This window comes from Apteryx mantelli, chromosome 2 (genome assembly GCF_036417845.1).
Source record: "Apteryx mantelli isolate bAptMan1 chromosome 2, bAptMan1.hap1, whole genome shotgun sequence".
NCBI classification, from domain to species: Eukaryota; Metazoa; Chordata; class Aves; order Apterygiformes; family Apterygidae; genus Apteryx; species Apteryx mantelli.
The window spans coordinates 147,073,950-147,186,781 of NC_089979.1; the positions used below are offsets into that span (position 1 = coordinate 147,073,950).

Sequence of the window (112,832 nt, forward strand, 5' to 3'; positions counted from 1 at the left end):
ATCCTTCCCCACAATCCTTTCTCAGCCTCCAGCAATCAGTGGCTCAGGGACTCTTTGAACGAGAGATATCTGTGTGTTTGCTAGATTTTTCTTCCATGATTTTGTCTAATTGCTTTTTGAACCCATGTAAACTTTTGGCATCCGCAGCAGCTTGTGTCAATGATTTCCATTCAATTTGAAATCCTTCCCATTACAATTATCCCAGGAACAATTTTCTAAGAAAAATTCCTGTTGTTGTTTGGAAAGTCTGGGCTCCTGTGCTAAGGGACATGAAGCGGGAAGTATTCTTTCGTAATGAATTTTGCTACCCATTGTGCAAATCAGCGCTGTTGCTAATACAAATTCACAGCATCCATTGCTAGAATTCAGAAAGAGTTATTACAGAGCATACTGTGAATGCAAATTAAAAATAATGCACAACACTCAACCAAATCCTAATGGACCAATGGCACAATGTCAAATACATCAGGAGCAAAGACTTTTAATACTATTATTAAAACCCAAAACAAACAAACAAAGCAAGTAAATCAGCACTGGCAAAATCTGTTCAAGCAACACTTCCTAGGCATAGATCAGCATGCAGACTGACAGCACAGCTCCCAGAGGTTCTTGAAATGCCTGCACAGTGAAGGAGGAATATGCCCTCTGGGATGGCACAAAACACAAGGGTTCTCATCAGGCAGTATGGTCAATAGTTGAAGTAATTACATCAAGCTAAACATTGCTTTCCACCAGTGGGTAGGGAACAATGTGACCAGCTGCTTATCTGTAGAAAAATCCAATTTGGGATCATGTGTTTGTCTAAGTATGTGCACAAAATATTCAGCAATGAAAATGAGAGGCCATGGCGGAGTTCGTGGTGATCCATAGCGACATGACTGATGGGCTGCCATGGTCAGTCAGTATCACTTCTGCTTACTGGAAATCAGAGCGCAGTTTAGGAGAATAAATAAATGTATGATACAAGTAAACAGCAGGAATTACTTGAAAGAATAGAAAAGTAGGATGGCTGTATCAAAGACTTATCTCGCGATGGGAAAATTATCCATTGAGTTTGATTCAAGATAGTGGCCTCACCACCCATCTCCAAACTGGCTCTTCGGGATCTAGTGTACTAGATCCCTTTTTTTTGACATTCTTACAATTTTTTTGTTGAAATTCATATAGAGTAAACAAAAAAATAAGGAAGCATGCTGATGTATGGTCATACCCAGATTATTTTATTGGTACTGAAGAAAACAGCAGAAGCAATATAGAGCGCCATAAACTCATGGATTTGTAGGATCTGGAACAAAGATGACAGAACCTCTGTCTTTAAACTGAGCAAAAGCCATTAACCTCATTAAATAGAGTTAAAAATATAACTGCCCAGATTGCAGGCTAAACCTATTTGCCACATAAGATTGATTCTCCCGTTCTATTCTGCAGTATAAAATGTTGAATACTCCATAGAAACATTATCTGCTGCAAAAGTCAGATTTTCCATTTTCCATTATCATGTACTTTTTAAGCCATTTACAAAGTTGCGAAGTGGTTGCTGATAAAGCTGCGGCACCGGCAAGGCAAGAAAGGCACGAAACGGGTGCAGATGTCCCCGCGCTTGTGGTGGCTCATGCTCAGGGAAGGAGCATGGGAGCCCACAGCGGGGGCAGCTGGCCACAGGGCTCGTACCTGTGAGATGCCCACCAAGGTCGCTCGTGGGAGAACCTGCGTCCAGAGGTCCCAGGGCTGTGGGGGAAGGGAGCAGGTTATCGTGAGGGTGCTCTTGGGCAGAGAGACAGCGCAGCAAGGTCCTTCAGCTCCGACACAGCTTTAAACACCTGAGTGCTTCTGCTAACCTCTAAGTCTCATACTTCTGGCTAAACACATGCCAAAATCCTCTGGCACCTCAATATGCCTCCACAATGAGTTGTTTACATATGGCAGGGGGGAATGCCTATGCACAGAAAGGGAGAGGGAAGACAGTGACTCAACTGCAGAACGTCCTTCAGAAAGAGAGCGAGCACAGGAAAAAAGTCCAGCAAAAAAGCCCCTTAGCATTGGGGCAGCCTTCCTGTTTCAGCAAACTCAGCAAAACTGAGGAAAAAAGAAAAACCCATAGACAATTTTTTTATTTCTGTTTGTCTAGTGACACATTGAGCCATTTATAAACTCAGACTGAAAACCTTTGCCTCCAAACAGAAATAAGTCAAAGCTGCTTCAGTAGCCAGCAAGATACACAGCCATTTGGGAAGGTTTATTGTAGACTGCAGTCATCCCAAATATTTTCATTATTCACTATATGTTATGAAGTAATTTTCTGTCTGAATGCTAGTGAGTACAGCCTGGAGTCTGAACTGGGCCAAGGCAAGACGGTATTCATGCCGACACTGGAGACAGCTGGCCTCCCCGGAGCACGAGCATCACCATCCTGCCTGGGGCCCGGCTGGCAGTGGTGGGAGAGGGACAAGGATGCAGCCAGCGCTGCACAGCCCTGGCATGGCCCCTCTCCGGTGTCGCGGAGCAAGCAAGAAACCACAGCCTGTGCCGTAGCCCCCGGGGAGTGCAAATGGGGGCAGATGGAGGCGAAGGTGGGGAGCCAAGACTTTTTCTCTCTCCTGGCAAATCATCAATTGAGTTCGGCTCTCTGTCTCCCTGTCCTCTAAATATGCAGTGCTATGTGCAGGACTATGTCCCCACAGTAAGATCCTTTGGTATGTAAATATAATCTCCTCTGTGATTCATGCATTAATTAAAAACAACAATTATTTTAAATGTTACCTTCTCCACTTCAGGAAATATCCTGGTATTTTGTGCCTCAGTGACAGACCTTGCCGATCATATTACACTCCTGACTCATTTTCATTAGGCTCTGCAAATATACTGTAATTCTCACAAAACCTGTGTGCTGGGTAAGCCAGAGTATCTCTTACGGTTCTCAGATAACCACTTATGTATTCGTCTCCTTCTCAATTACTGTACTTCCAGAGAAAGCACATTTTGGTTTATTATTATCCAGTGCTTCCAATGTCCTGGCAGGAGAGAATTAAGGTCTAGCAGAGGGGAAAACCAAATGTAGCCTCAAAACAGTGAGTGCTGTGTGAACAGAAGGGAACAATAAATACTCTTATATTTAGCATTATTTTACAGAACAAGCATTCAGAACCTAGCTCCCAGATGAGACTTCTGCAGTACACACTTATTTTCTTTTTGGATACTTACTTACAGGTTGATCAACCTTCTTTTAACCTTGAGGACTGTAACACCCATAGTGCTTATTCAGTGAATTAGTACTTATTTGCTGTGTTGGGTGCCATTAGAAATGCCCCAAAGTTAACTAGTTGAGCTAAAAAGACTGAGCTCTGAAAGTGCAGTGCTAACATTACAACATTTCTGAGTCTTTTTTATTCAACAATCTTGGCATCACCGCTAAACCTGAAAAAAATCTCAAAAAATATCAGTGTGTGTGAGGAGAAAACAAACACACGAACAGGAGCAGGGGAGGATGGGAAGGGGCGAGACAGCGAGGGAGTGTTTGGGGGACGCCGGGGCTCAGCACAAGTCGAGCGCTCCCTCTGCGTGGGGACAGGGAAACGAGCTGCAAAGGCAGCAGAGTAGAGGAGGGAGCCTGAAGGCATTTCCATCAGTGGAAAGGCTGATGCTCAAAGTACCCATAACCACATGCTGGGGAGACGCACATTTTGAATACCCACATTGTAAATACTTTGCCTTTAATTCTGTGTTCACATATTGCACAAATGTGCATTTGACCAAATAGCTGAACATGTGTGAAAGGCAATTTGAAAGCAAGGAAACATCACTTGAAACATGCAGCTGGAGAAAATTTATTCAAGCTTCCCAGATGTACTCATTCAGCTTGGCTGTGTGGTTAAGAGCAAACTAACAAGTAATCAAAATGTGCTTTTATTGATAACTACTGGGTGTGGTCATGAAAAACTGAATTACTGCTGCTGACAGCTGACCAGAGGTAACACAGAGAGCAGCAACACTCCCCTGTACCGCCCTGAACCATTCTCCTGCATCTTCCTTGGGGAGGGAAGGGAATTCAGCCTTTGCACCACTTCTTTCCTCCTGGTGTGACTTATTCTTCAGTAATGTTCATGGGGCAATATTTTTATAAAAAATGTATCTTTTCACCAGGAATGAGACTGAGGCCACAAATTCAGTTCACATAAGGAGGAATTGGAACAGACTCCCTTTCTCAGCCTCAGTGAACCAAATCATCTGCACTGAATTGTACATTTTCAGTCCTGTGCCACCCCAGCTTCTAGCTATGGCTGAATAACACAGTGGCAGGTTTCTGAAAGAGCTATTGTAGGACATATTTGTATGTTGTGTACTGAGTCCTGTAAGACAGGAAACAGTGGTCGTCATGGGGCTCTCAGTGATGCACACCAAGATTTGAAGCAAGATAATCTTTGGAAATTAAAAAGCATTAAGTAATTTAAAATTGTGACATACTGATTTCTTTCTTCAGACACCATATTATTTGTAAAGCTGCAACGCAGTGCTATAACTCAATGTTTTGCTCTGTAATTATTGGTTTGTAGCCCAATTATAAATACTGTTTTACCATTCACTAACATCTTACATTTATGGAGCATGCAATTTATCTAGACTTATAAATTAAAGATAAAGCAGTAAGTTTTTAATAAACATAAAAATATGTCAGGCTAAACAAATAAAAGAAAATGGGAGTACGGGACTAGCACTCTCAATACGTAGTGAGAAGGTGCTGCCAAGTGTTCTGCAGGAAATCCGGGGAAGCAGCATGATCCCGGGAGCTATGAGTGGAGCACGGAGAATTTGACTAGCAAGGCACTGGCGCAAATCCACGTCCTGGTCACTAATCAGCTGAGATGCTGGGGCTGATGTGAAACGGCTGATGTGAAACAGCTGATGTGAAATGAATGGTGGTTCTTTAAGCTGCCCACTCATTTCTCATTAGTTTTTTCTGACTGTAGCACCTGCACTCCCAGGACAGGTTAATGTAACAGAAGAAGGGACCGAAGCCCCGCTTTGGCTGTGCCACGGTGCAGTTTTAAGGCTGAGGCCGTGCAGTGTGATGCCCCCAGCCGCGGGTGGCTTTCTGTCCCTGTCGCCCAGGAGCGGCGGGCGCAGCCTCAACGGAAGTGGGAGTCCCCCTGCGCTTGCTGGCGACGCAGGAGTGGCTCAGCGGGCGAACGTGGCAGTGCCCAGCCCCTGTTCTCTGGAGCTGACAAGTCTGTTCAACTGCTTCAAAATAATTGATTAAATAAAAGAGAAATTTTACCCATGGGTAGGACACATGCATTTCTATGCTGTCAGGGAAGATGAGGTTTGCTTTTCTTTTAGTGCCTCCGGAGCGTTCCCTATCTCCTCCGCTCCCTCTGCCTTCAAGGGCTGTTGCAGGAAAGGTGGTCTTTGCCTGGTGTCTCCCGCCAGCTGCCAGAGCGGGCAGGGACTGTAGCACTGCGGACAACAGTCCTTTAGAGGCTGCAACATCTTCCTCTTAAAGTATCTTCTATCTTTTCCAAGTTTTCGTATCTGGAGGTCAGAAATTATTTTTCTTGTAGATTATACTACCTACTTAATGTCACTGTCTTACTACAACATAAGAACTGCCACCCATTTCCATAGTTCTGCATTTATTGAATGAATAACAATACTCGGTGAAGAGGCTTGAATTTCTGATCTATTCTCTAATCATAATGTTAATGCTCTTTAATATTTGGAAACTTGTGTTAGATTCCAGATTCCATATTTAGACACCTCTCTGATATTTAAGTGTGGAGAACCTTTTTTTTTAATTAAATAAGATATTAAATATAAGCATACAAAACCTGCTTCCCATTCATATTTTGTTTTTAAACGGCCTACAGATACTGTGTTTTCCTAGGATGGATAAAATGTAAGGTGAACAAATGATGTACTAAGGAGCTGTTTTTGCCAATTAATTACAGGTAAAAAAACCTTGTAAGGACCTCTGCTTTTAAAAGGATGCTTAAATGTTATATATTTCATGTAAAACATCAACCTCATTAGATCATCTAGTTATTTATAAGATATTTAAAAAATAAAGACATAAAAGTCTATACTAGTTAAGCGGCTGGGACACCACAGATGGTGGTGTCAAATACAGCCATTTAAAATATGTACATCCACATCTGAATTATTCACCCTTGCTCTATTTATGTTTAAAGGAGTAACATTCAATTCTGGAGAGAAACTTATCCAAAAGCAAACACATTTACACATCTCACACTTTGGAAACTTCTAAGTAAACAGGATTATTGTTTGAAGTAGTGTTGTTTGTAACTAAGTGGCTAACACTCTTTCTTCAGAGCCATTAAAGGAATTAAAGCTCCAGAAAAAAGTTAAGGATCACTGTGATCCTTCTGGGACCACATATTAGATATGGTAGGGTATCAAAGTTTGAGCTTGAGATTTACAGGGACTCCTATGATATTGCATGTAAGATTAAGGGGTGAGATGCTGGATCACAAAGCAGTGAATTACTTAGTTTTAGTAGACACAGGATTTCAGGTTGTTCCCTGACCAAACAGCAACATGGACCCCCTTTTTTATCTTTTACTCACATGAATATCCTCATTGACATGAGTTATCCTCACAGTGGACACTCTGGAACATTCACTCTGCCTTCTTCAATTTTCCTGGAAATTAGAACAGCATTCTTTTTCTTGACTTTTCCTGCAGAAAATGGCTGTCACATTCTTTCCCACATCATCCTCTGCGTTACAGCAAGGGAGGAATTTTACGAGCATCTACCATTGGAATCAAAGGGAATTTCACTGTTAAATTCCATAGAGAGCAGAATTAAGTTGGTGGTTGGTACTCAGAAAAATCCTGCCGCCACTGGAGTGACTCATCCCTGATCTCCAAAGTGCTTTGGGATCCTTACATTAGAAGGTATCAGAGTGCAGAGCATTCCTAGGCTTATTGTTTACAGTAGTGATATTAAGAAGGTCACACAGAACGTGCTCGCTTTGGCAGCTTGATTGCAGAAATCCCCTTCTCCTCAAAGTTATTCTTCCACCATTATCAGGGAGCTGGAATGAATATTGGGTTTAAATGTTTATTTACATTCATCAGAAAAGATATGTAATGAAAGACTATGTGCTGTTATATTCCAGAAGGCTGAGAGAGGAGCAAATCAGTGAAATCTCATATTCTCTCAGGCTGAACATGCTCCTTCAAGAGAATAAGCTGCCAGAGGTTTTATTGTACTCAGCCATAAAGGTGCAAGGTGATTATAGCCGATAAAGCACCTGAACAGAGCTCAGACTCAGGCACAAAGAACACTACAATCTCAAAGGCCAATGAGTACACACACAGCCCGGCCGTGCACAGCAAGGCCCTCCAGCAAGGCATTACAGCCAGAATGTTTTACCGAACAAAGAGAAGCTAAACTCCTTTAAAAAACAGTTGGCAACACTGTTAAAAAAAAAAAAAAAAAAAACTTAAGTGGCAAAATAAATGAAAGAATCACCCTATAATTGCTGGAAACTGTCAATCAAATCAAACCACTGCCAGAAAGCTGTTTCTAAATCCCTTCTGTGAACCTGTTTCAAGAACTTTTCTGTGGTGCATTTGAGCATGCAGCTAAAGAAGCAGAAGCATTAGAAGAATTTCCGTCACGCAAAACATTCAAAGCTATTTTGATTTAGTAAGTTCCTCATTAATAAGTAACTTTTATAGGGAAGGAGAACTATTAATTAATTTAGGTTGTGCTATATCACATACCATAATGAGTGTGGCTGCAAGAAGAGTTTGTTCCGTGCCTCTCCACCTAATGCCTTTTCTCAAAAGGTATTTACTGAGGAACCTTATTAATTTGAAATAATAGTTTTCATAAGATTTCTCCATTGCACATGCTATTCTTAATTTGAACAAAATAGACATTCTTTGGGAAGCTGTCTGATACTTATTTGTCTATGCTTTATGTAAGTAACTTTTATTTCTATATGTGAGCTGGAATCAGTTATCTTCCTGTGATATATACCAGGAGATTATATTGCCATGGAATTAAAAAGCAACCAGTTTGGTCACGAGTTAGCTTCATTGCAAGCTATAAATTAAATTAGATTAGGGGTGATTGCCTTTTCCCTGGCCAGGATTAAAATGATAGCCTTTTTTGAGATCAGGAAAAATATTCCAAGGACAAAATCTCAAGAAACTGCAGGATGCCTGTGATTTAATTATGCATCTTGTGATACTTAGTGTTTTTCCCACTGCTCAGTCACTGGAGTCATGAGATCCTGGGAGGCTAAGTCTTTCCTTTAAATCTTAACTTCCCAGCCTTTAAAATTGCTAAGAAAAAAGAAAAGTAGTCCCTGAAGGTTAAAAAATCAGACAGCATAACTTTAAAATGTTTTGGATTAATTGCTTTGTTCCTGTACAGGACAGAGGTTTTGAAAGTCTGTGATTTGTAATGTTAGCTATTTCCTCTTTCTTTTGCAGCAGTAAGCAACTAATACTCACAAAAGACTGTATATTTCAAGGGGATAATTTTTAATCCATTTCACACCATTTGGTCCTTAGAAGAACACCCTAACCGCAAAAGCAAACAAGATGAAGCAGAACAGCCATATCCTGTGACGGAGCAGAGCCCCTGAACCACCTCGGTGTCACCTCCTCCCCAAGCAGCAGCAGCTGGGGAGCTGCAAGCCCCCATGGCTGGAGCTGCTGCCACGTGACAATAACTGATATTTACAGTATTAACAACTCAATGGCAACTGACCTCTCCTTAATCAACAAGCAGGATTAATTCCTTCTGCAGATTTCCTAGCTATATCCATATTCAAGGACCAGGTTTGTAGGTCAGGCACAGCCCTGACTGTGTCTACGCTGAAAGCAAGAGGAGACCTGGGGAAGGGGCTGCCCAGGGCTCGCTCCAATACACACCTCCTGACACGTCCTGCGGTAGTGCCAGGGCTTTCCCTCCACAGCAATGCCTGGACAGTAACCATAAGACAATTAAGAACATAACAACTGCCATGTTGGCTTAGAGTAGCCTAAACACCTTTCTTCAACCATATCCAGAAGGAAAAAATATAAGGAATAGGGGATGTAGACAGTAAGCTTTCCCTTAGCATAATCCCTCGGGTTTCAGCAGATAAAGTACTTTTCAAAAATTCTGAGCTGTTGGTGGCCTCTGGACTGCGCTGGTTAAAAAAAAAAAAACTCTAAACGACTTACTTACCTTCCATGAGTTTGCCTAAAACCCTCTTGAACTCCTTCACCATGTGGAACTGAATTCTACATTTTGGTTGGACACTGTGTGAAAAAAGCACTCTGCAGTTTTGTTTGAATTAAATCTCTAATAATTTCCCCACATGACCCTTATGGTGTGAAAATAGTGACTCGGATTTTCTTATTTATGATCCCCATACCAATCAGCAACTTAAATATCTTTGACATAATGCTTCTAACTGATAAGTTATTTTCTGTTTAATTACATTTGGAAGCAATTCTCAAAAAGTTTGAAAACATTTAGAAACACAACTTATGAAAAAAAAATTTCTTCAATAACTGTACTTTAGGACAGAACTTTTTTTTAGAACTTTTCATTGTCTTGGGTAATTAATTTGCCAGTACTATATGCCACACTTCTAACAAGCCCTTTTTGCACAAATTCAAAATACAGTAACAAGGTGCTAACTATCTTTCACCTATGGCTGTATGAAAGCATTGAAAAATAGCCAAAGAAATGTCAGGATATGTAGACCAGAACAACAAAAATAATGTATTATAAAGGCAAAAATGTTATACTAGATTGTATCTTTTCTTTGCAGTAGAAAAAAAGCAAAGAAATATCACTTCAAGATTTTGTAGAAGAGTCTAATTTGAAGGAACTATTTATAGGTGCTCCATATTATGTTAATTTAGCTTTTTCTGACATACAAAAGGTTCCTTTGAGAGCTTTTATAGTATGAGAAGGAAAAAAGGAAAGAAAGGGAGAGGCTCTCACAAACAGAGTTATGATAAAAGCTGCTGTCATTATAAGAGATCATCAGAAAGAGAGAAGGAAATGGTGAGATGCCATTCATCACTTTGAGAAATGCTGATGAACAGTTCTTGGATGCGTAGGACTAGCTACAATATTTATGAAGAGAGATATGTTATCAGAAGAATGCCATTTTTCCTGTTTGTGGGCTGTTTACAAACTCATCCTGATTTCTGCCAGTGTGTTTGTTATTTGCAAGAATTTCATTTCACTGAAATGGATTTTTTGGATAAATGGGATGAGAAACTCTCAGCTTTTAGATTGTATGCAAACAGGTCATTTTAAGTGGGCTGCATTCCTTGTACGGAGGTAATTGATCACATTATTTCTTCCTACTCCATGGCTGTATGCATGAAAAACAAGCTTTTTGAAGTGGGAAAACAGACAAGAACTGATGAACTATTGACAATGAATATGAATAATGGATAGCAAACAGAAAGGATCTGTGCATCAAAGAATTTCAGGTTATGTTCTATTTTTGATGGTTTGGAGGGGATTTAGTGGCACTCCGGCTGTCTTCAAAGGGTTCACTCATAAAACTCCAACTTTTTCAGGAAGACCAAAAGAAAACCTTTACAAATGTATGTTTACAAACAACAAATACCATGTGGATAGACACAAAACATCATCTCAGAAATTATGTGTTCATGGACACTGCTTAGTGGTCAAGCTCATTTCACTCCCATTGCAGGTGGCAATCACAGTTAGCCCCTTGCACAGTGGAACAGTCCCCTCAGAATGTAAAGATCTTCCAAAAACGTAGTGTTGGAATAGCTTGGGTTTGGGGTGCTTTGTTTTTTTGGAAGTTCAGAGATGATCTGCTATTCACTAAATTTAGCCAAATCTTTTCTGAGTTTCCAAGGTTCTAATTGAATCTACAGCATCTCCTCTTTCCGCTCAAGTCTTAGGTACTCCTGGAGTCTGCTGGCTCCTGCTCCTATGCAAGTCTCACTTTTAGTGATGCTGAATTCAAAGATCTTTGTGTAATTTCATGGCAATGTTTCCCGCTTGTGAAATCTGTATTTCCCAGGTATGGCTAGGCTGAAAGCATTACAAAAAGATCCCCTCAGGGCCTCTTATTGCTTCTGAAACTGTTGTGCCCCAATTCTAGAAAGAATAGAAGTTTGTGAGACTATAGCGTTAACTAAACTTGCATGAATTTCAAATAAAGATTTTACTGAGCTCATTCACTTGGAACCGATAATAAGTTCTTATTTGTATCAAGATGTTTTCCCATTAGTCCATACTAGCAATATTAACCAGTCCCTCAAAATACCAGTCACTGTGAAAGCGTTTAAAGAAGCAGTCATATCCTGGATATATGAGACAGCAGTGTTTTAGCAGCAGTACAGCTGCCTCAGCTAGTGTTCAGCGGGGAAGGGGAGGTAGGCATGAAGTGGCATGCCAGCTGCTCACCTGCGGGGGAAGTACAGCCACCAGCTGCTGGCGGTGGCCTGGCAGCACCACTGAGGATTTGGCTGCCCTATGAGTGGGCATGTGGCTCCGCCCCAGGGAGTTTACAAACCACAGAGGTACTGAAAAACTTTTAAAAACGTCATCCTGGGTTTACTGGCTAAATGAGCTCCCATGATCAGATCACATCTTGGCCTGGAAATCATTTAGATCAGATGTAAGGATGTATGTGAAGTAGTCTCACCACTCCTTTTTATATTTTTTCCTAGCACTAGTCTTCAGTTGGCTATACACGCAGAACTAGGGCCCTCATCCTTTTTCATGTCAGGGACAGAAAGTATTCAATAATCAGTAGGTGCAAGTTCAACAATATGCATAGAAAATTCACCATCACACTCTTCTCCTTTGAGCTGATATCAAGAGTACAGAGGCAAAATGAGTTGTTCTGAACATACGCTTTATTCGGCATATTTTCTTGTCTTATCCCCCCATTTCCCAAGGCTATAGGCACAAAGCATCCCAGGCTGATGTATCTTGTTCTTTCCATACTCCCAGGGATATAAATATTCTTCTACTTTATAAATCACCATAAGGTACCCAACCTGTCACCTGCAGTTGGACAACAAGAGGAAGAGAGCAAAAAACCCCCAGTTTCTACAATGAAACATTGGTGTTCATTCAGACACTGCTCCTCAGACTCGTCCCATGCATTCAGACTCATAAGTAGCTCTGCCAGATTCTTCCTGTGACAGTGTCTCCCCAGACAACACAAAAATATTGTCCCTCTTACACTCTTACACAGAGGAAAGATGGATTTTCTGTTTCATTAAGCTTAGGAGGGTTTGCTTCCATCAGTCTCCATCACCAGGCTTGGAAATCTGCTCTTAATATCCAATAAAACTGATGTCTAGGTATGATTGCAGCTTTCATGTTATATACTTTTTCCTCATCACGACTTTAATTTAACTCACATTCCAGATGTGGTTTATCTACTTAATAATAGAATATCATCCAAATAACATCTCAGTATAATTTGAGATTAATATAAGGATGCAGGCCTGGATTACTTGCTGAAAAGTAATCCAAATTTAAAATACAAGGAGAAACACTTCATTCCTGCAATAGGACCTACCTTTAATTTTTATTCTAGCATTGTCCTGGTGAGTGTGTGTGGAAATAAACTAGGTTAAATCTGCTAGGATAATGAATCCATTTATATTCTTCTATTCAAGTATCTTTACCATACTTTGTCACTGAGTTGCTCTGAATTTTCAGTGATGCAACTGGATAGAATTGAACTGGAAAAAGCTGACATTTCTAAATGTATCCAAGTAGGAAATGATTCAGTGGTTCCAAGGAAAGGAGCCAACTGTGAAAGACCATTTGCAATATGATATACTTCTATATCTGGAACCCTAAACCACCCTTTTGTTTTATAAGCTTCTAATCTTTCTATTTTAGAATAGTCCTTTCCTCTTCCATAGGAAGATTTTGATCACATGCTGGTTTCTTCTGCATCTACAGGGAAGGATTTGCACTGTAACTTTCTAAGGAACTGATCACAGCAAAAGCCAATGGTCCATGTCCTCTGCTTGTGCAAAACCCCTCTGGATCCCACACTCAGCACAGACCGAGCTAGCAATGCACTGTGGGGCATGAGCCTAAAGAAACTACTGACCAGCTGAGCTGCTGTCATTTCAATAATTAGACTTTGACCTTGGAATTAAAATATTAATTTGCATTTTTTACAGAAGTGGTCATTGAAGTATGCAAGTGATGCGGTCTCATTTTATAGCAGTCTATTTTACAGCACATTGAGGTATTGTATGCCCTGGGAGAACTATCAAATGCTTGTTTTCCCTAATAAGAAAACTGCTGAGGCAAATGAATAACCTTACTGTTTTCCAGTACATTTCACACCAATTAATTTTTCAGTTTTATCAAACAAGCTGCCGCTTTCTTTGAGTCAGGTTCAGCATGCCAGTGCTTGACTTTAAAGAGAGGAGTACTGAAGCCACTGAGCAGATGTGTTCAAGCACTTGAAGGATCAGGGCTCCCATCAACACTGAAAGACACCACCCACTTAAATCTCCCTTGTCCCCTTTCACTTTTCCAGCTACGGAAATGCCTATTTTGTGACTAAAATACATTTTTGATATTTATGATGTTCTCATTTAAGAAACTATGTATCTGCCCTGCAGAAGTTCAAGTTTCATAAAAGAAAAAATGAAATCCATTTCTTTTTTCTGTTTCTTTTCCATACAGTTTCCAGGTTTCCCTGAATCAGGTAGTTTGTAGGACAGAAACTGAAGATGTGTTTGACATGCTGGCTGAGGGAACAGCTGAGGTGTTTTCTCTTCAGGTGGTTTTGCATCCTGACTCGGTCTATGAACAGTGTTCCACAAACTACCATCATTAATATTAAATACTTCTTGCTCTTCTCTCTGACATTTTCAGATCGCTGCTAGCTTCTCTATTATCATTAAATAGTCTGTCTTCACTCTGTCATCTAAAAATTGCTAGTGACTTTTTTTCTTCTTTAAATTGCACTGACTTGCCAAAGGAATAGATCATTCTACTTTTGCAGCATGATAGTAATTTGGAGTGGCACTGAGATTTTAATTAATGGCCCATGACTGAAGTATAGAACTCTGAAATCCTTTATTTCAATTGTATGTAAGCACTTCTGCTGTAGTACTGTACTCTACACTACTCTCCCTCTTTGAATCACAGCTTTCCTTGCCAGCAGTCATGGCATCAGTCCTGGGCATTTACATAGGAAGAGTGACATTTACATTTACTAAGAATCACATCTCTTTTTGTCATAGTGAAGCAATCCATAGTCTCGTAGAACCTGTTCTTTTGCCCCCCTGAACTCTCATAATTATAATATTAGGGATACTCAATCGGTGCATGATCAGACTGACAAATTCAGGAAGGACATTCACATTCACATTCTACTTTATTGCTGATTTGATCTAAAAAGGTAACCTTATTTTTCAGGAATTTTCAGTGCTACAGTAACTATAATGCTATTATACCACATTTTATTGAGCTGGAACTAGTTAGTGGCTGGGTGAGAAAAATCACTAATAAACTCAGCAATAGCTACCGAAATGATGCTGAGAATTGAGCTGAGAATATTTTTCCACCCAGCTTCTGAGTACAAATAGGATATACATTACTGAGGAATTTAAATGAGAAATAAAGTGAAAGTCCTCTTGGACAACACAGATAACTAAATATCCCAAAGGTGTTACTTGCAAAATAATGAAGTTAGACCCAATTTCATCATAGATTCCAGTCAGGCAACATCTCTTTCCTGTACCTAATTATTTCTAGTGTTGCTATTCTTTGCTAGATGCATTTTAGTTTTAAGCATCACATTCCTGGGAAGCTATTTCATTCCTATAATCTGTATAGTCAAGTGTTTCTTCTTTGAAGACAGTAGGAATGGAATAAATGGAAAGCTAGTGTGTCACTTACCTTTTCCCACACAGTTGACTGGATCTCCCCAGTACCCAAGAGAGCATGGACTGGAGGATGGAGCTGCTGGCAGCTTGCCATTAGGAAGGAGCATGGAGCAGGAGCAGGAGCCTGTGGCATGGCTGCAGGAGCCTCACCCAAGAACTTGCAATGTCCCTTCCATTTCTATTTCCCATGGCAATGGGCTAGCCTGCTTATGAGCATGTTAACTCTCTACCTAATACATATGTATGTCAGTCAAATCAGATAGCCAAGGACATAGATCCTTTTTGAAGCAGCAGTGAAGGGCACTGAACCCTCACACTGCAACACCCTAATCTGTGCTGGTGGAAAGGCTCTTGCATCACATTCACAGCACAGCTGGCAGCAAGGGCAGGATTCCACATATAGATTTAAATGTTTTTTGGATGAAAGGTGCCGTATAAGTGTCAGTCATCGTGTTCCCTGTTGGCAAAGGGTTAGGTGACTCATTTTATCACCAAGGCTATTCCTAGAAAAAGAAAATGTAAGTGGCTTAGAAAGGGAGAAGGGCTCCAAGTACAAGAAATCTTATAGTCTTTATAAGGGTGCCTTAGGTATCTCAGTTAAGTACTGCTGAAATCCTGAGTGATTAATGATCAGAGGAGCAATCAGTTTATGTTATTTAATGTGCAGTATCACCTAAGGACCCAGCAGGGGGATCAAAGATCTGCTGTGCAAGAGACCACAGATACATGCATATGTAATCAAAGAATGTTTTACAGCCTGAATTGTGGTTCTGTAGTATTTTACAAATTGTTAAAAGCTGCATGAGAAAGTCTTCAACATTCTAAACAGATATCTCCAGAATACTGCTCTGTTTCCCATATATACTAATACACCCATTACCAATCTTTTTCCTGCCTGTAGGAATGATTCACACTCAGCTGGCATGTACCATTAGAGAAGCTGAAAGAGGGTGTGTCTACACTAGCATTATAATTCACTCGGAAAATATGATTTTAAAGTGAATTGCCCTATAGTCCCTACTTTGGTTTGCTTTGTGGAGTGGTCTCAGGGTGCTCAAGCTGGATTCCTTCTAGATTAAATTAAACCAGAGGATGTGCTCCTGGACTGTACCTAATGTGCTCCAACCACTAATGGCATTAGTAACCTCCTCCCTGACCCAAGCAGTGTGGACATTGGATCCTCAGTGCCAACTGTTTTGCTCTTGCAGATCTACTCGTATTGCACTGCACTACTTGCCAATGTGGGTGTTCATTCAGACTCTACAGCCAGAGTCTTGCTAATTTATGACACTGAGGATCTGGTCAACAATATGGTGCCTCTGCTGCTTCCAATTCAGTCGGAGCATGTCAGCTGACACATCTTCAGGCTTGCAGGTTTTACACTTCAAAATCTGGAGACTGAACTCACAGTTCATGCATCAGCGTGTCCACACATTCCTCCTTATATACTCCCACACAACCTCCAGCTCCTTCCTTTATAATTCCCCATAACCTTTCCCTATCTCTTTTTTACACGAGGGGATACTCAGCCCTACTCCTTCCCTAGATATAATTTGAAATCATTCAATGTAGCAAAGTACAGAAAAGTTAAAATCTGCTGAGTTAGCAGTCTTGAGATGGACCATTATCATGCTAGAAGGCATTCCGGATATTGCTGAACAATTATTTCACCTATTTCAGTTACCCCACATACTGCATGTGTTCCTGTCTTCTCTGCTGTTTCATTTTTCCCCAAATGAATAGATTCTGAAGCAGAACGTTTCCTGAAATGTGGGGATTCACTAAACACCAGTATTCAAAAATTGCTCTATTTCAGACAGAAAAAAAGACATCAGGGTGAATATATAGACTTGAAAGCTCAGCTATAAGCACCTGTTCATCTCTTCATAGATGATGTTCAGATGAGTACATCTTGCTTCTAAAATTGTCCTGACACTACTGGGAATGTTGGCTCACAGTAAAGGAAATGAGCAAACCAAGTAGCTCTGCCAAACTCAGTGCTCCTAACACTAAAAGTATTGGGAGCAGAGGGAAGACTAACTATCCACCTTGTCACTGACAAACTTGACTGTCACATTTCATTTTCAGTGACACAATCAGGCAGAGGAGGGAGTATCAGAAAGACTATTCATGTCTTGACCCAGGTCTGCATGGAGAAAGGCTATCAGTGATGTTAGGGGGTCTCAACTAAAGATTTTATGTATTTCAAGGTGCAGGGCAAGATTTTCAGAATTGAACAAGTCATGATAACTACAACAAGAAGTGGGATTTCCTATCAGAGGTCATATCTGCATGCTGCTGCCAATTATCCTGTTGTTACTGCCCCTCAAAATAATCTCCAGTAAAGCAAAATGAAGAAAGGAAGCCCTACCAACACAATGATACGAACACAAAAATAAGTAACACACTAAACAGGAAAGGTTTAAAAACTTATGCCCGTAGAGTCAGAACAAAAATCCTTGACCTACAGTACACTGACCCAAGCTTTTTCTCAGATTGCCAGTGGCAGAAAACAAGGAAGAACCCATCCTTGATTCAGAGCGCTGTTTATTAGGTGCTTTTCAGGACACCTAACACATTCTTCTTTCCCTTGACAAAATCCAGCTTTACAAAGCAAACAAGTAGGAAAATACAATTGCAATGGTGTTTATCCAGGGGAAGAGAGGGCTATTTACCCAAAGTGTGAGATCCAAATCTAGGTCTGTTTACAAAGTCTGTAAATTCAAACTTCACCAAAAGTTGTTGCCAGCTTTGCAGAATTGTGGTGCCTGGGTTTCACTGGCTTGATGAAACCAATTTTTGCCCCTTATACTCAAAAAATAAATGCTTTTCAACAACAAAAGTCACTTCTGAGCCACAGACTCCCCACTGTGAACTGGCACAGCCCCTCAGTGTGCAGGGAAGGCCCAGTCCTGCATCTCAGTGAGGCAGCAGGCTGAGGAAAGAGACATGAGAAGATTGTTGTTTGAAAAATGGGGCTTGACTAGAAGGCTGATAAACAAAAACTATTTGTTCTGGTTTTTATAGAACAGCATGGCCACATAAAAGATGCAACATATCTTTGCTTTGTGCATTGATCTATCAGTTGAAAAGGGGTTCAGATGTGGCCAGGTGTACTTTTTTTCTAAAGCGCACTCTTGCTTTTGTTGTCCCACTTTGCTATTCTTAGAGCCACCCGGGGCCCAGAGACATTTCAAGTTACTGTTCTTATTTACTGTCATTTGCTGATAAACCCATCTCTCCCAGTCTCATTCAGCCTCCGGTACCTCCTGCAGCTGTTATCGTTGTCAGCTATTTGAAAAAGAAAAATGCAAAACATCCCTCCTTCCAGACATGTTATCCTCCATATTTCATCTGTAGAGGCTGTCTTTCACATCATTAAATTGCTTCATCTCCTGCTGTCAGTTGTGCCTGCAGAGCTTTGAGTAGGTCCTCTTCCCTCCTGTTCAACATGGTACAACATTCAAAATAGCTGTGATTCTGAACAGGGAAAATAATAGTTAGTCTCTTTCATCTCTATTGTCTCAGGGCTTTCAGTAACAGCCTTTCCAGTAGTTATTTATTGCTGCTAACACCACAGTAGTGACTAGTCAGGTTCATTCTGCAAATATAGAAGAGCACATTTGGGGGGCTATTGTTGTATCAGTGCAATTTTTCTTGAGTTAATGTGAGTCTTGTGGCTCTTTCACACATGTATCCATCCCCCCTCCCCCCCGAATTTAAGAAGCATCAGTCCCCAGACACACAGATCCTCTTCATCTTACTGCTCAGCTTTACTGCTTTTTTTTTTCCTTCCCACTGATATTTTTACAAACAACTGGCTATGACTTTCTGAGAAAGGTCTATGTTTTACAGCTAATGTGTGTATTACTTCTAATTGTTAATAGCTAAAATAATTGCCTACGCTTTTGCTAGTATAGAGATCTATATTACTGTTCTTGGTTTTCCGAACAGTTCCGTAAAGTATTTCTGACTTACCTGATCAAGTGAATAAATTTCCTCTCCTTTTTTTCATCTACTATTTCTTCACATTATCTTTATTCTTACCTTTTCTTATAATAATGGCCTAAAAGCTGTAAATCAAAATTCTTCAGAAGCTCCCAAACCAAAGAATATCCATGATGTACAGAGCGAAAGAATAGACAAAAGTAGGCTGAAAAACAGAGAGACTGCTCTAGAAAAAGCAAGTAGTAGTAAACAAGGCATTTCATGAAGAGGCAGATACAAACTACAGGAAAGCTGAAATTTTCCAGAAATGTATCAAGACAACTGGAAAAAACTTTAACCATTATGTTTTCTGGAAAGGCAACAGGAAAGAAAGATGGCAGGAAAGAAAGAGGCAGGTATTTTTTTTAAATATTGCTGGGAAAGAGGCACTAGATTTTTCTCTAGTTAGGTTTGCACAGGTAAGTGTTGTAAGTGCTGAAGTCTGAGCCAATGATCAGACAGCACTAAAGACACTGAAACTGTATTTCATATCTAGGGAAAAAAAGTACTCTTGAAAGACATCAGTTTTACATGAGAAACCAGTTAGAAGGAGAAACTTCTGAGCCATGTACAGCAGATTTGAAACTTGTCTTAACTCAGAATACATCATATACTCTTATTGTAATCACTGTGTCAGAGCAAATTGTAATGGAGATTAAATATCAAAATCACAGAAAAAAAGATCTAATCAACAGTACTGATTTAAGCTGAAAAAAAGCAGAGATTATTTATCAGCAGCAAAACAGAACCAGACCTGATTGCAAGAGTTAGAGGGAGCAGAAGACAATATTGCAGTAGAGTAAAAACCAAACCATAAGTGATAGAAACACGCAAAGACAAAGCAAGATTAAGGACTTCCAAGATTTCTGCAGCCCGAAGACTGAAAAACACAATCAGAGTCAGTGTGCTGGAAGTAACCTTAAAAATCACTTAAGGTGTGTGGTTTTTTTAACATCATCGGCATCCAGACTTTGGCCAGAACTGTATTATTTGGAAGCAAAAACATTTTGTAAAAACTTGCAGATCAGGACTTAGCATATCTATAAAAGAACAAGAAGTCAATCATACTCCATACAGTGAAAAAGAATTTTTCAAAAGGGAATCATATGAGGAGAATATCACACATAATACAACTGGAACCCTTATTAAGTATAAGTTTGGGTAAGTTCGATATTGACACTTGAGCTGATCTGAGATCTCAAAGGAAAAACTTGGTACTGTTGACTGACATGCTGGGCTCAAACAGAATGATTGCTATGGTGGATGTTTGAGAGCTTCATGTAAAAGGGCAATATCATCTTGAAAATTCATTTTTATGGAATGGACTGCTGCATCTGTTCTAAGGTGGAAAACAGGTCATATACCCAGTCTCATTAAAAAGTAAAAGAAAAGGACCCATGAAGATAGAAAGCAAAAGCACAGGTAAAAAGAATGAAGGACAAAAAGCCTAGAATTAGCAAACAAAAAGCCTAATTCAGAGCAAGCAGACAAAGGACAGAAATAAAATAACAGAAAATATTGTTGCTGTTAAAAGCATAAAGAAGAGTCTCATGTTTTATGCATAGTGTTCAATATAGCATGAAATGAACTTATTTATGCTAAAAATATATATACTGCATCTGGATGATTATTCCCACTACTTAGAAATAGCACTGTGACAATGCAAGACACAATCTCATGTTTATATATTGGCCTCCACATACCAACTACGGTAATGATAAATATACACTACCACATGATTATGATAATTCTGGGAGCTTTTCAAAAGAGTATAAGCCACAGTCTAAAGCCTACCTGGAAAACAGCATTGAAATTGTCAAAAAGACGCTTGAAAAGCCTAGTGAGTAAAGCGCTAACAAATTACAGAGCAGTACTTGTGGAACTGGGATTACTATCTGTTATTTAACAAAAAGATGCTACCTGATTATGTAGCAATTGGTGTTAAAAAGAGATACTGAAAATTCTTAAAACACAATGAAAAGCAACAGATCATACAGAAAAAATATAATGATAAAGCTCGAATGACCCAAAGCTTTTTTGTACTCCTAGAAAGACTAATCTACATAAAGGTATAACAGAAAGTAGTCTCTCGTGAGGTTTCTTCTTACTCCAGTGTGGTGATTTCTCAGTAACAAAAGAAATATCTAGAAACAAAAGGAACATCTGGAAAAAAAAGCAGTTTTAGTTCCTTCCAGAAACAAATAGGGAAAAAGAGATATATCTGAATCATGAAGATTCAAGCAGAACAGATGAGAAGTCAGTGGATAGGAAGGAACAGAGGGTAAGGACTGAGCAGAGCAGTCTAGGGAATGAATAGAGCATTTCAGGGACTAATGCCCATGAGATGCTCTGAACACTCATCAAAGAAGACTAACTCAAGAACTGAAGAAGTTTAAGTTACTAGCCAGGGTATTGACAGGCACATCCTGATTTTAAGCAGTCATTCAGGTTGGCTATAAGCAGCCTGACAAGTGGGACACACAATTCTTCTCCTTTCCTCGAAGTTCTTCTCACCCATATATTAGTTTGCTTAACAGACACACATCTTAGTTATGTGCTCTGGCTCAGAGCTCTTCTTGATCAACCCCCAAAACACTACAACACACAAAACAGAAACATAGATCTTAAATTTAAGATACAATCTCAAAAGCAGCATGAGGGGTTGCTTCCCAAAATGAATCTTCTTGTGTCATATACCACTTGATGACTGCTGTTGGATGCTTCAAGCCTTGAGACAGCAAGTTTCGGGCAGACTGTGGTGGTGCAGTTACTGCAGAACACCATTCCCTCAACAGAAACACTTTTTCTGTTTCCTATAGAAGTTTCAGCCTGGGTTCTGTTTAATGCCGTTCAAAACAAAATTTGTGTTGTACATTCACAAAGTTTCCACTGTTGATCTTTCTATAGTTCATGTGATAAATTGCTTGGAGGAACAGCCTTTCTATACCTTTTGCTCTCACAAGATGTTTAAGTAGATTCATCAAGTGTAGAATTTGGAGAATACTCAGGCAGCATAGATGACCTCTTTTCAGTCACCTAAACAGACTAGCAGATGGAGTTCATTTTCTTCAGACTTGTAAGTGTTTCAGGGGGGTGCCAAGAGGGTTTCACAGTAGGAAACTGGGGACTACAGAAAAAGACGCTGCAGGTGAAGGCAAGTCAGTTGCTTGCTCTAGTTTATGAGCAGCATGTCAATCTTACTTCTTGGTATATTTCTGGTCCTCCTTTGGCTTTGGAATGGGATTTACAACATTATGGGTGATTAGGAGTAACATTTGATTAACAGTCAGTCTTAGCCTTGATTCCTGTGAATTTTTATCCTGCACCTGAAAACCCACCATTTTGCCGCAGACCAAGGTATTCTCTCTTGTCTTTCTGCCTCAGTGGCCTTAGGTTCTGCTCTCATGTTCCTGAAATTCTTGCTTTCTTTCAGCTAGACAGAGGCAGTGGCTCAGTGGCTTGTTCAAGCCTGTTAGTGCTGGTAGGGCAGCCAACATGTGCCTCCCAATTCAACCAACAGCAAGTCAAAACAGAACAGACAACCACTGAGCTGATGCTACAGCCTTTCTCTTCTGGTAACACTCATCTTGCTCTTCTCTATTCAAACGCCAATTTTGAAAAAAAAAAAAAGAAAACTTCTAGAAATATAAAGTCTTTGAAACATTACCACCTCTTTTAAATGTTGCTAAATTCACAACTGGTTTCAAAAGCTATTGTAGAAGGGGCAGGAACAGGCACCAACAGAAAGTACAGTCACATATGTATCATTCCTTAGGAAGCCAGGCTAAGAGACACAGGACTTTGAACCTTCTGGTAGACAGAACGTTCAAAAATATGGGACTGATTTCCCACTTTGAGAGATCATTTGCAGTGTTTTCCTCCATTTCTCCCAAGTGGAATTCAGAACTCTTGGAGAGTGATCTATTTTGGAGAGTATCTGCAAGTAAAGGTGCTATGCAATAGAGATATAACCAGTCTTCTCTACATGAGGTTGCCTACGAACAGCATGGATTCAGGAGGCCTTTATCAGTGTACCTGTGGCAATAATACTTGCAGAGCCAGCTACAGTATGCTATCTTAATAGTCAAAGAGGCTAGAGTGTGATTCACCTCAACCCAAATTAGACGTCTACAATAGGTTAACCAAACTGAGCCCTGAAAGTACCTATTTTTCTCTCTTGACTTTAAAAGGAGCCTTGGGTGACCAGCTCAGTTGTAAACATCTGCAGCGTAGAAATTTAAAGTTAGATGAGATGAATCTCACCTTAGAGTTCACTCAGTAACTTCCCTTTCATTTTACTTTCAGGTAACAATATTGTCAAACAGAATAATGCAAGTAAACATAAGGCAATATGGCAAGACATTTTTAGAGCACAATCTTGCTATAAAATGCATGGGTCCCAAATAAATCTTTTCTCTTGGTGACACAGTTGACAGCATTATCTTGACAGGACACTATCATTCAGCTTGTGATTGCCTAAGTTCCAGTGGAGTAAGAGAACTGCACTTCATTAAAATCCATTTCTCAGTACAACCACTGCCAACACCACAAGCTGTCTCTGCAATTAAGAAAATGTAAAATGATCCCCTGCAGAGAAGAGTACAGTAGCAATAAGGGAACAGAGTCAAGTCCAATCCTCAGCCAGCAAATAATTTTCTTTTTACAGCTTCCCAGAAAGGACTTGGCAGGGGACATAAGCAAACAATGAAGCACAATAAATTGGTGAAGACTTTATCATAGATCTACTTCTCTGACATGCTGAAATGCATTTCACTAAACTGTACTCCACAAAATAGATTTCATACTTATATATGAGTGTGAGTGTGTATGTATAAATATATGAATAAATACGAATGCATATATTTCCTTCCAAAAAGTACTTTGTAATTAGCTCAGAAGCTTGGAGCAGTCAGTGCTATCAAGAATGACCACTTCTGCCTCTTCGTCTTACAGAAGGAACATTACTACCTATTCACTGATACCAGTTACACTGGCAAACTCTGAAGGTCAGTTCTACGATATGTTTTCCTCCTAGATTCTCATTATCACACACTCTGATCTGCCTAAGGCAGCTATTAAACCTCTTGTCAAGTCACAGCTTATATCTTGACTGTGAATCATATCTTCTGTTAGCCCAAATTAACTCTGCATTACCATATTCTGAAGTATTGTGCAATTAAAGCATTTAAAAAGCATCAATTGATACTTATGTCAATAACTCATTGTATTGTTTTCTGTCAGAAAAGCTATTTGTCTGAAGATGAATTATCATTATCATCATTGTTTTTAATGCACCCTTTCATTTTATGTCCAATAAACAGCATCAATTCTTTGTGAAAACAATATAATGTTCTGTGTCAGAAGAGGCTCACACATAATGGAGAGAAAAAAAATCAAGTTTTCAGCATAGTCTTAAACCCATGTAAGGCCTAATACAATGAAATGAGAAAGCTGCTGAAATCTTTTCAGTCTTCCAAAGAATAATCTAGAGAAATTTAATTTAGAAAACTTAAACAATATAGAAAAGAAAAATACATGTGGCATATTTTATATACACATAAAGGGCTATGTTGTATAAACCAGCAACTTAGCTTTCATGGCACTAAACTAATTCCTACCAAATGACCATCTGGCCCACTTTAAGCATCAGAAAAATTTGAGAAACACAGACATCTTCTCAGTTTCCCTCAGATGTATGATAAGCATTCATATTTTGAAAGTAGTTTGTTTTTACTGTATACTGTTGTTAAATCCCACATCCAATCATGTCAATGTCATGTCAATTCCCACGTCAATCATGTCATGTCAATGTCAATTCATCCTTTGTTTTTTCATCCCATTTCTTGTCTGTTTCAAAATGAAGACTTTGTAAGCTTTTGAGAACAAAACATGGTTCCTTCAACTTGCTGCACTTTCCAGAGGGCGTAATGGTGAAGAATGAGAAGGGTGAGCTGTTAGAAGTGGAATTATCTTATCTCCATCTCCATTTCCAGATTGAAAGTTTCAGCTTATAGTGATGAACCAAGGCAAGAGCCTGGATTCATGACATTGCCTGGGTTTCCTTCAAAGGTCTTCTCCCTATGACAGAGGGGATTTGGAGTCTAGCTGAGTTTGAAGGCAAACATTGATCCTCCAGACTCCTTTCTCCTGTGAAATAGATCACCTGAGCAGAGATGGATTTCAAACTGCTCTATTGCTAGCAAAACTGGCTACTTTGGGGATTTCCAGAGGTTTCACAGAAATGGCTATGTAGATGTTTCAGATGGACCTTATGAATTTTCACACTACAGAGCTGAGGAAAATCAGGGTTAACCTCTTGGCAAATTGCACAGAATAAACCAAATACTCCTTTGGTGGTATCCAGTACAAATGCAGGCACACCTGCCAACAAAAGGAGTTACCTGGTTCCCAGTTCAAGCTCCTGCCACTGTTCTCCACATTCCAAGTCAAAGCATCAGCAGAAAAATAGAAGACAATTTCATCCCGCAGCAATGTGATATGTCAGATGTTTCCATTCCATTGCTTATATTGGGCAATTGGAATAGATTAATTTGGGATAAAAGATGTCATTGCGTAAGTGATAAAGTAGAGCAAAATTAACACAGTTGAATCACACTGAATGACACTGCATTTCTGAGACATTCTCAAGTCTGGGATTAATTACACCTTTGCTTCCTCCTCCATGAACATTGTCTCCTTTTTTGCAAGGCAGAAGACCCAGAAAATCTTTCCTATAGATTTAATGACCATGCATTAAGCAATGGAGAACTGTTCCTTTCTGTCCTTTGCTCCCTGTGGCCACTTCCTACTTTCCCAGCTTGGCAGGCTTCACTCTATGTTGTTCCTTCCACAGCTTCTTTCAGCTGGTATCTCTAAAGCCTCCCCCTGGCAGCCTGCAGTCTCTCCACCTACTGACCCCATTCTGCCAGGGCTGCAATCTGCACAGCAGCTGTCTCCGAACAGAAGCCTCTATCAGCCTGCTCACAGCTGGCAGAGGTAATACGGCTCTTCATTTATCTTCTTCCAATCTGCTGCTGCCTACATTCAGATTCACAGTCTCGGGGCTTGGAGGCTGAGCTAATCAGGAATCTCCTATGTAAATCATTTAATTTTGACAGAAAATTCCATTTTCGTAGAATGAGACTATTTAGAAAAAGTTTTAATCTAGAATTGATTCAGAATGATTTTGTTCTGAAACTCTATTTACAGTTTTACTCAGTATTTCCAGACATGTTTCTCTAAACTTGTTCTGAAAAGAAATGCTGGTATTTCTAGTATTTGTCCAAACTCAAAAAGAAAAATATCAGCACTTCCCATGGACGAAATATTCCAATTTTTGAACTCTTACTTCTTAAAAGAGCTCTTCCAAGAGCCAAGGCCTCGAGTTTGTGTAAATCGGTGTAACTGAGTCACAGTAGAAGAGGATCTGGTACCATCATCTGAATCTCTAGACCAACTGTGAACTCCAAACCCCTCTGGCTGTGAAATCTAAAATCCTGATCTCTTGATCACCTAAAGAATAATTGCTATTCAGAGCTCAGTGTACTTACATGATAATTATTCCTCAATTCCCCATGGAAGAGGAGCTGCAATGGGAAACAATACTGGTTAGCCTGGGTAGTGTTCTGAGGGCATTTAACATCATTATGAGACCAGTAATTCTCTTCTTGTGGTTTCTGAGAGAGAAATACTGTAACAACAGCTTGATTGCAGCTGATTTTGAAGCATACCTGATTTTCTCATTCAATGTGCACCTATTACAGGTCTTAGACTTACTAATAAAATGAGGAAAATGCAATTTAACCCCTTCCTCCAATATAAGGTTTCCAGTATTCGTTGCAGATCCCACGGCTTTGAAAGCATTCCTTGATTAAAAAAAAGAACCATACTTAATATTATCAAAATGAGGGTAATACTCTTCCTCAATCGATGAAATAGTAGAAAATGTCATCTGGGTTCTTAATAGTTCTGTGTACAACAGTCACAGCCTCCCAGGGAAATACGAAATATACACTGAAGAAATATCATCACTGGAGGCAGCCTATGGGACTGCAATGGGACTATAACCAAACAGAAAGGTTAAAGCTGCTTGAAAAGTAGAAATCTCAACATTAATACAAGATACCTTGAAGGTTTAAGCATCACCTCCAAAGCGAAGTACCTGTAGTCATTTTCGGGCAGAAAGATCAGCCCAGCATCCCTTGGAAAAGAGGGCATGTGACTGGCTTCTCAGCAAGCACTTACAACCCCCCCCCCCCCCGTCCCTGAGTAGATTCTACTCTGGTAGAATCAACAGAACCTAGTAGCTTCAGACTCTGATAGCTTAACAGTTAGGAAACTTTAAGTGAACTGTTAGTGACCAACCCTTTTGCTAGTCCTCAGAATTGTCAGACTGACACTCCTCCCGTGATTGCCAAAAAAGATTGCAGCTGAGGAAGGATTTGTTCAGTACTTCAAGCATGTTGGCCCATCTCCCTATCTGCTGTTTCTATTTCATACACACTTTATTTCATGCAATAAGAATTCATAGCACAGAATGAATTAGAAGATATAGGTTATGCTAGAACAGCTGAGATCAGAAAGATGGGAGAGAGAAGCAAATTAGCTATCAGAACTATTTACAAAGGGGCACCCAAAATCCTGAACAGATTTACCTGTGCTGCTTGAAATGTTCAGGCTCTCAAGATGGAATCAGATCTGTCTAAGGAGTTCTCTCTTCTAGGAAGCTCTCGACACCTCAGAACTAAGCTGCATTAAAATATTGGAGGAAGGTGTTAATTCTTTTAACATGTAAAAAAGGAGCACCTACAAATAGTGCAATTACTGACACATAGTGTGCCCTGAGATGAAAAAGAGAACACATATATAAATTACACCACCTGTCAGTGAAACACGTTTCATGTATCTTCTCAATACCATGGGCTAACTAGCAAGCTTGTAACAGTCACAAGCACAGCAGCCATCCAGGAGCGGACTGTAACGCACACAGAGTCTTCTTTTCTGTGTCCTAAATGTATATCCTACATCCTATCCTCAGCACATGGATAAAGTCACCTGCTCTTCAACTAACACAGAATGTTAGCTCAATTGTTCTCTGCTGACTCTCTTCTGCACGCTGGAAACAGGATACTGCCTTCTAATGCATTCAGGCAGTCAGCGCTAAGGAGCGAGAGACAGCGATGACTCTGAGAATGGGAATATTGAATGGGGGACAGTCTTGCTCTAGGATGGGAAAGAAATTTTGCAAACAATAGGAAAGTGACTGAATGTAGTGCTAGTGAACAGCACAAGGATTATATCGTTGAAAAGCATCAAGTGTTGAAAGCAGTCGGGGATTGAAACAATAGAACTAACAAAAACTTGACATTTACGATAGACCTTGTGATTGTTCAGTCTCCATTAGTAGCCTGCACAGATCAGAAGGAAGCAAGATAAAAAGGAAAACATGCTTAAATATAGAATGCATTGAGAAAGATACCTGAAGTGTAATTTTCACTTCAGACAGAAGGTGAAATCACTGTATCTTTACCACAAACATTTGCAGCTAAGAGTCAAAGGTAATGATCAAGAAAGTGGGCTATAAACCTAACGTAAACTCAAGGAACTCATACATGCCAACTGCAAAAGCTGAGTAACTTCAGATTCAGTAGGTAGTGTCATAATTAGCTTGTAAGTAACTATACAGGGATAAAAAACAATAAAAAGACCCCTCCCTAAACCTCTTAACACATAACAGACATTATTCAGGAGGCAAATTATTGGGATAATTAAGTTTCTTCTAAAGAATATAGCAGCTGCACCAATTCAGGGATACCATGATGTAGTGTTTTTCCAGGTGCGGACTGTGGACTACTGCTGATCTGTAGACTAGCAGGGCTCTGAGACAACTGAGAATATCTTCTAAACCATATGCTCATTCTCGCATAACAAAAACAATTGTGGGAAAATAACAGTAATCAATAATCATTCAAAAAGTAGCTTAATTTTGGTTTCATGACAAATGAAAAATATCATGGCAGCACTGTCTAATGTGGCTCATAAGATGAGACTATCCTTCCATTAAAAATAGTTGATAAATTCAGAAACCATGCCCTCATTTTTTTCTGAGCTGAGTTGCACATGACAGTAACAAATTTCTGTCGGTAACTAATGACTTTTGCCTATTGATTTTTTACAAAAAAATGAGGTATCAACTAGGAACACAGTGTAATTTATAATACAATAGACAACAGCAGACACTGCTTATGGAACAAAAAGAGATGAACAGGCAGTACTGAAATTTGAGCTACTCGTTCCATCTGAGAAAGAGTCAGTGCCTCTGCTTCCTTCCTGCTAACCCTAAGATATTACCAACTTTCTAAAGATTCAGTAACAGCACATTTACTACCTGGGCATTGCTCTCCAGATTTCCAAATGCTTTTGAAGCACTGTATTATTTTAGTAAGCACAGAGAACATACACATCTGATTTAAATTATTTCTGCTTAGAATTTATAGAGTATGAAAATGTTCAAAAGAGGGCTTATATCTTATGAAATACTAGATAGATTTTCTATTTAGGAACCTCTAGAGGAAATTTTTCCAAGATAATCTTTTTTAAAGAGACAGACCCTGTCTGTAGAGTTTATTGGATATGGTGTGGAGATTCAAGAGCTAAATCAACTGAGCCCATCAGAGACGATCACTGCAAAAGACCCCTTCTGACAAGAATTTCAGACAAGTTTTATTCTCAACAATATCACCTTCCTTTGAATGCAAATTGGAGTAATGTTATATTTGCTTTCAGCTGGCTGAAAGTGTGTCACAAGACCCACAGTTCTGTTTTGTCACTGAGTGTATCTCAATCTTAATGGTCTTCCTAGACTTAATTTACAAGATAAATTGTAATTTGCAGCCTTAGGTACCCACATTTGTTTCTTTCCTTCATTAGTTGAAGGTCTGTTCTACTATACTATGCAATATGTAATAAATTAAGAGGCACATAAATTTGACTACACACCCAGGATTCTCTGCAGAGCACAGGAGAGTGCTTGGAGTGTAAAGTAGTATGCCCATCTGAATCTTTTCTTGCTTGTCATTTGCAATTTGTTCTACTGAATCTGGAACGGTCACTTAAGAGCAGGCAAAGTGCCATTTTATGAGAGTACTATGAGTATAGACCACCAAGAGACTACATACAAAAATCAGAGCTGCTCAGTGACAGCAGCATTCCTAGCCAGGAATGTCAAAGCAGCTGCGAGGCCTGATCTACCCTGCCTATATTTAATGAGATGTGTCATTGGGCCTAGATTAATTTCAGAAATAAAAGATACTTCTGCAGACATGTAAAGCAAATTTCTATGACTCTGCTGAATTCAGATTAGCATAATTCAATAGAGGTGTTATGCTGGTGATTTTCTGGCCATTTGGCCCGTTCCTCAAGGAACAGTGACAGGTGCAGCCTCACTCTGCACCAGACAGTGCTAACAAGGAGGTTACAGTTTACCTTTTTCCTGGTAAATCCAGATTTACACAGAACAGAATACTGGAATGGTTATGTCCCATCCTGCTCCTGTTGGAATCAGTGGTCATTCTTCCATTAACTTCTATAGAAATCAGAATGATTTAACTGTGGTAGAGGGCCAGAGCAAATGAATCCTGTTCTGTATATTCAGATCAGAAGACTACTTCTGCAACTTTCAGATTAGCAGATCTTACTCTCCATTATAATACAGCTGACTAACAGGATTTAGCATTTATATGCAGTTAAGCTCCTCAGTGTTACAACCACTTGATTCCTAATTCAAAAGCAGTAGGTGTGAATGCTCACATATCACTTTATTTTACTGTCATGGCAACAAAATCCGCAAGCTGCAATGTCATTGTTAGTAACCCAGCAATGGACAGTCAGAGGATGTTCACTGCTTTCCCCCTTTTGTTGTTAATACCACAAAAAGTTTTGTTCCAGAACACTGAAATATCCACTATTGCAATACCTATTTCAGGACCATTATCATGGATTGTCCTCATATATGTCAACAGATGCTATACATTCTCGGTAATTTTTCCTATATTACTACTAACACGTACCTCTTTTTTAATGGAATATATTTTAAGGAAATGTAAAAAGGAAGACTGACTAATAGTAAATACATCATAGTTTGAATCTAAAGATTAATTGTGAAATAACCCTAAATGAAAAAATATAATATTTGTAGACAGGTACCAATCTGGTGTAATACTCCTAACAGTTATGGACTGATTTCTACATGCTACAAAAAAATCAAATAGAACACAGTTTAGAACATGTCTTTTAATTGATGATGAATTTCTACAGTGCTATAGTATTAACAATATCTAAAACATGTATCTGAATCTATAGCTCAACAAATCTTTTAAGCTTTGCAAACAAATAAGTTATTAAAAATAGCATTTTGTGTGATTTCTGTCTGTATAAACTGCTTATGATAATGCATTTGAGAAAAAACAACAAATACATTAATGAGCAGCTGCAGTGCACTTACATTATTAAGAATCCTTACGTACATTTCTGTACATGATACACTTGGATAAATTTTTCTGTACTTACACTTTTACAAAGCCACCAACTGAAATGACATAAAATACATTCAAAACTGAACAGAGAAGCAAGAGAACTGTGAATAAAAGAATAACATGTTTCAGTTGATACAACATGACACAGAAAGTATTAAACATTTTAGACGCTCCAAAACCACTACCAGTTGCAGGCCTGATCACAATAGCAAGTTCCCATAACAGAGCTAGAGTTATCCAGCAAGCAGGTTCTCCACAGTTTATCTTGCTACAGCCACTGCTACAGTTCACTTTTTAGTCAGTATTACTGACTATTGTGACCTAAGAATTCACAAGATTAGGTCGTCTGAATCTGAGAATTCAAAAGGATCAGTCACTTATTAACGTCTATAAACCCAGGACCACCATAAAGCTATCAACTACCTACAATACCAGATACTTCAATGCCTGTACCAATAGCACCATATACTATTAAGGAGTGCGGTCATGAAAGCAAGTCTGAAGAGCTCTATGTGCCAAATGTTAATGTGCCACTTGCATGGCCTTGTAAAGCTTAGTATGCACTAGCAATGTTGAAATCTGTCTGAGCAAGGTAACAGAGTAAGAGCTTTGCAGAAATCTAAGACATTTGTTTCTTAAGCTGCCATGATAACAGAGTAACATTTTAATGGGCTACACTAAATCATCTACAAAAAGTTCAGCATGAATTTAAATTGTAAATGTTTGATAATAAATAATACAGTATCTCTGAGCACATTTTAAAACAAAAAATTATGATCAAAACTTAACTTTCAGAAAAGCTTTCAATGTTTTTGTTCAAAAACATATTTAACCAATCCTTTATATACAACTGCAGCCAGTTTGCCTGCTTGGAAATTATGATTTATGAAGCCCTCCTGTATGGTGCAGAAAATTTATTTGTATAATTTTCCTTCTTTTTATTTAGAACTCAAATTAATTTAGAACTCAATTCATAAATATTGCTAATATAGAATCTACTTTAACTTGTAATTTATTGAAATGGTTGTAATTTATTTTCATTGTAATGTATTTAATAATCACAGAAATATCCAAATATCCACTAAGGCAACCTACTGTGAAGAGTGCAAGTACCAGTCAGAGCTGTAGCTACACCTAGATTTAAAATGAACATATTTATTCCTGGATAAGAAAAGGTAGGTTCACTTTGGTCATAAAAAAAAGTTTCCATGCAATCCCTTGTTAACTATGCATTGCAATCTGTTCATTAACATGAACCTGGCTAAGTGTTATTAATGTTGCTTACTGGGAATTAGGAGACGCAGCATACTGCACAATTTCTCCAAGGCTGTTAATTTTGAGAGCAGTGTGACATAGCTATCTTGGCATACCATTATTTCAGGAAATATATGCTTATAGGTACTAATAAGACAGCCCCGTAGAGCAAAAAACCCATTTATGCAACATACCCTTTGTGCACAGAGATCCTACTAGCTGATCAGCTCAGTTCCTCACGCAGAGGGTATGAGGGTATGTTCAGCTGCCTCTCTTCTCAAATCCTGTGTAGTGAGCAGTGAGAGATATGATGCATATCAACTGTTGTTCACAATGGCCTCATTGACCCTCTTTGGCAGCTGATGTGGAGGATGGGGTTTCTCAGTCTCACACCCCTTTGTATCAGCCATGCCCTGATGCCAGGATTTGGCCTTTAGACATTCCAGGCACAGCTGTGAAATGAGGTGATTCACCTTATCTGATTTGTAACAGCCTTTTCCAGTGGGAACAGTGGGGCAAAGGGAAAAAAAAAAGACGACCAACCCTAAGAAATCCAACTGCTTTCAGTGTTACCATCAACAGTAAAAAATGTCACCTGATGACTAGGAATTTCCTTCCAAATGCCTATTCCTATGTATTGTCATCAACTTTGTAAGGTCATAATCTATATTAATTCATTCAAGAAGGCATATATAGCACAATTAAGAATCACTTTGATATAAACGATTTGTTAAAGACTACATCAAAACATTAGAGGCTGATGCTTGAATATGCTCCTGATCTTTCCTAAACAGGAAGTTTTCAATGCTTAAAATAATTAGGAATATTGCAGAGATGAATACAAAGATGAAGAAAGGCATCAAATATAAGTTGGAAGGAGAGCACCATATGAAAAATATCATACTTTTTTTTAGGTACATTGCTTAGAACAAGTCAATATTTCACTACTGTATGCTGAAGTTTAAGTAAACTACATAGCATAAATCCTGGCCCATCTTAAGTCATTGGCAAAATCTGATTAGCCAGGATTTTACCTGCAATTCTCACTATCCTACAGAAGATATTTAATGAGGTTTAAAATCAAAAGGTAGATATTGAGGCTTCAGTGAAAGACTTCGGTTGAAAAGGAAGAAAAGAACACAATTTTTTTTTTTTGTGAAGTACATATCACATAAACTAATCTACAGGATAATCTCTCTGGTCTATGTACCATTGAATGTAATACTGTACATCATTGTTAGCTGTAGTTTTATTCAAATGTCATTTAGCAAGACTCTACTGCAACTGTAAATCACTTTAAAAGTTGTATCATTACCTTGTACACTGTTGCTTTATAAAAATCCAAGAACAATAATATATATTATTATATATATTAATATTATATATATATATTAATATTATATATATATTATAATAATAATGAACAGTGCTGTATTTTTTTCATGTCACAAGTACAAAAGGATATAAAAATGGCTCTTTGAATTCCATATGATAATGTCCTTAAACCACACTGAGAACAAATGCAACATCAGTAATACAATATTATAGCTCAGGTATTCATTTTATGATTACAGGAATAGTATCTGTGGGAAACACTCATCCAATAAAGGATTTCAAAATCAGATCCTTAAAGTATCCAATGCATTTTCAATAAATTGATAGCCATGGTCTTCAGTGAGCTGCCCTGACAGTAAAAAAGAGACAAGTAACATAATCTAATCTTATTTACTCATATTTCATTAAATTCTTCTGCTTGCTAACTGAGAAATATTTCTAAGAGCTGCCTTGATGCTCTAACAGACTAAAATGCAAGCAAAGTTTATAACACAGTATACTAAGCACTTTGGACAAACACAACTGCTAGTCTGAACATGTGTAATACAAGCAAGTATTTTGTGAATCAGTACTGTTAATGTGGTTTATATTTGAAACTTTTAATAATTCCAGCTTTATATAAAAAAGTAATTTAATAACTTAAAGCACTTTGCATGAATTTTTTTCTAAAATGTACAAAGATTACACATTCTCAAATTGTCAGAAATACAATTATTCTATCTCAAGTCTCCTGTGCACCTGTCATTTAAAAGGGAACTAATTTACATGTAACAGAGATGCATAAATATCACAAATTTAAGGCACAAAATGGAATTGGGAGGGTAGGGATATAGTAAATCCTTGCTTTTTATTAAATCATCAGGTGCACCAGAAAAGGTATATCTACATTAAAAAAAAAAAAAGTTATATTATTATAGAGTCATAGAAGCTAGAAATGTAAACCACCTATTCAAGCATGTAGTTCAAACTCCTGCCAAAGCAAGATTATCTTTCAATATTACATTACATCTAACTTAAAACCTTCCAAGAAATTACACACATTGATAAGCTTTGTGGCATCATTCCAGGACCTAACTGAGCTCTCTGATAGGATCTTCTCCTTAAATTATTTTCCTGAATTTTTATTTATTTTTATTTCCTGATATTCTTCCTTTACGTGTATTTGTCACATAACATAAAGCTACACATATTTAATGACTCAAACTTTCCTACTTCTTTTTCACTTCAATCAATTCTGTCCTTGTTCTCAGACCCTTCTGAAGATTGACTCAACTCTTGACTTCTGAGGTACCCAGAATGTACAATATTCCAGAGAGAACCTCAGCAGTCACATTAACAGTATTCTTATTTCCAGCTGCTTGACACAGCACATCTACATATACATTCTTCTTTCGACATTAGTGATGCCAGAAGCAACATCATTGCCTATACTACCAAGGCTTCACATTACTACATTTCAAACTTCTCTCTCTCACTAAGCATCCAAGTTTCCTCAAAACTTTACCTTGTCTTTGGAACTCTTAGGTTGCATCTCGTTCTTGTCTATATTTAATCTATCTACTACTGGACTTCTCCCACTCAAGTATTGTATAGTGTAATATCATCTGTAACTTTTATTAATATATGATAGACACCTCTTGCAGATTACTGAAGATGTTAAAGAGGATTAGGTCATCACATTATAAAAAATTAACAGAGGGAGAAATAAAAATTGCAAAATGGGATGATTCAAAGCACAATTTCTATTTTAAGAAAGTATTTCAAATACATTTTATCCCATTTAGATAATTATAAAAAATGAAATATCTCACTATAGCTACAGTTTCTAAATATAATGCCATAATTTTTCTGCATGCATATTTGAACTTAAAATAGGAACCATGCTGACAATCAGTTTTACCCAACAAACAAGTCCTATTTCAGTCACTGGCTAGAGAAAGGTAGGCACATCAAGACTACCCCTCAGTACAAACTTTTAATCAGAAAATACTACATCTACTATTCTACATTTCTGTTAAACTACAAATGAAAGTACAGAGAGATCTAAATTTGCACTGACAGTCAAGAATTCAGCTCTTTTCAGAAATACTTTTGGAATTCTATGATATGATTCTGTAACTCAAAGAATGTTGAATGGGCTGCCAGTACTTATAATGTAAAGGTATTATTTAACATAAAGCTGACCGATTCAAGTCCAACATAATTATGAACTCAGCTTTAGTTTAAACTAACTACTCCTAATGACACTTTCTCAGAGGCTCAGGATATACTAAATGTTGATAAAAATGAAGGATTTAACATATTAAAATAAGAAAGATAACATTAAGCCACCTAGTCTATGAAAAACATCATTACCTAATTTACGCTTTTTTTTTCCAGAAGAATCACTTTCAGTACGACTTGTTAACTCTCCTTTTTCTTGATGATGACTACAGGTTTCATAATAGAAAGCACATTAGCCAACTATTCAATCTGTTAAAGCTATTTTTCAACCTATTGAAAATAAGAAAATAATTTGTCTGCAGAAATGAAGAGTTAAAATCAAAGGTGAAACCAAGAATGAAAAGGTAAGTCTGAAGATATGTTAAATTGTAAAAATAATACAATCCATGTTATTTTATGCACAGTTGTTTATTCTTGTTCCATGTTTTAAAACTTGGACTCAAAAAAATCACAGGAAGTTTTGGGTTTTTACCCTCATTTTTCCATTAAAAGCACCATAGTTACAGGGGTTGATTCAATCGTCCTTTTCTACAATCACTTCTCCATGAAGCACCTTTCTTCTCTGCCGCAGCATGTGGAAGTAGAGTTGCGGAAATACTTGATCAAAAAATAAAAGAAAGCAAATTAGATGAAAAAATCCAATAGACCATGTAAAAGGAAAATACACTTCTGTATACTGCTCAATGACACAGCTGGATGAGGCAAATGATAGTAAGTCATCAACACAGTAAAACAGGGACTGACATTTGTTCAGAGAAGATTGGGGGTGAGTAGGGGGATTTCTGTGCAGATGGAATCTTGGAGAATTTTGCTACAAGTTTTTCCCAAGCATGTTCAAATAGTGATTTTCAGAGGTCACATGTAAATGTATATTAATAGCGTTAAAAAGAAGGCAAATCTCTGGCACAACTTGCAGGACAATTTTTAAGTCATTGCTTCAAAGCAGGAGAGGCACTGGAAATTCTCAGTGAAACAACTACAGACATTTCTGTATGTGAGCAAAAAGTATTTTTTACTTAATTCTGTTCTTGGAAATGTTGTTAGCATTTTCACTGAAATTTTATAGAAAGCTTATGTTTTGAGACAGATAACAAGATGGAAAATTTCAGTCTAAACAATTAAAATAAAGCAAAGCTTTGAGCAACAGAAATCAGGCTTTTATAGTGGAAAGTGTTCAGCAAATTTAGCTACGCTGTGCTGCCAGCATTGCTGACAATTGATTATTATGTTGTTAGTGTTAATAAAGTTATATAATACTTACGTGGTATATAGGAGAACATGATAACAATAAGGAAGTAATAGTAGTCAAAAGAAACATTATATTTGTTGGGAAGTCTCAGTGAAAATATTCCTGTCTTCTTCACATATGGTAAGGCAGCATATATAGTTAACAGTTCACCTGCAACTCCAACAGGATACAAAATGATAAAAAAGTTGTATCTGTGTTAAAAAAAAAATCCTTGTAAGAAACACCATGAATTTAAAATTTCCTCTTGCAATTATTAGTGGCACAGCAATGAATTACAGTAGTTCCTGTAGCAAAAACAAGTACCACATCCTGAGCTGGCAGAGAATACCAGTTTCAGTTACTTTGGATAGAGCTACTTTAGTTTATAACTGCTGAGGATTTATTCCTCAGTTCTTTTATTCAAAAACAGAGAAGTGTCAGGGTGTTTGTATGCCTTTCTAATAATAAATAGTCAAAAATTATTTCACAAACTTGTAGTCTCCGGTAATGCCCTTTTTATTAAATGTCCTATTTATTATTTACTGGTCTTGGTCCTGTTGCTACTGATTGGACTGAGAGCAGGACTGGATCCCAAATTCAGATGATCATATGTATCTTTGTCACAGTGCACGTAGATTGGGTCAGCTATATCTATTACAATTTCTTTGAATATCGTGAAAATGTTGAGAAACATAAGTCTGTTTTTCCCACCATCATATGGGAAGTCTAAATAATACTGCATTTACCATTAATGGAAACAGAAATGAAAAATGAAAGAACATGAGAGTGCTGTCAATTTAGCGGATGCATTTTAAAATAGGCAGAATACATCCAAATGAAGGGCAAAGCAAAGGCATTCAGTTTAAAGAAAACGTATTTTGCATGCCATACACCACATTCATGGTGAAAAAACGAAAAATGTAATCAACAGGGCTTGCGCTCTTCTTATGCACAGTGTCCCATGCAGATGCAGCCATTCCTAAGGAAGAGCTCTCTTGAGTTCATGCAGGGAACAGCCATGAGAGCTGTCTCACAGGGTCCAAGAGAAACGTACAGTGCACATTCCATGACCAAAAGAGATGAGATTCAAAATGGGAGCAACCAAATATGAAACCCTCTTAGGAGCCAATGGGCTTAGAGGACTCACAGGCCAGAGAATAGATTATGTGAGATATAAGGAGGAACTGATGCCAAGACCTACACATAGATTGTCTCTATGCAGCGAAAAAATAAAGTAAAAATTCTGAACTAAAATTTAGATTATACCTGTACTATCAACTATGGACAGGCAAATCTTTTAAAATTATAAATTACAGATTAGAAAAGTCCAGCTTCCCAGGAGTGCTAAATAACACCCAGCTGTGCTGTTTGATTCTCCATAAATCTTGATGGGAAATTTTGGAGTCTATGAAAAGAGAATTCATTTCAAATGTTTTGTTTATAGTATATTTCACAATGCATCCTTGCTGTGAAAATGTCGGTTTTCCCCACTGTCTATTATAAGAAAAAAAATTCCTTCACTCAAGATACACTAACTTGATGGTAAAAAGCATGCCAGTCAATGCAGAACTTTCTGAATGCATTTCCCTTCCTGAAGTCTACAGAAAAACTCATTAATGAAACAGGACCCTGTTATTTTTTAAGCTTGCCATTTACAGCTTAAACGTGATCAAACCAACCACCTAAGGTATTAGTAAAAAGAAAGAATGTACATAAATATCAGCCACATCAAAGAAGTGCATTAGAAGCATCAGAACTGCATTATCTATAAAACAAAAATAGAGCAAAATAAATAAACACACACTTTTAAATAAATGGTCATTTGTAAGTCTGTCTGTCTGGGCACATATTTTTCATATAATAACTACAGAAAATGCTACTCATCTAGTTAAGTCTCCTGATAAATATGTAGCCTCTGCAATATATCCGATATAGTGATACACCCTCAGTGTGCTTCAAAATCAAAGCAGTTTTGATAAGGAACACACTTCTTATGTGGGCTAAACTATGTCAATATTTAGTTTTACTATGTGAATAATAGCTTTACAAAACAGCTGATAAAGCAGAAGTTCTCATATAGTAATAATATGAATAAAGAATGAGAGACCATAACTTGCATAATTTCAAAGACCTGAAAGCTATGAAGACTTGCACAGATGCTTAACTTTGGGCGTTGTATTCAATAGCATCTTAAGGAGTCTACTATTAATTTAAAAAGTGACTCCATAAGTAAAAGAAAAAATATGAAAGTAAATTAAAACTAAGTTCAAATCATAAGACATGGAAAGCAAAGGACAAATGACACCCAAAACCTCAGCTAAAATATCTATAACATTTTAAACCAAATATCAATAATCCCAAATACAGAAAGCAACCAACTTGCACTCTGCTGACAAATAACCAAAGCTCAAACATCTGCTCTCCTGTGTGTTAGCTCAGCATGCGTGAAACTAGCATGCACGGAACTATGAGAAACTGAGTGCAAGAAATCTCCACCTGGCCCATTTAATGAAGTATGGCAAATGGTTGAGCAGGTTGAATGTGTAGAAGGAATATCGAGTAATCTCTGTCACAGTCCATACGACCAGAAAAAGAATAACGCTCTCCTCATTCTGGATCTGCAGAAGTATAAAGAACCAAGACTTTCTTCATCTTTAAATTTCTTTTCTGTGCAAACTACAACAGACTTCTGTTTAACATATGCAGAAAAGAACTAACATTTTGTAAAGAGAGAAAATTTTGGCATAAAAATGATATGCTGAAGACATTACCATGTACAGTTTTTTATCTTATATATTTACTAGCATATAGACATTTTGGAAACTGAACAATTTTTACCCATTGTGAGAATATTGATATATCACACCTATATTTGAGCTTATTCCTACCCTTCATTCTCTTTCTGCAATATCACTATGCTATCTACCTGTCTTCCTTTTTATTATTTTTGGTTGATTTACTTTTTTGTTCTTTCTTCCTAAAAATAGCATAAAGAAAACAACACTATCTAAGATATGTTCCTTTCATAATCAGTTTTTACCCACTCTGCATTTCACTACTCTCTGTCTCCTAGGCTCTTTTTCTTACTTTCTGTCTAGCTCACGGACTGTTGTTGCTTCTTCCTCACCATATAATGCATATCTCCAAGAAATTTTAGACAAAAATGAATTGTTTAGTATAATCTATAAACTGGAAGTGGAAACTAGTAGCAGAATATCATATCTAGCAAATTTCAGGGAGCTGCAAGAGAGTTAAGCAGCTGGAACAGAGCCAGATCACTAAATGAAAAGCAGTTGGTAGACTAGGAGCTTTGGGTAAACTTACTCAACTGCCCTGTTTAAGTTCTGAGTCATTAAACTGCCTCATCAGTAGGTAGTGTATCTACCTGATGTTTCAAAACATCAGCTCATTTTCACTCTAAGTGAAACAAATAAACAAAAATCCCCAACTACAAAAGCGGCACCTGGGGATCTACTAAAAACACTACCTTCTGAGAAGATTATATACAAGTAATTTTCTTCTCTTTAAAAGGGGAGAAATTTTGTAATATACTTCCATGCCTGAAGGCTGAAAAGCTCCAGGGATGTCTGTGAAATAAAATAAAGTAACACAAGATTTTTTAAAATGACAAAAAAGGGAATTTTTTTTTTAAATAAAATGCAACAAGGGGACAAGGCTTAATACATCTCAAAGATGCTGAACACGCACAACTGTCAGAAGTAAAGAAATGTAAGTGCTCATCATCTCAAAATCATGCCCTCAATGTGTCAAAGAAGGTGCACTCTTAATGAAAGGATCTCACCAACACCAGCAAAAGAAAAGGAGATATAAAAATACCACCAAATCCACAAACAAACAAACAACAACTGAAGTGCAAAGACATCCAAATATATAAGCAAAGAAAAAGACAGAATTAGGCTGTTCTTAGCTTCATGCAGATTAGAGGCAAACATTGATAACTCAAACTTGGATTAATGTCACAGTGCTAAATCCAAGCTGGAGTGCTTTAGATAAGTATGCAGAGAATTCCTATTTGTTGCCTTGCAAATCTCTAGTCAAGTGAGAGATTTGGGTCTGGCTATTATCACTAATATGCTTCTCACCACCTAAAGTGACTCTGAACATTCATGCCTACTAAGCAGTAATAGCACAAAATACAATCAGACATACATTTAGATGTATTTTTCTTGGACACAGTTTTACTACTGTACTAGAGATACAGGAAACAGAGATGACTGGATATGCTAAAAATTTAATCCACTGCAGATAATAACAGAATGGCAAAAAACAGTGCCATATTCCAGCACTCACGTAAACATTCAATGCAAAAAAATGTTATTCTTCCAGACTTTTTTCCCATAAAAGCAAAAATGAAAACACTTAGTTTACCAAAGAAAAACAAAAAGCTATGAAAAGTCTATTCCATGCTAAGAAAAGTGATGGTAAAGGAAAAGATGAGGTGAAGAAAATGAGTTATCTGTGAAGTGAAATAAAGGGTATGAAATAAAGGGTATTGACACTGAAGCAGATGCTATATCCCATCAGCAGAAAGGCACATGCCATCTGCTGGTGAGACAGTTTAATGGCTCAGCATTTTAAGTTTAAAGAAATACAGGTGCACAGACTCAAAATCTATCATTTAATTCTTACATGCCCTTCACAGAAAGCAGACCTCACAAACTGAACTGAATGTCCTATCTACTAGCTGTAAGCACTCCTCCATATACTTCATTCTACTAATGAGTCACTAGACTTGCAATAACCATCTACAGCCAGGCAAATAAATTATCGTCATTTATAAGGGACCTTAGTGTCACTTCGGCATGCTGGACAGCTTGACATATTTTTAATGAAAACAATGGAGTATGCATGCCATCAAATGTTAATATTATCTTAACTTCAAAGTCTTGAGAAGGTGCCTAACATAAACTGCAAAATCACAACCACATTAGTCCACATGCATTTAATGTAAGACCTATTTCCATTTAGATTCATTCAATAAGTGCTAATTTAAGTTCTTGAAAGGGAACAGGTGACACTATGGTACATTTGTTGGTGAAAAAAAAGACCAGTCTTTAATTTGACTTAGGCAGGTCTCTGCTGGCACCATGCCAAAGCCAGTGATGACAGACACCTGAGATCCTGACTCAGTCTCCCGGGAAGAGGCAGATCATATATAAATTCAGTCCTGTAGCCCAGCTGCAGAAATTGCACTTAAGTATGTAAGTATCCTCTGTATGAACCTGATTAATGTTTAAACCTATCTTCCTGGTAAAGTAAGAACTGTACTAATAGCTCCTCCTTAATAACAATTAAAACACAACTTGCTCACACACATACCTGTTTTATACTATGTGTAATGAACCACACCATGAAGATTCTTGAACTCACTTGGACCCCAGTCACAAGCACAGAGGTGTGAACTATTCCTTAAAAAGAGAAATATATTATCTCTGTTCCATAATTCATGTTTTAATCAGTTACATGAGAAACTAAAACAAAGGACTCACCAACTGCACAGTGGACTACCTGTAAACAAAAATAAGTTAAAGGTTACTGATTTAGAGTATATTACTATCTGCACTGTAAACATGGCCTTTTTGATATTAATATAAATCTCAGCTTAATTCTGATGCTGGACTGCTGGTTTTTACTCCAACTAACATTTCAGCATACTTAAAGGATATACACCTCAGAACCCTGGAGATCAATTCTCTGATTGGCTTAGTATCTGATTTTAAAATGTTCTGTATCTATTATAGATTATTTCATTATGACCATTTTGCAAATCACAGCTATGAAACTTCATATTATTTTTTTTGACCAGTAGCGTTTAGCAAATAGAGTGCTTTTCAGTTTTTTGATAGATTCAAGTAGAATTACTTACTGTGAAAGTTTAACAGCATAAAAGGTTATAGGTGGCTAGCCACATAATTTTTAATAGCTCCTTGAACTACAGATGCTATGGGCAGATCCAGAAGAAAAGTGTAAATCTAAATGGGCACTTTTTATTGTGCCTGAGAAAGTTCCCCAAGTGCTGAATACACTCAATAATTTCATGCCATAGATTTACCATACACTGAGACCACTCTAGCCTATAGTTGGCAAAAGTTGCATCATTTCAAGAATGCTTTGCACAATTTGCACAGACCCTGCTGTTTCTGAATCATTCATGTTTCAGTGCATGACTAGTAGCAGATTATATGGGGCATGTGAACCCAATCTGGAAACACGCAGAAGCAGAAGAGGCATAGGTGGTTAGTGGGTTCAGCATAAGGAATGAGGGGGAAGCTGTCATCATCTTTGGAGGAAGACAAGATGCTTACTAGGCCACAGGGTAGATCCACTGGCTTAAAACTTCTGCTGGATGCCTTTGGAGATTTCAGCTTTTGAGATCTACCACATAGCAATTCTTAAGGATTTTCAAAGCAAAGTCAATCCCAGGCAATATTTGATTTAAGGCAGTATTAGAATTAAATTTGAAAGTGTTTCAGTCAATCACCTTGTCCCTGCAAAAACTTCCTTAAATAAGGTTAAAAGGACTGTAAGTACTAATATAATATTTTGATAATAAGTTCAGGTTACTAATGTGTGTGTTGCCTATGATACACAACATCCAGGCAAGCAAACTGTAATGTTTAAAATTTACCTCAAGCATAGCAAATGTCTGGAAAAATTTAAGCGTCTTTTGAACACTTCTGAATAAGCCTTTGTGTGTTCCTTTCTGCATATAAAACCGCACCATGGCAATACCCAATACCAGCCACCTACAAAAGAGAGAGAATGGATGCATTTCAAATGAGAATTCTAAAAATATCCATCCACCCTAAATAATTTAGTAAAATAGTTCCTACAAAGAAGATCTTTGATTCTTCACTTGTCAGTGTTCTTAGGGGATTATTAAAAATATCTTTAGACATAAATATTATTTAATATTATGTAACCATTGCACTTTTGGTCTCTTTACCTGGAATAGCATAGAGAATGATCCGGTTATCTTTAGAGGATTAACTTGAACCATCTAAACTGGGGGCTCTCAGACTTCTCCCTAACAGTGACCACATATTTTTGCTATTAAATACTTGTGCATGTGTTTTAGCTGTTTTTACTGTGAATTACTGTTTTATGAAAATATATGATGTTTTCTTAAAAAAAAAACAAAAACTCAGCACTAAAGTCACCATTTTGAATCTCAGGTTTCTATGAGTACAGGACTAGAACCTACGCACATCACTCTTAAATTTTTCATGACTCCATAGCTCAGAGTTTTCAAAACTGACTAGTGATCTGAATGCTTCTGTTTGTGATTGTCCAGCTCAAGTTACCACTAGGATTCAGTCTTGAGAAAGTGTTGAGAAGTCATCTTTGAAAACTAAACTCTCTGAAGTGCTGAAAGATGGGCACTCTAAACTCCTGGCTTCTAGAGACAGATATATTTAACTAGCACATTTGATAGTCTTGACTAATTTTTTATATGTTTTTGAGGAAACTGAACAACACTATCAACTGATCATCCTTCTATGTAAATGAAAGAAAGCGACAGTATCTTTTGATTGAACTGAAATTTGAGATCAAAGTCAAATTGGGATCTCAAACTGAAACTGAGACTAAAAAAATAAACTTCATAACTCAGGGAATAAGCAGTTGCTTTCATGTAATTAATTCATGTTTATATAATTGAGATTTTCCAAATAGAGCACCGTATGTTCCATTGTTAATGCAGAGGTATACCACAGTCTTAAAAATACCATGCTAGGAAGATACCTCGAAATTTCAGCCTTAAACCACAAAGCCTAAGCAAATACAAAATTCCTTTAATATAGACATCTACTTATAGGCATAAAAAGAGTTATAGATGGGTACTTCAGGTGCCTGAAGACTGGAAGAAAGCCAGTGTCACCCCAGTCTTCAAAAAGGGCAAGAAGGAGGACCCAGGCAACTACAGGCCAGTCAGCCTCACCTCCATCCCTGGAAAGGTGATAGAACAGCTCATCCTGGAGGCCATCTCTAAGCATGTGGAGGAAAAGAAGGTGATCAGGAGTAGTCAGCATGGCTTCACCAAGGGGAAATCATGCCTAACCAATCTGATAGCCTTCTATGATGGAAGGACTGGCTGGGTAGATGAGGGGAGAGCAGTGGATGTTGTCTCCCTTGACTTCAGCAAGGCTTTTGACACTGTCTCCCATAACATCCTCATAGACAAGCTCAGGAAGTGTGGGCTAGATGAGTGGACAGTGAGGTGGATTGAGAACTGGCTGAATGGCAGAGCTCAGAGGGTTGTCATCAGCGGCGCAGAGTCTAGTTGGAGGCCTGTAGCTAGCGGTGTCCCCCAGGGGTCAGTACTGGGTCCAGTCTTGTTCAACTTCTTCATCAATGACCTGGATGAAGGCACAGAGTGCACCCTCAGCAAGTTTGCTGACGATACCAAACTGGGAGGAGTGGCCGATACACCGGAGGGCTGTGCTGCCATTCAGAGAGACCTGGACAGGCCGGAGAGGTGGGCGGAGAGGAACCTCATGAAGTTCAACAAAGGCAAGTGCAGGGTCCTGCACCTAGGGAGGAATAACCCCATGCACCAGTACAGGCTGGGGGTTGACCTGCTGGAGAGCAGCTCTGCGGAGAAGGACCTGGGAGTGCTGGTGGACACCAAGTTAAGCATGAGGCAGCAATGTGCCCTTGTGGCCAAGAAGGCCAATGGTATCCTGGGGTGCATCAGGAAGAGTGTTGCCAGCAGGTCGAGGGAGGTGATTGTCCCCCTCTGCTCAGCCCTGGTGAGGCCACATCTGGAGTGCTGCGTCCAGTTCTGGGCTCCCCAGTACAAGAGGGATGTGGCACTACTGGAGCAAGTCCAGCAAAGGGCTACAAAGAGGATTAGGGGACTGGAGCGTCTCTCTTATGAGGAAAGGCTGAGAGAGCTGGGCCCGTTTAGCCTGGAGAAGAGAAGGCTGAGAGGAGTCTTATTAACGTGTACAAGTATCTGAAGGGAGGGTGTCAAGAGGATGGGGCCAGACTCTTTTCAGTGGTGCCCAGTGACAGGAGAAGAGGCAACGGGCACAAACTGAAACACAGACAATTCCATCTGAACATGAGGAAAAACTTTTTCACTGTGAGGGTGACAGAGCACTGGAACAGGTTGCCCAGAGAGGTGGTGGAGTCTCCTTCTCTGGAGATATTCAAAACCCTCCTGGACGCGATCCTGTGCAACGTGCTCTAGGTGACCTTGCTTGAGCAGGGGGGTTGGACTAGATGATCTCCAGAGGTCCCTTCCAACCTCAGTGATTCTGTGATTCTGTGATTTTGACAGTTAAAAATGAAAATACAGAAATCATTCATAACATAGAATAACTACATTAGCTTAACTTCTTGTCCGATTATACCTGGGCAGCAGTGATTCAATCCTTTCATCGTACAGAAAGCCACAGCAAGCATGTTGTACAGAGACATGAGCTCTGGCTAAGGAAGTTCCCAGGTGACAAAGCACTGGGGTCTGAGAAATATTCAGAGATGTATCTTTAATGATTGCCCTGTTCTAATATTCTTCTCTACACGTCAGCTATTGTCTAACATTGGAGACAAGATAGCAGGGAAAAAGGATATTTGGTTGGACCTACCATGTACTTCAGTTTCAGCCTACAATATGCTGTATTCCCTTAACAATTCTTACAGATAGAGTCTACTACTACTCAGTCACTTTACTTTGCCCATTCCAGCCCTTCACAACAGTATCTGGAACTGACACGGAGTTAGGCTTCACCACACTATAGGAACAATCCTCCTCCTTTATCCGTTCTGCTTTAAGTCCACAAGTGTGATCTGTCAGAGCTCCATAATTTGCCCCCACAAATAGTATTTAGATTTTTTGACAGATTTTAAATCTGTCTCCACCCTCCATGGAAATGAGGAAACACTGTAATCTCACTGGTACTCCTTCACCGTAAAGCTGCCCTGTTTTGTAGTAAAGTATTTGACAAGGCGAAGGTGATGGAGTTACATCTAGCTGGCAGCATGACTGGTGACAGCAACAGCTTTGTGCTGACAGTGGCTTGAGAAGTCATATACATCTAATCCAACATGGCATTTTCTGCACCTCATTCTGTAACAAAAGGGTTGCACTGAGAGAATACACTCAAAAGCAAAGACTGCATATATAATTTTCTTAAATGAATTATTATTTGGACAAGAATTTCTGCATATCTTTTTATTTATCTTTCAGTGACTTTGAATTGGGATCTCAGGAAAGCCCTTGCATTGAATATTGCAAATCAGCAGGAAATGGAAAACACTTTGCATAATAAAGGTAAGATTTCCAATTGGGATTTTCAGAAAGACTAGGTACTGACCTGTCATTTTTGTCTCTGAATGTATCCCTTAAACCTTTGTCAGAAAGAAAGATAAAATGCAATTTTTTATTAGACTGGTTGTTAAAATTCTAGAAACACTTTGCTTTACTGCATGGTCTGGACAAATGGACAAATATACTGTTCTTGCTATTTATTTATCCCATGTAGTGCCCCTGTTATAGATTTATCTATTTCAATTTTTTTCTCTTATATGGTATCTGTTTGAAAAAACTATAAGAATTTGTTCCTATCTCTTCTTTCTCTCTTTCCACATAAAATATGCAATTTTGCAAGCCTTAATCACTCTTGCCTACAATGAAAGATGGGAAGGAGGAAGTGGGAGAAGCTGAATCAGCACATAAGGTCAAAACTAAAATGATTTAATAATCTTTTGCATACATATAAAGGTCAGTGGCAAGAGTCAGTGTTCATTAGCAAATTCACACATATGGAGCACAAGGCAGGCACATGAGCTAACATTAACCTGCAAGCTGGAAAAAAAAATATCACATTGAGTAAAAGCTCTTTTCAAAAGCTGTTGCAATACATGAATAGACTTCAGTATCTTCAGATTTTATCTCAGGTGTTCAAGATTCATAGATGCTAGTGGACAGAAAGCCATCAAAAATATTCCCTGACTTTCTGCATCAATTCTAGAACTCCTGTTTCAACTACAGCATATCATTTTTGCTCTGCAGAATTCAAATGATGGAGAACTTCACTAAGATAAAATTGCTTTAATGATTAATTTCACCTTAGTCGTTAGAAAATTGTTTATTCTTAGTTTTCTTTTAAGCATTTGAAAATTAGCAGTTTTTTTTTCCAAGTATGTTACTAGAATTGCAATTAACAGGACACAGTTTCAAGAAGTGAAATTATGTGCTTCAAGAACTAACCATGTAAACCTGCACATTCTTAAAGAAAAACATCTGTTCTACGTACATACCAACCTTTTTCAAAATAATGCATTACAATATTGAACATCAGTTTAAATTAACTCCTTATTACAGGTCTTTTTTCCTTCACTGATCACCTTGCTCATCACTGAAATGACAACTAGCACTGAAATGTGACAACAGACCACATTCAGTCCTGAAAATTTCTACAATACCACTGATTTGACTGAGTTCTTCTTGCTTAGGTCCAAGACTCACATATACGAAAAAAAATCCACATGGCAAACTAGCTACTATGGCATGAAATTTACAAAGTCAGTTCATAATTGTCCATATGCATACTTTTACCCAGTGTGAACCCAGGGCATTTTACCCCTCAGCAGAAAAGGACTGCGAGATTTGTGACCTTGGCTTGCAGTCACAACACTGGGAGATTTAGAACTGTAAAACTGCAACTGTGGAACCAAGCGGGAGACGTAAGAACACTTTTTGACATATTTGTGAATTATCCAAGCCACAATGTTTCTCACAGTGAAATCGAGACAGCTTTCCAAAAAAACCCACCACCTCCAAGAGCAGTAAAATAACAAACCCAAACTGGATAAACATCTAACCCCGGGCTTTTTGGCCTGCGCCACGGCTCGGGGCGGCACGGCGGCACGGCCCCGGCCGCCTGAAAGGCAGCGGCGCGGGAGCAGGCGAGAATGGCCGCAGACGACAGCTCGCCCCAAACGCGGGTCCCCACAGCCGGCTCCGCGCCGACACCCGACCCCAGAACCGGGCGGGAAGCGCCCTCCCCCGGTGGCAGCGCCCTGCGGGGCGCAGGGCGCCGCGGTCTCGCCGGGGCCGGGGCCGGACCGGAGGCGGGCGGCCGTTGAGGGGTGGCCGTTGAGGCACCGCCCGCCACCGCCCCCGGGGCCGCGCGGCAGGGGCGCGCCGGGCCGGGCGGCGCCGCGGCCGGTTGTGCCCAGGGAGGCAGCCCGCGCGGCTCCCCCACCCGGCATTCCTGGCCCGGCTAAACTTAACCTCCGCGCCGGGCTGGGCATGACGCGCTCGCTGCTGGCACCGCTGCACCGTATTAGGAAATGCGAGGCCGGCACGGGCTAGCCCCCACTGCCCGCCGCTCCCCGTGGCGCCTCCCACCTCTCCCGCCCGGCTGCCCACGCACGAAGCCGCCCCGCGGGGCCGCATCCTGGCACCCGCGGCTCCTCCGGCCGGCCAGGGCCCCGGGCCCCCGCCTCCCCTCGCCTCGCCTCGCCGCACCACGCTGCGCCCGGCCGCGCCGCCAGCCCCGCGCCAGGAGCCCCCTGGCTGCTCCGCGCCCCGCGCTGCGGAGGGGCGCCGGGGGGCCGCGCCGCCGCCGCCGCCGCTTACCCCGCGGTCATGGCGACGTTATAGCAGATGAGCCAGGCCGTGGCCACGGCGCCCAGCCTCCTCTTCTTGCCGTTCTCCTTCTCCTCCACCGAGCCGTTGCCGCCGCCGTCCTCCTCGCTGGACGCCATGGCTTCGCCGCGGGAGGAGGGGCTCCCTCCGCGGCGCGCCGAGGCCGCGCTGACAGCTGGGCCTCGCGCTGTCCCTCAGCCCGTCTGTCTTCATCGAGGGCCGCTGCCCGCCGCTCGCCGCTCACATGGCGCGGCGCGCTCCTCCCTCCCCCGCCCGGGGGCGCCCCGGGTCACGCCGGGCCGCGCAGGGGGCCCCGGGCCTCGGCGCTGCCCCGGCGCGGCCGCGGCGAGGAGGGGCTGTGGGGAGGGTCAGTGCCTGTCGGCCCGCGCGTAGCCTCCCCGGTGTCGGCGACAGAAAGCACCGCCGTTCCTGGCAAACACACGCGTGTGTGCGCGAGCTTCCCCATTTGGTGGGGAGAGACCGTTTGAGAGAGGTTCCCGCTGGAGGGAGTTTGGCCGGGTACTGGCGGGCTGGAGCGCGCCCCGAGGGCCCCACGTCCCACGCTGTGCAGCCGCTGCCAGCATGACCCACGAGGGAGGATCCCTTCCAGGCCAGGATAATTATCACCCACGTACACGAGGAAGGCTGAGGGACGCTTAGGCAGACACCTGCCGAGGGGAAAAATTTCTTCCTAGTGCTTAAGAGCAACCAACTGATGGACTGAGAGATGAGATTTGAATATAGCTCTTTTCTTAAACTCTTAAGCCTCCTCCCCACACACACACATGTGGAAATCAGTGTACTCCTGTCACAGAAAACCAAAACCTGCGCAGGGGGTGTCGTTCCGCCTGCCTCTGGAGCTGGGAGTGTGACAGTGCTGGCTGTATTAGTGTGACACGCTCCCACGGAGATGGAGGCGACATCAGCCACCCTGACGTGGCTCAGCCTGTGCTGGCTCGGGCACCGCTGCTGTTCACTGCTTTGGGCCATGTAGCTGTACCCTCAGCCTCCTCAATCCCATAGCCTGGCACTGCAGCCATTGCCTTTCAGCCCGCATCCCTTCAATGCAGGCACACGGACTGACGAATTCCAAAAGTGAGTCAGGCAGCATCTTTGAAATGTCTGGAATGACTTCCAGACTCCAAATCTACCTCCCCTGGGACGGGGTAAGCCATCCCAATGTTTAAAACCTTAGATGGTCTCAGAAATTTCACCTTGTTGGGCCTTTGGATGGGGATTCATAGATGTGCCATGCAGAGTCTCAGGCTTGCCGCCTCTCCCTCCCCAGACCAAAGCATAACAGATCTTCAGCTTTCAGCCACAAAATAACATACCTACTGGCAAGAACAGATGCATAATATGTGCATGCAAAGTGAGTACTCGGCAAAATGACACTAGGTATGTGCTAGTAAGACTATAGGAAGTACCCATATAATATATAAAAGGCACTTAATGTGTTCAAGTAGTCATAAATTTCACGTCACTTGGGAATCCTATAGTTAACACATCTAGACACAGGAATTAACACACAGGATTGAATGATCTAATTTAGTACCTGTTGCCGACCTTGTACTTCAGAGGAAAGTGCAGAAAATTATGTAGTGAGCAAATACGAGATAAGCAGATCTTAAATTTTATCTTAATGTAACAGTTATAAGTTATCTCACTAATACTCTCTTTTTCCTGCAAATTTCATTTCTGTCTTCAAACCTTCCTAAGTTTTTGGCTTCAACAATGCAGTGCTGACATGGGTATCACAAACTAATCATGTTTTATGTGAAAAGTGTTTTTGTCTCGTTTGAATTTGCCAACTTGTAATTGCATTAAATGGCTTTCTAAGCTTAAAATTTGATACAAGGATGAAGGTACTACCTGATCCAAATTCTCAATATTAGTTGTGATTTTTTTATACTTCTAGCTCTCCTTTGCCATTTGTCTCTGAGAATTTTTCCAGAACAGATTTGAAGGAACAAATCCTGTTTGCTTTTTGTAGCAAGTTTTTTCTTTTTTCAGATCCTTCTTTGGGTGTTTTCCATGCATTTTCACTGAACCTTTTGAAATTTGATAAGCAATGACTGATATATTTTCATCAGAATTCTGTATCGTTTTCCTTCCCATTAGTGATTTTGGATACATAAATTCTCTATAATGATGTCCAGGTTTGTCCTGAGTTGATTTAGTTAGTTAAGAATGTATTAGCGAGGATTAAGTAGCCCGGTGTTTTTGTTCTAATACTATTTTCTTTTATAAACATACAATTTCTTTTGCTATCACATTACCCAGTCACCCACTGATTAGAGATTTCTGAAGTTCCTCATAATCCTTTCTGGATTTGAATAAACTAAACATTTTGTGCCATTTCCCAGTTTTGCCTTCTCACTGTTTATCTGTGTTTCCACACAGATCTGTGTTTCACTAATATATTAAGCACCAAACTTATTACAGAATTTTCATAAAAGCACAACTGATTTCTTTTTTTCGTAATAAAGAATGCTTGCCCTGTGTTTCTGTCTCCCATGTTTTGATTCATGGGCATATTTTGTTCCTTAATCTGTAACTACTTCATACCCTTGGTAGTTCCTGTGTGACAATTTTTCAGCAGCCTTTTCAAAATGTGTGTTATGTTAATAATTTTATCTTTTATTCTTTCATGTAATTACATGTTTCAGGAATTGCAATGGGAATTGCAATGTTGAAACATCATTTCCTCTTCATAAGTTTTTTACTGTTCTTTTTCTATGCATGATTTCTGTCAGTTTACCATGAATATATTTGTGGTTTACTAGTCTGTAGTTTCTGAATCACTATTAGATCCTTTCTTTAAATTTGATAAAATGTCAGCTTTTTTCAAAGCATTTAGTACAGTATCTGTGTTTAATTAGAAATACTATACTTTTATAGCGGCAAAATTACCTCGTCATCAAATTCTTTTGGAGCTCAATGTCTTCATCTAATATTTCAACCTTGCCTAGCACCATCTGGCCCAAAAAATCTCAAAATGATTCATGAGAAAAATTTTGTCTACATGTAGAAATTTAATCAATGGAGCTAAATTGGCTTATACATTAATTGCATTATCTAAATCAGTACAACTTTTTAAGTCAGATTATGACTGACATCAATTTAGCTCAACTTGGCTGTTACTCAAATATCATCTGACATCAAACTTCTTAATAAATTCTAAGATAGGTGGATCAAGATCCTTTGTATTGTAGATGAGCCCCTTGTTATGTGTCATATTCATTCCCAACTTACACAGGGTGTTCTCCTCCTTTATTCACTGTAGTTCCAAACCATAAACATTGTCATACTGTTGCTACAAAAATGAACAGTTTTCCTGGCCACCTTCATTATTGATATTATCAATGTATATTTATATTACAGGTTTCCTGTTGAACAAATAGATATTCAATATATTATCAGCCTGAATGGGTTTTATTTCCAATTTATTTCCAGGAATAACAAGTGAATCTATGAAAACTATTTTCTCATGCAGTGTTCTATAACAATTCTGTTTTACAAAATGTACCTAACCAATATGGGGACATTCCTATGAAATGGAAAACTGGCACGCTCTGAAAATAATATTGTAATTTATCAGCTCCATTATCACAAGGGAAGGTCATGAAACCTGATGAAACTACGAAACGCTGCAAAAATTGCTTAGTACAAACCCTGCAGAATCAGCCCTTCAGAATTGTTAATTGCCAGATGATAATTTTATATCCCGAGGAAAGAGAAATTGTAAAACGTTAACAACTGAAAGTCTTCTTGTCCTTATGGTCTGTGTTCACTTAATGTTTGCACCACACTTTGCAAGAACAAAGTGTTGAGACAACAGACATATATAGTACTTGCTTACTATTTTAGGTTTGTGATATGTAGTAATCAGTGAGGTATTCAAGGGTAAATGCAAGTAAACAGTATTTAGCTATGTCTAAATTGAGCAACATAGTGTTTCGTCACTTTTCGTGCATTCAGCCAGGTATGTATATCCATTATTTTATTTACTACTGTAGGTATGAGATAGAAGGTGCTTTCAAAAGACCCAGCAGTGTAGTATGGATTGCATAAGTCTTGCGGGAAGAACTCGAAGATGTCTTTGTGTTTGGTACATCTGAAGCAGTCAGTTGGAGTTTTGCATTGTTACTGCAAGAAAAATGGTTCATACTAAGTCTGCACAGTTTAGCAGTCAGTGAAGGCAAACAGGTATAAACACAGGTTGAAGTGGAAGTTTAGTATTCCTAATATAAAAATATAAAAAATTCTGGTGTGAACTTTTAGCAGTCTTGGTATGACAAAAATCTATTATCTAATATCTGAAAAGCGCTGGTATACTTATTTTATGGTCTGAAAAGCATCAGTTTGAGATGCCATTGTGTATTGTGCTATTTAATCCCTTTTAGAAGCAAAAGTATAATCCAAACTGCAGTGTCGAAGGACATATACATTAAAGTGAGATGAATATCCTTTTTCTCTGAGATTGGTTTATCGAAATTCAATGTGCTTATTGCCATAATAAATTAAATGAACTCTGTGCAATAATTATTTTCTTTATGGGATATTTTGGACTATACCACTGTTTAACTTTCCTGACATTTAGTTGCCCTGCTAGGCTTGAATTGATTGATGTACAGACCAGTTCCACAGCCTGGTATTTGTGCAGTGGACATCTCTGCACCCCATGTAGACTGACTGCATCAAGAAATAAACTCCACTCTAATGTTCTAATTATACAAATGTACATATAAAATGCCTTAAGCATAAAAATAATACCATTAATTTCAATGGTACTGTTCATATGAGTAAAATAAACACAAAATCACACATGAAAATTAACTGTTACCTTGCATAAGTAAAATATTCTTACATTCCTTTCCCTGTAATATGCAATAAACAAAATGAATTTTCTTAAATAAAGAAACTTTGCTACTTTGCTAATACATGAAAGTATTACCATACTATGTTTGGAAAAATCATACTTTTTTTTTTACTGAGCTTACAAGACAAACAAATAATATTAAAAATACTTTCTGTGAGTACTACAGTCTCTGTAGAGGAGACTGCTTCCACTACTAGTTTCAGAGTGCACCCAGTCTTTGCTTGCTGTTTAGTTGTACTTCAAGTACTTGAGTTCAGAGGGGCTTTTTATCAGGGGAGCGGTGTTCCAATCTAACTCCCATTATGGTCAGTCGAAACATTCCCAGTTTCTTTCATAGAAAAGTGGTGGAGGAGGAAAAGATTAATCTTAACCTCATCATTGGTTGAAATCTAGTCTGAATCATCAGCAAAGAAAAGTGACGGTATTGGGTTTAGCCACATTGAGAACAGGTGTTGGTGCAAAAAAAAGCACCAGGACAAGTGGTTGCCCATGGCAGTGTCAGTAAACTGGCGCAGCCCGCGCTGGGCCAGCATTCCTAGGGATTCCCCCCAGGAAGGCCCGGGCACCCAGGGTCCCAGCATCTGGCAGCTCACAGTTTGTGCTTCTTAAAGGTATATTACAATACACTGCTAAAGCTTAATAAAGCAAATAGAATAGCCATATTTTTGTGTTTGACTCTGGTGAACTTGTTATCCAGAATGACTTAACAAAATTGCAATGCGAACATATGACATTTTACTTTATGTGAGCCGTTTTGCAAGTACTGCTTTGAAAATGGAAAAATTGAGGACAATATAAACCCTAGAAACAGGTTTCTGGCATCTATACTTGCAAATAATAATTAGCAATGTGCTTGTTGTAATTTTTTAATGTAGTCAGAGCAAACTGAATTGTTTTACAAAGTTTATTACTTGAATACTTGCCTAGTTCTAAAGTTACATGGATTTGAGGAACTCCAGCTATATGCCTCATATAATCCCACTTGCATACTTCATAAATAATAAGACCAAAAAGCAAAATTAAGATAATCTTAGCCTGACTTCTTGTGTAACGCAGGTCACCAGACTTACTGAATTGATATATTTAATATATTCTCTTATATAATGAAATAAGTAAGAATACCGGAAGTAAGCCATGCAACTTGGGTACTTGCAAAATATTAGGACATTTAACTTAGTTGTATCAAAACAGAAGTAGACCTTAAAGAGATAAAACATTCGGAGATATGCCCTCTAGTAGAGTGTAGTTCAGTGCTTTAAACATCTACACATTCCCTGTGATTGGGAGAAAATTTGCCTTAGCCATATCATTGTATTACTATGCATTAAAGAATCCTGTATGCCTTCCAAAACATCTTGTACTGGCCCTGTCAAAGACAAGAACTGTGATTAAATGGACTGCTGGCACTTCCTCCATTCTGAACCTTCCTCTTTTGCTTTGATTTTCTTTTCTGCCTAGCTTCTAGTTCTAAAATCAATGTACACAGTGGACTACAATGAAAATGCAGTTAAAATAGAGATCAGTGAGATGGATCCCTGAGAAAGCTGTTGGTCTTCATGTCTGCCTCCTTGATAGCAGTGTATGGGCACGGCTTTTGAGTTATACACCTAATCTTTGCAGTGCAGCAGCTAGCAAACTCAGACTGCTAATATGCACTAAAATAAATGGGGATGCCAAGTATATGTTCCTCCAATGAACTGGAACTCCAGTACACCTTCCCTCCATGGACATAATGTTTTTGTCTTCCTCTAAAAAATATGCTTGTCTAATGCAGATGTGAGTCAACTGAGCCATTTTAAACAATAGACTTAAAACTTCCCTAACAGACAGTAATTTATAAGTTACTGTTTCCAAGTACCCTTTCCCACCAGAATATTATAGGGAAGTGATTTGTTGTATTTTACCAGAGTCAAGAACTACTCTTATGACTAAACTGTTGTCATAATTAAAAAAAAGGGAATGGATAAATTATATAAACAAACAACCCCTCCCCCCAGCTATTTATACATCAAAATGCTACATGGTTTGGTAGAGTAAAAATAAAAAATAAAGTTAAAAAAAAAGATCACTGAAGGTATCTTCGTGTGTAGTTTCCCAATTGCTTCATCAATATTAGATGAATATTCAGTGGACTTAAAGAAATATGTTGTTGGTTTTGATAAACTTCTCAGAGGACAGGTGTTCATCTTCAAAAAATATTCTGTTAGCACATGTTGTCAGTCTTGCCCAAAAAAAAAGAAGAAACTGGACTTCTTTGCTGCTTCTGATTTTAGACTGTTGTCAGTGACACTGACTAGCAGTGTCCTTTCACCTTCACTGTTGTTAAATTAGACAATTCATGTAGTATATATACTTACACTGTATTTAGAGTGGTCCTTTTTAAAACCATTCTAATTCTGCATGAGTTAATAAATAAACTGTGACATATCCCCTAAAAGCACTCTACAGTAACTTCAAAACTATTGGAAATACTGAGAAAAAATTACTTTGCTACCTTTTTATTTTTACATAAAAATGTAACTCTTTCAAATATCCTTTGTATCATAGCATTCCCTACAGAAATATCTTTACATACAAAACCCAGTTTTTAAGCTGTATTTTCTAATATTGCTACTACTGTCAGCATATGTGAGATATAGACTGCGGTGTGACTTGAATACACATCGGGGCAAATTATTTGATAGTGACTCATATTGAAATCAAATTTAGAAGTATGTCATGTCTTTAAAATCCAGGAAGCGAGTAAGTTGCACTGGCAGTTAACTGAATATATGCCTTTATCACATAGCAGTATCTGAACAACAGTACTATATAAAAGATGAAATGTGCCAAAAAAAGATCCATCTGGATCTGATCTGGGACTGTTTTATTTAGAGAAAAGTAAGATATATATTTTTAAAGTACTTTAAACTTGCTGTTTGGAGACAGGTCCTAAGTCAGAAAACATTTACCAAAGGTGGAATTCATGTAACGTTATTTTAGCTCTTTTCAAGTTGGGCAGATAAGCTCCTCTATGAAATCAATAGAGACAGACCTTTGCAGAGGGCATCTTCAGATACATGTCTGAAATAGGATAGATGAATCATCCCCTGGAGATGCCTGTTTTTGTTGACCTACTCCAGTGAAGCCAATGTACTATCCCCAGGCAAGTGTTCCCACCTCTTCCCTTGCCCGGGATCTAGATGTAAGGTGAGTCAGATCAGTGAGATGATCCAGTAGGGAACTTTTCTGCAGTGAAGGAGTTTTCTGTTGAATCAGCTGATTATGCAGCCACAAATGAATTGGATCAAATTCCAAATCTAATATGAGAAGTGTGGTGGCAGCACTTAATTTGGGGGCACAGGGAGAGCAGTACTGCTATATTCTGTATCAGCTGCAGTTACACTGAATTAGATGCAATTTGAGACTGTACCCTTAGACTAGATTCCTTACTTTTAGATAGCTAAATCAGGTAGCGTGAGTCCCATTTCAAATACAGTAGGAAATAATAAAAACATTTTGAACTACATTCAATAAAGGAAGCTTGACACACCTTTTTTAATAGCATGATAATTATACTACTCACACATGAAGCGGAAAAGCTGGTTTCAATAGCCTTCTCTGTCTGAGAGGGCGAGACCCAAACTTCATGGAAGAGTGCTTGAACCATCACCCGTTGCTGTACTATGACAGAATGCGAGAGCCATGGCCAGGGGAAAAAGGAAGATACAACATATTGCATAGTACTCAAGGGAATCTTGTACTTTACGTCAGGGAAGTACAGAACGTGTTCAAGAGAAAAAAAATGTTACAGAAACAAATCGTGGGCCAAGACTAAAGAGCCTTAAGATGCTCTCTATGTACTGACTGCCCTTCTAATGCTGAATAACCTTGAATAGGTAGCTTGCCTGGGAGGTACAGCAGGGCTGGGATTCCTTCTGGCTGAAGAGGGTCTAAAGCCCAAGTTCCTTGCATCTCACGTTTGTTCTTGCTACAGGATTACTATATAAAAGCTGTGCCTGTTTTAGAAAGATTGTTACAATCTCATTTTGAAACCCATCAGAGGGAAGTGATGAAAAAGAACAGGATAAAATAAGCACTGAGCACTTCCACCACGTGTCTTTCATGAACATAATGGGGGATGATGAACCAGGGGGAAAGTAAAGCGTCCTCTGGGCATATCTTGCAAAGGTCTTTGAACTGAGGCAGAATCCAAAAAGGGGGAACACCAAATTCCTTAAAGATAGTCACTCCTAAGCAGCAGATTGATGCTGAGCTGGATCAGCTGCTGAAAACAGTTGTTGTGGATAGGGAAAGAAGCAGAACTCTAGGTCCTGGAAACTTGTTAAGTAAGAAAAGGAAGTGCCTAATGACTGGAGCTCCCTGTGGAAAGAGGCTTGGTATGTATTTTTCATTCAATGTGTCAAAAGTCTGCCTAATGCATGCAATTACATTCATTACTGAGCATGGTTATTGCTATTGATTTCATCTATGGTTTCTGCACTGTGGACACTAGTGGTGTTTCTTTCAATCCGTGTTTGCACGTTTCTGTGAGATGCCGATATTGCTCTTTCAGATGTCCCCTCTTTCTGACTCTTCCCTCACACGCTAGCCCAACTTTTTGCTTAATTTTCTACCCAGCTAGTCCAGAGTAATTAAACAGTACTAAAAGCCCTTAAGAATAATGACTGATTTTTTTGCGGCAGGAACAGGCAGAATGTGTCATATTCTGTGAGTCATGTTCTACTCACGTGATAAACTCTGTGGAAGCCGGGGAGGATATGTGTACGAAGTGAAGGAGCAAGACTGTGCAAAGGCCAAGGGGTACTAAAGCTCGATAAACAACTGCTAGTTCCTAATCTCAGCAGGATCTAACCTTTGATAACTGTCCCATGCCATGTTGTGAAATACCCTATCATAGCCACCACCTTGCAACTCTGTAACGTGCCACTTCTCTCACAAGCGCGATGACACCAGCAATGAAAACATCGGTTCAGCCCGACGCACGGGCAAACTGACATTTTCCTACAGAGACGAGGCTTGCCGGTGCACGAAGCCGGCTCACCTACTCGCTCGGAGGCATGACAGAGCTCAGGACACGATAAAAGTCCCGTCTCACTCGCCCTGCCGCCCCGCGACGGCCCTGCGCGGGCAGCGGGGCCGCGGGGCCGCACAAGGCGGCGGCGCCCTCGCAAGGTGCGTGGCCGGCCAGGCCCGGCCGCCGCCGGGGGCCTGCGCAGGGGCCGGGGAGCGGCGGGGCCCGCCGGGCGGCGGCGGCGGCCCGTGAGGCGGCGGCGGGGCCCGCCCCGGTTTCCCGGCATGCCGCGCGGGGCGGGCCGGCTCCCCGGCCCTGGGAGGAGGTGGCGGAGGCCCCACGGGCGGGGGGAGGAGCCGCCGCCGCGAGGGCCTCGCGCTCCGTCGCCGCCGCTGCAGCCCGCTGCCGGGAGCGGAGCGGGGTCCGCGCCCGCACCGCCGCGCCCCGCCATGCCGCTCTTCGCCACCAACCCCTTCGACCAGGATGTGGGTGAGTGGCGCCCCGGCCCGGCCCCCCAGGGCCGCCCGCGGGGGACCCCCGCGCCCGGCCCGGCCCCTGCTCCGCCCGGGGCCCGCGCCCGCCTCCCCCCCGCCGCCGGGGCTGCCGGCCCTCCGCAGCCCCCGCGCCCCGCTGCCGGCAGCCCCGCCCGGCGCCTGCGTGTGGCGGCCGGGCCGGGTCGAGTCGGGCCGGCGGTGGCGAGCGGGGCCGGGCCGGGCCGGGGCCGCTTGCGGGCGCGGGGCCGCGGGCGGAGTGAGGCTCGGGCGGCGACGGCTCCGGCCTGGTCGGTGTCAGCGCGGGGCGGCCTGGGCTAGCGCGGCCCTGTGCGCGCCGCGGGCGGGGGGCGGGCGCGGTGTGTCCGGTGCCTCCGCTGAGCCCGGCTGCGCTGGGCTGCGCTGCCCAGAAGTTGTGTCGTGCCGTGGTGAAACAGCCCTGCTAGGAGACGCTCATGGCGGTACCTTAGCAAAGGATGCAAAGTAAAAAGCCCCATCTACAGTTGTTTCAAAGACAAACATGCAGAAATTGTCAAAGGGTTTTTGCATTCGCTGCTTTAAAATTAATTCTGCGGCAGGGATTTTTTTTTCCCCTTTCAAGTGGAACTTGACATGCTGCACTCAGGTTTCATCCCCGCCTTGCTTCTTCTAGGGCCAGACCAGATGGAGACAAAATATCTGGTTTCTAATTGACAAAAATTGTACTTAACGCACATGTGTCCAGATCAAATGTAAAATAACATATAAGCAGATTTATTTTGCAATATAAACATTATAAGCAAATTATTTTGCCTGTCTGATTTGGGATTGTGCAATATGGCTGACTTCTGACCTGCTGCTTGCTTCTGTTTTATTGCAAGAGTGATTAAAAACTTTGTCTGGGGAACGCCATAACATAGAGGTACTTTTTCTTGTATTTGAATAAGTACCCCTCCCCAACCACACTTATACAAGGTTATATTATTGTAGGATATATGTTTCTTGTAACAAATTTCATTAGTAGCCTTATAATTTTTTATGTGTTGCACCCTTTAATTATAAATACATGATTCATTTCATAATATTTATTTTACTTTGGAAGTCAGGGCTTTGACTGAATTCCTCTAGCTCCTGGAAAAAAAAAAAACCTCTCAAAATAAAAATCACTTAAGTGTGCATCTTTTGGGGGAAGGTTATGCATAAATGAAGGTGAAACACAAATTTTTTATGTACTTTAGCAGGAATTCTTAATCTTGCATCTTAATAAAGCATGTGTTTATAGCTCATTCTTCCAATTTTGAACAGTAAAGTACACTGCAATTTTTTTCTGGTGAAGACTGTCTTTTAGTTTAATACTTTCTTGGTGGTAAAGTCAACAATTTCTTATTCTGAAAAGTAATAAATATTTTTTTCCTAATGTTTTTGCTGTCTTCTAGTATAATTTGGCAGCTGAAAAAGAGGAGGAGGTTGCACGACTTGCCAATTTTCTGTGAACCATTAGAGAATTGAAATGTTGGTAATATGGAGAATGGTTTAAACTAATAAGCCAGATTAAAAAATGATAGCTGAAGATCTGGCAAATGTTTACTCTTTTACTTCCTAAGACCGCTGTCTAGCAGTGGTGAAGATCAGACTCTTTGAGTGGGTTTAGATAGAGCTAAATCTGGTAGATCATGTTTGTCAGCATTGTAAATTTTGTAATGCAGGGTAGTAGCACCCAACTGTTGCTTGAATAGGTTATTTACTATTTTCTAGTGGCAGAGAATGTCAGTGCTGTAACCTTAGCTACTGTGCTTGCCTAGTTCGGTCATCAGTAGACCTGACATTTTTCAGAAGCATTATTCTGCATATTGTATGAGCACAAGTAAATAACTACTTAGTCCCAAGTTCTTCTTGGAAAAGAGGATAGTGAGCAAATGGGCTGTTTTTCCCTGAAGAATTAATACAGCCTCCTTCCATTGGCCACTTTTCTTAGGGGTCCTGACGGAGATGTAAGGAGCTGCAGACTGTTTGGTTGGTGGCAGCCTCCTTTCAGGGTCTTGCTGCCTTCTTTCATCACTTGACTGGATTTGTGCCAAGAAGACAGGAGCAAGGAATTCTCCAGGAAAGAGTCCCCAGGCCCTTCTTCCTCAAGGCCCCTTGGGAATGTGCTATTATCTGGATGAACTTCTTGGCAGGCTTCATAAGATACATCGGCTGTAGAGTAGGTTCTTGTGTTCTCGGGAAACTTCCAAAAGTTGTCAAGCAGCGTGTTTTTCAATTCTTTTTCAGAATGAAAGTTGAGTCACTCTGCTTTTGCTCTCACTCAGCAAGAAAGTTTTCCTTTGAGAATCAGAATTCTTGAAGCAGGAAGGCAGTCAAAAACTGTTCTTAATCTTGTCATATGAAGCTGGATGTTGGTGTAGATGATATTATTTTTACTGTGATAGCTGTGCATTCTCAGCTACTGGACAATTAGCACTGTGTAATAGTTGGAAATGACTTTGGAATCGTTTAGGACAATGGATTGCAAAGAACTCATCTGGGACTAAATTGTTTTTCATTATTTTGAGGAGCATAAGTGTGTCTAGGTTCAGAAGGGGAGATTTCTTGGTCTGTGTGGCCGGTCATCAGCATTTACCCAGTCCTGTTAGCATGCTGATGGTATGGAAGCTGGTCATCTGTGTTAGCTTACCATTTGGTATCAGCTTTGTACAGAGATTTTGAGAGGGTACACCACCTCTGTCGATGTGACTGGCAAAAGAGTTGTTAAAGACTATGGTTAAACTAATAGTATTAGCATATGTTGTTAAGGTGCCCAGAGATTTGAGATGGTAAGCCATTGTCATCTTCAAAGAGTGCAACTCTCTGGATGAAGCCCAAATAATTTTTTGTGATCTGAACCCTCTTTCTACCATATTTAGGAATATTTTAACAGAAAGGGATGCTAATTAGACATGACATAAGTCTGTGTGAATTCTCACAACCAAGTTTGGGAACCTTCAGCAGTGTGTCCAAGTAAAGAACATAGTATCTGAATTCAGCAAAAGAAAGCAACTTCAAGACACTGTACTTCCGAGGATATATTCAAAAGACTATATTCTCAATTTGATTGAAATCTGCTTCTGCAATATTTCACAACCTTAATCATAAGGTTATTCCCAGAGAATTGCTCCTGAGAAGTTCAGATTTATCTGTGAGCTTGATATAGGTGAGATAATGGTGAAATGTGCTTTGAGAACCAAAAGACTGTCATGATAGTTTAGTTAGTAATGTAGCAGTGGTTAGGCTAGATTTGGTAAAGAACTTACTGCTGAAGCGGTTCTGAAATGTCATTTAGATGCTATCCCAAGAATAAAATCTGCAACTCTGGACTTAATGTAGTGCATACTTTATGGTGATTGCTATCAAAAGTTAGAATAATAAATTTAGTCTCTTGTATGCAGAGAATTGGAAGAAAATTTTTTACTCCATCCTGTAAGCTTATTATTTCAATATATTTTTGAAGTTTAAAAGGCTGCAATAAATATAGATCCTGATAAGAGTTGTCATAAATTCACACATAATATTAAGAGGAGGTGTTTAGAAGAAAGTGTCTTTTATTCTAAAAGACCAATCTGAACAAAATACCCATTTTGGGGGTATGATTTTTTTGAGTTGATCCATCATTTGGTCATGTCCAGAACACTAATGGAAGTAACTAGTTTTAATGGTTTTCTCCCTAATGCGCGGTAACGGATGAAGGCACTTCTTGCATTCACTTTGTGTGCTAAGCTTGTTCTCCATGTAGCTGGTGTAATGGTTTGAGGCATCACAGGAGTGGTAAGAAAGGAGAGATTCAGGTTTACTTTCTACAGTAACTAAGCGTGAAGTTTAATTACATAGTAGAATTTTCGACATGATGTGAGTTACAGTAATTTTTCCCATATTTTCATTAACTGTAGTGGTTATGCATCATTTTATGTTTAACTCTTTTAGATTTTAAATAATATGCATCAGTTAAATATCGTTGTAGATAATAAGGATGTTAAGGTACTACAGCATATAGTTTGATAGATTAGAATATAACAAATATTTTGACCAAGATTCCAAGGTGCAGTTTCTTGTGATAAAATACTTTTGCAGTTTAAACTGGTTACTCGTTACGTTTATCCTCTTTGTTAGTCAGCAACTTCAAAGCCAGTGAATTACATATCTCTGTGAACTAGGCTTTTCTCTGTTTAGCCCAGACTTGCCAAAAGGGAAAATTGTTGCAGAGGAGACTTTTGACCCTGGAAAATTATGGAGAATGCAGACTGCAAGTTAAAGTACTTATAGTTGCAAGGAAGGATGACTTTCAAGTGTTGGTCCAGCTTGTCATGAGACTGACACTTTCTTCTTGAGTTGGCCTACTGCTTTTCTCAGCACTGTTTTAGGAAGAAGGATATTAACTGTGAGCTAGTGGGGAGACTGAGTGGAGAATCTGCAGGAAAGAAGCTATAGCCACCCTCTTTTTCAGTTATTTATAATGCCTCTGAAGAAAAAGAATTTCTCACTAAAGGTACTTGTAGTGTATATTATCAATGAAAAAAGGCAATGCTGACAGGATACAAATGAGTGAAATCTCTTCTGTATATAGCCAACAATTATTTCTTTTTTAGAAGTATCCCTCTCTAGAAATGAGTCACCAGACTCGAGTTCAGCTGGGCTATTTGGAGCAAGATAGTGCATTCCAGAGGCAGAGGAGTTTCTGTAGACTGTGCTTTCTCAGTAATTCTCCTTCTCTCTTCCCAGGGAGGAGCTGTTATTTTAAGTGCTTTCCCTCCTCTCAGCTGTGGCAGTGTGCATTATAACATCAGTATTCAGAGGAATCAAAGCAGTCCTCCAATATGCCAAGTCTGTTCAAGTTGATAAAAATAACACTGCGTATTTGATGTGGATAGCTTTATGTTTTGCTGAAATGCCTCTTCTACTGTGCCTTGATATGTGGGTCTCTGCAAATAGGTCCTGGCACCATTTGTTCGTATTACTTGTCTGTGATCCACCTTGTTTACAGAGTTACAATCATCATTCTCATATATCCGTAATGTGCTCATCTTCCTGCTCTGTTGTCGTATCTCTAGGTGAAAGGTAGTTCCATGGCTTTGGTCTAGTTTGCCATAAAAGGTCTAAGTTATTCTTGCCCAACTTGTCTTACTGGTGTTCTCAGCATTTTCTTACCAGGTCTTGAGTCCCTTTGTCTTTGTTTGGCTCAGCTTACTGAGCTGAGCGATGCCTGTCTGGGCTAGGCTGTCCCCTATGCCTGATCATATATACAGTCTCCTGAAGGAATGAATTGAGGTGGCCTCCCATCAGCTCAGTCACCTGCTTCGTCATTGCTCAGTCACTGCTTGCTTTGCCTCAGACCAGCTAGCCCTCCTTTCATAGGAGGCCTTCTGCAAGGGCTTCCATAAGGGCTTTTCATAAATACTGTAGATGGGAATGTGGTTAAGCTGAAGTTAGTTAATGGCTTTAACCTCAGTTAACAATTTAAAAGGAAATTCAGGAAGCTATTCATGTAGGTCACTGCATGAGATTGTAAATAAAGGCTGTTTATATTGCTGAGCCTATCTGAATTTCTGATTTCTGGCTACACTGGCATTGCTTGTTAGAGGTTATTTTCAATCTTGCCTATAAGGAATCTGCTTAGACGTATTTTTCTGTGCAGTTCTGAGCATATGAGTGAAATGTTGAGTGGTTAATATGAAAGAGGTGTTTTTTGTAGAATAGACTAACACATGCAGGATTTTTTGTTCATTATTTTTCACAGACAAAAAGAGCAAAATTTATTAACCTTCATTCCAGTGATATGGAAGGAAAAAGTTGTAATCCATTTCAGCCTTCCAGGCCTACTTAAACTATTAAGAGAGGAAACAGTTACCAAAATTCCAAAGTACTGTGAAAATACGAGTGTATTTGTGCTTATATAGACGGGGGAAAGAATTATTTATTTTGCCTTCGAAAGGAAATGAGACTTTCAGTGGAAGAGGGTGAGAGAAGGCTGAAGGGAATGTCAAATTAAACTTCACAGAAGTGACAAAAACTTTAATATAGCAGATTTTTGTTTTTTTTTAATGGTGCTAGAAACTAGTTGTAATTTTAGTTTGCGAATGAAGACTTTCTTTACCCAATCTTTTCATTTATGACTTAAATGGAATACTGAAGTCCTGAATAATTGTAGATGTACAACTGGTGAAATGGAAGTATATTGTGGACAGAGTAAGAGTAAATGCTGACTGGAATGGCTAATATCCTTGGTTTTACTAGAATATTTTAGTAGTTTATACTCACGCTGAAGCAGTTTAAACAAATATGTTTTAAGTCTTGGGTTGGGTTTTTGTTGTTGTTTTTCAAAATTCTAGATGGTTTTAATGTCTTGGAGACTTCCTAGCATAAAAATAACTCAGTACTAGGTTTTGAATTTTTTTAACTAAATACCAGTAAAATCTAATGCCTAGGTAACTTAAACCTGTTTACCCCCAAGACTTACCTCTTGAAAAAATAGCTTTGTTAGCAATGGGCAGTTAACTTTTCTGCCTTATGAAATGCATCACACTATTCACTGTAGTATCTGAATGTTGATCAGTGTATTTATTTTATCCTACTGAGGCAGGAAAGTGCTGTTGTTAAGATGCAGAAAGAACTAAGGCAGAGAATTCAAGTGACTTGCACATACTTGCATGGAAAATCTGGTAGGATGTGGCAATAAGTGGGTGTGCCCCCCCCCTTCCCCCTTACCAACACCTGAGCAGTCATCCATTAAATTTGACAGTGGCTTTTTTCAGCATTTATGTCTGTTTAATAGAACTTCCTAAACCTGATGAAAAACTTGTTTTAGGACGTAATCATTTCTGAGAAGGGTTTACTGCTTCTGTCCTTAAGTTGTCAATTGTAGCTGTGCTTGGACATAATTGGGAACTTCAAACAGAATCACAATGTAAATACATAGTTTTTGCTTTGGTTATAATTTTTGAATAATGCCCAAAACCAGAGGAGAAAATAGAATTTTATAGATGCTTCAAGTCTTTTCAGGTTTATATAAACCAGAGGGAAATGGGGGCTTAACAAAAGTATGAGACTTTACATCACAAGAAGAGGCTGGTTTACTTAGATACCCCAAAAGCTCAGAAGTTTTGTCAGATTCCTTATATTTTGGTGATGGTTTTTCTAGAACTCTGAGTGTAATGACTGGTTGGGGAGTGGCTAAATACAAATTATCACCATTTACTGAATAATTGCTAAATACTGTTCAAAATGGAACCATAGTAGTTGTTTTTAACAGTGAGGCTATACCTTGTGAGCTGTACCTTATCAACTAGATATTTATTTATGATAACATGGTGTTTAACTGTTGCAATTTTTAATGATATGGAGAGGACAACAGTTGATTATGGATTCATAGTTCTTAGAAAAGGTTTGTGAGAAACAAAACTTTTGTTTACCATTTTATGCTAAAATATCCTAAATGGTAGTCCTGTGTTTGTGGGGTTTTTTTTGTCTTACGATTACTTATTATAATTACATACACTTATATACAGAGGAGAATATTTAATTTAACTGTATTTACTTAATGTTGATTTATTTATGGCATACAACCCTTGGTCCATTACATGGAAGGAGACTGTCTTGATCCACTGATAATCTGTGCAAAAATGTACATAAACACCAGACCTTTTAAAAAACGCAACAAAACAAACTCTCGGCGCTGTAGTATATATTGCAAAGTATGTCCATCTTGTAGGTTAGCCTTTTTTGCAGTTTAGACTGTAGAACAGAGACACGCTTCTGAGTCCCAATGTGATGGCTGGTATTGATTCCTGTGCCCCAAGTGGGTTGACGTAGGAAGCACAGCACTGAAAGACAGACTGCGATAAAGAAGCACCGTTGCTGCTGAATGGACAACTCAATGTTCAATATTTAATGTTCTTGAAAGTGGCAGGTGGTTTTTGGCCATTTAGATCCCTATATGACATATTAGGTGCTCTGTTGTTAAAGACTAATATTGAACATGTTTCTGCTTTATGTTGCACTCTTTTTTTTTTCAGAAAGCCCTGAATATAGTAACATTAATACCATCTTAATAAAGGGCAAGGAAGGGCCTGAGCAACTTCAAGGAAGCTTTCAAGAGGCAAAGGTTAAACTGAACTTCTGTTTTAGCTTCCGGAGTTGGGGTGGTTTTGGTCAGAAAGGCAGCCAGTGAAGTTCAGTGCAAGAGTCCATATACTTTCACCAGAACCCAAATGTAAGTACAGTAACTCATATCTAGATCTCTCTGGCCTGGCTTCTGATCATAAGGTGTAACTTCATCTTCCAAGTTTTGATACTGTATCTCAGTGAAAATAGATAGCATTTATATTCAGGAATGTTGTTTTCTTTGGAAGGTATATGTTGTTCAAGTTTTTATACATTTTGTTCAGAGGTTTAGCTTAAAAAAACACTTCAGAAAATGATGATAAAATGTTTGAAAGTATGGTTTCAGCTTCTAGGTATTTCTTTTTATGGAGACAATGTTCTAGAATTTCTTGAGAAATTCTGAAGATACAGACACACTGAGATTTCTGTCAGAGAAGATGTATTTTTCTCCAGAACACTTAATCCTTTTTTTATAGCTAATTTATAATTATGCTGTGTGGTTGAAGCACCATTTCTGACTCGGGAGTTATGAAGCTGTAAATTGTTGGTCGCTGAACAGCATTGTATACTACATATATGCTTATCTTATTCTTTTCTCTATTTTCCTAGGCATCTCTTTCCTTATGTATGGAATGTATTAGAAAATGTTTATTGGGCAAGAGGGAGTTGGTCTCCCTCAGTGTGATTGGTCTTAGGAGTAGAGAGTAAATGTAAGGAGAGATGTACTCATGCTCTGTGCATTGCAAACTGGCTGAAAAATGTAATGTATCAGTTTCATGTGGGTTTCTTGTTTTCCAAAGGCATTTAATAGACTGTCGAAGTCATTTAGAAAGGTACTATCATATTGTGCAGAATCACGAGCAGAGCTGTCCAAAGAGTCCATTGGTCTAAGTATTCTTTTCCTCTGAAATGGCAGCTTTTGCCACTTCCCGTGTCTGTCCCTGTGGAATTAGCTGTAAGAAAATAATTTTAAATAATTCCTAGAAAAAAGAATGAAGGTGAAAGTTGAAAACTTGTAATGAAACAAAAAAAGAAAAGCAATCCTGTAAAATTTAGAAACTAATGATTACAATTGAGACAACATAAGATGTTATAACCTTGCATTGGTTAATCTACTGCATTAACTTGTAGGCCTTGTTTATGCTAGGAAGACAAGGTCTTTTATCAGTGATACAGCTAGATTGGAGAGCGCCCTTTTGGAAAACTGGAGACAAAGTTCAAGAACATATGCCTCCGTGCCGTGTAGTTCTGTTTTCCTTTGTGTTCAACATAGTATTAATGAGTTTTTAAAGAACACTGCTTTCATGAGGCAAGCAGCACTGTCTTTAAAAGTCATTTTAGTAAAACCTGAAATGTTATCTGCTTTCGTATTCAGTAAGTTGAATAAGACTTTGCAATAATGATGAGATGGGGGGATGGGGTCTGAGGTAAGCATTAATATTGCTGTGACAGAATTATTTTTGATCAGAGAGGTGGAAGATGAAGAAACATGCCAAATTTAACTTTGAGTATCTTTTGTCTTCTGTGCTAACCTACCTTAAGACTTTCAAAACAAATTTCTGTTTTACCTCCCTCTGAGCCCACTTTCGTACCAAGACAGAGGTTGATGGTGACTGGTAGGATGCCAGCTGGCAGTCGGGTTAAGAAAATAGTTAATATACATAAAACTCTTTGGCTGTAAACGTGTGCCTCACATTAGAAGTGGGGAAGATTCATGGGTTTTCAGTGATAATAGTTTAAGTAATTTAAATTATGTAACTTCAAGTCATAATTTTGTCTGCGAAACACTGATGCAGCCTAGGAATTTTGTCAAAGCATCTTTGTTGCTCCTGATCCCCGAGTGGTGAAGGCTGATAGTCACTTGCTAATGCTGTGACAGTGATATTGGCCTTTTTGTGCGGACGGTCAATGTCAGCTAGTGTACTGCTAGTGTTCACAGTGTGTGGTTAAATTTTAACTGTCCTTGACTGAGACAGAATATAACTAAAACTCTACAGACAAAAATTTTTACTCCTGTTTTATGGCTTTTTTTTTTTTAATGCAAGGGAAATAATAGGTGCTCATTAATAGAAAAGACAGTATACAATGGAACTGGGCTTTAGACTGAAATTTGGTAAGAAACTATCTAGCATTTTTGGTAGAAGAAATATCCTGACTAACAACAGGAGGGAGGCATTGCAAACAAATGCAGTTTTTATACAAGACTAAATTTAACTTCTGAGGAGGGATGTAACCATGATAGAAAACATGTAACTGTCCTCATGAATAACTTTGCAGAATATTCCTACTGAGAATGAAAATGAAGGTTTTAATTGATATGGCTGGTATGGGTTAGGGATTTTATCAATTCCCATCTTACTTGCAGTTTCAGCCAATGCTATTTAAATTATCATAGAACACAGTTTGTTGTTACTATCAAACCTTAGGCATGCATTATTTTACTTTTTGGTTTGTAAAAGACAGGACAAATTGCCATGCAATTGCTCTCTGGTGATGTGAGGAAAGAAGAGTCAATTATTGACAAAAGTGAAGGCAACTGTCCATTAGGATAAATGGAAAGTCCAAAAAGTTTCAGCTGCATTGGATTTCTCGGCTGTCTGGCTGCTAAAGCATATACTAACCACCGTAGAGCATTCATTGTGAGTGAACTCTAAGCCTCGCTGGACTTGCGATGCTGGAGAGCACTGTGTAGACATGGTTTGAATGGGGCAGCTCTGGCTCCAGCAGAGCTGACTCTGGGCTGAGACGGTGGAGGTGGGAGCAAGCCGTCTCCGCGCAGCCTACTTCGGGTGCCTCCGGGCTGTGTGGGTGCACTGGCAGCGCTTCCAGGGTGGGGAGTGCCGTGCAGGCATGCTTGAACTCGGGTCCACCAGCACTTGCTAACTCAGGCTGCCTGCTTCCAAAAAGCCGTGATAATGCCTCAGGCTCCAGGCCGGCTTTGCCAGCAGTACAGCGGCTGCACTCGTGTCCTGTGATTGCAGAAGTCTGGCTCAGCCTGTGGTTGCTCTATACTGAGCATTCGTTTTAGGTGTCTCTCCATGTGTGGCACACATCTTCTGCCCACGGATAATTTAGAGCTGACTAAACTCTGGAGTAATGAAATAGTATTCATCGATTTCAGCAAGGTACAGTCTCATTGTTCTGCTTTCTGTTTTGGCTTTTCTAGTTTGCTTGCTGACTGAATTGTGCCATTATGGTATTGCTCTCAATAATTCCTTTGCAGTTGCCATGTTTCTTTTATAAATAAGGTTAAAAATTCAGTAATTTTGTGAACTGTTAGCTATACTAGTCCTAAGCATGATTTGGAACGTTAGTAGACTGAAGAAAAAAAAAAATGCAGTGGTCTGTTGATTTGTCGGTGCCAGATATTAGCATGGTGTCTACCCAAAGTTTTTGATGTTTTTGTTGATTATCGCAGTCTTTTGTAATCAAATAAGCTTTGATTCAGTTCAGAGAGAAGAGACAGTGCCTTTTTACTTTATCTGGCAGAATATATAGAATTATGGCTATTTTCCCTATGCTGCTTCACTGTTTTTCTTGCATCACATAGCATAACTTGCATAAGAGTGATCAAACTCTCCCTTATACAACTAGAATGATATATATATATATATATATATTTTTTTCCCCCCCTGCAGAAATACTTTGAGAGCATGTAACTGTAGAGCTTTGCTTTTGTGCGTTGTAGATCTGAATTAAGAGACTAAGCAAGTATAACCTGACTTCAATTTGTAGGACAGAGAAACTCACCCATAGAAAACGGGACCATCAGCTTTGGGATTAATAACTTCTCATAACTTTTGGCAATTAGATATTTTTCTTTGTCTTTTCTCTGCAATCTATCAAGTGCTAGTATAGATTAATGAATCCTGGCAGATAAGTTTTTATAGGAATTCTTTGCTTCCCTTGGTAAAACTATCTAAGTAGTCTCTGAGACGTTGCCTGAGGCCTGGTACCCTTTGCTGAGACCCATTTTATAGGTTAAAAGGTGAATATTGGATGAAGCAGGGATAGGAAGCAAAGGTTACCTACTATTCTCTCCCTGTATCTCTTTCTGTGCAGAGAATAGTGGAAATGGCTCGTGTGTTCCCTAGTGCTGTCCAGTACTGATCCAATCTGTCAGTTTTCCATTCAGTTGCAGCGTAAGGCCCAGTTTCCTTTAGCTCTTTTATTTATTGTTATCCTCTGGGTACCTAGGCTACTCTGGGGAGAAATAGTGTGTGTGTGTGTGTGTGTGTGTGTGTGTGTGTGTGTGTGGTGGGGGTCTCTCTCCTCTGTTCTGAGGTGGAATTTATCCTTCTCCACCTTCCCTCTTTTTCTGCACTCTTCCACGGGGACTCTACTGTCCTATTCAAGATATTTGGAAGAGAGCCCCATTGGCTTTTATCAGACTAGCTTTGGTTTTGCAGTCTCTGTAGCTGAAAAGAGACAGTGGAATATATCATCCAGGGTAGAGATGAGAATGGGGAGATAAAAGTCAATTTTAGTGATTATTCATGAATCTTTGAGGCCTCCTTGTTGACTTGCAATACATGTAAAAGAAATGCAAGACTCAGCAGCTTGTGTCTGAGGATGTGGTAAAATGCTGTTCCTGCTGTATCTTAGTCTCAAATGAACCAATGCTTTGAGTATTCATATCCTATTAAACTTTACAGTTCCAAATGGGGAAATAACATCTCTTGATAGCTGATATGATTTTTTGTGATATTCTGGGTATATATTTATTAGTGGGGGGAAAATATGTTTGTCTGAATTTAAATTTATGGTAGCAAGTGAATGCTTTAAAATTAAAGCAATTGGGTAGAACAGTTTTTATATATTAATAAGTTAATATAGGATTTTACTGTGCATTTTGCAGTATGTAAAGGAGTAATATAACATCTTTGTCAGTTTTATCTTAAATTCTGTTCTCATTTTTTAAATTTGTATTTTGATTTACTTATGCTTTATTCATCAGAGAAAGCAACCAGTGAGATGAACACTGCAGAAGACTGGGGCCTCATCTTAGATATTTGTGATAAAGTTGGACAGTCGCGCACAGGGTAAGTGATTTCAGAGCTTTTCCTCCAAAAAACTTTAATTTTGTTATTCTGGTCTTCTTTATGAAGACTTCCTAGATGACAGGAATGAAAATTTTGTTATCTTGTATAAGCTTTTGCAACTTTTCCTCAATTAACTTACTATAAAGTAATTTTACTACCAGTACAAGGAAAACGTAAGGGTTTTCTGTCCCTATATTTTATAGTTCTTCCTCTGGAGATATTAAGTGATCTGTTAAAATTAGTATTTGCATATAGCAGTTTTTCACTGATGTAACAAAAAGTTAAGGCACTGTGTTTTAACAGTGTTATTGTAAACCCAGGAGAAGTCATTAGGTTTTTTTTTTTTAATAAAATCATAATTTAGGTTGGAAGCAGGCTTTAGAGTTCATCTGGTCTAACCCCCCTGCTCAAAACAGGGCCATGTCCAGTAGCCTTGAACACCTCCAAGCACAGAGTTTCTACAGCCTCTCTGGGTAACCTGTTCCAGTATTTAGCCACCCCATGATAAATTTTTCTTTTCGTACTATCTAATTGTAATTTTCCATGTTCCAACTTGTCTGTTGCCTCTTATCACTGTGCACCTCTGAGAAGAGTCTGGCTCCATCTTCTTTGTATCCTCTGATCAGGTAGTTGTAGACAGCAATTAGGTTCCCCCTCCTTAGCCTGTTCTTCTACAAACTTAACCTAGCTCTGGCTGTCCTCATTCGTGGTGTTCTCCAGCCCGCTGATCATCTTGATGCCCCTCTGCTGGACTTGCTCCAGTATGTTGATATTCTTCTTGTATTGGGGAGCACAAAACTGGACACAGTACTCCCGATGCACTCTTGCAAGTGCTGAATAGAGGGGAAGGATCGCTTTGCTGGCCCTGCTGGCTGTGCTCTTACTAATACAGGCCAAGATGCAGTTGGCCTCCTTTGCTGCCAGGCCACACTGCTGACTCATGTTGCCCACTGGGACCCCCTCATCCTTTTTTGTGTAGCCGTTTCCTAGGCAGCTGGCCCCCAGCCTCTGCTGGTGCAGTTTGTCCCAGATGCAAGACCTTGCATTTGCTCTTATTGAACTTGATGAGGTTCTGGTCAGCCTATTTCTCTGGCGTATTTCTCCAGCCTGCTCAGGTCCCTCTGAATAGCAAGCCCTGCCCTCCAGCATATTGCCTGCTCCTCCCTGTTTGGTGTCATCAGCGAACTTGTGCAGAGTGTGTTCCCTCCCATCGTCTAGGTCATTATGAAGACATTTATTTGGCAGTACTGATCCTTGAGGGACCACACTAGCTGCTGGCCACCAACTGGACTTTGTACTGCTGTTCACAACTCTGAGCCTGGCAGTCCAACCAATTTTCCAATTGCCTTATCATCCATTTATTCAGCCCATGTTTCACCAGTTTGGTGATAAGGATGGGAGACTGTCAACAGGCTTGCTAAAATCAAAGGTATACAGCCCTCCCCTTGGCCAGACCATCAGTCACTTTGTCACAGAAAGCAATGAGGTTGTATGTTTCTTCCCCCTGTTTTGACAAGCTTTTCTCCCACATTAGAGCTTTGATAAATGGGCATTCTGATAATGTGGTATTAAATGAAACACATCTTAATACGGGCTCTTAATGCTTCTTTTGTTGATTCCTTATTGAACTCTGTCATAGGCCTTATGCATGGCCTCATTTTTTGGACTTGAAAAGTCAAAGTATAATTTGAATTAGCAAGTAATACAGTTTAAAGACATTATAAATACTCTAAATATATTGAAATATTCAGTGTTGTTTTAGAATTTGGAAACATGTTTTGAATGCATCTTTCCCAAGCAGTCTGTGTAACAGTTTGTTTTTAAGAAACAGCTTCAAAGAGATGCCTATTGCTGCTGTTTAGTGAAAGACTTCTCTGAGAAGGACATGGTTTGCTTTTTAAAACTGCAGGAAACAATATGGAATGCCAGGTAACAAATTCCCACCTGGGATTTTTGTTCCAAAGGACAGGTCAGCAAATAAGCTTATTCCTTGGGATTAGAGATGATCTCCAGAGGAGTATTTATGAATAACATGGCATATTGAGATGCCTATGCTGTTGTGTAAAGTTCTAGTTAGAATAAAAGCTGGTAAGTTGTTAATAACATTTCACACTAGTCTCTGTATACAAAAACTGTATTTTTGCTCCTTTATCTGTTGATACTGAGCCTATAACAATATTGTTGAAGGATTCCGTATTCTGTTTAATTGGTGAAAGCTTTTACATAGGCCAGATTTAGCCTAACAGTGATTTATTCTGAACAGTACTCAAATGTATCTAGCTACAGGAGACAGCTCCTAGGGAATACTGACAAAACCAGAGATCTCTGGCAACATATAGCTAAATTTCTCTGGGACAGCTGGAATTTTTGTTACGATTGTTTCTTGAATAAGAGTGTGTGTGTTTCCCCCCCCCCCCCCCCCCATCTGTTACTTTAACCTTTGTAATACTTAGTCTGCTTTTAGTAGCAGGCTTCCAGCTGACTCTTCACTTAAAATAAAATGTTAAGACTTGCTGATAATGGTGGTTTTTTTGTCCTCTTTGTTTTGATAGATTATGTCAAATTATACAGGAAGGTAAAACAGATGGAAGTTCCCCATTAAGAATTTTAACTCTTCCTAACTCCCCTACAACATAAATTCCTGTGGCAGGGATTCTAGTGTTCTGTATTGGGATCTGCTTTAATCTGTCACCAGTTCTGATCCAATACAAGCTCTGTCTTTTTTAGTTCTTGACACAAGTTTAGGTTATCATCTCTGCTCTACGGATTTTCTTTTGTACCAGTCTAAATTCTGATGTGTGCCTGTGGCATTTTAAATGTAGATAGTCATATGCATAAAGCCACAGAAGACCGGAAGGACTATTTTCTTTATTGCAAAAGAAAATGCAATTTGTTGTTACATAGTTTTATATGGCGCCTTGTCTCATTTTGGTCTGCCAGCACCTTACGTGGATCTAGGGTAATTGTCAGAAGCCTATTTAGCTACAAAGAGGTTTTGTTTTCTCCTAAGATAATTTAGTTACAGTTCAGTAACTGAACTTCTAACTGAATTCATGTAGTTGCACTAGTGTGTGTGTGTGTTTTGTTTTTTTTTTTTTTAATTGATGTACCTTGGTAATATAGAATCACCAATAGCTACACATTTAATCTTTCTTCCCTTTCCTTAATCCAGTCAACAAAAGTACTCTGTTTCAGCAAGTGAGGATTCCACTGAATCTGTTTTTTTTATTTGACTACTTTACAATGATCTAAAATTTGTTTAACTATGAGACTTTTTTAATCTCTGGATTTGTTCTAATAAGTAATACAATTCTGCAGTTGCATATGATAATTATGAGCTTTTTTTGCTTGCCATTTTTGGGGAGTGTTGGTGGTAATTGAAAATGTTCAGTGAGCAAGTCTTCCTTTTCAACACAAAAACTTGATTAAAACAGAATATGAAGTTTTACTATTAGATGTGATGTGCTTTTCTGTTCTTATGCATTATTCTTCAAAACTTGTTTACTTCAAAAGCTTTGATCATCTTTGACTTGCATAATTAAATTATCCGACTACAGGAAAGGTATAGAAACTGTGTAGTGTTGGCTTTCTGCAGTGGAAATGCTTATACAACTGGATCTGTAGTTTGAGCTCTTAGTAAAATAATGTTATGAAACTGGAATGATTTATTAAGCAGAAGAAAAGGAGAAATTAAAGGTCATGTGTAATATGTTTTAGCATGAAGCACCTGTCTCACTTTCCCTCTTTGTCTTCCTCAGTCATTCTGGTTCAGTGTTAACCGGTTCCTGAACCTCATTCTTCTTGCATTTGACTTTGAGATGGTTGTACCTTTTGCATTTATGTATTAAGTTAATAAGATATTTGTTTTAAACCATCACTGCTGCAGTTTTTCCTCTGGCAATGTTACTTAGCAAAAATGACAGGCTGAAAAAAGAAAGTTAGTGTACTGGGAGAAGACTTCAGTGGTGGAGAAATTAGAAATATTTAATGTAGCACTCTCTACTTAGTATAACAAATGTAACAAAAAAAACACTCAAGAAGAAACAAAAGCATCATTCACAAATGGTTTGTCTGTTTATCAATGTGTCTGTAACTTTGACCTGATTCCTTATGGTTTTACCACTGCCTCGGTGCATCACTGTTCTGCTTAGATGGTTCTCCTTTTGTCGTTTTCATGCCTGCTCGTACAAGAGAGGACAGTAAGATTGCTTTCTTGATAGTCTTCCAAACTACCTTCTGTTTTTTTTCTTCCACTAAAGTTGCCCAGTATAAGTAGTGTTTTACATAATTACAGTTTTACTGTTTACATAGTTACATACGTATAGTTATATACACTAATCTCTGGCTAGTTGTTTCTAACAGTAGGGAGGGAAGTTGAGTCACCTGTGTAGTCTTCATCCCCATAGTCATTCATCTCAGATAATAAAATACATTTCCAAAATTGTGAAATGTTTTGTGCAAAGTAGTATTTCAGATTCCAGTTACTGTTTATTTTGTTTTTGATAAATAATTTTATTATGTTTATTTAACAATCGAATGCATTATTTTTACTTTATAAAACCCAAACTGAAATTTATTGTGAATGTTTTCTGGATGTATGAGTATATAATATTATTACTTCTATCTTACCTTGCCGTATTTTCTCCCTACTGGTTTGTTATTCCTGATCACTGTGCTGTCTCTGAAACTTGGATTATAAAACTGTTGGAACAGAAGTGTGGCCTAATGTTTGTATAGCATGTTCTGGAGAGCTGTTTAATAAATTTCCTAATAAATAGAATTGTGTTCATGTGGGGTGCATGCCTTTCTTCTGATTTCTAAATAGTGCTTCTCATAATTTATAGACTAAATTGTATAATGAGTTAATTTGAAGCAAAAATAGGATTTCAGTGCTGTCTAGAATAGGGTTTCTTAGTCTGTGAGACTAAGCATCAGTCAGCCTGATGTTTGATATAGATGTAATGAAAAGATTTCTTCTTAAATGTTTGAGCATGTTAAAACATTTAATAGATGCGATCACTGAGTGTTAAAAATATATATTTGTCCATTTATCTGGAGCTTCTATGAATTACTGAATTATTTTACCTTTTGAAATTTGTACTTGACGTGCATGGAAGATCACTTGGTTTTGAGGCTTTCTTGTTACTTCATATTTTTTAATTAAGACTTTGGATTTCCTTTTTTTTTTTTTTTTCATTAGCCTTAATAGAAAAGTTTAAGCTAATGGTCCTGTTCCTGGACCATTAAACTTTTGACCCTGCACCCTATCTTTATAAATTTTGGCTTAACATTAATGGTCATACTCTTTTTGTGCTTGCCCTCATAACACATTAATAGGCCTACTCACAAATTAATCATTAAAAAGCAGTTATTCCTGAAAGGTTTATCATGTATTTTTTTTCTTAGGTGAAGTGAACATATGAAGAGTCTTAGATAATGAATAGATAATGGACAGTCTTATAACCTTCATATCTGTATTGGACTGTTAATGAGTAGAAAGTTTGACTTATCTATTGATCAGCATAAGTAAAATAATCAGTTATATGAAAGTATACACTGAGTAATATGTAGTCTTACTATGTGGCAGCATTTTCTATAATTAGTACTACTAAATTTGAGGTGGACATTTCTGTAAAACATAGACACTGCCAAATATAGTAAAGCCAAGCAGTGGTGTAATGTATACTTAAGTTTCGTATTAGTTCTTGGATATCAGTGCAATAGAAAACTAATTTTATGTGTGTGTGGAGGGGGAGAATTACTGTAAATATTCCAGAAATATGAAAATCTTAGTTTTAAATTCACACTTTTTTCCTCTTTTCCTACTTTTGCCTCCCTCAAAAGAAAAAAGAATCTATTCAGGGCTATTCAATAGATAATGCTTGCGTGCCAGTCATAATCCTACCCCAGACTCGCTCAGCCTTCCACCACCTCTACGGACAGAACAAACAAACAACAAAAAAAAGGCATACAGGCTCTAATATACCAAACTGTCAGAAACTCTCATTTAAATTGTTTCTTAAATTTCCTTTTGCTATTATTTCTATCTACTACAGCATAGATAAAACTGGCATTCTGTATTTAATAGTTTTGAAACTTAAATACAGAATTCAAGTACATTGTACGGAATTTTACAGACAAGTTCTATGTATGTACAAAATTCTTCTGTAAATTTTGTATTAAACTTGAATTCCATATTTAATAGTTTTGCAACTTACATGCAGAATGTTTAATAGTCCTTTAGCACTTGTTGGTTCATTGCATATTGTGTTTCTAAATGTTAGACTATAGATTAAAATAGAATCTGTGAAGAATGTAGTGGTAATAACTAAACAAACAAATAAAATCCCTCCAAACCTAAAAGTGTGACAGAAGGGTGGTGGTAATTGGTATGTAAGCAGCTGTTCTTCGATGTGGATGGGAAATGCAAAGGAGTGGTAGATTTTAAGGGAAAGTATATGAAAGTAATTACCACTCAAACTTATTAAACAAATATTAATTACAAATGCTGATTGTTTATCTACTGAAAAATAAGTATCCATAATAATCCATAAGTGTGGAGGAGAATGTATTTAAAACGAAATCAGGCTTACTGAAAGGTTATTCTTGCCAGTAATTGGTAAGCATGATGTAAATTAAATTATAGAAACCTTGCTCTCTGCTTTATTTTAGATATTGATGTTAAATACCATTCCTATATTAAAGCACCAAATATGTGAGATACAGAATTCTGCAACACTGATGTCTTGATTTTGGCTTTTGTGCATGGAGTTGCATTTGTTATTGACTAACAAGGGAGTTATAGTACCATATTTACTTCTAAAGAACATATTCTAAGCCCATTTAAGCTTAGTTTATTTACAAAACTGACTTGGCTAGAAATTGCAACCTAATTTTAACAAGTAGGAATTTTTTTATTGTGATTTGAGTGGATGCATGTAGGAACTAGAGAGATGTTAAGAGAAGGAGACGAGATCTACAGTGCAAAAACCTGGTCACGTTTATGTAAATGTGACTTTTTATGCCTCATTCCCCTTTGAAGCATATGCAAGTATTCCTTTTTTAAGATGTGTTGTCATTAACAGAGGACCAGTTCTGCATCTGTGTACTCTGTGTTCCTTGGGTACTTTCAGAGCTCACATGGACGATGGGTCAGTAAAACGAATATTTGATGTTCAAGGGAGTTCAGTATATGTGTTGTGGGAGAAGAGTGGGGTGGGAAAAGAGTACTCCATAGAAGAAAAGACTGTGTAGGGAACAGATAGGGGTGAGGCACATGGAATTGCCTTGATCATGGAAAATAGTGTGAGTATTCCTTTTATTGGTTATGAAGCATCTGAGAACACAAATATACTATTGAAATTATGACTTATGTTCATTTACTTGTCTTATGGATGCAGAGAAACATTACATTTTGATATTAGATACTTTAGATGTGTGTTAAAAAGAAGTTAAATGCGAGGAGACAAATTTGATTTAGCAAAAAACTATTTTCATTAAAAAGAGGATATGAGTTTTGATATAGTATGTGATTATATTAAAATAAATTTATATGAAGGTTTCTCTGGTATGAATTTTTTTTCTAAAGAGTAAAAATGAAACATTTAATGGAGGTGCATGACTATAGAGAATTATAATCAAAAATAAATGTAGCTTACTGAGAGATTCTGCTAACGAAGAAAACTAGCAATTCTACAGATAAAAATGACTAGAACTGTTAATGCTGTAGTTCTTTTAATTGCAACATTAAGAAAAAGCTATTAAATAATTTGCCAACTTTATTTGGGAGAACTTGCTATTAGCCTTTTCATGCATTGAAATCTGTGCAATAGGAAATGTTCTTTCCATTACATCATTTTCAAACTGTCTTGTGTTTCTTTAGGCCCAAGGACTGTCTTCGTTCTATTATGAAGAGAGTGAACCATAAAGATCCCCATGTTGCTATGCAAGCATTAACAGTAGGTGACTTTTTGATGTATTCCTTTTCCTTCCTGAAAGGAGTTATATTGCAAAAAGCTTCCCTGAGTTCTAATCTCTTTGTCTTTAGCTTCTAGGAGCATGTGTATCAAACTGTGGTAAAATCTTTCATTTAGAAGTCTGTTCGAGAGATTTTGCCAGTGAAGTAAGCAATGTGTTGAATAAGGTAATGTATTGCATTGATTTGTAGGATTCATATAAAAGCTAAGCTAGAGAGTTGGGGTAATCTGGAAGTAGATTGGAACCTAATTCTGGGAGATTGGAAATTTTGGGGTTGGGGGGGATACAAGGTTACTGGGATGACAGTCACTGAATAAAAGCTTCCTTATGGCCACTTAAAACTACAGCTTTTTATGTTTTCTGTTCACTGCGGGGAAGAATATATACAGATTCATTTGAACATTAAGTAAAAACAATGAAACACTAAATGCAGATAGGTAGTAAAATGTAGGCAGTACAGGGCTTTTCTGTAACTTTCTGTTTTGCTCTATTTTGAGTCATGTATTTGTTTAGATGCTACTGCTGAAGGCAGTCAAAAGCAGTGCTGAAAAGTGGTACATTGTATTTTCCTCTCTGACAGAGATATCCCTTAGTGATACACCTGACTTTATTTTAAAGTGTCTATATAGACAGTAATAATGGATGTCTTTCTGTTGAGCATAAAACAGCAATAATGCAGAATTCACTACCTCCTTGGTTTCAAAATTTAAGATAAAACTATCTGAAAAAAATAGGAGTTGTAAAGTTAAACTGGAAAACAGGTTTCAGTTTAAAATTGCCACATTAAAAAAAAGTTAATATTGATAGAGCTCTTAACAATGAGGGTTATGTTTCTAATTATATATATAAAATTTTGACCAGCTGTGTTTAACCATTTACAGATTCTTTACCACAATCTGCTCAGTGTACTGCAAAGGAGAACAGCAATTTGGACTAGGAAATAAAGAGAATTTGAAGGACTTCAATTTTATTGTTTCATATTCTCATGTGAAATTAAGGAATTAAGAACAGATTGCTAAATTACTTAACTAGTTTCTGCTATTCTCCAGGGTCATCCAAAAGTTTGTGAAAAGCTGAAAGCTCTTATGGTGGAATGGACAGATGAATTCAAGAATGACCCACAGCTTAGTTTAATATCTGCTATGATAAAAAATCTTAAGGAGCAAGGAGTTACTTTTCCAGCTATTGGTTCACAGGTATAATAAATCTTGTGGTTGTTTTTAAAAGGAATCACACATTCTTTTTATCCACAGTTCTGTATTTTAGTTTGTAATTCTATAATGCATTTGCAACCAAAATGAAATCTGTCTTAATGTTCCTTTGAGAGATGAAATGCTGTGGTTTACTTTTGATTTTATATCACAAATGAATACATTACATGAATGTAATACATTGTCACCGTTTTTCTTTAAATCCACTTTAACATCTTTTGCTTTTGGCTAGGCTGCTGAACAGGCAAAAGCGAGTCCAGCTCTAGTTGCCAAAGATCCTGGTACAGTAGCTAACAAAAAGGAAGAGGAGGATTTAGCTAAAGGTGAGTGCATTTACTTGCTGACCTAATCAATTTAATGATAAATATCTAATAAAGCAGGAACAAATGTTTTGCCTCCTTCCTTGCTGTGAATAATATACTTTTTGATTGTGGTTATGATTGCCATTCCCTTCCTTCTGTTCAATTCTTGGAGAGTTAAAGATCAAAGTTATTTTATAGGTAGGACAAAGTTGAATAGTTCCTGATCATTTTTTTTCTTGATCTTGCCAAACTGAAATAACACTGTAGTAGTCTGCTAAATTTCATTTTAAGAACATACTCCATTATGGAAATGTTTGGTACAAGTTCTGCATTTGCATTTTTCCCTCTTCCTGGGGCCAGTAAAATGCATTTGTTTGGAGTTTAAACATTTGATGGAAGCAGACAATAATATTTGTAGTGTAAGTGGTATGCAAAATTGGATACAGTATTTTAGATATACTTTGAACTTTATTTCTTTAAGTAGAAAGAAAGCATTATTCAAAGAACTTTAAGCCTTTGCTTGCTCTAAGCATAGTGGCTGTTAAACACATCACTGTGGCCCCGCAAAACAGATGTGGAATGGTTACTTTTGATTTACTGTTGTATCAAGGCATATGTCATTTACCAGTCCTATGCCAGATATGTGCAAAGAATTATTCTCAAACTGGATTGATCCTCATGGTCAAGTTACTGCTTTTTGAGGTCAAACTTTCCAGCAACAAAAAGGCATAAAAGGTTAGTCACTGTATGCAGTACAAGCTTTGAGCTTAAAGCTGTAACAAAGGCTGTTCACTTGAGCCCATATAACTAATTAACCTGACAATGTGTATATAAGATCTTCATAGCACAGATAAAGTTTTTGGTTGGTGGATGTCTGCAGTTTCTCATCTTTGATAGATAAATTCTTCAGAATGCTATTACATAATATAACTTTGATTTATTTAAATCCCTGTTAGCCCATCTGTGTATGTTATCAATAGCTCCTTCAACAGTAGAGCCACCGAAGTCTGGCTTCCTGAAGTCTCACGGTTGAGATTTCTGTGTGGGTTCTTCATTGTTCGTTTTCTTGTGATAGTCTGTCCCTTTTTGTTTTTTCATCCTGTCGCGTGAAAGGGAGGGACGGAAGGCCCTTCCTTATCTTTATAATTTACATTTGCCTGCCAGAGCCCCCCTGTTTGAGGACTTTCCCTGGGTCAGTTTCACAAAGTAAAAAGAATAAGATTTTATTAAAGCGACAGATACAACAGGTTCGGAATTGCCGTTGATAAATGCACTTGCTGCTACAAATTTTCTTTCTATGAGCTCAAACTCACAATTAAGCTCTTTCAATAATGATATGTTTTCCCGGGTAACGTCCGACGTTTGTCGGAGGCACAAGTCTTACCAAAGAGGCGTCCCTGTTTGGGGGAGGGAGAAGGAGGCTCGCTCGTCAGCAATCTCCAGTGAACAGGTCGGCGGTTCAATTTTCTTCCCTTCCAAAAACTTTAGTGAGCTGTCCTCTCTTTTATAGCTGCTGAAGGTGGGATGTGGAAGTGCGGCAGACGTACTTCATTGGCCAGATTGCCATTTGCGCGGTTGTTGGGGGTATGCCCCCCTTATTTACATATCGTTATGCAGCAAAGGGTGTGATTTTTAATATGGTAAGCAGGGATAATGAGGCTGGGGGTACTATAGGTCAACAGTTAGTCTGTGAGCAGCAATTATTTTTTGGGATGCAACCCTTTGCGGTCGGGGCGGACCGTGATACCTCCGTATCGCTCCCTCCTCCGCCGTGCAGCTGGAACAAGCTGTCTGGCCTTCACCAGCTAGTTCGTTACTCCTGTTGTGAAAGGGTGGTGTGCTTTGGCTGCCACGGACTGTTTCTCCTTGGTGCCCCCTTATCTTTCTCCCTGAATTCTCTCTTGTTCCCACACATCCCCGCCTCTGTCCCATCTTATATATACATGGTCATCTATTTCACAGACTTGGAGGAGCTTAATATGATTGACACAATTTTTTTTTATTTCTTTTTTTTTTCCCCCTCACTCAAATTTAATTGAAAAAGACTAAGAAGCTCAAAAATTTTCAGAGAGGGATAGGGAGAGAAAAGGGATGGACAAATAGACAAGCAAAGGCATGTAACTCTTGCTTCTTTAGGAATCCAGGCTAAAAACTCCTGATCTGACAGAGAAACACTGAAACAGCTGTATCTTATGATTTCAGGCAGTCTAGTATAAGTTGAACATCACTTGTATGCCAGTAAGAATTTTAATATTGCGTATCAGTCTAAGATAGTAATAAAAAAATTACAAAATGTTAAGCTTCTCCATTTCACAGTTTATTCAAAGGGAAAAGCCCTCTGTGACTTCAGTGAATTATCCCATTTTTGCTTAAGTACTACTCATTCATCCAAGTCCTGTCCATGTTGAAAACCTCAGTAGATCTTTTGTTGACATCAGTAGAGGCTCAATAGTTTTAAAATATCTTTTGTTTTTTATGGTCATTCCTAAGTGAAAGGAGGAAATTGGTTATGATGCAACAACAATGGAGTTATACTGGAAGTTTCTATAGAATTAAATCTTCAAATCATTCAAAACATTTATATTTAGAATTTTATGTGAATAAATTTTCTTTTGTAGCTATTGAACTGTCACTAAAAGAACAAAGGCAACAGCAAGCAGCACTTTCCACTTTGTATCCGAGCACCTCAAGCCTTTTAACAAATCACAAACATGAGGGCCGAAAGGTTCGTGCTATCTATGATTTCGAGGCTGCTGAAGACAATGAATTAACATTTAAAGCTGGAGAACTTATAACTATACTTGATGACAGGTAACTTGTATAGGTTGCATACTAGAAACATATCTTTAGACTTGCACTGTGTGTGTTTAAATTTTTAAAATGTTAAATCATCAGTCTCAACATTTGATATTTATTTAATTTGTGATTTTCACACTCATGCTCTGATGTTCCCATTATGCTTTTCAAGGGTGGGTTTTCACGCTGTAACCAAATTCTTTGACTCAACTTTGTAGACAGTTTTTAATAGGGAAATAAAAAGAATTCTAAATTTTCTAGTCTCCCTTAATAGTTTTTGTTTTATTATTTTTCTTTTTCCTGAGATGTATGTTAATGCTAATGAATTATTTTGAGTATTTCACACTTAACTCCTAAAGGTTTCAGCCAAATTTGGGTTTGAATAGATGTAGTAAAAGATTGAATAAGTGTATTAAATTTTGGCAATGCAACCTGTATTTTATATTTACTTTCCTGTTAAAATTGAAAGCTTAGAGTTAAATGGTGCTATCTTTTTGTAAGTTAGAGCTGACTTTTCACATCATCTCTAATGTTCTTTTGGTTTATGACAGTACTACTCTATCTGGATCCCTTCTTTATCCAGAGAAGAATGCTTTAGGATTGATTGCCTTTCTGTTTGTTTACATGCTTATGGCATTCTTGCTCTCTCTCCCCTTCCCCTCCCCCCCCCCACCCCCAATATTTATAAAATAACAGTATCACTCTCATTCATATAAAATATCAAAAAATTCATTCAGTGCTTAAGCTATGCTAGTGTTTCTTATTTTCTAGGTTCACAGATTGCAGTTCTATACTTTCATTCTGCTTTGCTTAGGTGTCATGGGTAGTGATGGATGCCGACAGCAATACTATCAGGAGCAAATCTGTTTTTAAGTACTGAAGTATATTCTAAAGTTTTAGTGCAGTGAGACCTCGTTTGCTTTAAAACGAGTCTTTGCTCCTGTGGCTGCCTTGGCAAAAATCCTCTTAAGTATACAATCATAGGCAGAAAAAATGCTCTTTTCAGAATGGCAGATTTGTTTTGCTGACTCAACATATGCAACATCAGCAAAAGCATTTTGCAAAAAATTAAGTGTACATTTGAACTTTATATACCTAACACTTCAAGTTCTCTTTAGCCAGATTCAACTTTGACTCAGGTTGTATTTAAGGTTCCCTGTCTGCTTCCTCATGAATTTCTTTGGTATGATCTTATAAAGTGCTTTCAATTCCAGTTGTTCTGAAAAGGCACACTGCAAGATGAAAAGCTGAACTCATACATTCATAATACCCAGCTGCACTGATTTCTAGGAATACCATATCAGGGTAGATGTGGGGTTGTTTTAGTCTGCTGCCCTGTCTTTCTGCAGGCTGATTCAAAGAAGATGCAGAAACCTTCCCACAGTCAACTTCGGAATGATCTTCTCTGTGGGGAAAAAATATCCCTAATTTTTTTTAGCAAGAGAGAATGTGAAAACTCTATCCTTACCACAATTTTTAAACTACTTAAACTTTTCTAGTAGATGTTGTTACCCATGTAGATATCTGCTCTTTGGATTCCTGTAGAGTTCTCACTCATAAATCCCTGTCAGGATATTTTGGAAAAGAGGAACCTATAAAACCACAGTGTAACCCTTCTACAGAAATTGGGAATAATCATGTGTGCTGTGTAGAAGCATACATTGGAATCCAACTGCAATAAAATATATTTACATATTGAATATTTTATTTAAATATCTCCTAGATTTTTGTCATACAAGTATAATTCTTGTATAAATATTTCTGCATATATACAAATTGTATATATGTACAAGTAATATAAATATTTCATACAGTGTAATTCTTAGGAAAAATGTCCTGTTTGTATGAGTTTTTAAATGCGTATATGTTTTTGTTTTAATTTTTAGTGATCCAAATTGGTGGAAAGGTGAAACTCATCAGGGTATAGGATTGTTTCCATCTAATTTTGTAACAGCTGATCTCTCTGCTGAGCCAGAAATGAGTGAGTAACATCATTTATATATGTTAGGCCTTGCCATGGTTCAAAGGTTCTGTAGTGATGTAGTTCTGTTTTTTCCCCTTATTTTTATACTTCAGAGTTTAGTTGCAAGTTAATGTGATACTCAGAGTCAAACTAAGGAGCCCTTGCTGTGCTCTCATAAACAGTCCTATATGTTAGACCAAGGCTGCCCATGCTGTCATCTGCTGAAAAAATTCTGCTGCCTACTGCTGGCTGCCCTCTTTCTCAGTAGCTTCCTTGAGACTCATTTGACAGTCCCATTGACAGCCGGATAAATTCTGTAGGCAATAGCAACTTTCTTCCGAATTATCTCTTCACCTGGCTGTTGATCTTAGTTTGTAAGCCAGGTTTTTTCCCCTCTGTGTGCATTGGTGCCTTTTTTTTTTTTTTTTTTTTTTTTTTTTTTGCTTTCATTAGGAACTAATTCTGGTTTTTTTAGGGATAATATACCTAAATTTTTCAGAAATCCTTGTGTTCTATTGTCAAAAGTAACTTTTTTTAAGGCAATCTAGGGATTTATTTATGGAAATTACATAAGTCCACAGAGATAGCTTTTTTCCTCCAAATTTCAACAAAATATTAATTTTACACTAGATGTTTCAACTACAAAGTTCATAATCAGGCAAAATGCTAGCTGTAGAACATTACATAATTGTTTTGTAATTCCTTTTATTTTACAGTGAAAGCTGAAAAGAAAACAGTGCAGTTCAGTGATGAAGTTCAAGTAGAAACAATAGAACCTGAGCCTGAACCAGTTTATATTGATGAAGTAAGTATGATACTAATACTCATTTTCAGCAGCTGGTACATTTAAACAAATGTTATTTAACCCTTTCAGCCTGTACCTCAAAAGTATTTTGAGTTGTCAACAGAACATAACAAAAGAGAAGGATAAGGAAAAGTTGGTTTAAATTTTTATATATATATATATATATATATATATATATATATATATATAAAAATTTAAATCTACCATCTTATTTGTTTGTGTGTTATGACAGTCTTGGGAATTTCTGAAACTGAATTTGGAAACTGCATTCAATTTAGGGCCCTACTCCAGGATTGTACAGCTGTGCACCTCCAGACTAAAAGCTGAGTGTGGAGTGATGCATTTATTTTCAAGTTTGCTTTAAATGCCTCAAGATACCTCAGAGAGGCCCATCTTGAGTGCTGTCTTAGAGTTATTTCCAGTATTACCAGCAGCATTCCTTTGTATTCTGTAAATACATTTGCACTAATCCCACTAGGTGGTAGCATTGCATATGTAATAAGCAGAATGAAAAATAGAAGCTGGTCAGAAAATAATGTTTCAAAGGACTTCTAGAATTAAAAAGCTATACTACCCATTCTACTCACTACTAATAATCACTTTTATCATTTGGCTTCTCCTTCTTTAACCATCTTATTTCTTGTAAAGTAGTATATATGATTTGTATTTACTTGAAGGTATTTCAGGTGGTTTCTAAGTCCTGAGAGACCCAAGTGGAAGTTGTAGAAACTGCTTTGATTTACTACCCTGAAAGTGTTAATTCTTCCTCTCCCCCGCCACACATACATGCATGTCAATTACACCATTTATTTTTTAGGATAAAATGGACCAACTCTTGCAGATGTTACAAAGTGCAGATCCATCTGATGACCAGCCAGACCTCCCAGAATTGCTTCATCTTGAGGGTAAGAAAATCTCATGCTTGTTGTTGTTCTTCTCTCCAGCACTTAACCGACACCAGAACCAAATTGGAACTAGACTGAAACTAGTTCAGCTTCCTAAATGGACCACAAGCATATCTGAGGAAAGTGCCTGAACCTTAACTGTCATCTTACTTCCTGTTTTCCCACATCCGAGAGACCAAAATGCAGAATGTTAACTTAAAGTAAACCTCTTCCTCTCTTGAGGAAACTGTACTCCAACTTCTTTTCCTTCTCAGCACCCAGGAATAGTTAATCTCATATTCATCCATTTTTTTTCCTTCGTAGAATAGCCCAGCATGAATTGGGAAAGGAGTCTAAGGAAGACTTGATGAGAGGTAGCAGAAATATTACTATGGCTTAGAATAGTCCTGTGAGCGTCCCACATGTTTTCCACTTACGTGCGTATTTCTATAAGACTCTAGCATTAAGTATTACCTTATAGAATACTACAGATACTTTAGACTATGTAAGTAATTTTGAGTCTTAAGGACTAGACTTCCTCTTCAAAGAGGCATCATAGACCGTCCTACCCAGGTCAAGCAGCACAGATCTTGGGAAGCGGAAAGAAGGAAGGTAAAGAAATGTCTCCATTATCAGACGGAAGACTGCATAGCCTTTTGTGCACCATTCTACATCAGCTTAAATAGATAATTCAGATGTGACCAGAGTTTGTTAAGAAAATGGCAGATTCTTGATCTATCTAGAAGTTAAATAAGAAAACATGTGTGAGATAAGTGCTTGGGTATCTCCCATCTTTTCACCCCCATCTGGTTCATCACATCTGTAAATCTATCTATTGCCTTTTAGGAACTGCAAGTCAATGACATGTGGCGGCACGTATTCTAGCCTCATCAAAGTTGAAGGGGGATAATAAGAAATGTGAATGGTTTTATTCCTTCAGGTACCAAAAATGTAGTTATAGAGGCGGTTGTCTAGGAAGGGGATTACTCCTGGACAGAGGCAAAGAAATTAAAGGTATGCTGATCAACCACCTGCCAGATATGGCTGAACATTAGGACCTCCTTTCTAAATATAACACTTTGCTAAGCTGCTTCTTGATATCAAGAGGTAGTAATTCATCTTCTAATTTAAAGATTCATATGCCTTTTTTTATTTGAAAGTTTTGCTGTAGTCAAGCACAAGTTATTGTGATATTTATACAAGAATGACACACAAAGTTATGGTCCTGTGAATATGAACGTCAGATGATATTACACAGATTTTGGCAACCTGTCAAGGATGGAGCCCAAGAAAGCATTTTTCTCTTAAATGAGAGCGTAAAATATACCAAAAGAAACTTGGTGGGAATTTGGAGATACTACCTCTTACAGGCTAGGTACTGCTAATCCACAATATTTTGCCTTTATTTGAGGTGGGGTATCAATTCCCACTAAGATGTAGCATCTGAATCCTACAACTCAGATGTAGGATCCTGTAGTTGAGAGATACTAGATTTGTATACTTGCTGAATAAAGTGAGTGTCTTGAGAATATGAAAATATAAGAATACTTAGGGGAAAGTCTTTTAAACTGATTGTGAGTAAAGTTTAAGTGAGGATATCTCCCTTTAAATACTATAGAAAGTCTTACATCCTGGAAGCGCTGATTATAATAGTCAGTCAGTTTGGTCCACTTGGTTGCATTAGAGCCCATTACCCTGCTTCTGCTACAAACAGCAGAAAAAAAACCCAACCTGCAACAAAGACTACAAACTATTTTTAATTCTGTTGCAGTTTTTAATCTTCATTATAGGACACTGTTATTTGGGGGTGGGGGGGGAGGTATTTTTACGCACACCTACATACCCACAAACACCCCTTGATGCTTACCAGATATTTTATTTGTTAGGAATTTTATCATGGATATTTATTTATTGAAGTCATTTGGGTTGCCTTGAAAGCTGATACAGCAGAGCATAGTCTGTAGCTACAGCTGCAGTGCTTTGAAGGCAGTCATAGTAGTAAGCCTCAGGCTTTCCCATAGAGATGCGATCTGTAATTGAAGATTTACTGTTTTGGGGCAAGGATCAGTTTCAGTTTGTCCTAATTAAGTTCTTTGCTCTGTGCACTTGACTAGCAGGCAATTCTAGGTGTTTGAGGGCTCTCTTATGAAGTGAGGATCTACTTGCCATCCATATTCAATGGATGCTTTCTAAGGGCTTAACATTCTTTGGTACTAACATGCCAGTTCTCTTTATAGACAATGGGAACCTATAAGATGAATGCAGCATTCTCCTGTGTATTAACTTTGTGGTTGACAGCAGAGCAGTTTTAATGTTAGTGTACAGGCATCTAAGCAGTCCTTGTCATGCCTTTTAACACACTTGGTGTTATATATAAAAATAGACAGAATTTACACCAGGTTTTACATCTTTTCGCAGTATTTCTACCAATATGATCCCAGGTTCAGAGAAGTAGATGGATGCCTCTCATCACATGAAGGCCAACGCATCAGTGATACTCTTTCACCCATCACGGCCCGGAGGTTTTCAGGACCTTCTGTGTCTCTAAGCTTGGAAATCTGAGAGTAAAGACAGGAGCTCCAAAGCTGCTTATAATGGATTTGGGTCATATTTTGTGCCTGGATCTGTTTTTCTCCTCTCTCAGTTTGAATGTTGCATGGCAATTGGGATTAATCAGATTAGTAAATAGTTTATTACTTTAAGTGGTAAATTTTGCATTCTGGAGTAGGATTGGAATCTCCTGTGTCAGCTTCCTTGCCCACTTACTTTGGATCATCTTTTACACCTGGCAGAATCAGTCTTTCTGTTACTTGATTGTGGTTCACTTGGCAGTTACAAGAGCCCTGAGTCCTTGTGTTGGAAGTTGGAGGATACGTTAACTCTTCCATTCTACTTCTGTAAGTTTGTGTTGTTTTTTGTGTGGTATGTTAGCGGTTTGAGAAAGCCTTACTTGACAGAGGGTCTCCCCTCATCCTATTAGAATCACACAGAATGGTTGAGGTTGGAAGGGACCTCTGGAGATCATCTAGTCCAACCCCCCTGCTCAAGCACGGTCACCTAGAGCACGTTGCACAGGATCACGTCCAGGTGGGTTTTGAATATCTCCAGAGAAGGAGACTCCACAACCTCTCTGGGCAACCTGTTCCAGTGCTCTGCCACCCTCACAGTGAAGAAGTTTTTCCTCATGTTCAGATGGAAGTGTCTGTGTTTCAGTTTGTGCCCGTTGCCTCTTCTCCTGTCACTGGGCACCACTGAAAAGAGTCTGGCCCCATCCTCTCTACACTCTCCCTTCAGATATTTGTACGCATTGATAAGATTCCCCCTCAGTCTTCTCTTCTCCAAGCTAAACAGGCCCAGCTCTCTCAGCCTTTCCTCATAAGAGAGATGCTCCAGTCCCCTAATCCTCTTTGTAGCCCTTTGCTGGACTTGCTCCAGTAGTGCCACATCCCTCTTGTACTGGGGAGCCCAGAACTGGACGCAGCACTCCAGATGTGGCCTCACCAGGGCTGAGCAGAGGGGGAGAATCACCTCCCTCGACCTGCTGGCAGCACTCTTCCTGATGCACCCCAGGAGACCATTGGCCTTCTTGGCCACAAGGGCACATTGCTGCCTCATGCTTAACTTGGTGTCCACCAGCACTCCCAGGTCCTTCTCAGCAGAGCTGCTTTCCAGCAGGTCAACCCCCAACCTGTACTGGTGCATGGGGTTATTCCTCCCTAGGTGCAGGACCCTGCACTTGCCTTTGTTGAACTTCATGAGGTTCCTCTCCGCCCACCTCTCCGGCCTGTCCAGGTCTCTCTGAATGGCAGCACAGCCCTCCGGTGTATCGGCCACTCCTCCCAGTTTGGTATCGTCAGCAAACTTGCTGAGGGTGCACTCTGTGCCTTCATCCAGGTCATTGATGAAGAAGTTGAACAAGACTGGACCCAGTACTGACCCCTGGGGGACACCGCTAGCTACAGGCCTCCAACTAGACTCTGCGCCGCTGATGACAACCCTCTGAGCTCTGCCATTCAGCCAGTTCTCAATCCACCTCACTGTCTACTCATCTAGCCCACACTTCCTGAGCTTGTCTATGAGGATGTTATGGGAGACAGTGTCGAAAGCCTTGCTGAAGTCAAGGGAGACAGCATCCACTGCTCTCCCCTCATCTACCCAGCCAGTCCTTCCATCATAGAAGGCTATCAGATTGGTTAGGCATGATTTCCCCTTGGTGAAGCCATGCTGACTACTCCTGATCACCTTCTTTTCCTCCACATGCTTAGAGATGGCCTCCAGGATGAGCTGTTCTATCACCTTTCCAGGGATGGAGGTGAGGCTGACTGGCCTGTAGTTGCCTGGGTCCTCCTTCTTGCCCTTTTTGAAGACTGGAGTGACACTGGCTTTTTTCCAGTCCTCAGGCACCTCTCCTGTTCTCCATGACTTTTCAAAGATGATAGAGAGTGGCCTAGCAATAACATCCGCCAGCTCCCTCAGCACTCATGGGTGCATCCCATCAGGGCCTATGGATTTGTGGGTGTCAAGTTTGCCTAAGTGATCTCTAACCCGATCCTCCTCGACCAAGGGAAAGTCTTCCTTTCTCCAGACTTTCTCTCTTGCCTCCAGGGTCTGGGGTTCCCGAGGGCTGGCCTGAGCAGTAAAGACTGAAGCAAAGAAGGCATTCAGTAACTCTGCCTTCTCTGCATCCTTCGTCACCAGGGCACCCACCCCATGCAGCAGTGGGCCCACATTTTCCCTATCTTCCTTTTGCTATTGATGTATTTGAAGAAGCCCTTCTTGTTGTCCTTGACACCTCTTGCCAGATTTAATTCCAAACGGGCCTTAGCCTTCCTCGTCGCATCCCTGCATACTCTGACAGCGTTCCTATATTCCTCCCAAGTGGCCTGTCCCTTTTTCCGCCTTCTGTGTACTTCCTTCTTCTGGTTGAGTTTTACCAGGAGCTCCTTGCTCATCCATGCAGGTCTCCTGCCCCCTTTGCTTGACTTCCTACCCATAGGGATGCACCGATCTTGAGCTTGGAGGAAGTGATGTTTGAATATTAACCAGCTCTCTTGGACCCCCCTTCCTTCCAGGGCCCTAACCCATGGGATTCCTCCAAGTAGTTCCCTGAAGAGGCCAAAGTTTGCTCTCCTGAAGTCCAGGGTTGTGATCCTACTTAGTGCCCTGCTTCGCTTCGCAGGATCTTGAACTCCACCATCTCATTAGATCCTAGTAAAATAGGAAAGTACTCTTCGTACCTTTAATGTGTACATGATCTGAATCATGGCAACGTTTTCTCCTTCACTGTTTCCATAGATAGTCTTTTTGGTGGTAATAATGTTGAGCACACGAGAGCACCAGGGTCCAGTATTGGATTGTCTTTCTTGAAGAAAGAGACCACCCATGAAGACTACCCCTTAGTTTCAGCTGAAGTTTTTATGCAAAATATTTCACCATTCTATTTACTTTCTTTTCTATGCCACAGCTATCTGCAACTGATGTTGCTTTATACCCCCTGGGTTTTAGATATGTTTTGGGTTTTACTTATTTATTTTTAATGAGGATTCCTTGTCTCTGTACCACTACTGAAAATTTCAGCTGGATCTCATTCTTAGATTTTTCATGATGCTGCATCTGTTACTGTAACTCTTCTGGCATACAGGTTATCTTTAAAACCTTTTGATTAATATCTAAGCATTTCTAGCTGTGTGGGTTTTTTTGTTTGTTTTTTTCTTCATACTTTCTGACTTGAGGTATGGAAGTGCTTTGAAATCTTTATTACTCTGGTATATGTTAATGTTCTTCTTTTCTAGCAATGTGCCACCAGATGGGACCTCTCATAGATGAAAAGTTGGAAGATATAGACAGGTAAAAAAAAGTACACGTTTTTACTCAAATTATGGCTCATTTTTAGAAACACTGCTGTTGCTACTTATAGTACCCTTTATCACTGTTGTGAATACTGACAAAGTAAGTAGGTGTAATTATTAGCAACTTCTCATTTGGGAACAGGTCTGAAGAGTTTCTTTTCTTGTCACGTAATATTTTGTAGTATTACACTGTTTGGGATTATGGCACTTGTCAGGCATCACTTCACAGGCTGTAAGAATATCTTGCTTATCACACCTCATGATAGGTCCCTTGTATAGTCTGTTCTGTATTGAAGTTAGCTAAAATGTAGAATAAGCTGTATAATATATTTTTTTAGGAGACATTCAGAACTTTCAGAGCTCAATGTTAAAGCAATGGAGGCTCTTTCTTTGTATAACAAGTTGATGAATGAAGACCCAATGTACTCCATGTATGCAAAACTACAAAACCAGCAGTACTATATGCAGTCATCTGGTGTTTCTGGCTCTCAGGTATGTATGTAACCTTTAATAGGCATGGATATTATCAAGAGCATATTGAGCTACAGTTGATTTCTTATAAATTAGTAGCAATAAACAGTTTCTTGCCTGAGGTAACTTTTGTATAAAAACAAATGATTCTTACAGTATGTTTCTATACATTACTAAAATGAATGTATGTAAATTTCGTAAGAAGCTGCAAGTTCTACAATATGTGGCATATTGATTGCAAGTAGTGATTTGGTTTTGTTTCTGAGCCTCTTCCCCCACCCTCCAGAGTTGGAAATCTCTTTTTATGGTCTTGGTTTTAACCTAGTATTAAGGTAGCAATCTTGTTCCTCCAGAAATAGGTTCAAATGAAGCAATCAGTGCTTTCTCTTAAATACTTGTATATAAACAAGATAATATTTGTTTTTCAGTTGCAAGTTTTGGAAATTCTTCCTTTTTCAGGTTCTGACAAATTTTAGTTCTGTTCTGTTGACTTCAGGCTGATTGAGGAAAAAGCCTATCCTGTGTTTTGAGTGATGCACAAAATATGCAATGAAAAAATTAAAGTTAACCAGGCCTTTGCACTGTGGGTCAAAGAAAGTAAAGAATGAAAGGAGTTAAGTTTACGTTTAAGAATATGCCCTCCTCACCCTAAAATCAACCTCTTTTTGGTTCCTTTTTTCAAAATCTCAACAGAGAACATCTAGCTTTCAAACTACTGAAGTTACAAATTACAATTCTCTTATGCCAGCTTTTGCATGTAATTCACTTTATCTCTGAGTAGGCCTTTTACCTTCTTCATATACTGTGGTATTTTTAAAAGATATTTTAAATATTTAAATGTTGTAATTCCATAGTCTAATGCACACTTGCTATATTATTTTTCTGTTTATAGGAATATTTAGTGTTTCAAGCTGGTTACCAATAATTCACTTGCTTTTCTAATGAACCAATAAAAACTTGAACCAACTATGAAAAAAAAACAAACCCTGCTTTCATTCCCTCCCCATTCCTGCATTATCATATAAACATTGACACAGAATTGGTACTTTGAGCTTCCTACGAATATGCACCTACTTTCAGTGTCTTCTAAAAATGAGGATGCATGTTTCTGCACAGTGTCATTAGGGCAAGCAATGAGAGGTCCTCCATCCGCATATGATAAATAATCATGTCATGATGGTATCAAACGATTGTAACATTTTATAAATAGGCATCTTTCTAAGAAGGAGAAACAGGATTTGGGGGTGTAGATGAGCCAGTATAAAGTTCTGAAAAGTTGGGAAGCCTCCTGTTCTTGCTGCCTAAATGAAGAATTCTAAAATTCTTTTGCAATGTTGATAATTCTTCTATGGATATGTTATCTGAGATTCATGTATCTTGAGACAGAAGGACCATATATCGTTAGCTTACATGAACTCAGTTATGCATAAGATCAGATAATTTCTTCTAGCAATTTCTGTGTTACGCCAAATACTTCATGAGTGAAGTAAAGCATATTTTAGAAATTTAGTTTTGATTTTAGAATCTGGAGGATCTAATGCATCTATTAACAAGCTTTTGCTCTAGTTGCTTGTAAAACCTAACCTTATTTTCAATTGAAACTTTCTAAGACCTTTTCCCCCATTGCTCAAACAATTTTACAATGACAGTCTCAACAGTTACTTATGTGAAATTATAGTTTAGCTTAAGATAAGAAAATAACATATATTTGACTTTTCATTTTAATGGCTCTTCCCTGTGAAAGTTATTTGGGCATCAAAAATTAGTTTCTGCTTTCACAGAATCACAGAATCACAGCATGGTTGAGGTTGGAAGGGACCTCTGGAGATCATCTAGTCCAACCCCCCTGCTCAAGCAGGGTCACCTAGAGCACATTGCACAGGATCGCATCCAGGCGGCTTTTGAGTATCTCCAGAGAAGGAGACTCCACAACCTCTCTGGGCAACCTGTTCCAGTGCTCTGTCACCCTCACAGTGAAAAAGTATTTCCTCATGTTCAGATGGAACTGTCTGTGTTTCACTTCGTGCCCGTTGCCTCGCGTCCTGTCACTGGGAACCACTGAAAAGGGTCTGGCTCCATCCTCTTGACACCCTCCCTTAAGATAAAGAGAGGGGTGGGGGGGGGCTGAACTGTGATTTGTTACACAAATTAAATCCTTTAGCATTTCCAATTCAAAAGTTATCATTCAGGATTATTAGAATTTCTAATAATTGAAATAGAAATTGGAGTACAAGTTGTCCAATAAACGATTTCACCTTTTATGTACTGGAGTATGAGAACAGATATGTAAATACTGCCCTTTGAAAATCTAATCTTCTTTTTGTACTGCTACACTAAATAGAAGACAATCAGGTGCTTTCTGTGAAAATACCTGTAATAAAAGGTTTTATAGACTGTTTTTAAGTTCCAAAGTCAGATATTAAATAAAAATATTATCCTCTATTTTTTTTATGTTCCTATACTTAATTTCCTAGGTTTATCCAGGGCAACCTCAAAGTAACGCATATTTGGTGGCAGGGAGTGCACAGATGGGCCATATTCAAGGCTATAATCTTCCTCCTGAACAACTCCCTTCTCTCAGCCAAGGCACAGTTACTCCGTCTGCCAGCTCAGGACTGCCTGGTCAACCCGCACAAACGTCCTATACCAAGTAATTTTATATTTTTCCTATATAAGTTTTAAATTAATTTAAACATAAATGGCTGCAGGTAATATTCAAAGGAGAGATTTTGTCTTATGAAGGTTTAGTTTTAAACACAATGGGAAAATAATTCAGTGCAGTTATTTCCAATGTGCTTTTTATTGATGTTGTATATTTGGTTCAAAACAAAACAAACCCTACAAGATCTGACAATCTTTGAACACATCTATCTTTATAAGAAAAACTAAAGAAAATGATATAGATATGACTGATTTATGTATATTTAATGATCAAGGTTATCTGCTGCTCGGGCTGGCGTTGCCTAATTTCTGAAATAGTGTGTACTGTACTGTACCTTTGTTTCAAATATCTTACTGTGGTAATATGGGGGAGAATTCTGTTCATTTTGAGAAAGAAGTAGATGGACTATGAATATTCAATAAAGCTTTATGTAGTTTCCCCTTATAAAGGAGCTGCAGGTGGCTTTCTGTTTTGGGACTAGGCAGTGATTGGGCTGAGCTACCTATATTATGGGAAAAGTTTTGAGTTGACTTTTAGAGTAGAGTAAGGTTTTTTTTTTTTTTTTTTAATACAGTCCAAAAAAAAAAAGTTTTACTTAATAACTCAAGATGGATGTCTTTCCCAACTTTATTTAAGTATTTGTTCCCCTGTCCTGCCAGAAGTTACTTATTTGGGGTGGTAGGACACATATGGCTAAAGTAAGCTTCTGCATACTTCACCTGATTTGTTTTATCACTTAAAATAGGTTTGTTTGTGTGGTGTGTTTTCCCCCCCCACGAGCGGAACAGAAGATAGATGGGATTTTGTGTTGCACATTGAAATTAACCAAAGTATAGGTGTATGGTCTAGTTTAAAATCTATGGAAGTTTGTTAAATGAGGAGTATGCTCGAGTTTTATTTGGAAAATTCATTGGCTACACTTTTAAATAGGCAAGGTGTCCAGACCTAGGAGATACTTTTTTTGTGTGTGTATAGAGAGAGAGCGAGCACGCACGCAACTGAAAAAGCAATAAAATGCATATTAGTGTTGCTGTTTTGTTGGTAAATTGTTTGTTAAATTAATCTTAAATTATTTTACTTTTTTTCAGTGCAATGGTTGGCTCTGTTGCTGGAAATACATATTCTAACCCGGCTTCAGTGTATAGTCCACCACCTGCTTCTGTTGATGTTGCTGCTTATCAGAATGCTGGAACTAATATGTCCCAGGTGCCAAACTATAACTTAGCATCTACATCTCTGCCACAGACCACAGGCAGTCAACAAGCACCTCCACAACAACCACAGCCACCACCACAGCAACCACAACATAGTTACTCCCAGAAGGCTTTACTATAGGATCCAGGACTTCTGATTCCTAATCTTCTTTAACCTCTGCTAAATGCAGTCGACAATGTTATGAGTTTCTTCCTTTAATCTCTTAAACTTTTTGTTTATCCTCAGCTTAGTAAAAATCTATCTTGGTGAACAAGTTCAATTTGCACTGACTTTTTAGGATCTTTTTTTTTTAATTTTGCAGAGGAACGGATATATTAAGGACATTTAATTCCTTTTAAAATGCCTAAAAATTGGTACAAGATTATTTATGTCTGGTAAAATTGGTTAGTCTGTGAAAACTCAACACTTGCAAACTGTTGTGACATACATGTTATGTACATATAGTGTTTGATTGCAATAGTGGCCGTTTCGTATAGCTATGGTGATCATGTGAATATATTTAACACAATGTTAAAAAAATAATTTACACTATTTTATTTTAATCAAGAACTGACAACCATGTTTCATAGTTTTATCTAGTTTTATGACAGATGTGATGTCTTTTTGCAATGCAGGAGAAGTTGTAATTCTGCATATCATGGTTACACTTAGAACCTAAGGCCTATATACAAATTTCCAAACTTACCTGAGTCTAGGTTTCATTACTTTTGAATTGAACACAAGTGTATCATGACTATTAGATGGCTTTATCTAACAAAGTAAACTAGTTAACTTTTTAAAGTGGTCTGGGAAGATAACAGCAAATTATGATTCTGCTTCAGATATTACTAATAATTTAAAACTATTATTCAGAGGCTGCTAAACATATCATGGGACCATAAAACAGATCAGGATCTTACATTCTATCATCAAAAGCATATAATTTATTTTTTCCATGTTGGCTTTTTACAATGAGAATTGGAACTGTATTCTATGTGTGTTGGTAGAGATTACACCAAAGACAGAAATTGAGTTGGAAGAGAAACGATGGAGATTTAAACTGGAACACACAGCATGAATAACACTACTTTATTCAAGTCTTCTTATTTAGAACATGGAGAATTATGGACAAGTTAAATAGCTTTGCTGAACAAACCTTCAGGGCTTTATTTTATCTCTTGTGGCCTTGTTTAGCAATTTGTTCTGTTTAATGTTCTTACACAAAACACTTCTGCCTTAAACATCTGTTAATTTTTTTCAATTTCCAATTGTTGCAGCATTTGAGTTTATTAGTCCTTCTGTTGTATAAATAGTTTTGAGGCCTCTTATTTTGATTCACTTCAAGATTTGAATTCTCTCCTGCAGCAACATGCATTAACCTTTGTTTCTCAGTAACTTAGCCAGGTTGCTCTTTAAGGCATATTATTTCCTTTTTAAGGCTCAGGTGCTGCAAAAGGAATATGATAACGGAAGGCAACATTTTACATATGCCTGATCCAGACTTTCTTGTACAAAGATTGTTGTTACTTTCCATTTGTATTCAATCTGTTAATGCATCCTGGTGTCCTCTTACCTTTTCTGGTGACTCTTATTCCAGCAATACTAGATGGCTTCAACATCAAATCTGTGCTTTCAGTTGTCTTAGTGTATATGTCAAAAAATGTTTGTTTTTATGCACTGTATTTTAATGTAATGTTTCTGGAATTAAATGTTGCAATTGGTGTACATTATACTATCAGCTAACCTCAGTTATCCTGTACACTCCTGCCATCTGTTCATAGTAATCTAGCATGTCTTTGTTTCACTCTTTAAGTAGATGCTGGTGTTCTGCCTCTGAATGCTTTCAAACAACTACTTTGCTTAACTCCTAACCAGAATGGTTACAAAACATGCCCATAGCTGATCTGTTCTACTTGACGATGAAGAAAAGCTGGCCATTTTGAGACTTGTATTTTCATGTTTTGTTTTTGTTTTTCCCCTCCCCAGCTTCGTAATTCCCTCAAACCCTCAAAAACTGTCAGTGCTTGGTGTCATCACAAGACTGTGGAATTTGAGAGGAAAAGGTGGTTGTTGTTGTTGTTGTTTTTTTTAATCCAAGTCATTGTGCCATAGATTGCTTTTTCATACATTGAAGAAATGATTTTCTTCAGAAAGGAAATGTAGTAAGGCTTATATAGTGTTCCCCATATATTTTGGGTATCTTATTCTGAACACAGAAAAATAATGTGAATAGAAGTATATAATTTCTACACAAAAATGAAAATAACTGTTCTTACATGGTTCTTAGGCTGCAAGGAGGAGCTTGAAGCATCAAAACAACCCAGTTGACTTTGTTTGACTTTTCGTATTCTTAGTTTTTCATATATATTGCATGATGTTTCCCACCAAGGGCCTATGGAATTTCCGTGCAGAAATGGCTCAGCAATTTTTTTTTATTAGTTTGTCTTTATTTTAAAATTTTTTCAAGTCTTTAACAGAAATGATTGTCCTGGTTTCTCCTTTGAAAACTGAAAATGTATGTGTTCCTCGAGGTTTTTTCTGTCTTCCATCTTATTTTTCTTGGACACACGCATTTTTTTAGGAAAACTTAAATCACCTTTGATTTATTGTGCTCATGACCAAAACCCTTTCTTTAAATGCAATGCCACTCTAAATTCAATACAGTAAAAGTTTAGAGGGGGGGAAAAAAAAGATGGACACTTTTTATTTTCCTTCATGCTGTTTATTAGAGCCACTGCTCAAAGTTACTAACTCTAACAAATCTGTGAATCTGTTAGCTGGCATAATCTGTTTTCCTTGTCAATTTGTGCAGTAGATCATTAGCTCTTTAGGTTTTTTTTCATTAAACAACACACAAGATTCTTTCATGGTCTCACTTGGTTGTGTCTCTTACTCTAGCTTCAGTGGTGCCGCCTTCTACCTTGCTAGATACCGTTGTTGCACAAATTCCTTTCCTCATCCTTTCTTCCCCTCTGTAACGAATTATTTAGCAATTACAATTCAATTTACCTCTCAATTTAACTACCTGAAGATGCCATTGCTGGTGCTTCTCTGCTGTGGTCTATTCTGAGATTCCTCATTTATGCATTGTTTTGACCAAGTTCACAGAAGTTCTGTCTTACTATGGTATTGAACACTGAATGGGGGGGTACATCTACAGCTACTGTATGGAAATGTTTTATAGCAAAGAACCTAAGTGTCTAGAAGTCAGTCTGTTTGAAAGTTAAGAATCCCTAGAAATGTCAGCTGTTTTCCATGTTCCTGTAGAAGGGTTAACTTTAATTCCTTATTTCTTTACACATAGATTGTCAATGAAGTGATAAAATGTTTTCATAATATTTTCTATAATGCTTTAACCCTTTTATTAAGGAATATAAAAATGAAAATTAACTTTGGAAAGGGTGTTGTAATGGTTTGGTTTTCATGAGCTGGAGCAAACTCTGGAAAGTGCCTTCTGTTTGTTTCTCTTCTATAAATGAAGTTTGTTTACCAGTGTGTATCATCTCAGTTTATGTAGGCATAACATAACCTTTGCTGTTCAGAGGAAAAACACTGAGGCAGTGTGTTAAAATTTGATTTGCTACAGTGATACTATGGGAGTATGTTCCAGAGTGTAGAGCTGCATAACGGTTGCAACATACTGACCCACCTCTGCTTAGTAACTGGTACCCATGGAGATGTGTATTTAATGTCACCAGCCAGAGTACATAGACAGTAGTAATACCGCAGTAACAAGGAAGATCAGACAACATGTTGGGGTTAAACAAAATCTAAGAACTACTGTGTGTATTTCCTTCATGGTACAGTTACTATTCATATTATCATTTTATTGGGAGGGGGGGACTAAAATGGATTTGAGTCACCAGAACTTTAGAGAATTCTGCCAGATTGCAAATACTTAGGTGTAATTTAGGAGATAAATCTGCTTTCAATAGCATGTGCATATTTTGCTGATCAATTCTAGGCTGCTATAATAGTTCTCTGATTTCATCTAGATGTCAGGAACATCAGATTTACACTGGAGAACTGCTTAATACCTCATTCTCCAATTTTTTTTATAGTATTTTCTCTAATATCACTTACCTGTATTTTTCACTCATATTTCAAAGATTTCTGTGTGGTCTTTGCTTATAAAGGTTTTACATTATTCCTTATCTGCTGGGTTTCACAGAAAGAATGAGAAAGAACTTCTGTAACTACAGTAGCTACAATGGCACTTGGAATTACATGACTGCAGTATGGCAGTTCCCTTTGGAGAAAATGCATGTGTCTGTTGTTGAAGAATGGGGAGCATAATTTCTCCTTTTAAAAATCAGTAGAAGATTTTGAAGTAAAGTAAAAATTACATTGCTAACAGCAGGCAGAATCATTTTTTACTCTGTTAATCAATCTTAGTAAAGCTGACCAACTTTACACTACAGATGCTCCTTTTTAATTTTCAGCTGCAACAAAGAATATTAACTTTTATGTGTATGCTATACACATAGTGTATACCACAGTCAAATGTGGGAAGGCCTTGAAATTTGAACTTTTTCTTCAATGTGTAAAAACACTGTATAACTCTTTAAAGCCTTGTTTCTTAAATTAAATATTTGTGTTTAAAAACATTCCACTTGCTGCAATATAAATTGAAGATCTAAAGCTCACTTTTATTGCTGCTACCTTAGCAAAAAGGTGGTAGGAGTTTTTGTTTTTCTCTCCTGCATGTGCTTCTGGAAATACAAATAACTTTTGTCGTTGTCATCAAAAAAAAAAAAAAAAAAAAACGGCTGCATCTGTTTTGGTTTTAATAAAGTGCACAGTAGGAAAGTGCATTCTTTTTAGTTTGTTTTGATGCTCCCTTTGATGTTGGCATATGTATATATTTAGATATACTGCACTGTTGTACAAGAGTTGTTTTAGTAAATAACACTATTTGTAAAAACTTAATTGTTTTTGGTATGAATGCAAAATATTAAAGTTGGAGTATTTAGTTCATTATGTTGCAAAGTCGATTTATAAATTTCACAGAAGAATAATCAGAAAAGGACTTCCTTTGCCAGGACTTGGAAGTGAAATAAGCAAGGTCTATTAGCAACACTCAGATTAAACTTCTCTGTCTGTTTTTTTCTTCTCTTTTTTTTTTTTTTTTCCATGATGATGTTTACACTTAGAGCATATTGTTACACTCAAGTTTTTCATCTATGGCAAACTTCCTACAGTTAAAATCCAAATAACACGTCGTACCTTTTATTTCAGGTATGCAGCATACTGTGGTGTTTTGTAAGGAATACAGCATAAATATTTTACAGTGGTGTTAAAGAACAAATGAAGATAATTATCTGTACAGTCTGTAATGTATGTATTTGCTTATTGATTTGTAAGCAAGTATTAGTGGTAGCTTGGCAATTAATTTACAGAGGTTTTTTTAATCACTTTAAGAATACAAAGTGATTGTAATAACCTCTTTTTCAATAACAATATGATTGTGATTTGTTTCTTATTTTGCTTCTGGGTCATTGAAGGGGATGGATCTGCTTCACCTTGCTGGAGGAGTGATGAGATATGATTTCAGGTGGCTCTTGGCATTGATGCATTATCTAATGCCACTTTGAGAAGGTCTAATCCTAGTGATAAAATTTTTAGGGAGCCTTTAGTAACAGCATAGAAAAATGCTTAGGAACAAACTTGCTGAAGGAAGATCAACATCAATTTCTTTTGATTCCATTTCTGATGAAAGTAACCCAAAGTAGCATAAGACTTGGTTGTTTGGTCTATGTGAAATGAGTGGGAGGTCAAACTAAAAGCCTAGTCTACATTACTGCTTAAAATACTGTCATATCTGAAGCTTGATAGTCTTGACAGACATACTGTGTTCTTAAAACAATATTAAACTTCATAGGTTCAATGTTTAAGCTAATCAAAGTACTGGAGGTCACCAGGACTTGCAGGAGGAGCAGATTATAACACCTTTGTCTGTTCTTAGGGTCTCTTCCTGAAACAGCATGAGCTTAATATCTCAAAATAGCTGATGACATGGACTGTGGGTCTAATTTATTATGATAATTCCTATGTTTCAAGAGTATGGATCCAGTTGGCAGAATTAAAACTACAGATTGTCTAGAAATGAGACATGGAATGTCCTGATTTGGAACAGGGAGGGGGGGAGCTAATATAAAGTTTGCTTTACTGACCTTATCTTTTGGATGGAAAGCATGTTTCTGTTAGGAAGCCTATAATGAAAATACAGTTTTTAGTTTGTTCCATGGTGTTTAAGGCTTAAAGTGAAATCTGCCAACGCGAATCTGTGCAACAGGTAAAGTAAGCATTAGCCTCTGTTCAAGAGGAACAAAACAACCTTTTACATTAAAACTTTCAGTGAACTGGTTCATATGTAATCTCTTTCTCTTCATAGTAGTCTCTTCATACTGTATTACCTTGATTAACTAATGGACAGCTAAAGCTGGAGACCTTTATGCAGTCTTACTACTATGGCTGCTTTTTCAATATCCTAGCTATTGTTTTGCAGGATAAAGCCTTTTATCTCTGCCACAGTATCTGTAAATTATCTGGATTATTCAAAACTAAGGCTATTTTTCTGATACTGATTGTGGCTATTTTTTCGATACTAATTGTGGTCTATCTTTTAGAGAGAAATAAGACATAAGCCCTTGTGAAGGAACTTCACCTTGAGAAGAAACTTCCACAGGTTGAGGCAGATTTCCACTTCTTTAAATACACATATACTTTGTGAGTATACATGCAAAGCATTCACATGTTGTAATCAATCAGATGGAAAGTAAAAATTACTTGGAAAAAGAAAAAAAAAGGCAAATAACTTTATATTTCTAGCTGTAGATTGAGAACATCTTTCAGAACACAATCTTGGTATAAAATCTAAGGAAATAACCACTAGTGAGTGTAGCACCTTATATTTTGCTTTGACTTCTGTTAACCCTGGTAAGTGTGAGTGTGTGGTGGATGGGTAGGTTTTTTTTTTTTTTTTTTTTAGTGCTTATGCGTGTGATTCCTAAAATCACTACAGCTTGGTGTTTACGCCTCATGTTATTGAGATTGGTGATATTCAGTCCCACAATAATTGCTGCTTTGGACCCTCTGGATAGAGTTGCCAACTCCATCAGGAAATATGTTTTGTGGTTAGTAAAGCTTACTACCAGTGTGATATTGTAACTGATAGAAACTCCTAATTATTTGACTTGCGTCTCTACCAATTTTTGACTATAGTAAGCATACATATCAAGAAATGGAACATTTCAATGTACACCTGGTACACTTGTTAATTTTATAATAGTATATTCTGTAGATCTTTTCTAAGCTTGATTTACAAATAAGCAGACAAATCTTCCTGGACTGCTGCTGACACTGGAATCTGCTTCAAGCCAACTGGGATGGCGCAGCCCTTTTGACTGATAAACGTCCCTAGATGTTTGTGGATTAGCACAGATGATGTTCCTGGCATTAGAATGGATATAGCTCATATGCTGTTGTTGTAGTGCTATGGATAAAAACAAAAGGAAGCTTCAGCTCAGCTGAGTGTAGAGTAGTCACGGTTCTGTGGAACGGTATAAGAACACAGTTTCAGTATCAACCACCCCAATGACACCTGCTATCAAAACATTCAAATGGATATTTTTCGGAGATAGTGAAAGTGCTATGTAAAAGACTGTCTCATTGCACCTGGTTCTTGTTCAGAAGGTTCTCTTTCCTCACAGTGTTGTAAGAAAAACAAATAGTGAAGAATTTCTTGTTTTAGCAGAGTTCACAATCTCACTTTGTGACAAATTCTTTGCTGCTTCCGTGGACTCATGATTTATTATATGATCCTATGGATAATGACACCCAAGTAGGATTCAGCATTTGTAATTTTTTAAACTCCTCCTGGCCACTTAACTGTAAAGTAGATCATTTCCATTTAGTAATTTATCTCAGTAAGGTTGTTCTCTATCAAAACAGATGCCTTCTACTTTCGAGTACTTATCTTCCATATAATCAAGACTTCCTGTAAATCTTGGCTGCTCCTTCAAAGGTCTCCCATTCCTACTGAACACTTCAGAGAGCAGATATTTGCATTGGTTGCTCAAACCAGTTCTTAGTTTTGCTTGTTCCAAAAACTAGATGCCCTTGGTTTTGTCTATCCATAAGGCTCAATTTGACACTGGATTTATTGCTTAGATTTCGTTATTCAGGACAGAGCTGGAAGCAAGCAATTAATCGCATGTTTATAAACAGCGCGGAGCTGAACAGCTTTCAGTGGGATCCTGTAATTCACCAGCAGGAATACAAAGAATCCAAGCCCCAGCTCTCCTTTATATGTATTCAATCAGTTCTGTCTACTGTCTGTGTTTCCTAATGGTTATGCCTTACATCATGTGCTTTCTCATACTTGATCCATATGGTAAACATGTCCACAAATACCAACAATTAGCATGCCTTGTTTAGTTCATGTTATTTCTATATTTAGATGTTTCCTCTCTGCAGACTGTCCTTTCACAATAGTATAAGTGTTTTCTGTAGGCCTTAAGTTTGTTTTTTGGAGTGCAGACAGTCCTACTCTGGAGTGTATGAAGTACTATCTCTGGTTAACCCTTGGTTCAGTTGCACAGCTACAATAATTGGGCTTCATATTTTTCAAGCCTCCGTAATGTCGCTTTAGCCTACAATTTATTCTTCACACACAATTTGCCATTAGCTTTGGATCATCATTTTCTGATTCATGACACTAAGTGCTTTTTTTGTTCATCCATGGTGAAGTTTTCCAAGGGAATTGGCCAGGTTTTCAACCCAGGAAATGAGCATCTCTGTTCTTGGGGACCTGAGTTTAGTTCCAAGTGGTTTAACTGTACAAGCTGATAGTTGTGTACCATTTGTTATATTTATCCATTACAGTATTCAGAGTGGCAACTACTTCAGTATGCATACCAAGTCAATCATAAGCTTTTATATTTACAATACATTCCGTGTTGCTTTTAAGGACCTGGTTGTGCTTACACCATCCCAAAGATTATTTCAGCATTTCATGTCAACATGCAGTTAAGCAGTTTTTGCAGCCTTGTTTGTTACCAGAAGGCAAGAGCTCTGCTCATGACTTTGTACCTTCCTTGAATTCTAGGTTGTCACTAAGGATGTCATATGATGTGGAGGTGGGGGAAGCGTAGGATAAAGTTGATTGCTAATAGTGTAGGAGTAAACTATTCCAACCCTGCATTTATCAAAGGTTGTGTCTAGATTTTCAGCTGGTTGAAACTTTAGTTTTTATCTTCTAAAGTGAAAGCATGTCCTTCAAGAGTATAGCTTGTTTCTGCAAATTCCTGAAAAAATATCTAAAGCTGTCATAAAATATGATATAAAAAAACAACTTCTGGCCAAAGGGGTATAGGTCCAGAATAGCATGGATTTCTTTGAAAATAAAATATTTTCTTTATTATACAGTGACTTAACATGAGCACACAAATTCTAAACCATTACAAATAGAAATATTAACTTTTTAAGCATTATTGAACAGTTGCACTTTATTCAGTGCTGTTAGATGAAGACTTTAAGCTTTTCAAAAAAAAAAAAAAAAAAAGTAAATCAGTGCTGCTGGGACTATTCTCTTTGACAAATCCTGTCCTCATCTTTGAAACTAAACTGCTAGAAAAATGTTCTATTATGAAATAGTTCTATAAATAAGAACCAAAATCTCACAATTAGCTTTTCATTTATCTCATATTTTATTCAGGAGGAGACTATTCTAGTTATTTTAATTGTACCGTTTGGGTACAGCAAATAAAATTGATTTAAGTGTTTGAAAGTGCTTTCCTTGGAAGTCATTATGTTTTAAAGTTTTGTGCACTGGTGAAGACAATATTCTGACAGAAATGTCAGTCTGCCTAATTAGCCTACCCTAGTGAGAAGTGGAATTTGTAATATGCCCTGTAAGAGCTTCTACTTAAAGCAATATATTTCTGTATTTTTGTCATGGTATCTGTTTTACTAATCTGTTCCTTCCTCAAGTTTCTCTATTTTAGCTCACTTCAATGATTTTTTTTTAAATAGTGTTTAAATAAAGGCAAGTCCTTATTTTATGGCTGTAATTCTATTTTAGCTGAAGCCAGCAATGGTGTCTAAGTACAGCACATTTGTAATGATGTCTGGGAGTACCTATCCTGATCTTCAAAATACTATATTTAACAAGTCTCTTTTTCACCAAAACTTTTTTTAGGCATTAGGTGGGAAAAGTGAGTTCTTTCCTTCCATTTGTATTGGATTGTTTTCAAATAAATCAGTAAATTTACTGCACACACAAATACGGTGTTCTTGATCTTTTATTTCATGTCCAATCTCCTGCTCCTGTGTATGTTTATATTTTCCTTTCATTTTTATCCCAACAAATCCCAGCTTTTGTGGTCACACATCCCAATGAGTCTTTCAGTCTTCAGCCACTTCCGTGGTGCACAGCTCCTCTCAGGATTTGGGAATAATGGTTCACTATTGAAGATTCGCTACAAAATCCTCTTGTGGTCTGCTGGGAATCTTGCTGCCATCATTGCGGTCTGTGGTCACTTGCTTTGTTCCTGACTCTTTACCAACTTTTATTTTTAAAACACTTCAGAACAATAATGGGTACATTATAAACAGCCCTCTAACTCTGTCCTCCATGTTCAAAGAGGATTGCCTTGTTTAAACAGATTTATTGTGCACTGAATCTGACTGTGTCTTGATATGGTAATGATAACATCCTGATTAGCTATTGAAATTTGTACAGGGCAATATCAACTACCAGATTTAGCCTTTTGTTGCTCTCCAGTCTCTCCTGTATAATGCAGGTGTTGACTGTATTCAGATTATAATCTTGGAACGCCTCCCTCCATTTTTCTGGAAGACATTAGAATTAGAGATTTAACCAAATAAGTAGCAGCTCTGTGACCAGATCTGCTTTTAGTTCATAGTTTTTTTTGATTAAAAAGCAGGATAAACTCCACATTCCCTGCTAATAGAATAACTCACTTAAGAGTAGCTATAAACACAGGAGTCTTTTTTTCCCTGGATGGATTCCAAAAAATCCAGACCCAAATACCCATGCTTGCAGGGACCTCCATGTCCTGGACTGCTGGCATGTGAGAGGATAACACCCAAGGCGTGATCCCACAGCACGTTTTGAGAGAGTGCTCCAGGCTGAACGCAGCACTGCACACTCAGCCTACACAAGTACTGGCATGTCTTAGATGCTGGACAATGGATGGCTGCAGAGTTAATTTTCTGTATCCTTCCTAACAGCAAAAGTAGTATTGCTGCTGTTGCAATACAGCTCCATATACAGGCAGCAGCATGGGAAAGAAATAGTTTTGGCCTCTCACATAAGTAATTTGAAGGTTCCACTGCCATATTAGGGCATGTGATCTCCTGGTTCATCACCACCAGCCTGGTTTTTATCAGCAGCCCAACTGCCTGTTCCACAGCAGTAAATCCCATCAGCTTTAGAACTGCTCTTATCAACAGAGTCTAAGAAATCTCTCTTTCATGATTCTCTCCTAAGCACCGGGATCCTACAGGACTGCAGTAGCATTGTCTGCACATTCGTGGAATATTTAAGCCTACCTTGTGCACTGAGTTTACCAGAATATTAAGCTCTTCTGTTTTTCTACTTTCATCTGAGGCACGAAGTTTAAATTGCCCATTGAAAAAAATGGGCTTAGTCACTGAGGCATGATAGCCTTAGGTTAATTTATTTTAAGAATAAAAATCAGTTGTACATAAGATCAGTATCTCAAACCTAAGGAGTGTGGCATTCATTTGAGAAAGTTAGTAAGGGATGATATTTATCTTCTTCAATAGGAGGATGCTGTATTCAGGTATTCAAAAAGATGTCCCTTCCACCATGTATTTTCCCTGAATAGTAAATTCTACTTCACTGATTCTTTGATATTTCAATGATTGTGATTTCTAATGCAAAACTGTAAAGGTTGCTGTGCCATAAAATGAACCTTGACTGCATATTTAGCCTGTCATCGTAACCAAGACATACAGGTAGGGTCTCAAGGTCTTGAGAATGGTGGAGAAAATAAAGGGAAAAACAAGTTAGTGTCTGAAGTGGATGATTCAATCAGGAGAGCCGAAGAAGGAAGAAGCCTTTGTACAAATAAAGGAATCTTTAATAATAAAACTTTGCTCCCAGATGCACATGCATGCTTTAGCATATAGGGGATTAATCCATGTAAACCTGCAATTGTCTGTAAACCAAGCAGTATTTTAAGGCTAACTGTGTAGAAATTAAACTATTTTCTGGAGTTTTAGAAAAGATATAAAGTAAGCCAAGGCTCCGAGCAAAATCAGAAGACGCATTCTGCAATGTGAAGAGGCTTACATAAGTCTCCTGCTTTGGGTGCAGTAGTTAAATACCTAGAAGAATTATTACAACAAATAAAAGTTAATGATACATTGGCAAATCTTTTCGGACAGTATCCTGACTTATTTGGCACGCAATATCCTGAGCACTTCAGTGTACTTTTTCAATTGCTTACATTTTCACTGACTAGTTTGTAGGGAAAACTGGGTTTTATGATTTATGAAATAGTTTAGCTTTCTTCTATCTTTACACCTATGTTTGCTGTTCTCCACTTTGCTCTCAGGGTAAAGGACGCATAGGATGTATATATGGAGCGTAGTTTACTATATCCTGCTTCACTGCCTGTGTGACCTTTGCTGATTTGGTTTCCTGTAAAAACTCTGATACACCAGCTCACTTCTGGTCATAGATAACAAGCAGGAAGAGCTGCCAGCACTCCTAAAAAGAATAGTCCATATAAATCCTCCCTGCAGCACAGAGCTGAAGTGAGTATTTTTGTTTGGAGGAAGAAAAAGCAAATGGCATGTTTTGATATGGTAAAAGGAAACTGTTCTTAAAAAATATAGATATTCCAAGTTGTTCATGACTTAAAACTCATTGCTCAACAGAATGCCAAGTCAAGATGGTAACAACAGTATGCAATGAAATGAAATAAGAGAGAGTGATGTAGCTGTGTCATTGCTTTCTTGATTGCGTGGCACACTGCCATAACTGGTCTGCCTGAGTAGTTACACATTGTACTGGTAAAAAATAAGAAATGGCACAGTTGTTGCCATTGTACATT

The 112,832-nt window shown here is 38.5% G+C and overlaps 2 protein-coding genes across 4 annotated transcripts; one reads left to right on the top strand and one right to left on the bottom strand.

The window, feature by feature from the left end:
* Positions 1-36,579: 36,579 nt before the first annotated feature.
* HACD1 (3-hydroxyacyl-CoA dehydratase 1) lies at positions 36,580-50,264 on the bottom strand. Of its 2 annotated transcripts, none has more exons than XM_067292509.1 (7): positions 50,063-50,264; positions 44,102-44,219; positions 42,963-42,981; positions 42,793-42,875; positions 39,949-40,070; positions 37,486-37,664; positions 36,580-36,821 (listed from the first exon to the last, which is right to left on the bottom strand). In XM_067292509.1, the coding sequence occupies exons 1-7, from the start codon at positions 50,188-50,190 to the stop codon at positions 36,739-36,741; spliced, it is 732 nt and encodes a 243-aa protein (XP_067148610.1). In that variant the 5' UTR covers positions 50,191-50,264; the 3' UTR covers positions 36,580-36,738. The 2 variants fall into 2 exon arrangements, with proteins under 2 accessions (XP_067148610.1, XP_067148609.1); XM_067292508.1 differs by having other exon boundaries at positions 42,793-42,881.
* Positions 50,265-60,343: 10,079 nt separating this feature from the next.
* Positions 60,344-104,700, top strand: STAM (signal transducing adaptor molecule). Of its 2 annotated transcripts, XM_067291764.1 has the most exons (14): positions 60,344-60,456; positions 73,525-73,609; positions 81,492-81,567; positions 81,657-81,752; positions 82,636-82,782; positions 83,030-83,120; positions 85,718-85,910; positions 87,782-87,876; positions 88,575-88,663; positions 89,481-89,568; positions 95,340-95,394; positions 95,735-95,888; positions 98,342-98,517; positions 99,618-104,700. In XM_067291764.1, the coding sequence occupies exons 1-14, from the start codon at positions 60,417-60,419 to the stop codon at positions 99,862-99,864; spliced, it is 1,632 nt and encodes a 543-aa protein (XP_067147865.1). In that variant the 5' UTR covers positions 60,344-60,416; the 3' UTR covers positions 99,865-104,700. The 2 variants fall into 2 exon arrangements, with proteins under 2 accessions (XP_067147865.1, XP_067147866.1); XM_067291765.1 differs by lacking the exon at positions 81,657-81,752.
* Positions 104,701-112,832: the final 8,132 nt, after the last annotated feature.

Bases quoted from the DNA above. Each gene is read 5' to 3' on its own strand.
- HACD1 (XM_067292508.1), bottom strand. From the start codon at position 50,190: ATGGCGTCCAGCGAGGAGGACGGCGGCGGCAACGGCTCGGTGGAGGAG. The intron at 37,665-39,948 runs GTGGAGATTTCT...TTTTTAACACAG, and splicing joins TACTTCATTAAATGGGCCAG to ATACAACTTTTTTATCATTT. The intron at 36,822-37,485 runs GTAAGTATTATA...TTTTTGATCAAG, and splicing joins CATGTTCTCCTATATACCAC to TATTTCCGCAACTCTACTTC.
- STAM (XM_067291764.1), top strand. From the start codon at position 60,417: ATGCCGCTCTTCGCCACCAACCCCTTCGACCAGGATGTGG. The intron at 85,911-87,781 runs GTAACTTGTATA...TTTAATTTTTAG, and splicing joins ATAACTATACTTGATGACAG to TGATCCAAATTGGTGGAAAG. The intron at 89,569-95,339 runs GTAAGAAAATCT...CTTCTTTTCTAG, and splicing joins AGAATTGCTTCATCTTGAGG to CAATGTGCCACCAGATGGGA.